The sequence below is a fragment of the Callithrix jacchus genome, chromosome 4 (genome assembly GCF_049354715.1).
Source record: "Callithrix jacchus isolate 240 chromosome 4, calJac240_pri, whole genome shotgun sequence".
NCBI lineage: Eukaryota > Metazoa > Chordata > Mammalia > Primates > Cebidae > Callithrix > Callithrix jacchus.
In genome coordinates this window covers 138,156,824-138,278,719 of record NC_133505.1, presented here as the reverse complement: position 1 = coordinate 138,278,719, position 121,896 = coordinate 138,156,824, and the positions used below count along the sequence as shown (strand labels likewise).

At 37.2% G+C, this 121,896-nt stretch overlaps 2 protein-coding genes and 1 long non-coding RNA gene across 6 annotated transcripts; 2 read left to right on the top strand and 1 right to left on the bottom strand.

Moving 5' to 3' along the window:
• The first annotated feature begins 1,246 nt into the window (after positions 1-1,246).
• MED23 (mediator complex subunit 23) lies at positions 1,247-50,415 on the top strand. 4 transcript variants are annotated; one of them, XM_017971396.4, is made up of 30 exons: positions 1,247-1,479; positions 1,803-1,834; positions 1,993-2,080; positions 3,956-4,080; positions 5,484-5,595; positions 6,999-7,097; positions 14,605-14,706; positions 15,457-15,526; positions 17,107-17,219; positions 19,922-20,017; positions 20,585-20,602; positions 25,686-25,886; positions 27,905-28,048; positions 29,029-29,174; positions 30,065-30,310; positions 31,287-31,429; positions 32,414-32,588; positions 33,236-33,399; positions 35,469-35,593; positions 39,017-39,222; positions 39,311-39,491; positions 40,811-40,981; positions 41,340-41,556; positions 43,163-43,399; positions 44,207-44,372; positions 44,918-44,990; positions 45,855-46,069; positions 46,692-46,812; positions 47,542-47,673; positions 49,319-50,415. In XM_017971396.4, the coding sequence occupies exons 1-30, from the start codon at positions 1,441-1,443 to the stop codon at positions 49,484-49,486; spliced, it is 4,125 nt and encodes a 1,374-aa protein (XP_017826885.2). In that variant the 5' UTR covers positions 1,247-1,440; the 3' UTR covers positions 49,487-50,415. The 4 variants fall into 4 exon arrangements, with proteins under 4 accessions (XP_017826885.2, XP_017826886.2, XP_035152612.1 ...); XM_017971397.4 differs by lacking the exon at positions 20,585-20,602; XM_035296721.3 differs by lacking the exons at positions 3,956-4,080; positions 5,484-5,595.
• Positions 50,416-52,043: 1,628 nt separating this feature from the next.
• ARG1 (arginase 1) lies at positions 52,044-63,116 on the bottom strand. Its single transcript, XM_002746962.5, has 8 exons — positions 63,006-63,116; positions 59,611-59,683; positions 57,094-57,268; positions 54,987-55,146; positions 53,673-53,767; positions 53,220-53,324; positions 52,884-53,020; positions 52,044-52,633 (listed from the first exon to the last, which is right to left on the bottom strand). The coding sequence occupies exons 1-8, from the start codon at positions 63,060-63,062 to the stop codon at positions 52,467-52,469; spliced, it is 969 nt and encodes a 322-aa protein (XP_002747008.1). The 5' UTR covers positions 63,063-63,116; the 3' UTR covers positions 52,044-52,466.
• Positions 61,575-62,381, top strand: LOC118152989 (uncharacterized). The gene is made up of 2 exons (XR_004742086.3): positions 61,575-61,667; positions 62,049-62,381. It is a non-coding gene; the product is annotated as an uncharacterized LOC118152989 (long non-coding RNA).
• Positions 63,117-121,896: the final 58,780 nt, after the last annotated feature.

Below are 121,896 nucleotides of genomic sequence, written 5' to 3'. Positions count from 1 at the left end.
GGCTACAGGTGTGTGCCACCATGCCCACTAATTTTTATATTTTTAGTAGAGACGGGGTTTCACTATGTTGGCCTGGCTGGTCTCAAACTCCTGAGCTCAGGTGATCTGCCTTCCTTGGCCACCTGGCGTGTGTGTGTGTGTGTGTGTGTGTGTGTGTGGTGTGTGTGTGTGTGTGTGTAAAAGGATTATGTTCAAAAACATGTTTTGCATTTACTTGCCATGGAACAGTTCCTTCCTCATTCTGGAGGAATTTCTTAGTCAGTACTTGACTTTTTTGACTTACACTTTTGAATGTTACAGACCAGTTGTTTTGTAGAACATCCCTTAGGTTTTATCTTTCCTCGTGATTAGATTCAGGTTACGCAACTGTGACAGAAAAATGGAAGTTATGTTGTAGTCTTCTCATCACATCCTAACAGGCTGGCGCGTGGTTTCAATGTCTCCTATTACTGATGGTATTCATTTTGCTCACTTGATTAAAATGATAGCTGCTGGGCTTCTTGGTCACAAAGTTACTTTTTGTCCTTTTTAGTTAATAAGTATTCTCTGTGGAGTTACATTGAAGCTATGTGACTATATAATTTCTCATCCAAAGTTTAATTTATTCATCTATTTCTTCACAGCTTTGTGGACTCATGGTTTTCTATTTTATTTAATGGGTTGTAATACATTATTTGTTATTTTGATAATCATATTGTCTCTGATATGGCCAGTGGGAATGCCTTCAAGCTTCTCATCATTCTTTAAGAAATTTTGGTCAAGGCATGGTAGCTTATGCCTGTAATCCTAGCACTTTGGGAGGCTGAGGCAGGCAGATTGCTTGAGTCCAGGAGTTCAAGACCAGCCTGCGCAACAAGGCAAAAACTCATCTCTACAAAAACTACAAAGCGTTGGGCATGGTAGCCCACGCTTGTGGTTCCAGTTACTTGGGAGGCTAGGGTGAGCTCGCAGACATTAGCTTGGTGACCGCTGCCGCTCCAGCGTTTTCCGCAGGCTGCAGCCTCTGGGTTCCAAGCTTTTTATTTCCCAGTCTGTACGCAGGTTAGCCTTGAGCAGGAAGCAACTCCTTCTCCAGCCGGGAGGTGGCGGCCTACGGTTGACGACGCCTCCGTGGAACCTGGGCTTGAGGTTCCGTTTGGGGGCGTTCTCGTCCGGCTTGCGGACCGCCCTTCTCCAGAGCCGGAACCATCTGGCGGCACCTCTGGTTTCAGCGGGGGTTGTAAACAGCGCGCACCGGGCTTTCCTCGTCTTCCGTACAGGTTCCTGCTGTTGGCTGAGCTCCGGAGAGAACGCTCTTGGTAAAGCGCTGCGGGAGGGAAGCGACGCCGGGGAGCTACGGTTTCCTCCGGAGGCCTCCGCCCCTCTGCCTCTTTCTTCCCAGAGCTCGTATCTGACCTGGGCCTTTCCCGGTACCCCGGAAAGGCGGGGGTGATAGTACAGATGGAGACGCAACTGCAGAGCATTTTCGAGGAGGTGGTGGTGAGTTCAGCTGCCGGGCATCCAGGACTATGGCTCAGGGACTAGGAGACGCGGGGGCAGCCGACCAAGGAAACTGGCCTAGGCAACCTCCTCTCACGCCTGTCTTTGTATCCCCTTGTTTTGACACCGACGTTGTATGCGGGGGGGGTTAGTGATTCTCAAACTGCTGTCAAGTTCTTTTTATCCTTTGAAATTGATACGACAGGCCAGACAGGTATTGGTAGTTTCAGAGCTAATTAAGATGACTTGCCCTGGGTTACATTGTAAATACTTCGCTAAGGGAGGCCCCTTTTTAACATTGTTTATATTTTTGTTTTTTACAGAAAACGGAAATTATAGAAGAGGCTTTTCCTGGGTGAGTGTACGCATGGCAGATTTTTGTGTTTTTACATGATTGTATCTGTCAGATTTCACTTAGTTTCGTGTTGGAGGGTTGTAAGAGCCACTAATCTCATTGTGTGTAATTACCTTTTTAAAACGAATGACAGCTAATGTAATTTTTTTTTTTTTTAGCATGTTTATGGATACCCCTGAAGATGAGAAAACAAAACTAATTAGCTGTCTGGGGGCCTTCAGACAGTTTTGGGGTGGTCTTTCTCAGGTGAGCACTTCATGTTTAATACATTCAGCTGATGATTTTTGGGCGCTTCCCCCCCTTTTTTTTTTTAACATTAACATTGATGTTGCTCTTATGATCTTCCTGAGAAGGGAGAAATAAAATTGTCATCATTTTTTTATTCTGGTTTCCATCTATTTTAATTTGTATATTTCAGTGGAAAACTTATGTTAAGAAGTCAAGTTTATATTGCACAGTGTGAGATGTTAAAAAAAAGAAAAAAAAGTAACCCCCCCCATGTTAGCTTATTTAAGACCATTTTCATCCTATTTGGATTTATTTGGTACACTTGAAAACAGATGTGTTAAGCTTTACTTGTAAAAGATACAAATTACAGGTTTTTTTTTTTAACTAAATAAAGGAATTGGCACAGCATTGATGCAAAGATGCTATAATAGAAATACCGAGATTCTATTATAAGGATAGGAAGATACTATAGTAAAAATGAGGAAACAAACTGTAAGAGTAACAAACTGTAAAAGTAACAAAGAACAGCTACCAGAAAATGTATCCGTGAAAAAGACAAAATATGTCATCCTTGAGCACATTACCTTCTCATGGTACGCTGTAAGTAGGGAGATGAGAACTGTTTGCATGTCAACCACTGGTGATAGATTTGCCACTCAGACATGGGCATATAATCTCAATAGTCATTTTTATAGAATGATCATATATATATACTATAGAATGATCATATATATATTTCTCCTAATAATCTAAAGGTAATTTTCTATAAGTCCAAGAATTACTTGTTCCTTCCTTTCCTACTTTTTTAAAAATAGCATCATAATATTTCATTGTATGGCTGTACCTTCCTCCATTTGACCAATCCTCTACTGACTTTTAAGTTTCTTCTTACTTTTTCTAATTTAACCAATGCTGCGATGAATAATATTATGCATGAGAAATAGGACAAAGTTCTAGAAATAGTATTGCTGAATCAAAGGCCGTATCTGTTTGTAGTTTTTATAGAAATAATTATTAAATTTTCCATAAGGGTTATACTAGTTTATACTTCCATCTGTAGTGGTTGAGCCTATCTTTTGCTTATAACCTCACAATAGAGCGTTAAGCTTTTTAATCTTTGCCAGTAAAAAACATGAGAAATTTTATTTCAGAATAGTTTTATTTTGCATTTCTCTCAGTGATGTTGAACATCTTTGCAACATTTTTTTTAAAGAGTCATTAAACACTTTATGAATTATGGTGTGGCCCTCTAATGGAGAAACCAGGAAGAAAATAGGTATTTCTTAATTGTTGTTATATGTGCAACAATAGAAGTATGTATGAGAACAGTGATTGTGCAGAACATTATAGGTTCTTCTTGGAGATATGCTAGAAGACCAGCTTTGAGATGGGCACAACATTTGGGCATCATATTTAAAGTTTTGCAAGTCTAGAAATGTGACATGTTGTTATATTCGTAGTGGGCTCTTGTTTGGGCTCTTAGGGATTAGATTCGCTTAAGGCTGATACGTACTGATCCATAATGAATTTTACCCCCAGTGATAGTAATATTTATATATGCCATAAAGGGCATTGTTTACAATGCCTTGCAACTATCTGTGTTGAGTTTTCTATTGATCATTAATATGTTCATTAGTAGTTAATTACTACTTTTGAAGGTCCCATGTAATAAAAATGGTGGCATTTTACCTATATAATTGCAAAATTTTAAGCTTAATGTGACAAATACTAAATCTGATTTTTTTATTTTGCTTTTTAAAAAATTATTTTTATCCACAGATGTTCATAGTGAAATATTTCATTCATAGTATTGGTATACTTTCAATTGTATCAGCTATTTGTTATAAAAATATAACTTTAGACCCCAAATAAAATCATTCTCTAATTTTCCAGGAGTCTCATGAACAATGTATCCAGTGGATTGTTAAATTTATTCATGGTCAGCATAGTCCTAAAAGAATTTCTTTCCTTTATGACTGCTTAGCAATGGCAGTTGAGACTGGTCTCCTTCCACCCAGGTATGTTTAATGGGTGTGAGCAATCTGAAGCATTTTCTTTTCTATATGTGATTGAAAATTGGTTCAGGTTGTTGTTGTAAAAAGATAAGAGAATGAATAAGAAAGTGAGGTTCATCGAATAATCCTTTATATAATACCTCAGGTTTTAGTTTGTAGGAGTAATTGTCTTTGACTTATATAAATGCTTGTAAACTCAAAACCAGGTGCCTTTTTGCCCAGGGGCTAAGATTAATCACTTTGATTAGTTTGTAACACTTTACTTTTGCTGTACAACCTCAAGACCTAATGGCTTAAAATAGTAATACTCAGGTTTTAAAATTATTATTCGTGGCCCTGGTGGTTGACTGGGCTAATGAGGCACTTTTCCCTCAAAGTCTTTATGATGACAATTGATGTAGCCAGCACTGGGGCGTAGGAAAAGCTTACCCACTTACATACCTGGTGGTTGGTTCCTGGCTGTTATCTGGAATCTCAGCGGAGATTATTAGCCAGAACCTACACAGGCCTTTGCCTTGTAGCTTCGACTTTCTCACTTCATGGTGGAGTCTAACAGCAAGTGTATGAAAGAAGACTAGGCAGAAGTTGTCTCACCTTGTCATGGAAGTCATACTGTATCCTTTTGGCCATGGTCTTAGGCCTTCTCAGATCTACAGTTAGATAACGTAGACCTTCCCCCATCTCTCCTTGGGAGAAATGTCAGTGTCACACTTGAGAAGAAAATGTGGGATCAAAAATCTTGCCACCCTCTTGGAAAAATCCAAGGGGATAGATGGTAAACATGTAACTGAAAACTTTAGATAGACGTCTTTCTAGTAAAAATATAGCATAATGAATATTATTTAGGTCTTTGTTTTTGATCTTTTATATAAGTAAAATATGTTAAATGCTACACATATTTATAAGTGTGCTTAAGTAATAATGCACTTTTGTGAAAAATACTTGCTATGATAAATATAATACTTAGTCCACAGATTTTAACTGTGTTAGTCTGTCTCATGCTGCTAACAAAGACATACCCAAGACTGGGTAATTGGTGAAGGAAAGAGGTTTAATTGACTCATAGTTTAGCATGGCTGGGGAGACCTCAGGACACTTACAGTCATGGCAGAAGGCACCTCATCGCAGGGTGGCCGGAAAGAGAATGAGTGTCCAGCAAAGGAAGAAGCCCCATATAAAACCATTAGATCTTGTGAGAACTAACTCACTGTCATGAGAACTGGATGGTGGAAACTGCCCCCATGATTTAATTATCTCCACCTGGTTTTTCTCATGACACATGGGGATTATGGGAACTACAATTCAAGATGAGATTTGTGTGAGGACACAGCCAAACCATATCAGTGGCTATTAGAGAACTTGGAAAATTCTGTCTGGTAACTGGAATGGCTGTTTCTTTTTTATAGGCTGGTTTGTGAATCCCTGATAAACTCAGACACTCTTGAATGGGAAAGAACACAGCTTTGGGCCTTAACATTTAAGCTGGTTCGGAAAATAATTGGGGGAGTGGATTACAAGGTATATTTTTCTCATTATAAAAAGTGATTGCTTTCAGATGTGATTGATTTTTCGGTATGCCTATCTTACTTTCAGGTGAGTGAAATGATGTGGAAGCATTTACAAAATCTGTCTATTGTGGTATATTTCCTGGAGAGATTTAAAATTACTCAGTGTTCCCATGGCTCCTCTACTCCCCTCTCAATGTTCTTATAAATACAGGTGGCTGACATATTTTTATGAAGACTAGGGAAGTCACAGAGCAGAATCTGTATTCCTTCATGCTGCAAGTATTGTGATGTTAGCATCTCTTCAAATGAAAGAGCACAGAGCAGGGGTGTGTGGAACAGAGAAGGGACAGAAGCATCACTGATGAAGGAAGCAAGACCTGCTTCACCTCTAACTTGACCTCCCTTGGACACAACTAAAACAACTGTTTTTCCTCAACTAAAATCCTTAGCACTTGGGTTCTTGACCAAAACAACATACACTTTCTAATTTTATCTCATAAACGGCTTACGGACTCCATAGCTACAAAAGCATTCTGCATTTTCAGGAGACTTTGTTATTGTCCTTTTTCCAAGAATTACCCAGTACCTGACCCTGTGCTTTTTTTCTGTGTTTTCTCTAATCTGAAATGACTTAACATATAATGACCTGACAGATAATTAATAGTTTTAATCATGATTTATCACACAGTTAACTCTAAGAAGCTTTTGCTGATTATTTTCTCTACTCAGACTTAAGCAATTTTTGCCTTCTTATTTGAATGGTACTTTATAATTATTATTTTATGTATATGTTATGTCTTTTATAAGCTTGGTTACATAGCGCATAATAAATGCATGTTGATTGGAAGTTTTTCTATATATATCAGAGTAATGTAACTGGTATTAGATATGTGGAGATGATTAACAGAATAGCCTTGGATATCCTTGAGAGATTAAGGTATGTGATGGATGAGAAGGGAGAATAGGCCAGTCACAGTAGCTAACACCTGTAATCCTAGCACAAAAGGGAGTGAGCAGAGAGAGTCATCTACCAAAAAGTTCAATATTGTTATTCAAGTTTTCAGAGTTCTTTAAAGTCCTGTTCTAATATATTTCTGTCTGTATGTAGAATAAATTAAGATTTTTGACTCTTATAACAATGGAAACCCTTCTAATGTTATGAGGACCAAAAAAGCTTGACCAACTGTATAATGACTTTCTTTGTTCATTGTATTGTAAGACAATGTTTAGAATTCTGTTTTGGAACATGACTCTTCTCTTGGGTTAATGTTACGGACTTAGATAGTAACTGATTCAGAAAATTTAAGGATGTGACTTTGAAGGAATCTATAACCCTGAAACCTTTGGATGTTTTTAGTGTCTAACACAGTAGACACTACTTAATTTTAACCCATGTCTTTTTTCTTATATCAGGGTGTTCGAGACCTCTTAAAAGTGATTTTGGAGAAAATTTTGACAATTCCTAATACAGTGAGCTCTGCTGTTGTACAGCAGCTTCTGGCAGCAAGAGAGGTAATTTAGACATGTCTGAAATTCATTGATCATAACCTCAAAAAAGTCTACCTTTGTTTAGGTCTGTGCTTTTAATACTTATGATATTTCTTCTACCAAAAAAAAAAATCACTTCTATTTTAAAAGATGCTAATTCCCTTATATTTCAGAAGGACGTTTTAAATTTTAATTCATGGTTTTAAATTAGGAAAACAATGGTATTAGAAATTAAAATAGCTTGAACCATTACTAGACCTCAGCATATGGACCACTTAAAAGATCTTTGTACTTTGTAACTAATGTTGCAAGAATTGTTACATTGGTCTGTTGCTCTCCCATGTAAGTATGCCAATATTTAAAGCATGTTTAAGGTTCTTTACTAACGATGAACAATCCATTCCATTGTTTATTAATCTTTACTTTTGGATATTTTTTACATATGTATTCTTTTATGCTACAGTTGAAACCCAATAAATCCACAAAATAATATCTCTACATTTTATTTTAATTGACAAGTAGCAATTGTCTGTGTATATATATATACATTGTGGAATGGCTAAATCAGGCTATTTAACATATAGGTTACCTCATATACTTATTATTTTTTTAATTTTGTAGTGTATTTTAGGTTTTGGGGTACATGTGCAGAACATGCAAGACAGTTGCATAGGTACACACATGGCAGTGTGTTTTGCTTCCTTTCTCCCCTTCACCCACATTTGGCATTTCTCCCCAGGCTATCCCTTCCCAGCTCCCCCACCCTCCGCTGGCCCTCCCCTTTTCCCCCCAATAGACCCCAGTGTTTAGTACTCCCCTCCCTGTGTCCACGTGTTCTTATTTTTCATCACCCACCTATGAGTGAGAATATGCGGTATTTCATTTTCTGTTCTTGTGTCAGTTTGCTGAGAATGATGTTCTCCAGATTCATCCATGTCCCTACAAACATGAGCTCATCATTTCTGATTGTTGCATAATATTCCATGGTGTATATGTGCCACATTTTCCCAATCCAATCTATCATCAATGGGCATTTGGGTTGGTTCCAGGTCTTTGCTATTGTAAACAGTGCTGCAATGAACATTCGTGTGCATGTATCCTTAATAGTAGAACGATTTATAGTCCTTTGGATATATACCCAGTAATGGGATTGCTGGGTCAAATGGAATTTCTATTTCTAAGGCCTTAAGGAATCGCCACACTGTCTTCCACAATGGTTGAACTAATTTACACTCCCACCAACAGTGTAAAAGTGTTCCTTTTTCTCCACATCCTCTCCAGCATCTGTTGTCTCCAGATTTTTTAATGATCGCCATTCTAACTGGCGTGAGATGGTATCTCAATGTGGTTTTGATTTGTATCTCTCTAATGACCAATGATGATGAGCATTTTTTCATATGATTATTGACCTCATATGTCTTTTTTTGTAAAGTGTCTGTTTATATCCTTTGCCCACTTTTGAATGGGCTTGTTTGTTTTTTTCCTGTAAATCTGTTTGAGTTCTTTGTAAATTCTGGATATCAGCCCTTTGTCAGATGGGTAAACTGCAAAAATTTTTTCCCATTCTGTTGGTTGCCGATTCACTCTAGTGACTGTTTCTTTTGCCGTGCAGAAGCTGTGGAGTTTCATTAGGTCCCATTTGTCTATTTTGGCTTTTGTTGCCAATGCTTTTGGTGTTTTGGTCATGAAGTCCTTGCCTACTCCTATGTCCTGGATGGTTTTGCCTAGATTTTCTTCTAGGGTTTTTATGGTGCCAGGTCTTATGTTTAAGTCTTTAATCCATCTGGAGTTAATTTTAGTGTAAGGTGTCAGGAAGGGGTCCAGTTTCTGCTTTCTGCACATGGCTAGCCAGTTTTCCCAACACCATTTATTAAACAGGGAATCCTTTCCCCATTGCTTGTTTTTGTCAGGTTTATCAAAGATTGTATAGTTGTAGATATGTTGTGTTGCCTCCGATGCCTCTGTTTTGTTCCATTGGTTTATATCTGTTTTGGTACCAGTACCATGCTGTTTTGATTACTGTAGCCTTGTAGTATAGTTTGAAATCTGGTAGTGTGATGCCCCCCACTGTGTTCTTTTTGCTTAGAATTGACTTGGGTATGCGGGCTCTCTTTTGGTTCCATATGAAGTTCATGGTGGTTTTTTCCAGTTCTGTGAAGAAAGTCAATGGTAGCTTGATGGGGATAGCATTGAATCTGTAAATTACTTTGGGCAGTATAGCCATTTTCACGATATTCATTCTTCCTAACCATGACCATGGAACGTTTCCCCATCTGTTTGTGTCCTCTCTTATTTCGTTGAGCAGTGGTTTGTAGTTTTCCTTGAAGAGTTCCCTTATGTTTCTTGTGAGTTGTATTCCAAGGTATTTTATTCTTTTTGTAGCAATTGTGAATGGCAGTTCGTTCTTGATTTGGCTCTCTTTAAGTCTGTTATTGGTGTAGAGGAATGCTTGTGATTTTTGCACATCTATTTTATATCCTGAGACTTTGCTGAAGTTGCTTATCAGTTTCAGGAGTTTTTGGGCTGAGGCGATGGGGTCTTCTAGGTATACTATCATGTCATCTGCAAATAGAGACAATTTGGCTTCCACCTTTCCTATTTGAATGCCCTTTATTTCTTTTTCTTGCCTGATTGCTCTGGCTAGAACTTCCAGTACTATATTGAATAGGAGTGGTGAAAGAGGGCATCCTTGTCTAGTGCTGGATTTCAAAGGGAATGCTTCCAGTTTTTGCCCATTCAGTATGATATTGGCTGTTGGTTTGTCGTAAATAGCTTTTATTACTTTGAGATACGTTCCATCAATACCGAGTTTATTGAGGGTTTTTAGCATAAAGGGCTGTTGAATTTTGTCAAATGCCTTCTCTGCCATGTGTTGAGATAATCATGTGGTTTTTGTTTCTGGTTCTGTTTATGTGGTGAATTACGTTTATAGCCTTGCATCCCCAGGATGAATCCTACTTGATCATGATGGATAAGTTTTTTGATTTGCTGTTCCAGTCGGCTTGCCAATATTTTATTGAAGATTTTTGCATCTATGTTAATCATGGATATTGGCCTGAAGTTTTCTTTTCTTGTTGGGTCTCTGCCGGGTTTTGGTATCAGGATGATGTTGGTCTCATAAAATAATTTGGGAAGGATTCCCTCTTTTTGGATTATTTGGAATAGTTTCAGAAGGAATGGTACCAGCTCCTCTTTGTGTGTCTGGTAGAATTCGGCTGTGAACCCATCTGGACCTGGGCTTTTTTTGTTTAGTAGGCTCTTAATTGCTGCCTCAACTTCAGACCTTGTTATTGGTCTATTCATAGTTTCAGCTTCCTCCTGGTTTAGGCTTGGGAGGACACAGGAGTCCAGGAATTTATTCATTTCTTCCAGGTTTATGTGCATAGAGTTGTTTGTAATATTCTCTGATGATGGTTTGAATTTCTGTGGAATCTGTGGTGATTTCCCCTTTATCATTTTTTATTGCATCTATTTGGTTGTTCTCTCTTTTCTTTTTAATCAATCTGGCTAGTGGTCTGTCTATTTTGTTGATCTTTTCAAAAAACCAGCTCTTGGATTTATTGATTTTTTGAAGGGTTTTTCGTGTCTCAATCTCCTTCAGCTCAGCTCTGATCTTAGTTATTTCTTGTCTTCTGCTGGGTTTTGAGTTTTTTTGATCTTGCTCCTCTAGCTCTTTCAATTTTGACGATAGGGTGTCAATTTTGGATCTCTCCATTCTCCTCATATGGGCACTTATACCTATATACTTTCCTCTAGAGACTGCTTTAAATGTGTCCCAGAGATTCTGGCATGTTGTGTCTTCGTTCTCATTCGTTTTGAAGAACTTCTTTATTTCTGCCTTCATTTCATTGTTTATCCAGTCAACATTCAAGAGCCAGTTGTTCAGTTTCCATGAAGCTCTGCGGTTCTGGGTTGGTTTCTGAATTCTGAGTTCTAACTTGATTGCACTATGGTCTGAGAGACTGTTTGTTATGATTTCAGTTGTTTTGCATTTGCTGAGGAGTGCTTTACTTCCAATTATGTGGTCAATTTTAGAGTAGGTGTGATGTGGTGCTGAGAAGAATGTATATTCTGTGGATTTGGGGTGGAGAGTTCTGTAAATGTCTATCAGGTTTGCTTGTTCCAGGTCTGAGTTCAAGCCCTGGATATCCTTGTTGATTTTCTGTCTGGTTGATCTGTCTAGTATTGACAGTGGAGTGTTAAAGTCTCCCACTATTATTGTGTGGGAGTCTAAGTCTCTTTGTAAGTCATTAAGAACTTGTCTTATGTATCTGGGTGCTCCTGCATTGGGTCCATATATGTTTAGGATTGTTAGCTCTTCTTGTTGTATCGATCCTTTTACCATTATGTAATGGCCTTCTTTGTCTCTTTTGATCTTTGTTGATTTAAAGTCTATTTTATCAGAGATGAGAATTGCAACTCCTGCTTTTTTTTGCTCTCCATTTGCTTGGTAAATCTTCCTCCATCCCTTTATTTTGAGCCTTTGTGTATCCTTGCATGTGAGATGGGTTTCCTGGATACAGCACACTGATGGGTTTTGGTTTTTTATCCAATTTGCCAGTCTGTGTCTTTTGATTGGTGCATTTAGTCCATTTACATTTAGGGTTAATATTGTTATGTGTGAATTTGATACTGCCATTTTGATGCTAGCTGGCTGTTTTGCCCATTAGTTCATGTAGATTCTTTATTATGTTGATGCTCTTTAGCATTTAGTGTGATTTTGGAATGGCTGGTACTGGTTGTTCCTTTCTATGTGTAGTGCCTCTTTCAGGAGCTCTTGTAAAGCAGGCCTGGTGGTGAGAAAATCTCTGAGTACTTGCTTGTTCTCAAAGGATTTTATTTTTCCTTCACTTCTGAAGCTCAGTTTGGCTGGATATGAAATTCTGGGTTGAAAGTTCATTTCTTTAAGGATGTTGAATATTGGTCCCCACTCTCTTCTTGCTTGTAGAGTTTCTGCCGAGAGATCTGCTGTGAGTCTGATGGGCTTCCCTTTGTGGGTGACCCGACCTTTCTCTCTGGCTGCCCTTAGTATTTTCTCCTTTATTTCAACCCTGGTGAATCTGACGATTATGTGCCTTGGGGTTGCTCTTCTTGAGGAATATCTTTGTGGTGTTCTCTGTATTTCCTGCATTTGAGTGTTGGCCTGTCTTGCTAGGTGGGGGAAATTTTCCTGGATAATATCCTGAAGAGTATTTTCCAGCTTGGATTCATTCTCTTCGTCACATTCTGGTACACCTATCAAATGTAGGTTAGGTCTCTTCACATAGTCCCACATTTCTTGGAGACTTTGTTCATTCCTTTTTGCGCTTTTTTCTCTAATCTTGGTTTCTCATTTTATTTCATTGAGTTGATCTTCAACTTCAGATATTCTTTCTTCTGCTTGGTCAATTCGGCTGCTGAAACTTGTGCATGCTTCGCGAAGTTCTCGTATTGTGTTTTTCAGCTCCTTCAATTCATTCATATTCCTCTCTAAGTTATCCATTCTTGTTATCATTTCCTCAAATCTTTTTTCAAATCTTTTTTCAAGGTTCTTAGTTTCTTTGCATTGATTTAAAACATGTTCTTTTAGCTCACAAAAGTTTCTCATTATCCACCTTCTGAAGTCTAATTCCGTCATTTCCTCACAGTTATTCTCCATCCAGCTTTGTTCCCTTGCTGGTGAGGAGTTTTGGTCCTTTGTAGGAGTCGAGGTGTTCTGGTTTCAGGTGTTTTCCTCTGTTTTGCGCTGGTTTCTTCCCATCTTTGTGGATTTGTCCGCTGGTCATCTGCGTAGTTGCTGACTTTTCGATTGGGTCTCTGAGTGGACGCCCAGATTGTTGATGATGAAGTATTTCTGTTACTTGGTTTTCCTTCTACCAGTCTAGCCCCTCCACTGTATGACTGCTGAGGTCCGCTCCAGGCCCTGCTTGTCTGGGGTGCACCTATAGTGGCTGCAGAACAGTGAGAGATGCTACCAGTTTCTTTTTCTGCTATCTTTGTCCCAGAATGATGCCTGCCAGATGTCAGTCTTCTGGATATAGAGGGGTCAGGGAGCTGCTTGAGGAGACAATCTGTACTTTATAGGAGCTCAAGTGCTGATCTATGAGCTCTGTTGTTCATTCAGGGCTGTTAGGCTGCTACATTTAATTCTGCTGCAGCAGAACTCATTAAAAAAAAAACTTTTTCTCAGATGCTCTGTCTCGGGGGTTTGGGGTTTTCTTTGTGAGTGTCCGTTGCACTGTTCTGCCTAGCTAGGAGGCAGTCTAGTCACTATTTGCCTGCTGAGGCTCCGCCCTGCTGGTGTGAGGTCCGCCCTGTTGCTGCAGGCTCTGCCCTGCTGCTGCGGTCTCCACCCTGCTGCCACGGGCTACGCCCTGCGGCGGAGTCTTTCTGTTGTGGCAGGTTGCCTCGGCAACCGCAGGCTGCATCAGCAATGGGAGTGTACCTCAGTAGGGGTGGGTTGCCTCGGTAATGGCAAACGCCCCTCCCCCACCGAGCTGCACCATCCTGGGTTCAGCTGTGCCCACAGTGAAACTCTCCACCTGGAGCGTTTGGAATCGCCGTTTTGTTTGTCCCACTGCCCTGGCCCAAACGCCGTTTCCCTGGAATCTCCTGGCCTGGCTCACTGTCCAAGTCCCGTTCAATCAGATGGATATGCCAATCTGCCCTCTCAAGTCTCAGATATCCGGTTCAACAGGGCACCCGGACCAGTGCACTTTGTGTGGAGCGCTTTGGAGCGCTGCTGCGCTGCAGCGCCGGCCCCCAGCTGCACCAGCCAAAACCGCTGCGCTGGTGTCCCGCGTCTCTTTTATACCTGGGAATTTCCTCGTTCTGTGGGCAACAAAGATCCGTCTGGAAATGCGGCCCTGACTCACCCTCTGCGCGTTCACCGAGAGCTTCAATCCTGGGTTGTTCTCACCGCGCCATCTTGAGTTGGTCTCCCACTTATTATTTTTTTAATGTTAACACTTAAAATCTACTCTGTTAACAATTTTTGAGTATACACTATATTGTTATTAACCATAGTCACCATAATATACAGTATATCTCTTGAACTTGTTCCTCTTTTTGAACTGAAATTGTGTTCTTTGACCAACATCTCTCTCAGAAAGTAACACCTCTACTTTTTAATATCCTTTTTGTTATTTTTGTCATTGTTGTATTTAAAGGCTCATGTGGGTCAGATGCAGCGGCTCATGTCTATAATCCCAGTGCTTTGGGAGGCTGAGGTGGAAGGCTTATTTGAGCACAGAGTTGCAGACCAGCTAGGACAATTTAGGGAGGACCTGTCTTTACAAAAAAATTAAAAAGTTATCTGGGCCTGGTAACATGCATCTGTAGTCCCAGCTGCTCTGTAGGCTGAGGTGGGAACACCACTTGAGCCCCAGAGGTTGAAGATGTAGTGAGCCATGATTGCATCACTGCACTCCAAGCCTGAGAAACAGAACAAGACCCTGTCTCAAATAATAATAATAATAATGATAATAAATAAAAACAAAGGGGGTGTATATAGGACTAGTCAAGAATAATGTTGCCTTTTTATTTTTCTTAGGTAATAGCATATATATTGGAAAGAAATGCCTGCTTATTACCAGCCTATTTTGCAGTTACAGAGATCAGGAAGCTGTATCCTGAAGGCAAACTTCCACACTGGGTAAATTTTATATTTCCTGAATTTTTAATATAAATTTTTGGCTTGGCTTAGTGACTCACACTTGTAATCCCAGCCCTTTGGGAGGCTAAGGTGGAAAGATGATTTGGGGACAAGAGTTCAAGACCAATCTGGGTACAATAACAAGACTGTCTCTACAAAACATTTTTAAAAAGCACACACATTAGCCAGGCATAGTAACATATGCCTGTAGCCCCAGCTACAAAGTAGCTGAGGCAGGAGGATTACTTGAAACCAGGAGTTTGAGGCTGCAGTGAGCTGTGATCACGCCACTGTACTCCAGCTTCGGCAATGGAACGAGACCCCGTATCAAAAAAAAAAGGATATTTTACCAAAAACAGTTATATTAATCTTACTTTTGTGTGCTTATTTTTTAAATGATGACTTTTATTCTTAGACAATACATATATTTTTAATCACGATGTATTTCTTTCATTTCTCTGCATTTCCACTGAGACAATTTATATGCCATGTGATAAAATATGCTCAGCTTCATCAAATAGCTAAGGATATGGTGGTGTGAGTTGGTTTAATTCAGGGACACATGAACTGGTAAGTGATTCTTTAGAAGGAAGCAAAAGGGAGCTAACCTTTAAACAGTTATCATGTGCCAGACATTGTACTAATCTTTACATATACTATCTCATTTTATGTAAATGATCATTGTATTTCAGGGGCAGTCTCAATTTTCTTTTTATTCTTATTTTTTTGATTTTTTCTCTCTCTCTTTAGTTACTCGGAAACCTGGTTTCAGACTTTGTGGATACCTTCAGGCCCACAGCAAGGATAAACTCCATTTGTGGTAGGATTATAGTTTCAAATATGCCAAATAGTACCTGATTTTTAGTAATCTAACTATTGAACAAAGCTGAGGGATGGTCTCTTAATATGTGCTATTTTGATGACTCTGTAAGAGCTTAATATAATACCTTTCACTTGTCTTCACTTTGTGTGCCAAGTACAGGAGGGAAAATAAACTCTGGAGTGGGTGAGGAACACTTTTACACTGTTGGTGGGAGTGTAAATTAGTTTAACTGTTATGGAAGATAGTGTGGCTATTCCTCAAGGATCTACAAATAGAAATACCATTTGACCCAGCAATCCCACTACTGGTTATATACCCAAAGGATTATAAATTGTTCTATTATAAAGACACATACACATGTATGTTCACTGTGGCACTGTTTACAATAGCAAAGACCTGGAACCAATCCAAATGCCCATCAATGATAGACTGAATAAAGAAAATGTAGCACATATATACCATGGAATACTATGCAGCCATAAAAAAGGGTGAGTTCATGTCCTTTTCAGGGACATGGATGAGTCTGGAAACCATCATTCTCAGCAAACTGCCACAAGAACAGAAAACCAAGCACCGCATGTTCTCATTCATACGTGGGTGTTGAACAACGAGAACACATGGACACAGGGAGGGGAATATCACACACTGGGGTCTGTTGGGGATGGGGAACTAGGGTAGGGATAGTGGGGTGTGGGGAGATTGGGGAGCAATAACATTGGGAGAAATGCCTGATTTAGGTGATGGGGGGATGGAGGCAGCAAGCCACTATGGCATGTATGTACCTATGCAACAATCCTTCAAGTTCTGTACATGTACCCCAGAACTTATAGTATAATAATAATAATAATAATAAAGTGAATCTATACCTAAATAATTAAATACAACCAGAGGGGGAAAAAAAGAGAGTGAGTTTCTTGGTGATTCGAAAGACATTTTACTACAGCTAATAAAACGCTAATAACTGAGTGGATATTGATATCATGTAGTGAATTATGGCCACACAGTAGGTTTGAGAAGGATGATGAATTGAATTTGAGACATGTTAGGCTTGCAGTGCTTGTGGGACATCCAACTGACAATATTTGTTAGGCAGTTAGATATATGAGTTGATAGTCATATGTGACATCTAAAGCCTCTAGGAATATAAAGTTTAATAATATTGACACTGGACTAGTGGTCTTAAACTTTTTCTGTAAAGGGCCATCTAGTAAATATTTTAAGCTTCATAGGCAACAGAATCTGTTGCAACTACTCAACTCTGCCATTGGACTGCAAAAGTAGTTGTGTTCCAATAAAATTTTACAAAACAGGTGGCAGGTGGATTATAGTTGATTGACCTCTGCCACAGACATTTAGACAAAATGCAACATTTTCGAGTTTGGAAAGCCCATACAAATTGATATTCAACTATCTGAGCCAAAAATAAAATTCCCAAACTTAGGTTTCATTGAAACATTTTTTAAGCCATTTTAAAACCAAACCACCAACTAGTTCAGCATATATGTTCATTAAATATTTTTGAAGTGAAGTACTGTTGTGTTCACATTTACTTAAAAACATTTTTGTAATACATATAGGTCGCTGTAGTCTTCTGCCAGTTGTAAATAACTCGGGTGCCATTTGTAATTCATGGAAACTGGATCCTGCAACTCTTCGTTTTCCTTTGAAAGGCCTTTTGCCATATGATAAGGTATGTTGCTAAATATAATGGAACTTTTAGTCCATCTGACAATCTTCAACCTACATTATAAGATGAGTGATGCTAAATTGTTGCTTCATAATCTCAAGAAGCAAATATTTAATGAAAGATAGTTTATAGTTTATCATGTTCTTCTATTATCTAAATATACCCTGTGTTTTATACTATTGTGGGTGTTTATGTTCCAGTGGTCCACCTCTAGCAAAGTATTTGGAGATGGGAAATTGAAATTTTAAATGGAAAACTGAAATTTAAAATTGATTCATTGATTAAGGCCCCACATTTTAAAAGTGGTAAAGCTTTTTAATGTGAACTCAGTCTAATTCCAGAATCTACACTCTTAACACCTTTGCTATCAAGTTATTTGTCCTTCCATTTTTGGAAATAGTGTTTTTGTTTACACTTGTAGGAGAGTATTTAGAAACTATCTCCATTCTTTTTAGATTACATTTCTGAGCAGAAAATTACTTCCTTACAGTGATACTTAAGGCTAATGTGACTATATCTAAAGTCACATTTCTACGCTTAACTCTAAGGGGAAGAGGGTATGTTTTTTCTAATCACTGAAATGTTGGTATACCCTTTAAGGGGCACTAGTCCTTCTAAACTGTTGCATTAGTGAGCAGTTTTGCTGACTGAACTGATAATTTTTTGGGGTCTAGTTGCTCTTTTTACAGTTATATCTATGTTGTCAACTCTTGGTATAAGAACATCTTAAAACAGTCACTTTGTTTATTCTGTTTTAAAATGTCTTTAAGAATTTTTAAAACTAGTACATTGAAGTGAATGCTTATGTACTCAGACCCCTTTCCCAGACATTTTACTATTAAAATGAAGAAAGAAACTGAACAAAGACCATTCTGGTAGATGGAGTGAATTGAGAAGGATTACAGGCTGGTAGGAGTGAGTTTAAAAGAAAAAAAAAAAAAAAAGAAATTTAATGCAGGAACTGTTTCTAAGATTTTTACATCATAGTTACAGTAGCAAAGTCTTTTAAAGATTATCTTAAAAATCAGTATATAAAGTGATTTTCTTGTTTCTATCTATCCATTCATTCACCTAAGGGGACATTTTGAAATATCCAGCTAACATTATGCAAACAGTACTTGAGGTTTATAAGAAGAAAAACTTTTCATTGACTTTATCAAAATGCTATGTCTCTAGCAACATAGATAGAAATGAAAACAATGTGTCCTAGAAAGCTGTTAGATGACTCAGAAACCATCGAGCATCGTGGAAGAGTTAGAATAAACTAGAATTAAATTCTTCTAAATTAATATATTTAATAAATATAAATTAATATTTTAAAATATATTTAAGTATGGACAAGCAAAATTAACAAATATAAATAGGCTTATGACTGTTTCATCTATTTCTCAAAAAGTTGATATGCTTTAAACTAAAAAGCTGCTTTTTGAATCTTACTAGGAAAATAGGAAATTGATTGGTCTATAGTCAAGACATTGAATAAACATTCAGCCTGTCATTTGGAAAACTCTGAAAAGATTTTGTTTTTAATGTCGCTTTCTAGTATTATTTTTTGTTTGATTGATTGTTTTTTAAGTCAGGCTCTCACTCTGTCGCCCAGGCTGGAGTATAGTGGCACGATCATGGCTCACTGCAGCCTCAACCTTTCAGGTTCAGGTGATCCTCCCCATCTCAGCCTCCTGAGTAGCTGGGAGTATAGGCACATGCCACCATGCCCAGCTAGTTTTTTGTATTTTTTGTAGAGATGGGGTTTTTCCCTATTGCCCAGGCTGGCCTCAAACTCCTAGGCTCAAGAGATCCTCCCACCTCAGCCTCCCAAAGTGCTAGGCTTACAGGCATGAGCCACTATGCCTGGCCTGGTATTATTTATTATACACTGAATTTGGCTATCAGAAATTATATACTTACATGCCTAGAAAAAGACTTCTAAAAAATTGACTTGTCAAGTTTTTTTTTCTTTCTTTCTTTTTTTTTTTAGACAGAGTCTCATTCTGTTGCTCAGGCTGGAGTGCAGTGGCACAATCTTGGCTCACTGCAACCTCCGCCTCCCGGGTTCAAGTGATTCTCCTGCCTCAGCCTCCTGAGTAACTGGGACAATAGGCACGCACCACCATGCCTGGCTGATTTTTCTATTTTTAGTAGAGACAGGGTTTCACCATATTGGTCAGGCTGGTCTTGAAATCCTGACCTTGTTATCCACCCATCTCAGCCTCCTAAAATGCTGGGATTACAGGTGTGAGCTATCATGCCTGGCCTCAACTTGTTAAGTTTTAACAGAAAGGAAGCAAAGGCATTCGTTATGATGCTTCTTTATGTCTAGGAAACATTATCACCTAAGACAAAATCTGTATAAATTGGCGTTAGTGAGACTCTAAAATTTAAAAAAATTAAACTTCTGTGTTTTCAGGGAAAGTATAGTGGAAAGTGCACTGACAAAGGGGGATTGGAAGATCTGGTTCTAGTGTTATCTTTGTTACTCCCTGTATGATCTTGGAGCAAGCCATTTCATCTCAGTTGTCAAATGAGGCAATGGGTGGGAACAGATTAACTATAAGCACTAAAATTCTATGATTTTTTCCCACTAGATACTGCCTACTCTGTGAAGGTAACAAGTGCCTGTAGAGGATTTTTAAATCTCATTTCTAATAATTTGGATTAATGTTGACATTGATCTTGAAGCAATGATTTTCTCATTTTCTTTAAAGGATCTGTTTGAACCACAGACTGCTTTGTTGAGATATGTATTGGAACAGCCTTATTCCAGGGATATGGTCTGCAATATGCTAGGTTTAAATAAGCAGGTACTGTACTATGCTGGAAACCTAGTAAATTCTGCATAGAATCTGCACTATTCTTTTCTCTTTTCTTTGCTATAGCTAACTGAGCAAAACAGTTAAGAACTATTTAGTGATTTAAAAATATATATATGGTTTATTAAATAATGTATTATTCCTATCATTTATATATTGCTTTAAGAATGTTTAAATTAAAAAAGAAAAATTTTTAAAGTTGGTTTATTTTGCATTGCTTTTTTTTTCTATAAGGCCAGTTTCAAGTATACCTTTTGCCAGAGAAACCTACACATGACTGAACCATAATTTTTTGACTTTTTTGTTTTTTGGGTATCTATTTTTATAACCCTTGGTATCTTCAGCGTGGCCTTCTTGCTGATTTTTTTTTTTTTCTGTGTTTTTGTTCTTTTTTTTGGTGTACATTTGCTTGTTCTTGGTGGTTTACCATGTGGGAGGGTTTGTGCTGACTCTGGGTTCCTTGAGGCTGGCCTCATAGTCACTGTTTTGTCTTTTCTTTTTTTCTTCCTTTATTTTTGTTCTGTCCTGTCTTGTCCTGCCCATCCTCCAATGCTCTAGACCTTGAACATTGCTCAGGTATGTTCACAACCTTACTGTTGTATTGTGACTAACGATACGCTGGCCGCTTTGTAGCCACTGATTCCATTTAGAGAATACGTGTATGGTCGGGGCTTGAAATTGGCAGGACCATGCTGAGACCAAGGCCACTAAAAAATGATTTCTTCTTGGGATATGAGAGTTATTTTTGGTGGATTGTTTTTGTTTTTGTTTTTGGTGTTTGTTTTTTTTAATATTCTTTTTTTTTTTTTTTTTCATTTTTTTTTCTTTTTGGTAACAAAGAGACAACACCTGGCACTCAATGAAGCCTGTCGCTTTTTGATGGTTTGTTTTTCCTTCCCACTCCATTTTACTTTTTCCTACTTTAGGGCTAAAGCTAGCCTGGTGGAATTTTCAGAGATGGAAAGATTTGTGGTGGCCTTTATCTTTCCAGACGACTAAAACAAATAAAGAAAAATAACAACAAAAATACTTAACGTTGCTTTGCCTTAAAACAAAAACAAATTAAAAACAACACAAAAAAAGAGGAAAAAGAAGCACTTTAATAGAGATATGCTGCTTTTAAAAGTTGGAGTGGTAAACTTTATACAGGAAAGGCTTTTTTGGAAACATGGGGATTGACTCAGAAATGTCAGACTCTTAGGTGACCCCACACCTGCTTGACAAACACCCTTCTTTGTCAGTCTTTGCCAGAAGTGCCCTCCTCCTAGAGTGAGCTCCTCTCAACTGAAGCTCACCTGTGGTGGGAGAAAAACACTGTGGCCAAACTTTATAAATCAAACTCTTAACAGTCCCAAGTCTGTTCCAGGACTTTTCACCTTTGATATTTTAAACAAAATAGTGGTTCCAACTATTTTTGTTAAAACTTTTTGAGCCCAACATATTAAAATAGACCAGCTTTTTGATTTTAAAAAGACGTTCTTGTCTAGGTTATATAAAATAGCGTTACTGTTTGCAATACTATAGTGAAGGTTGTGCCAGTGCTTCCATTTATAAAGCCCTATTTTTAAGGACATATAGCTTGGCCATAAAACTTGCTCAGTGTTGAAACTTTGCATGCCAGACCTCACCCTAGTAGCAGTATCTCTTTTATTCTTTTAAGTTTTTTCTTCTGAAAAATTTGCCAAGTTTCCTTGTTTGGACAAGCTTTTGTACATGTGAAACTGAAACTGCTTCACACTAAAGTCTCTGACAGTGACCTCATATAATCTGTCAAGTTAACATCTTAAATACCAAGTCATTAATTCTGATCAACTTTCATTGAATTAGAGGTAAGTATTCGATTAACTTTGAAAGAATGCTTCATGCTATGTTTTGAAACTAATTTTTACAGTGAACTTTAAGTCATACTTGACTCAGTTTTTTTGCAGTTTGGTGGATAAATGTACCCATATCCATCTGAGCTGCAAATACCTGCCCCCAGATATCCTTTGCTATCCTAAGCATTTTTCTTTTGGTTGGGGGGCAGCTCTTCTCAAACTAGTAATTGACAAAACAATTGAGAGTATTTCTGATCTGATCATTTCGATAACAAGTTTCAACCTAAAAAAAGTTTATGACTAAGACATAAATCCATAAAAAATAAAGTTTATAATGGAAATGCTGACAGAACATTATTAGTATTGGTCCCACTGTAGTGTAAACATTGTCAAAAATTCACAGTTCATCAGTAATCATTTTTATAGAAAACTCTTTAGTTAGGGAACGTGTAGATAGAAGATAATATGCTCAGTTGACCTGATATTTTTACCTGCTGGAAAGTAGACTAGAAAACGAGAACACACCGTATAAGAAGCATATAATTAAAGATCACCAAGTCATCTTATCACATCTTTTATCATTACAGAACTACATCCTACACTATACTTTCTTGTCCTTTCTCTAGCAATGCGATAATTTACTTACAGCTTTTGAAACCTTAAGAGCTGTTGATATTGCATTTTCCAGTAGGAATTGGGTTATATTTTATGCTAATATTGGTTACATTCAGAAAGTCATAAATAGCCCAGTTCCATAACTGGCAAGGTGGAGTGTTAGACTTAAACTTACAGTGGAAAAATCTTGTTTTTTATGTGCTTACCCAGGAGTTTGTATTCTTTCTGCCAAATACAAGCATTACAAGACAAATACACTCATCAGGCTCTTAGGTGATGGTGTATGAATCCTGGCTACTATGAGACAGTGAAGTATTTATCATTCTTTTGATCTTATGTTAATCACTAAGTTTCTCTTTGAGATTATTATGATTATTGGTAATTTTCTTGGTTAAAGCAAAGAATATGATCCATGGCATTGAAAGGAATTTTTCTTCCCAACTTCTCCTAAATATATATTATTTTAAAATTGATTTACATCACTGCAATAATAATTTAAAATTAAGCTCACCTAAGTACAGTATGTTAAAATTTCACTGCAAAAGCATTATGAGAACTGTACATGAATAGTGTCAAGTGCCACTCAATATAGGATATGAGATGCTTAGATTGAAAAGCGCTATCATTGACCATTTGAAATAGTGGTGGAAGGAATTGGGCATAGGTCGGGTGTTAATATTAATGTTTCTATTAATGTATTTTGCCTGATTTTTAGCTTTTATCAAAGCCAAAAATTTTAAATGAAGTTTTAGTGTAATTTGGACTATGTAGAAATAAAATTGTTAAAATATTGGGTTTAAATAGTCTTAAAACAGGTATTAACCAAATATGCATATAGTTATGATATACACTAACAAATTTAACTTTATATGTCAGTATTTTGAAGACTTAATTTTACCAAAGCTTTCACAAAACAAGATGTGAACAGTCATAGGGATAGCATCCATTGGTTTATGAAATTATCTTAGCCTAATGATTGACAGTTAACTTTTATTCATAGATTCTGAAACTGCTTTCCAAATGTTTGTTCCACTTTGTGAAACCATCTGCTATGTAGTAGAGAGTCTTAATTTTAATGTACCTATCTTTAAATAATTGAAAACTAAAGCAAACTTTGTTGTTCCGAAGGAGTTAGCAGCAGAGATCATTTCGTATCTCAGATTTTTCCTTCTTTTTTGATATTACCAAAATTTACAAATAAAGCAACATATTTAAGCTGTCTTTAAACTTGAATTGAGAAATATCCTTGGCTTTAACCAAAAACACTTGGGAAATTTGTAGTTAATCCTGATAGCTATTCTGCTACCATCAGGTACCAGATCATTAGGTACTGTAGAGATTCCTGACTGACTTAATTCTTGACAGAAAAGTTCAGGGTAATCTTGAGTCATGCCATAAACTGAAAGACCATCAGCTTTAACTGTCAATTTCCTAGTGGTTCTTGCTTTGTCAAAATCTTAATATTTTTGCTTTCCTTTAAAAATCATTAACTGTATGACAATAACTATATGCCTAATAATATTTGGGTGAAAATCCAGTTTAAAAAAGATAAAACAAATAGCTAATATTAAAAAGGGAAACTCTAAAGTGACTCAGGTGCTAAAAACCAATTTTATTTAGTTTGCTCTTTTTTCTTAAAGCAGACTGATGGAAGACCATTATGGATGGAGAAATAGATGACAAATTTGTCAGTTTCCAAACTAGAGGCAAATTCCCATCACTAGTGAAAAATTCCTACTGGAAATCCTGGCTTTACTTCTTTTCACAATTTTTTTCTGACTCTATATACTTTGAATGATCTCACTCTAAATTTGTGTTGTCTGACACATTTCTTAGGTTGTTGGTGGTTGGCAGAACTAGTGAATTTCAAGCCCTGTACACAGTAGTTTTGCATGCTGATTTAAGAAATAGTCTGTAGTGTTGTCTGTTGCACTTTGCTCTGCTTCATAATGATAATTAAATTTGGAGGAAAAGTACTGTATTCTCAACTGGTGGTGTTAATATTGCTATTTGTAAATCTGTAATGTGGTTGAACTGTGGTCATGGCATTGTGTTTTTGAAAAAAATATGAAACAACCATTGATGCTTATCATTTGGATACTTGTTTGTTTTATTTGCATGCTTTAAGAAAAACTGCAGCTATATTGGAGCTTTACAAGTTTGGAGCTGGCAAAGAGCATGCAAAAGAGGGGATGCTATTCATTATGTCTTGTTTATTTCCAAATTTGTCCCCATTTTGCATTTTTTTCCCTAAATTTGAAAAAATCATATCCCTTTTTCATGGCAAAAGACTGATAATCATATATAAAGTTTAGAGGAAAGATCGATATTAGTAATTACATTCACCAGAAGGGCTTCCAACTGCCTGCTACTAAGTCATATAACGAATTTAAAAAGGAAATATGAAAATGGCTTAAATATGGCTTAACTTATTTCTTTTGGTAAAAGTATATTTTTTAAATCACTTTTAAAAGCACAGATCTTTTTGCCTCTAGAAAGGGAAGTTGCATTCTCATTTTTAGTGTTTAAACTCAATTCTTTTTCTTGTTTTAGATTTTAAAGTGGTCTAATTTAAAATTAAAGCTGCATTATGTTTGGCTTCCAAGAAGGAAGAGCAGAGATCAATTTTATTCCCCCATGAAAGAAGTTTCCGCTTCAGTATCAGGACCAATACCACACACTCAAAAACAGACGTTGAATAATCTGGTAGCTACTTAGACATACCCCTGAATATAAAGTTTGTGTAAACTTGTAGAGGTTACTTTAAAATAAAGAGATTCGTATAACCTCTTTATTTGTTCTATCATAATATTTGATCCCTGTAAATCCAGGGTTTTCATCTTTTGATTTAGATTGTAAAATTAATACTACTATCCCTGTTTCATATGCCCTTTAAAATGTTATCTTTTTTCAAAGGATAAATAACAAAATTTTCTACTATGCATTGCCCTTTGTCTAATTGAAACAAGTGATGTCCATAGCGGAAGTCCAAAGCTAATGGAAAGTCTGTTTTGTGGGAAACCTGAAAAAATAATATTTTTATAACTTATTCTCTATGATAATATAACATAATGCAGGTTTAATAGACTAAATCTAACCTTAACTTCTTAAGTTCAACTTCATTCCATGCTTCTCAGCCTCTTGTTACAATTAATGCCCATTAACTAGTAACTTTTGAAACTAACCGAGAGGCTTTTGGAATACTGTATTTAATCTCTGCCCTACAGCACAAGCAGCGCTGCCCTGTGCTGGAGGACCAGTTGGTGGATCTGGTTGTTTATGCCATGGAGCGATCTGAGACCGAGGAGAAGTTTGACGATGGGGGAACAAGCCAACTCCTGTGGCAGCATCTCTCGAGTCAGCTCATTTTCTTTGTGCTTTTCCAGTTTGCGAGTTTTCCACATATGGTGCTTTCTCTTCATCAGAAGGTATGTACTAAATCTTTTGGTCAGAGTGACTTCACCTTTTGATTAGTGTATTTTAGACTGCTATGGACATTCCCCAGTGATTTAAGAACTGGCAGAAGTTTTGAGCCCCAATTTCTGTCCTGTTCACTGCTTTTACGGTTTCTTAACTTTTTACTTTCTTGTCCTTGTAAAGCCAGGATTCAGTCATTCATTCTGTGTATTCCCAGTGCAGGCACCAGGGGATACAAGATGAAAAGGCACTGTAATATCCTCAAGGAGCACCTCACTAGAGGAGGAAATATATATCTGCGCGCGCCTGCGCGCGCGCGCGCACACACACACACACACACACACACACACACAGACAACATGATTATTTCTTAATAGTTGTCACAATGAAAGCACATTTCCCTGCGATATGAATAAAAGGAAATAGTCCCTAAGCTTGCGGTGAGCCAAGATCACACTACTGCACTCCAGCCTTGGCGACAGAGTGAGACTCCATGTCAGAAAAAAAAAAAAAAGGAATGGTCTGTATTAGAGATATCAGGGATGGCCGTATCAAAGAGGTCTTTAAGCAAACACTTGAAGGATGAATAGAAACTTGCTAAGAGAAAAAGACAGAAAAGTGTTTCCCTAGCAATAAGACTAGCATTTAGAAAGGGATAGAGATATGTGAGAACTGGAAATAAAAATATAAAAGGGAAATCATTGGTGAGATAAGTTAGGCGGGAAAGCAAGGGCAGATATGGAGAACTTTAAATGGCCATGTGCCTGTTCTAAGGAGTTTAGATTTTCTCTTGGAGGCAATGCAGAGGGGAATGGCATTGTTGTATGCAAGTTGAAAAATGCTAATGGCCACATGGAGAAAGAGAGTGATGTAGAGATTAACGGGAACAAAGCCAGAGGCTCACTGTAACCTTAGGGACTATTCCCTTTTATTTGTATTGCAGGGAAATGTGCTTTCGTTATGACAACTATTAAGATATAATTATGGGTTTTTTGTGTGTGTGTCTGTAAAGCCAGAGGCAAGGAAATTAGTAGGGAGATAACTGCAGTGGGCTAGGCTAAAGATGCTGAAGGCCTAAACCAGGACAGAAAGGAGGAACTGGAGATGGGATATCCGGAGGTAGAATAGGACTAGGTGACTGACAGCAAATAATGGGAGTCTAGGCTTGCTCAGTGGTTCCTACTCTGGGAATTAATAGAAGGGAGGACGATGAATCCAAAAAAGGGAGACAAGTAAAAGACTTAAGTCTGTGGGAAAAGTCACCTTTTGTCAACAATTTTAGACATACTGAATGGGAATAAAATAAATGTTGATTTATATAACATCTCCATGGCATGGATTATCATGGAGAAAATTTTTCACAAAAATTGTTAAAAATCCTTTTAACCACCATCTCCTACCCCCCACCACCATTAGTTCCTGTTATAATGTACAGAAAACCAGCTGGGCCAGGTGGCTCACTCCTGTAATCCCAGGACTTTGGGAGGCTGCGGCTGGTGGATCGCTTAAGTTTAGGAGTTCAAGATCAGCCTGGGCAGCATGGCAAGACCCCATCTCTATCCTTATTCTAAAGATATAAATAAATAAACAAAATGTATAGAAAACCAGGAAGCATGTTTTGTGGTAACCAGTCCTTGATAATTTCAAATTAAAAAAAATATATCCTTTTGGTATGATAGTGTATTCCCTACATTTTGATGAGATTTTTAAAATAAGAATTATCCCATTTAAACTCGATTCTCTTGCATACCTGATCAACTTGATTATGTTCTACAACATTGCATTTTTGGTATGCTTAGTTGTTTCGGGGAGCAGGAAATATTTATATATAATATTAAAATAATTTAGCAGGCTTTGCATGGTGTGTCTTGAATTGAGAATAAGTAATTACTAAATGTCAAAGTGAGATGTTGACTTTCTGAGAACAAGAACCAGGGTTTCTCCTTAAAAAACAAACAACAACAAAATCTTCCTCTGTTTATGTCTTTAAGTAACAATGTCTACATGTGTATTTAAAAATCTTTTATAGTTAGCAGGGCGAGGACTGATTAAAGGCCGAGATCATCTTATGTGGGTTCTCCTGCAATTCATTTCTGGAAGTATTCAGAAAAACGCACTAGCTGATTTTCTCCCTGTCATGAAGCTCTTCGACTTGCTATACCCAGAAAAAGAAGTAAGCTTTACTGAATAACTATTCATGACAACACGATGAGTAAATTATGTATAATTATGTTTAAGGATTTCAGTGTGGTTTTGTGAGTATTTCCAAAGTTTATGCTAAATCACAATTGAGTAGGAAGTATAGCAAGCTCTTTCTCTACATTCTAAGTAGGTCTACATTTTTAGAAATCACTAAAGCTGTTTTAGTCTATATACACCATTCAATGGCCAGACAACAGTGTCTATTAATAGCTATTTTTTGTTTTGACAGTTGAGCCTCATTGTGTCTCCTGGGTGTTTTATCATATAAGGTATTTGAGTAAAATGTGAGGTACTTTGATGATTGCCATTTTCTAGAAGTACTTTATTATGAAAATTTTTAAACATACACAAAAAGTAGAGTGGGTAGAACAGTAAACCTACCGTGTTATAACCATCATGAAGAAATACTCATTTTATCTTCCCTCTTTATCTTTTTTGTCAGTGTTGGACAATTTTAAAGCAAATCCCAGACATCGGTGTCATTTTACCCATCAATAATCAGCACATTTAGTAATAATCATTTAGATTGCATATTTCTTAGATTTTTATATGTTCTTAAAAATTATTCCGAGACTTTTAGAAAGTCTTGTGTTTTTAGTTACATTATCATATTTAGTAAGATTTCATGATGATATGTTTAAATTTTTAAAAAGTAAAAATTAAAAAATGATTTTTGTTTGAGAATGCTCTGTGATTGTAGGAAAAGCTTGACAAAGCACCTGTGAATTTGTGTTACTTTCTTAGCAAATAAAAACATACCAAATAAAGCATCTTGTAATAGTTTCAAAATTTTATGGCTGTTAGACCTTCTGATTTGTATTATTGAATTATTGGGGCTAAAGTAAGATATGATATGTTAAAAAGAGATATATCAGAAATTGATTACTAAAATACATATAATCATTTAATTCTTCTCTTTCTTGTATTATTTTTCAAATCGTTATTTTTCAGTATATCCCAGTTCCTGATATTAATAAACCCCAGTCAACCCATGCCTTTGCAATGACTTGCATTTGGATTCATCTCAATAGGAAAGCTCAAAATGACAACTCCAAGCTACAGATTCCAATACCTCATTCCTTAAGACTTCACCATGAGTACGTTATTAGTTGCTTGATATTTAATTTTCTCATTTAATTAATAGTGGATTGCAGACTAATATTGGTGTCAGTGTCTGTGTGAAATTTGGAAATCTCCCCATACCCACTAGAGGTAAGGGCGAATACTTGATGTATATGTCATAGCAAGAGAATCTGGCCAGTACCTGTATCAGGAAACAGCTACAAGATTAGTCTTGCTTGTATGGTTTTTTTTTTTTTTTAAATTTTCATGGCTGATCTTCAGTTGTGTATTTAAAGTTATTGATATAATGAAAGCATATCAATTTTTATAAATGTAAAAATGTTTCAGAATTTCTCAAGTGCTTGGAACTTGAGCATGAGCTGACTGAGATATCACTCATCACTGGGCTGCCAGGATTGATTGAGCTGATCTGGCTGGCATGACCCTTAATATCTCTTCCAAAGTTAATATCTCTTCATAGAAGATGGCAGGGTAGTCAGACTTGATAATTTCATTTGGTTTTCATTTTATGAGATACCCCTTAACCACCTTTTCATAGTGATATCTGTAATGAAGACATATTGTTGTGTTTATAGAGAGAGATAATAAATAGAATCCTGGTTCATGAACTTGTGAGTTATTTCTTCATTCTCTGAAACTTAGCCTAATACGGTGGCTGTATATGTTTGTAGTATATACTTAACAGATAATTATTAATTGTTTATTCAAAATTATTTTTCTTCTGAAATGCTACCCAAATGTCTGTGTATGTTCCCACTCTACCTTTCACACAGAAACTATAATACCTATAGGAACAAAGATAGCATTAATAAATAATTGCATAAAATTGAACTTTTAAAAAGTACAAATTAACATTATGGAAATAATTTTCATTTTTTCTTTTTAATGGAACGTGAATTTTTAGGTTCCTGCAGCAGAGTCTGAGAAATAAAAGTTTACAGATGAATGACTATAAGATTGCCCTATTATGCAATGCATACTCTACAAATTCAGAATGTTTTACATTACCCATGGGAGCTCTGGTGGAAACTATTTATGGAAATGGAATTATGAGGATACCTCTCCCTGGAACAAACTGTATGGCTTCAGGATCTATTACCCCCTTACCTATGAACCTCCTGGATTCACTGACAGTTCATGCCAAAATGAGGTATGTTCTTTTTATTAATTTGGTTCCTCGTCAGGTAATTGCTAAGAGTATAGCATAAACCTTTATTTCATGATTGTGTATATTATTTTATGTTCAGGTACATTTAAGAAAATAATAGCTTTATTTTATTACAAAAGTGAATATTTCGTATTATAGGAACTCTAGGATTAACAAACCCAAAGAAAGCAATTGTTATAATCTCTCCATGAGAGATAAGCATTATAAAAATTTTTTGCACATATTCTTTTCTTTTTCTGTGGATGGTTAAATACGAGGACCAGTGTCACTAGAGCTTCCAACATTTTTGAGAAAGGCTAGAAATCCAGATTATTTTACTACTAGTCTTTCAGCTTTTTAGTATTGGCTCAACTTTTAAAACAAACACTGTATAGGCCAAAGAGAATTTATCTTTGAACCTCCAAGTGGAGCATCAGTTCTAGTAGAGCTATACTCATTTTCAAATGGTAACTATTGTGATAGAATTACACGTGCTTCACTTGCATATATAACAGATTTGAGCAAAGCCCCATTAGTACCTAACATTTGGGTCTTTGCAGTGATTTATTAAAGTAAAATCTGTGACAAAGTTATTTCATTTCCCAAATGTATTTTGATGCATCATTTGAGTGACCAAAATCCTTTAAGCATGCTCTTAGGAGTTTTGTTTGTTTGTTTGTTTTTGTTTTTGTTTTTGTTTTGCTCTTAGGAGTTGAACCCAAAGTTTGTTTATCCATGATCAGGGGGATACATATGCACATTGAAAGCACTGTAGAAACCAGAGTGAGTCTCAGGTTTCTAAGACTAAGGATGTGGTACATCCTTACCAAGGGTCCTGCACAACTTAAACACATTAAATGAATCAACTTCATTTGAATCATTTAAGTTCAAACGTATACTAAGTTCCTTCTAAGTAGAGTAGCCCCTGTGTTTATGTCAAAAATATGGATTTTTATTTTCTCCCCTTTTTTCTTCTCAGCCTTATTCACAGCATTGCAACCAGGGTGATAAAACTTGCTCATGCAAAATCCAGTGTGGCCTTGGCTCCAGCCCTAGTGGAAACTTACAGTCGTTTATTGGTCTATATGGAAATAGAGTCTTTGGGCATCAAAGGATTTATCAGTAAGACAGGACTTTGTGGTGTTTATAACTATTAACACATTCATTAACTCAAAAGGTACTTTTCTAGGTCCTGGGGGCACAGCAGAGAACAAGTCACCACCATGATGGAGCTTATGGAGGGGGACATTAAAGTAAATAAATGAAATATGCAATATGTCAAATGTTATATATCATAGAGAAAAGTAAAGCAAAAAAAGAGGAATAGGAAGTGTGAGGGTCAGGGGGTTTGTGGCATTTTTAAGTAAAGTGGTAAGAAAAGGTTAACGTGCTACTTGCCTGGGATGCAGTGAGCAGAGTAGACATGGTCCCTGTCCATATTCAAATGGATTCTGCCCGAAGCAGTAATGCTGTCCTCCAGTGCATACTGAGGCTGACTGGCAATAAAGAAGGAATTTTCCTGCATTGCAGAAGATACATTATAATGTCTTTTAGTTATTATATAGTTCAAAATAATACATACTTTCTAATATAGACATTTTTTCTGATTCATGGTAATTACAGCTTTTCACCAATGCAGCATAGTTTTGATTTTAACTACAGTAAGTCTTCTTAAATAACTGAATGTTGATGAAAACTTTGTTGGGGGTAGGAGGAAACAAGGGCAGGTGTAATACAATTTTTGTATTAAAAAGTGAACCTCATACTTCAAAAGGTATGGAACATTAACTGTCTCAAAATAATTTAAAAGATAACAGAATTGAGAGTTTTTTTTCATATCTTGTCTCATTTTATTTTTCCAGATATATCAGTTGCCAAATTCCAGGAAAAAAAAAAAAGCAAACTCGATATTATAATTAGGATCTGAATTTTTCCTTACTGTTAAAGTAGAAAATAAGAAAATATGGAGACTATATATGTGTGTTTGTGCCTGTATATTTTCAAAATCAAATCTTGACTTATATTTTGCTCAATGTGACTTTCTTCACATATCTTTTAATGCATAGCTTTTAATAATTGGTACCTTAAATTGTCTTTTTCCTCCAGGTCAGCTTTTGCCAACTGTTTTCAAATCACATGCATGGGGGATCTTACACACACTCCTTGAGATGTTCAGTTACCGGATGCATCATATTCAGCCTCATTACAGAGTTCAGCTCCTGAGTCATCTGCATACTTTGGCTGCAGTTGCACAAACAAACCAGAACCAGCTCCATCTTTGGTGAGCTCATTGAAGACCTTGTTTACTTAAGATTTATTAGAAATTTTGTTGTTTCTTAATCCTTTATCTTGCAATTTTTTTTATTCATCTATCATCAAACTTTCTGCTTCTAAAGTATTTTATTTCCAGTACAGGAGCAGAGTGTAGCTCTATAAATAGAAACTGATTAAGATAGTTGAGTCCTTGCTTCAGATCTTTGGACTGAGAATTAGTACTTCCAGGGTATTTATTATTATGTTGTAACTTAGCCCTTTAGAATTCTGGATTTAGGTATACTTCAGATTATGGTTAAAGTATCATGTCATGTTGATGTTGCTTTAAATTAAAATATTTAGATAGAAAAATATAATTTTTGAAATGTAATATGTCCAGATGAAATTTTTTAGTTCTATGTGTGACAAGCCATCTTTTTCAAATTTGTAAAAATGTCACAATTTCCACTATAAAATTGGATACTTTAGGTTTTTAAAACAAATTATTAAGCAACACTTATTCTCACACAGGAGTTATTTTTTTTTTTTTAATTAGAGAAGGGATTGTCATAGTTTGCATGTTTTTCCATTGTAATTTACCTTAGAATTAAATTCCATAGTTCTGAAATTTTATTACAACTTTTTCACATTTCTTTTTATTCTCCCACTTTTCAGTGTCGAGAGCACTGCCCTCAGGCTTATAACAGCTTTAGGTAGCTCAGAAGTACAACCACAGTTTACTCGCTTCCTTAGTGATCCCAAAACAGTGCTCTCAGCAGAATCTGAAGAACTGAACCGAGCTTTGATATTGACCTTGGCTAGAGCAACTCATGTAACAGGTACAGTTAGTCTGTAACTACAAACAAACAAAAACAGATGAATTAAAGTGTTCTGTAATTCTACTAATTACTATGGGTATAACATACTAAAAAGATACTTTTCATTTTTTCAAAAAAAAGCCAGTTATTTTGATATCTTTAATATTTCGTTTATGGAAGCTCTTTTGCATACCATCATTCTATTAATAACTGGACTGAGCATCAGTTTTCAGCTATCTTCCATAATTTTAAAGTAGTAATTCTTTAAGCTTTTTGGTTTCAGGACTGTTTTACACTCTTAAAAACAAAATTGAAATTCCCAAAGAGTTTCTTGTGTATATGGATTATATCTATGGATATTATTCTATTAGATATTAAAATAAAGAAGTTAAAAAATACTTAATTTGTTTTAAGATAGTAATAATAAACATTACATGTTAACATACGATGTTATGAAAAAAAGTATATTTTCTAAAGTAAAATTTTAGAGAGAAGGTCTGCCATCATTTTACATTTTTACTTCTCTAATATCTGATGTAAAGAAAGACAGCTGAATTCTTACCTGCTTAGACATTTAATCCATTGAAGTTTTTGTCGAAGTAAGTGAGAATGTGGCCTCACACAGATAAGGTTGGAAAAAGAGAAATATTTTAATAGCTTTTTCAGATAATAATTGTGAATGTTTTTGACATCACAGTAAAATTGGGAAAATGATAGTTGTTTAAAGGTTTCCTGCAATGTGGAAACCAAAACCTTATCAGTGAACTTCATGTACTTTGTTATGTTATAATCTGTACATCTGTCTTATACATTTAGTAAATTTTAAAATCCATGCATGTTTTGTAACATCACGAATTATTTATTTTGAAAATATTGGTTCGTTTTGAAAATACTGCTTCACTGAGTTACATAGATCTAGCAAATGTTGACTTTTTTTATATAGTATCAGAAAATTATGCTTGTTGATATCACTGCAAAGTTTATTAGAAAAGTCTAAGTTTTACAATGCTATCATGTCATGGTAGTAGATACAGGTTTTCCAAAATTTACATTTTTACTTAAAAGGTCAAATTTTATCATTGGTAAAAGATACTATCATTTGTTTTCCTTGAAGTGACAAGTTCATTTTGTTATTTTCAATAAAATGCCTAAATACCTAAGTCTAACTATAGTTTTCTGTCAGATGTTCTTTCAAATAAAATTGGAATTCAAAAAAAAGGCAGCTCATTTAACTCAGTGCTCAATCAGTCACACAAGTGTTTTTCCTCCAGACAGTCATCAGACTTTGGAACATGAGGCACATGCTTCCCATGCTTCCCATGTTGTTATGTATGATATTAAAACTAGGTGTTGAGGTTGACATTGGCCCTTTCGAAACACTGAGTGCATGTGGTGGAGAAAAGCCTTTTCATGTAGTTTGGCACCACTGGTTGATTTGTACTGAGGACCAGCAGTTTTACCACCATTGCTTTTGCACCATCAGTGCTCGTATCAGGTAAAGAAGCCGATGATATCTTTTTATTATTATTTGACCTCTGAATCTTTGAAGGGCTATTGGGGAGTCCTCCAGAGGTCTGCAGACCACACTTTGGGAACTGCTGTTTTAAATAGTTACTGATTTGGCAACCTTAAATACATTTATGTAAATTATATTCTTTTACATAAATAAGCCTCTTCAGTTCTGAGATTTATACTTGCATTATGTAATATTTCACTCACCAAAAAAGTCATCTTCTTTCTTTATTTTATTCCCTTGGCCCAATAAAGTACTACCAAATCAGTGACAGAGGAAATGAACAGTAGTGGTGGACCTGTACCACTGTAATCACTGGCACTCTGTAACCTCAGAAAAAGAGATTCCAAATGGATTTTGTCATCTTTTCATAAATTGTCTCATATTTTCTAATACAATCATCTAGATCACTCATAAACTAAGCAAAGTTAGGTTCCAAGCTCAATATAACTAGTTAAGCAATGAATGCACTGCAGTGAAATTCTCTATTTACATAATTATTATTTTCACTATAATCTTTTATGAATTGTGGATGTAATCATTTATATCTGGATTACATCTATTTGTTTGTGTTTAGATTTTTTTACAGGCTCTGATTCAATTCAGGGAACTTGGTGTAAAGACATACTTCAGACCATCATGAGTTTCACTCCTCATAACTGGGCTTCACACACCCTGAGCTGTTTTCCAGGCCCACTGCAGGTAATTTGGTCATGAATTACTTGTGAATACACATGAAATCCTTCTTCCCGTTCACATCGGTGTTCTAGAGTGAGTCTTGGTGACATCTAAATAAAATTAGCTTTTATTTCTTTTAAAAGGTATTTAGCCCTGGGCATGGTGGCACATGCTTCTAGTCCTAACTGCTCGGGAGGCTGAGGCATGGGGGATGACTTGAGCCCAGGAGTTCAACGTTACATGAACTATGGTCATACCACTGCACCACAGCCTGGGTGACAGAGCCAGACCCTGTCTCTAGAAAAAAAAAAAGTCATTGTTTGCAAAATCTCTCAAGTTGTTCATCCTACTCTGGGACTGGACATGTTTCTAAATAACTATTTTGGTTTCCGCTTAGTTAACAGTTTTAAGGGGAGGAAGAGTAGGAGGAGGGAAAAAAATGAAAAAGAGAAAAAAATAGTGGTTTTAGAATCTCATGAAAACATAGTACCTGAAAATTTTTTTCTCTCTCATAGAACTGAAATGGGGAGAAGTATAATGTAATGGAGCTTCGCAGAGTGCATATATATGACACTTAACTGAATTTTTTTTTTAGTCACAGAAAAACTGTAAACCTGGCTTTTCTAATAGGGCAAAAGGCAAACCTCATCTGTCTTCAGGAAAAATGTTGGACATGATGAACATCCACTTTTCATAACTCCTGGTAGGGCTAGAGCATTTGGTCCTCAAACTTATCAAATCACCTGGAGGGCTTGCTAAGATACAGATGGCTGGGCCCCCATCCACAGAGCTTCTGATTCAGTAAATCTGGGATAAGATCTGAGAAGTTTGCATTTCTTATAAGACCCAGATGATGCTGAGACTGCTGGTGTTGGGACCACACTCTGAGGCTAGTGTAATGGATTTTCCTTGGAGACGCTAGCATATGTAGCCAAAGGGTAGAGACTTTCATGCTTTTTTTCTTTTTAAGATTGGCAGAAGTATCAACAGATACTTGAAAAAGCTTTGAATTCAGGCTTGCTTAGAATTTTCGTTTAGGAAATCTAGGAAAAGGAATCTTGGAGATAATCTAGTCAAGCTTATGTATTTTCTAGATATAGAAATTCAGGCCTTAATTGCTGAATTAAGGTCACCTAGAGTTTATTAATGTCAAAATCAAGTCTAGAACTGGTTTATTAACTCCATATCCAGTGCTCTTTCTTTTTCTTTCTTTCTTTTTTTTTAAGTTCTGGAGTATATGCACAGATCTTGCAGGATAGTTACATAGGTATACACATCCATGGTGGTTTGCTGCCTCCATCTCCCCATCACCTACATTAGGTGTTTCTCCCAGTGTTATCCCTCCCCAGTCTCCCCACCCCCCAACAGACCCCAGTTTGTGATGTTCCCCTCCCTGTGTCCATGTGTTCTCATTGTTCAACACCCACCTACGAGTGAAAACATGCAGTGTTTGGTTTTCTGTTTTTGTGTCAGTTTGCTGAGATTGATGGTTTCCAGATTCATCCATGTCTGTGCAAAGGACATGAACTCATCCTTTTTTATGGCTGCATAGTATTCCATGGTATATATGTGCCACATTTTCTTTATCCACTCTATCATTGATGGGCATTTTGGTTGGTTCCAGGTCTTTGCTATTGTAAACAGTGCCACAATGAGCATACATGTGCATGTGTCTTTATGAAAGAATGATTTATAATCCTTTGGGTATATACCCAGTAATGGGATTGCTTGGTCAGATAGAATTTCTATTTCTAGATTCTTGAGGAATTGCCACACTCTCTTCCACAATGGTTGAACTAATATACACTCCCACCAACAGTATAAAAGCATTCCTGTTTCTCCACATCCTCTCCAACATCTGTTGTCTCCAGATTTTTTAATGATCATCATTCCAACTGGCGTGAGATGGTATCTCATTGTGGTTTTTATTTTCATTTCTCTAATGACCAGTGATGATGAGCATTTTTTCATATGTTTGTTGGCTGCATAAATGTCTTCTTTTGAAAAGTGTCTGTTCATATCTTTCAGCCACTTTTTGATGGGGTTGTTTGTTTTTTTCTTGTAAATTTGTTTTAGTTCTTTGTAGATTCTAGATATTAGCCCTTTGACAGATGGGTAGATTGCAAAAGTTTTTTCCCATACTGTTGGTTGCCTGTTCACTTAAGTTTAATTAGATCCCATTTGTCTATTTTGGCTTTTGTTGCCATTGCTGTTAGTGTTTTAGTCATGAAGCCCTTGCCTGTGCTGATGTCCTGAATGGTATTGCCTAGGTTTTCTTTTTTTTTTTTTTTTTTTTTGAGACGGAGTTTCGCTCTTGTTACCCAGGCTGGAGTGCAATGGCGCAGTCTCGGCTCACCGCAACCTCCGCCTCCTGGGTTCAGGCAATTCTCCTGCCTCAGCCTCCTGAGTAGCTGGGATTACAGGCACGCACCACCGTGCCCAGCTAATTTTTTGTAATTTTTAGTAGAGACGGGGTTTCACCATGTTGACCAGGATGGTCTCGATCTGTTGACCTCGTGATCCACCCACCTCGGCCTCCCAAAGTGCTGGGATTACAGGCTTGAGCCACCGCACCCGGCCTCCTAGGTTTTCTTCTAAGGTTTTTATGGTGTTAGGTCTCATGTTTAAGTCTTTAATCCATCTGGAGTTAATTTTAGTGTAAGGTGTCAGAAATGCATCCAGTTTCTGCTTTCTGCACATGGCTAGCCAGTTTTCCCAACACCATTTATTAAACAGGGGATCCTTTCCCTGTTGCTTGTTTTTGTCAGGTTTGTTAAAGATCAGATGGTTATAGATGTGTGGTGTTACTTCTGAGGCCTCTGCTTTGTTCCATTGGTCTATATCTCTGTTTTGGTACCAGTACCATGCTGTTTTGATTACTGTAGCCTTGTAGTGTAGTTTGAAGTCAGGTAGCATGATGCCTCCAGCTTCGTTCTTTTTGCTTAGGATTGTCTTGGCTATGCAGGCTCCTTTTTGGTTCCATATGAAGTTTAAGGTGGTTTTTTTCAGTTCTGTGAAGAAGGTCAATGGTAGCTTGCTGGGGATAGCATTGAATTTATAAATTACTTTGGGCAGTATGGCCATTTTCACTATACTGATTCCTCCTAACTATGAGCATGGAATGTTTTTCCATTTGTTTGTATCCTCTCTTATTTCCTGGAGCAGTGGTTCGTAGTTTTCCTTGAAGAGGTTCTTCACTTCGTTAGTTGTATTCCCAGGTATTTATTCTTTTTGTGGCTATTGTAAATGGGTGTTCGCTCATGATTTGGCTCTCCATTTATCTGTTATTGATGTTAGGAATGCCTGCGATTTTTGCATCCTGAGACTTTGCTGAAGTTGCTTATCATATTAGAGAGATTTTGGACTGAGACAATGGGATCAAGTAGGCTTCATCCCACTGCTTTTTCTACTATAACCAATAAAATAAACTTCTGATCCTCTTTTTAGGCATTCTTCAAACAAAATAATGTGCCTCAGGAAAGCCGTTTTAACCTGAAAAAAAATGTGGAGGAGGAGTATAGGAAGTGGAAGTCAATGAGCAACGAAAACGACATTATTACCCACTTCTCTATGCAGGGCTCCCCTCCTCTCTTTCTTTGTCTTCTCTGGAAAATGCTCTTGGAAACAGATCATATTAATCAGATTGGCTATAGGTAAGCCAAAAACCTAATTTGCATTCCATGTGGCAAACTGTTGTATCTATACAGTAATGGAGTTTATGTTTTACTCTCTGCCTTCCAGAGTATTAGAGAGAATTGGAGCCAGGGCCTTGGTAGCCCATGTGAGGACATTTGCAGATTTCCTGGTATATGAGTTTTCTACATCAGCAGGGGGTCAGCAACTCAATAAGTGCATTGAAATTCTTAATGACATGGTTTGGAAGTATAACATTGTTACACTGGACAGATTAATTCTCTGCCTGGTAAGAATAAATGTTTCTAAGCTTATTCTCTTTTAGATCAAGATGTATGACTAACGTATCTTGTGTCGATCTGTTCTATATTGCTTTGAAGGATTTAATGGATTTATACTATAACCATGAATTGCTGTCACTTCCCTAAAGAGCTAGAAATTTTCCAATTTCCTTTTTTTTGTTTTCGTTTTCATTTTGTGTTTGTTTGTTTTTTTGAGACAGGGTCTGGCTCTGTTGCCCAGTGCAGTGGTGTGGTCATGGCTCACTGCAGCCTCAACCTCCTGGGCACAAGCAATCTCCTCCTGCTATTCAGTCTCCTGAGTAGCTGAGACTACAGGCATATGCCACCATACCCAGCTTTTTTTTTTTTTTTTTAATCTTTTTTTTATAGAGACCAGGTTTCTCCATGTTGTCCAGGCTGGTCTCAAATTCCTAGGCTGAAGCAATCCTCCTCCTCAGCTTCCCAAAGTGCTAGGAGGACAGGTGTGAGCCACTGCTTTCAGCCACAATTTTCTTATTCATTCATTTCATAAGTACATGTTGAATATCAACTGTGTTCTATGCATAAAAGGTACAGAAGTAAATAAAATAGATGTGGTCATAGCCTTATGATACTCTAAAAATATGAGCAATTAGATCCCGAGTTAATTCTCGAAAACTCCCACTAGAGGCAGGAAGTAGCAGTAAATCACCATGTTTCTTTCAGAGTGTTAATAGAACCATTTCTGTATACTTTGGTAGCCACAGCCATAACTGAATATTAATCATGGCCACCATACATTCCCCAGATATTTTTTTTTTTCTCCTGACTTTGATATCTATTTCCAGTAAATTTCTTTAAAAAGACACTGAAGTAGGCTGGAAAATGCTACATTAAAAAAAATTCTGTGGTGATGATATTTGGAGTTGCTTAGTTTAACATTAACCCCTTAACTGTGGAGCATAGATATAAGAGGAATTTTTGGCTTTTAGGGGAAATAATGTAAGTCTATAAATCAATAAGATAACAGTATAAGGTGGAGGTATAGAAAAAATATTTCCAGGAAATAGTGAGACACCTTATCTGCTTAGGTGATAGATGCGAGAGATAGATTAAATTTTTAAAAATAAAGATGGACATTCCAGGCAGAAGGAATAGTAAGCCAAAAATAGGCAAGAAAGGTCAGATATGTTTGGGGAATACTAAACAGTTGGTTTGGGATAGACTAGATGTCTAACGAAATTATGAAAGTGAGATTTTACTTTATTAAACTTTAGGCTTTCAAATGGCCCTCATGGTTTTGCACAGGTTGAGCATTTTCATATAATTTTTCTTTTTTTCTTTAAAGGCCATGCGTAGTCATGAAGGAAATGAAGCCCAGGTTTGTTATTTCATAATTCAGTTGCTATTACTGAAACCAAACGATTTTAGAAATCGAGTAAGTGACTTTGTGAAGGAAAATTCCCCAGAGCACTGGTTACAGAATGACTGGCACACTAAGCACATGAATTATCACAAGGTACTACTTTGAACTGGTATTTTAAATTATCCTTTTAAAGTTGTATTTGAGTATTTGATGAATTGATTTGGCTATTTTCTCTCTGGTTCTAATGTTTTTTCTCTGGTGTATATAGAAGTAAATGAGCTCTCTAAACTTCAAGGTTTAAGAATTTCTGTAATGTTGAAAATAAATTGAAACTGCAGTTTTAGTGGACATATGTACTTACCTTATAAAAATAAGTAAAGTATAATCAAGTTTAATTTAAAACGTTTCCTTGTAAAAAAGTATTTAAATAATATTTTCAAGTTCATTTGGCTCTTTTAAGAGAATTTTTTTTTAAATGCTCTAAACATTTATCATCTTCACAATTCCACAGAAATATCCAGAGAAGTTGTATTTTGAGGGCCTTGCGGAACAGGTTGATCCTCCTGTCCAGATCCAGTCTCCCTATCTGCCCATCTATTTTGGGAATGTGTGTCTTCGATTCCTTCCAGTATTTGATATAGTAATCCACAGATTTTTAGAGTTGCTTCCAGTATCCAAATCACTGGAGACTCTATTGGATCACCTAGGAGGCTTATATAAATTTCATGGTGAGCTTTTTTACATTTTAATTTCATCTAAACCTCCATAATCAAAAGTCAGCTTGGCAGAACCACATGGTAATAGTGGTTCTAAAGGTTTTATTTTAATTATTTAAAAATGAAGTGTTCTGAGGATAAGTATTGTGGATGGTGCCATGAAGTATAAAATATACAACATAAAAATACAAACAAAAGTCTGAGTTCAGAACAGGGTGATGTTACTATAAACTAAACAGATCTTGGCAGCCTTCTTGGATGGGTAGGATTTGAACTGTGATGCATCAGGTTTATAGCAGCAGCAGGAAAAAGAGCATACGAGGCAGAAGGGATCGTTTTGGGGAAAATCATGGAGGAGATAAAATAAGGTATATTTGAAGAAAAATTGCTTTGTTGGGTTTAATTGAAAATTCTTACCAGAGAGTTCTAGATATAAGGCTGGAAAGACAGATTGCACCTAACTGTAGCTCACTTTGAATGCTATGCTGATTTTATAATTGCAGATGCTAATCATCTGGAAGTTATTGAGTATGATCATGGCATGGGAAACATTATTTCAGAAAGGTACATCCAGTTATAGTTGGCAGCAGTCTTAGGAGGAAGCCCTTTCAAGGACATGTCAAAAAGCCCAGTTGTGTGATTAGTATCCAAACAACAATGGTGGCATTGAAAATGAGAAACAGGAAAAAAAGGGGACAAATGATTACAAAAGAAAGAACAGGACTTGATTGGTTGGTTATAGGGAAAATATTGAAAGAAAAATCAAAGACAGCTTTAAAGTTTTAAGCATAGTAACTGGAGAGTGGCAGGGTCAGTGACGGAAATGTGAAGGTTGTGGAGCAGCCACTAAGGGAACAAAGTGGTTGGCAGCCAGTCCTTCTTCATCTTTAAGATACCTTTCCTCAAAGCAATAGCAATAATTGTGTGTTAACATGATAGAATAGGCATAAAGTTCAAGTGAGCATTCTTTTAAAAATGTTTTTCTTTTGGATTAGGTAATATATGCACTTGGTAGGAAGAGTATATAGTGAAAAGTAGTTCCATCCTGTTTCCAGCTAGCCAGTTTCTTTCTCGGTAGGCAGTCAATGTTACCGATCTCTTGCCATCCCTTCTTAGAGATCCTGGGTGTTTTTCTTTTGTTTTGTTTTGTTTTGTTTTGTTTTTAACACAAATAAAATGTAATACACACATTGTTCTGTGCCCTGTTTGTTTCAACTTTATCATATATTAGGGTTGGCCATTTGTATCAATACATGCCATAATTTATTTTATTAGTTCCCTGTTTTTGACTTTTTAGGCTGTTTTTCATTTATGGTAGCGTAAAGAACATCCCTTGTTGTATGTCAAGGGATGAAAATTTATGCAGAATACATTTTCAGAAATGGAGTTGCTTCCACTTAAATAAAAACAAATGCAAATACAAACTGCATATTACTAGAAGCATTCTGAGCCTTCTGCCTCTACTCAGGTTAAAATATCCATAGTATACAATTGTCCAGCTGTGAAATTGTTTCATAATCTTCTGAGCTGTTTTTCAGTTATCTTGAAAGCAGTGGATTAGTTTTTCACAGTTATCAGTAACCAGTTAAACGTGTGGTGATATTTTTTTTCTTGGCAGATCGTCCAGTGACTTACCTGTATAATACTCTGCACTATTATGAAATGCACCTGAGAGACCGCGCATTTCTCAAACGAAAACTCGTCCATGCTATCATCGGCTCTCTCAAGGATAATAGACCACAGGGCTGGTGTCTAAGTGACACTTACCTGAAGTGTGCTATGAATGCACGAGAGGAAAATCCATGGGTTCCAGATGACACCTACTATTGCAGATTGATTGGCAGACTAGTCGATAATATCCTTTCTACTCTGATTTTACAGACTCTCCAGAAATAACAGTATTTTGATTTATGAGAACGTATTTTTCTTTTTAAGGTAATTTTTTATATATTCCAAGGTTTTACTTTTTTTTTTAAGATCACTTCCCTTTTTATCTCTCTAAAGGTTTGAAATCTTAAATTAGCAGCATCATGCCAGATAGGCTGAAATTCTTTTAAAATTTATATTTTAGAACTTGAGGATAAGTGGTTAAAAATTATATTTAAAAATAGACTTTATGGAGATTTGTTTCAAAGAAAAAAATTTATTCTTAAATGAACTCTATTTTGTAGCACATGCATCTGTGTGCTACTGGAGAATGTAGCATCTTGTTACTTTAAAAAAGTATGTTTTTATTAAATAATAAACGATAAAACATTTTTCTTTTTTTAGTGAAAAGGGATATTTTAGTGAAAATATACTTGTATGTTTCTTCATTTTGATTTTATGTTTTCATTTATTAGCATCTATACTTCATACCACCATTTTACTATGTAGAGAAATTCTACGTAAATGAGTGTGACTTGTTTTCCTACATAAAGGAATTTATTTTCTGAAGCAAAAGAAGAGCTCATTATAAAATAATGTTCATATTAATGTCTTATAACTTTTAGAAGAAATAGGCTCATGAAGTCTAGGTATACCTTGATTGCATCTGTGGCTATTATACATCACATTTATAAGAACCCACCTGTAAGACCAACCATTTATACTTGTGGTTAATTAAATGATTGCTCTTAATACATTTCAATCATGTCAGTGTTATTGCTTTAACTGTGTGCACCAATGGCTGGCAAATCTCCTGGTCCCTTTCCAAACTGTGACTGGAGATTCAATGAGTTTCCCAACCCAGCTGCCCACGCTCTCCATGTTACATGTGTGGAGCTCATGGCCTTGGCAGTTTCAGGCAAAGAGGTCGGGAATGCCCTTCTAAATGTTGTCCTGAAAAGGTATGTATTCTGGTTCATGCAGTAAGATTTGTTGTTTATTTGTAAACAGAATGGTGTTTTATTTGGACCTTTAAGACAGACCTGTTGCCACAAGGCTGTTGAACATTGGATGATGACTGTTTTCTGGTTCCAGATCTTGTCTTTGTGATATAGGAGTTATGGAATGAGCCCTGGATAGGATCATTAAGATCTGGGTTTGTTCCTACTTCTACTCATTAATAGCAGTTTGACATTTAGTTTAGGATTAATGTTAACTTGTCACTTAAAACAAGATTCTCTTAATCTTGTTTTCAAGATTTCAAGAATCTCTTAAAAACTAGCACAAAATATTGGATAATGATTGGGGAAGAAGTATTTTTAAAGAGCCTTATTGAGTTTCTATGTATATTACATTTTTATTCAATAAAAAATTCCCCATTGTTTTATTGAAATTGATTAGTTTTCAATCCTCTGAATTATACATATTCTTTAAAACTAAGATCCATTGTCAACCATCTAAAATGTTTTTATAATTTCATACTTGTGTTCTTTTTTGCTGGTTGCAGTCAGCCTTTAGTGCCAAGAGAGAACATTACAGCATGGATGAATGCAATTGGTTTGATCATCACTGCCTTACCAGTGAGTTAATAATTGTGATTTGTACTTACTGATGAAATACAGCCCCTTGTTCCATGTCAGCAAAAAGAAAAAGATGCATATAGGATGCCCTGGTACAAGGACGTCAAACAAATTAATGAAGTATTTTATGTTTTTAAAGTTTTTCATATTATTACTGCTTTAAAAATTTACAGTGACTAGTTTTTGCCTTTCTGTATTAGATCTAAATACCTCTGCATAACTTACATGTCTCTGCATTTTCTGGTACCACCTTACCTATCCAACTTTAGTTTTTACATTATAACCTGATCTACTCTTGGCCACTTAATATGTTGTGTATCTACAGCCTTTGTTCTTGCAGATGGTACTTATTAAGACATGTTTTAGGTACTTCCGAATGTGAGTGAATAAGACATTATTTTTATTCCAGAACCTTCTTCTTTCCATCACCTTCTCTAAAGCCTATTTATTCTTTGCTAGCTTAGAGCCTCCTTTCTTAGTGAATGAAGCCTTACCTGACTTTTCCAGCCCACATGAAGACTCCCTTCTCTGACCTCCACACATATCTAAAAAAAAGTTTATTATTATAAAATAAGCAATAAAACTATTGATTTATTGTTTGGTAAGTTAATTGATTTACTGCATAGTATATATCAGGTACCTAAATGAGCTGGACAGATAAATGTATGGAGCCCCCTAACTCACAGGCACTTCTCCCAGGTTGTTACTGACTTAATTTGCCCAGTTACAAAGTCATCCAACAGATTTCCAGCAGAAGCTGGAAAAGTAGAAAACTTTAAAGACTGAGAAAACACTATTATTTTAGTCTTTGTGATAGAATGCTAGATAAGTGATTTTTTCACTAGCTTTCCTCCAATTTTAAAGGAGCCATACTGGATTGTTCTTCATGATCGAATTGTGAGTGTTATCAGCAGCCCCAGCTTGACATCTGAAACAGAGTGGGTTGGCTATCCATTCCGCCTCTTTGATTTCACTGCCTGTCATCAGTCCTACTCTGAGATGAGCTGTAGCTATACATTAGCTCTCGCACATGCTGTGTGGCACCATTCTAGCATTGGACAACTTTCTCTCATTCCAAAGTAAGTGTAATAATTTCTTAAAGAAATTTGACATATTTCATTTTTTTCAATCTCATTAACAGATGAGGTATATACCTCATTCATTAGAACAATTTGCAAAGTAAGTTCATCAGAAAGCTCCTTTTGCTTCAGAATTGTTTTCTGAAAAATTGACTTGTATATGCTAGTAATAATCTAGTAATGTAGTTTTTCCACTGTAGTTTGAAGAGGCTTAGTCAAATGCATACCTTTTCCAGAATGTATCCCGAAAGTTACCTTTTAAACTGAATAACTGCTATTATCCTATTTCCTGATTATTTTTCTTGACCATAAAAGTGGTATTAATTGATTGAAATTTCTATATCGTGGCATTTATTAGATTATTCTCTTTTTATTTCAGATAAATCAGTAGTTTTACTGTAAAGAATGATTTAAATCCGGTATTTCAATAAATAATCAAATGAAAGTAATAGCCAGTAAGAGATGTGAGATTAATTAGAAATATTATTGTTACAGAATTAAAAGAAACTTTTAAAATTAAAAGTTTTGTTGTAATACTTTATAAATACTATATTAACAAAATTCAAACAATTTAAATAATTTCAAGTTACAGGAGATTTTTATTTTTATCTTCAAATTTTAGGTTTCTCACGGAAGTACTTCTTCCTATAGTGAAGACTGAATTCCAGTTGCTTTATGTTTACCATCTTGTAGGACCATTTTTACAAAGATTTCAGCAAGAGAGAACTCGTTGTATGATAGAGGTAAAATATAGTCTGGGTTTTCTGTGACATGATTAAATTCTGAATTATCTATTTAGGTTTCTTTGCATTATTGGAACCTCAGGTCACAACCATTAGAAGTGAAACTAGTTTAACAAGATCCAAGAGCGATTGTAGAGGACTTAGTATGCCAGTAATTATGTGGGGTGGGATGTATTGAATTGGATATGCAGGGGAAATACCCATCATGAAGGCTGAGAAGAGGTTAAGGATGGAGAAGTACATTTGAGATCTTACAGTGCAGAGGAACTAATGAAAATCATGAGAATGGATGATATCAGTCACTTATAACAAGATGTCAAAAACAAGGAAAGGAGCCAGGAATAGAACCTTAAGGCAAGAGCTACCAAATGGAACAAAGAAAGTATAATCCAAAGGATCCCTAGAAGTAGAGTTTACCCAGACATCGAGATATGGTGTCTAGAAAGGAATTGTTTATCTCTTAATTTCAAGAGAAATTACTAAACTATGAAGAGATATTTTATTTAAGCCTTATTAGGGGCATTTTATAGCACTACAGATTGTTTTATAAATGCAGGTCACATTGTATCTCCCAAGTGCATAGAGGTGTATATATGGCATGTGACAGTTCTACAGCAAACACAGTATCTGCCGGTGCTAGTGCTATAATGGTGCCCATCTGCATCATGCTGAATTATTGAATCACTTCACTTTCGACCACTTAAATAATTTTACATTATTTGTAAACAGATTGGTGTGGCGTTTTATGACATGCTGCTGAATGTCGACCAGTGTAGCACCCATTTAAATTACATGGATCCCATCTGTGACTTCCTGTATCACATGAAGTATATGTTTACTGGTGATAGTGTGAAAGAGCAAGTAAGCTGAATTTCTTTAATTCTTTTTAATGATGCTGGATTTGGAAAATTTGAACATATAGTGATAGACTTTTTTGATTTGGGTGATTATTTTTGTCTTTTTTTTTTTTTTTTAAGGAAAAAGGGTGGGTATGAGACCTTTTTAGGCAACAGGGGCGTATTATTCTAGATGACATACTAAAGTAAATACAAGTTATAATTTCTCATCCTTTTCTCTCTTGATATTTGCAACAGAACATCTAAAAAAAAAAGATGTAGAGGGTTAGTTAATGGTAATCTCATTGGGGAGAAACAGTGGGATATGGCTGCTGAAGTATGAGCAGAGAGGTTGCTGTGTTCTGAGTAAAGGAGGTCCTACTTCTCCTGACACTTACGGTGACAAACTGCGGCTTAACTAGAAGACTAAACTCAGGATTCCAGACTAAACCTGACTAGAGACTAACTCATGAAGAGTATTTAAAGCATATGGGAATGCTGACCCTGAAAAAAAAAGTCTTAGGGAATTATTGATGACCTCAGTCTTTGGAAAGGTTTCCGTTTGGAAAGAGAGGCCATGCTGACATAGCATATGAAGAGGAACTTCCTAATAGAGATGCCTGAAAGTAGAAAAAGACCTTGAATCATAACTGAGTTCCTATGTGTAGGAAACAGAATCTGGGCTATTTTAAAGGGGTGGAGGTAGGACAGACAGGGAAAGTTAAGTCCATCCTCTTCCACTTCCCAATACTTTAATGTTATTTCCTTCTATAATGGAGAGGAAGATAAACTGCTGTGTAGCCATATGAGTCTAGTCTAAGGCTTCTTTCTTTGGAGCTGGAGTTGGGAGGATGTTGACTCCTTATGTCTCAGCAGCAGTGTCAAAGAGAGTTAACCTGTTCTCCCTCATGTAAGAAAGAAATTGTATCTGCTTTTGTTACAACACAGAACATTCAGAAAACCTGTGAAGAAACGTTTTTGTTTTTTTTGTTTGTTTGTTTTTAGTTCTTAGAGTATTCTTTACATTTGAGCCTAAGTTTGACTCAAGGGAGTACAGAAAGGAAAAGGTCAAACAGCCTTTGAGTAAAGCTAAGAAAGCTGTGGAACTACTTGATGTATTTGTCTCTTTAGTGTTTTTCAAAAGAGTAGATCTAATATTATTTATTTTGAATTCCAAGTATAAATCAAACCTAAAATAATTAGCTTTGTAGATGAATGTTGCAGACATGAGTTATTCAAAGAACTTTAAAATATAATTAATGCTTCATGCTTCTGTAAAGATAGCATTTTAAAAAATGATCAACTCGTTGGATGTATAAAATTTCCAGTATAAACTCTGCTAGCTTTTGGTAGCAGGATGACTGGCTAGCTAGATAAATGGATATGCTTTTGTAAGTATATGCATATATTTGACTATACATGTGGTACATGTACAGACATGCATATGTAACATATAATGGGTGTGTGTGAGGGAGAACATGTTGTTTCTCATGCAAGAAAGATATAATTGTATCTGCTTTTCTTAAAACACAGAACATGTTGAGAAACTTCTCATCTACCCCACGCCGCTCCTTAGTTTATTGTCTCAGGATATATGTAAGTCTTGCTTTAAATGTGAGAAGTTGAAATTCTCTGATTAAAGTACTTTTTAATGTGTTTTTATTTCTTAGGTGGAGAAGATTATCTGTAACTTAAAACCAGCTTTGAAACTTCGTCTTCGATTCATCACACACATTAGCAAGATGGAGCCAGTTGCAGTGCCTCCACAAGCCATCAACAGTGGGTCTCCAGCACCTCAGTCTAATCAGGTGCCAGTGTCTCTACCAGTAACTCAGTGAAGCCAGACTCTACTATGGAGAAAGTGGAAATGCATCCATCTTTGAGAGTGGACTCAAACCTATTAAATCTGAATGCTGTCATGCTATAGTGATAATAGTAGAAGCAGTGATGATGTTCAGATTGTTTTATTTTGATTCAGATGATGAATCTGTTGACACCTTATAACACCCATCTCCCTAACTATATTTTTGTCTCTAAGAGATCAAGATTCATGTTGTTCATATTCATAACAACTTATTAGAGCTACGTAGGAACATAGAGGTATCTGTGATCAAGTGACTTTGTCATTGGCACTTTCAGTCTTTTCTAGCTGTTGCTTTTGTTTGTATTTTTTTATTAATAACGTATTTAGTGTTCAGATATATTATTTTAAAGGCACCACACATGTAAAACAGTTATTACAAATCCTTTTATACGTAAATCTCTTTTGGTAGATCTTTAGAATAATAGAGATTTTTATCAAGAAAAAAAATCTGCACTTTGTTGCATTGTAGGAACAAACAAGGCTTCATATTCTTTTTTAAATGACTTGAAATTTTATTATAAATTTCCATTGTTTCTATCAAGGTCAGTTGGCAGTTTTATTACCTTTGCTATGGACTCAAACTTACTGTATAAAATGAGCTGAAAGCCATGTAAAAAAATAACATCTGAAAATTCTTAAACTTAAATAAAACTATGCTTAAATGGTTGATTCTCCAATTTCTTTTTTTAAAAATAAGTTAATTGCTTTTGCAGGTTGACGCTCTCACCTGACAGATGATATAATTCTTCAAATTCTTATAATCTTAAAATTTTTAAATTTTTATAAAGTACACATTTTATTTCTTCAGAATATCTTAGATTTTGAGAGACATTGTTAATTTGGGGGCAATTGGCATTGTGAGAGACTTGAAAACTAATGAGTAAAATCTGCTGAATGAATAAACCGCGTGACTGTTTCATGACTCCATTGGAATGAGTGTCTGCTGTATGCCAGGTGGTGTGTTGGCTAGGTTCAGTTGGAAATGGGGTACTCTATGGGTCATACACTACAGGTGGTGACTGATGTTGGCCTACGAATTAAGAGTTACAGATTCTTTTAAAAAGAGCTAGTGAATTTAACCAACTGTACTTCAAATTCATGTTTCTAAATACATTCCCCCTAGAACTTTATTTTCTTTGTAGCTCATGTTATTGCCATCACTAAATCATTACTGGCCATGCAAGTCTAGCTAAAAATATATGTAATGGTAAAAATAATTTTTGCAGACTCAATTCTTAAAATTACCTAGAAAAAAATGCTAGAAATTATTTCAAGTTATTAATCTTAACATGGTGTCAATATATTCGTGCTGCCTTGAGGAATATATTACTTTTTGATCCTAGAATGAGAATAAAATTGTGACACTAGTGTTGTACAAACAGAATAGAGGAAGTGAAAATCAATATAATCACTTTCTCAAGGATATAAACATTCTAATTTATTAAAAATTTAGTTTTCCCTCTCTAGTTTAAAAACATGGGATAGATTTTTAAATAGGTTTTTAAGCAGAGACTAAGGGAAGACAAACTTTATTTGGGTCTACAATACTGCTGATGGGAAAAATATGCCTTTATATTTATCACATCCTGAAAGTTTTTCTTTTTGAAAATAGTTTAGAGTGGCCCTGTCTGCAATGATGCAATGTTCTGCATTGATGCAGATGACTTTCTGCAATGATGCAAATGTTCTATACCTGTGCTATTCAATACACTAGTTAGTAGCTGCATTTATCTGTGAAGTATTTGAAATATGGATCTGAATTTTTAAATTTTACTAAGTTTTAATTTGACCATATGTGGCTGCTGTATTAGATAATATATCCTAGAGTGAGGTCCTTTATAATTGTTCCCATCTAGAAGTAATTCAATAAAATGTTTATCTTTTAAAGGCCCAGTAGTTAAAGGTAACAGTTTTTAAATTCTGTGTTACATTTGAAAAATCAGATTGTAGGGGCTGTTTTATCATATAGCTGTTAAAAACACAGAAGAAATTCATTCATGAAGCCTACCTTATTTACAGAACCGCCTGGGGTTTTTACAAAAATTACTGGGAAGAGAAAAACTTTGCTTCCCTTGTTTTGATTGCAATTTACCATGGTTTGTTTTTTCCATTTTCCTTACTACATTCCAGAGCCAAGATGAGTTTTTAGGATATAGCTGATGGTACTGTAATTGCAGGGTGAGTGAAGGGTGAAACATTGGAAGCCACAGGTAATTTTAGATGACATCCTCAGCTGAATCAGTCATTCTTAAAAACAAACTAGCAATATGATTTATCTGGCTCCTGAATAGATTTTTGGAAGCATCTTTTTTTTTGTTTCCCAAAGTCTCACTCTTGCCCAGGCTGGAGTGCAGTGGCGTCATCTCATCTTACTGCAACTTCTGTCTCCTGGGCTTAAGTAGTACTCCCACCTTAGCCTGCTGAGTAGCTGGGACTATAGGTGCTCACCACCACGCCCAGCTAGTGTGTGTGTGTGTGTGTGTGTGTGTGTGTGTGTTGCATGTATTCAGAAATACATAGACTGTGCAATCTTGTTATAAAGAGTTTATTATAAAAAAAAATCACATCTTTTGAATGACATGGACACATAGTACCTTTCCAGATGGGGTAGCTTTGTCTCCTGATTCCAGGAGTCCCACTCAGTGTATGGGGGCTTTTGTTAAGTGCGCTTATTTTTAATACCAGCAATTTTTAAATTGTAAATCAATGCATACTTCTCTTTCTAAGGAAAAGCCTTTTGCCAAGTTAGAAAATAATAGCTTTTAAATTTCAAAAAAGTTAAGAATTTCCACATCTTTAGTTTTACACCAAGAGGGAATTTGTGGAGTTTATGCTAATTGGAAAAACATTTTTCTGAAAGAACAAATCTTTAGAAGGATAACTATGCTTAAGTAAGTTATTAGATTTGATAATTATGCCATTAGCTATAAGATTTGTATTGGCTGTTTCTACATTTACTTAGGTGGGTTAAGGTAATCAATAGGCTTGTGATTACCCTCACGAGCAACTCCAAAACAAGCCAAGGTTATTGCTACTGCTGTGTTCACTGTTCGAATTACTTCTTCAGGTGTCTTCCCCAGGGATGGGTTCACTTCCATTATATCTAATCCTGAGAGTAGCCCTGCAACAACAAATTGTAATAATGTAATTTATAAAATAGTTGACATTTTGAAATTAGTACAGACAGACTTGAAAGATTATCTGCTAACAGAAAATGGTAGTAACCAAGAGAAAACACTTTAGCTATTGCATCATGTGGTTGGTGGACATTCTAGAAGTGTCAACTGGGACTTGGTTTTCAGGTCAAGAGGTATAAATATATATTAGCCATGTGTACACTTGCTTCTTTATTCCCTCAGATTGTTACCTACCTGTTTTGTAGATTTCTTCTGTGATGTAGAGACCTTCTCTGTATGACAGACCTCCCACGACTGGGGTGCCAGTAGCTGGTGTGAAAGATGGGTCCAGTCCATCAACATCAAAACTCAGATGAATTGGCCTTTTCTTTCTTTTAAAAAGTGGGAAAGGATTTCAGTTTAAAATTGACAGCTTCACATTCCATAGATAAATATATCTGTTATCTCGCTTTATAAAAAGTAGCAACTCATTATTTCATGTAAAGACTTTATTAATAATTTACATTGGTTAATGTCAGCAGCAACCTTTTATGTTACACAGACATGTGTGCACACACAAAAGAATCATACCTTCCTAATAGGTAGCTAAGCGTTTCTTCCATCACCTTGCCAATTCCCAGTCTGTCCACTTCAGTCATTGAAAAGTATTTAATGCCTAGAGTTTTCAAAATGTAGCTATAAAAGAGAAGATAATTATAATTAATAAGGCTGACTGAGACTGCCTGCCTCCTTTTAAAGGGAAGAACAATGTAGTAAAATATAGAAAATGTTTAGGTTCTATAAACTGTATATAAAGCCCAATATGGTTATATTTGTATTTATTTTTAACAGTAAATCAATTGAGATTTAATTGCCTGGATACATACATATGTATGTACATGTATATGAATTTATGTGTGTTGAGTGTATGTTTGTGTGTCTTGATATTTAAAATAATTTTCTCTCATAGATTTGGTCAGTAAAGCACATCTAGCACACAAAGGGACAAAAATGAAGGCAAATCACATCAAAGAATAGGCTTACTGTTCCCCAGGGTCCACGTCTCTCAAGCCAATATACACAATATCCTTGGCAGATATGCAGGGAGTCACCCAGGAGAATCCTGGCACATCAGGAATCTAAAATTGCAATGTTTTCACTTGGTTATTTATGATTCTCTTGAACAAATCCTACATTCAAAGTTAAAAACACTTATTGGATTATGCATATCTTATGTTTAGAATATAAATATAGAAGAAATCATGTAAAAATAATGCAAAATTAAGAAGGGGATGCATGCTTCCTTTTGAGTGCTTTGACTTTGCCTTGAACCACTTGGCGTTTACCTATTTTGTGCCCCATTCCTGCTCTGTCCTTCTTTCCCAGGGCTCCTCTGTAAAGAAACGAGTGTGCTCCCGTGACTTTGGTAGGTTTCTTCTTTACTGCCCTTTCTCAGTAGTAAGTCCTTAATGCAGAGGATGGCCTAGAGCAGCTAAGGGAAATTTCTGACCTGTCCTTTGGTTATTCTTCACATCATGGTACAATAGTATCTGCTTTGTCCTGGAGCCATATTTAGTTTTTCCCCTGCGCTAGGTAGATATTTTGCAAGTTTATAAACCTATCCCTTGGTCATTAGTTCAAAAGACATTACTTCTGAGCATTTAACATAAGGAGGTTTTAACCTCTTATATCATTATAAAGACTGAATATTATATCAATAAAAACTTTTAATTAATATACTATGGCACATCAACAAAAGTTATGAGCTATAATATTAAATTTTAATCTGTCATTTTATTTTACATCTTTTAGAAGTTTCTAGGGAGCAAGGAGATAGTTCTTTCTCTTATGATTTAGATAGGTGCTTCTCCCAGTAAAGATATTAATTCATAAACCATTGTATTTGAAATTTTTAAATTCCTTTTTTGAAAAGGCTCTGTGATGTGGAAGGACTATTTGGTGAGAATGCAGGGCTGCATGGCATGTAGTGGAAAGAGGAAGGAATTAGGAGGCCTGGGGCTGGCCCTTGCTTTACTATAGGATTGGCATATGTCCTGGCCAAGTTGGTTAACCTCTGAACCTCCGCTGATCTGTTTATAAATGAGTACTTTCTGCCTCAACTAATAAAAATGTAGTTTAAAAATTAGCAGAGAAAATATATATTAAATCAGTTTGCAAAGCAGAGATAGAAAGCCTCACTCCCTTTTTATCAACCAACCCTTTGCGTATTGGTTACACAGAAAATGATTCGAGATTACACCAAGAATAAGATAGCATGGAATTTCTTATTTCCCTTCCGTCTCCTGAATGCCTACTAAAAAGTGTTCTTTTGCACTAGAGTATCAACCAGTCCTTTACCTTTCCTTTTAGTTCCTTCAGGATGAAAGATACAGGTTGTCCATGCAAGTTGCCAGTTGTGGTTGTCAGTGGAGTGTTGATATCAGTGTGAGCATCCACCCAGATGACTCCTAGATCAGGGTGGACCCTGGCATGGCCAGAGATGCTTCCAATTGCCAAACTTCAGGGGAAAAAATTCACATGAACATCAGGTTTGCAGTGTCACTACATACATCATATTCACTCACTTAATGCTCCCACTTGGTTTTCCTTTAAGTCACAGTGTCTGATATTTCTGATAGATTCTAAACTAGAGATGCCAATTAGTTATAACAATAGAGAAAACATAACCTGAACTTAATGCTTACTAACTGGTTATATTTACATCAATTGCATTACCAAAAAATAATTGTGATTTTTTTCCCCAAAATCTACCTTGTCATAAAACCACAGATTAGAGCTTAGCCAAAAAATAAATGAATATAAAAATACTAGCCACACAAGAAATTCCTTCGCATGAGACACTGTTCAATTCTCAGAGTTAAATTTGGATCATTTTCTGTACATTCATGTCGCTTGGTAAATACTTAATTCTCTCAAGTGAATTATGACAAAGTCCTTCAGTTTTTCTTAAAATCCAGCTCTTTTATAATTTGGGGCATCACTCAGAAGTTCTTACATGCTCTTATTCAGAAGTTCTTTAGCTAGCGTGTGGCATGTGTTCACCCATTCTAGTTCCCCACTCAACCAGGAACAGACAAAGTTCATCCCAAATACTTCACGTGCCAGACATTTTGCTGGAATGGAAGAGGTAAATAATATCTGGCACAGAAGTTAAAAGTTAGGATTTATTAGTTTGGTGCAAAAGTATTATGGTTTTGCCATTTAAAAACTGCAGTTACTTTGCACCAAGGTAATACTTATACAATGCCTGTATTCTCCCATTTGCCAATGTTTAAGTATCATTCAGAGAATCATGAACTTTTAGACTCTCAAAGTGGAAGCAATCATGCCTTAATGTCAGATATGGATTACCCAGTGTGACTTTTGTTTTCTCTTCAGGTTTCTTGTCTTTTGCCATGTGCCATTCATAAAATTTCCACTTACAAATTTCTCCACTTAAAAAAGAAAGCGAGCCTCAGTTCCCAATTGCAGTTTTGATACAGAGGCCCTGGTAACATTTTGGCTTTAGAAGACGAAGCTGAGGAGGCCTGAAGTCACTGACTGTTCACCTCAAGAGCCATTGAAGTGTTTCTGCTTTTAGATCTAATCAGGTTTCTCTGGTAAAATTATCCTAGACCTTGAGAGTAAATATTTTAAAAGGCTCATGCACAAAAATGGTCTTTGCCATATTATTTCTAATGGTGAAAATTTTAATGTAACCTGAATACCTGACAATATGTACATATATAGTGGTATAACCCCTTGATGAAAAATCATGCAGCAGTTATAAAGCTGATGCTTGTGATGCTTATGCATATTCCATGAAGTAACAAGGAAGTTTGCACTTTAGAGTGAGAACACAACAGAGTGTCTCTCACACACGCACGCACGCACACACACACGCACACACACACATGCACACACATACACAAAATTGTCGAAGTCATCATATACAAGGAAAACAAGATACCATGAAAGAAATGTGCCGGATTTTCAGTTCTGGTTGAAATGGTTGTTAGAGAATTACAATTACCACATTCTTTTTTTCTTGTGTATGTGTCTGGTTCTTTCAAAAATGTTATAATCATTACTTTTATGATAAAAAACACACACTTTAAAATTGTTGACCTACAGGAGTTGTACATATTATTGGCAATTAAGAACAATAAACTATGAATTGCCTTACTTATTTAGAAATATAAGCTTCTGATGAATATTTAGATCAAACCCATTCATATTTCATATGTTTTCTGCTGTACTTGGTCAAAATACAGATATTTTAAGACTTCAAAGAGAGCTAAGTCTGTTTCTGTAATAAAGCAATAACCTATCAAATTTTTTTAAAGGCAGAGAAGGTTTGCTATAAAATGTAGGTCAATGCTTTTCTGTGTATTTCTCTTCTCTTTTGGCCTTGGTTACACTTCCTTTGTGCCAGACTCCCATAGACGCAATTATTCAACAAGACCTGTGGTCTCCGCCCAGCACCAAGCTGACTCGTCCGTTCTTCTTGACTTCTTCCACCTTGCCAGCCAGCTGCTCGTTCGCTTTTCCCACAGACCTTGGATTCTTCACAATTTGAAAGGGACTGTCATTAGGGATGTCAGCAAAGGGCAGGTCCCCATAATCCTTCACATCACACTCTAAAATTAAAAGTTTTGAATTAGTAAATTAAAAAGTAGAATATAAATCAGTCTGTGTAGGATGATCCCAATTGTATAAAATAGGCATATATTCACAAGTATAGGCAAAGGGAAAATCTGAAAGGTCTATAAACACAGGGAAGGTGGAACCCACATCTGCTTCTGTTTGGCATCATGTTACCAGGACCACGCACTGCTGCGTGCTGTATTCTAGGCTTGAATCTATTCAGTTAGATAGACACTAAAATATAACAGTGATAGTCTTCTGGATTGGGCTTAATAGAGAATATCACTGTCTTTGTCTCTGTCTGTCTCCCCTCTCTGCTTATGTGATTTTTACCTTTCTATAGGAAGCATGCTTCATTTTGATAACAATTAAATATATGAATAGATATATATATTCTCAGAAAATTTAGAAAGCACTGGTGTATTTTCATCTGGGATGCACACACACACACACACACACACACACAAATATCCATCAAACATGCCTCATAGTGGTATCATCAGAATTCACTAAGAATATGTGAATATGTACTTAGCACTGAGCCTAGCACTTTGGAAGCTCAGGAAATAAAGCTTTTTTGTTATTCGTTTTGCTAAGGAAAGATTACAGGTAACTCCAAATTCCTAAGGACTCGATGTGCTTCCTAAAAGGCCTTGAACTAGGCTTGAAAAGTAGAGTTTTGTATAAAACTGTGATATGGGATCAGTTCAGTGTTTGAACCAACTGGCCATCATATATAGTATTTGTTACATGTCGGTGTGAATCTGATTCAGTAATGCCTCCGAGAACTTTCACCTGATATAACACGTGACCAAATTATGCTAGTTGGTTAAGGGACAAGTCCATTTATCCAAGCATTCTGTTCTCTACTGGCTGTCTGTATTTTTTTTTTTTAATATTTATGAGGTATAATTCTTCTTCATTGAAGCCCACTCATCTTTAAGTGTGCAGATCAATGAGTCTGAACAAATCTAGTCTGGCAACCACCACCACAATCAAGATTTAAAATACTTCCATTCTCCCCCAAATTCTATCCTGCCCCTTTAGAGGTAATTCCTGCCCCCAACTCCAGGAACTGTGGATCTGCTTTCTTTTGGTATGCTTTTGTCTTTCCAGAATTTCATATCAATGGAATCACACAGTGTGTAGTCTTTCATGCCTTAGCATGCTGTTTTTGAGATCCACCATGAGACAGAGTCTCACTCTGTCGCCCAGGCTGGAGTGCAATGGTGTATTCTCGGCTCACTGCAACATCTGCCTCCTGGGTTCAAGCAATTCTCTGCCTCAGCCTCCTGAGTAGCTGGGATTACAGGCACCCACTACCATGCCCAGCTAATTTTTTTATTTTTAGTGGAGATGGGGTTTCACCATCGTGGCCAGGCTGGTCTTGAATTCGTGACCTCGTGATCCACCCACCTCGGCCTCCTATAGTGCTGGGATTACAGGCGTGAGCCACGGCGCCCAGCCCATTCCTTTTTATTGTTGAGTACTATCTCATTGCATGGATGTGACACTTTTTGTTTAACTATTTACCAGTTGACGAGCATTTTGCTGTTTCCACCTTTTGGTTATAATAAATATTGCGGCCCTCAAGCATTCAAGTACAAATCTCTTATCCAAGAGAAATGGAAACATACCCACACAAAGGCTTTTACTTGAGTGTTTGTAATTATACTTCTCTCCACCTACAACTGCTGGGTCAAAATGTAAATCTATGTTTCTTTAAGAAACTACCCACCTGTTTTCAAGGTGGCTGTATCGTTTGCATTCCTATCAGAAATATATGAGATTTCTAGTTGCTCCACATCCTACCCAATATTTTATCAGCATCTTGTATGTAAAGATAACAGAGAATTGAGCCCATACTTTATAAATAGACATAATTTTGCATTTGCACGCTTATGTATATGTATGTATATATACACATTGTGCAAACACTAGGTGCTGTTATGATCATTATTACTCTTTTATTTTATTTCATTTCACAAATAGGAATCCTGTTGCTAGTAGCATACTTCCTGCTGCCCCTTGCCTTCCATTTGCTCTTCCGCCGCTCCCCTACCATCCACCCCAACCCCAGTTCTTGCACATGCAAATTCCCTTATACCACAGTTTGGCTGGAAAGACAAAATATCTGACAAAGGATGTACATCCAGCGATGCTTCCTGAGCATTCTCCCAGGCCATGCTGCTTTTGTAGGATGTGCTTCTAAGGTTAAAGCCAGTACCGCAATTCTGCGTAAATATTCCAGACACACTCCACATTCACAGGGGCCTGCTCCTTCCTTCAGGGTGGGGAGGAAATCAGGCTGATCATCTTTTAACTTTAAAATTACCTTGTTCTTTAAGTTTCTCAAGCAGACCAGCCTTTCTCAATGCTGTAGGGCCTTCTTCCACCCCTCCTCGTGGCTGAACAATCAAAAAATAAAGTACTTCAGACATTATCATCACCATCAGATGCTCGCAGTAAGAACCCTTTTCATTATTTAATCAGTTGAACTGTACCTATCATTTTTTGAGCTCCTACAGAGCCAGGAATTTACATTATCTCATTTAATTTTCACAGCAAGGTAGACTGAATGACTCTTATGCCAAATAGAAAGATCTAGAATCACAAAGGTTATATGGGTTTCAGACAGGCACACAGCTAATAAGTGGCAGAGCCTATGTTCATATTAAGGTCTTTGGATTCCAAAACCTGCATCTCCTCTTCCCATCAAACCATGTTATCAACAGAGTGAACACACAGTTTGTGCAAAAGCAGTTTGATAGATGAGATCCAATAAGGAAAAGGCTTTTGTCTTTGAGTCCCTCATAAGCTGATAGGAAATATGGGCATTTAAGCCTAATTACAATACACAGCTGCTTCAATCAAGATATAAAATGTCATAGTAACAAAAACAGGACGCCCTTACGACTATCAGGGACAGAGCATGTCAGTCAAGGCTACAAGAAATAAATATTTACTCTGAGTCTTGCCACATGAGTAGGTACTCAAGAAAACAATAGAGAGTGTTGGAAAAAACTCTGCAAACCAAGGGAGCAATGTGGGCAAAAGCATCGAAAGACTGTGGCATGAAAGAGACCTACGTGCTTGTCCTCACAGCAGCAAGCCAGAGCTCTTGAGGAGAAAGCAGGCAACAGGCAAAATTATCACGTGGGAGATGAAAACTACAAAGACCAACCCAGTAATTTCAAGTCTTGGCCTGCTCAAATAGGAGATGGGAAGTTCTACCCTTGCTGCTTTGATGCTAGGGAAGCTAACACTCTTACTCCAAGGGATAAGTCTTCCTCAGCCCCCTGACCAACTAGAGGTCTAAAGACACAGTTCTTTTCTGTATCTTTTTGATTCTAATTTCCAACAGCACTTTCAGATGCAGAGAATTATTACATGTTGTCAGATGAGACAAGGTGCTAACAGACACTTTGTGCTAAGACACAATGTGCTAGGAGAAGGCAATCTTTAGGGTTGGGGCCGTGGCATCAAAGTAAGCGAATATCTCTTCCTTATTCGAAGGACCAGAAGACTTGCCCTGGTTGCCAGGGTGTCAAATTCCTGTCCCTGGCAGCAAGGGACTCACCCATCCTGACACATCTGCTCCTTTACTCCCTTTTTGCTTGACACACCTCCTTCTCCCCAATCGAGTAGACATAATTTCTCCTTCTTTCAACCCCAGTAGGGTGCTGCTTGGTTCGTGCTTTGCCTTTGGTTTTGTGTCTGTGTTTGCATTTTCCCTGTTGTTAGATTTCAGTCCAGCTCTGTTTACATTTGGGCACTATATTTTGTAGTGTAGAGCTGACATGTAGTAGATGCTCAGTAATCCTCGGTTTGGTCAGACTCCTTGGCTTTTTTCTCCTTCTCCCTTTCAGACTTTAGAATAAATGTCATAGACCCCTTAGAAGACACTGTATTTGCTATAACACAGTTATTCAATTTTCCAGCATTCTTTTTTATTTGTTTTATTCAAATGGCTTCTCATGATTGGTCTTTCCTTTTGCTTGCTGTATCTGTCCACTTTGGAAATTGCTTTGTCAGCTCCACTGACTTTCTAAGCTGGGCCCAATCCCTTACTGGCCACAAGTATAAAGTCCCCTTCGGAGTTGAATTATCTGAAGGGACATCAGTGCAAATCAAGGGCATAGGCATTGGAATCAGATTGTCCTGTCTGGAATCATGCAATCAAGGCTATGTGACTTTCAGCACATTACCAAATCTCTCTGAGCTTTTTTTCAACCCAATTGTAAGGTAAACGTAATACCTACCTCATTGTTTGCTCACTGCCCTGCAAGGAGGTGAGACAGAGAATGAAGCCCTTTCTCAGACTTAACATTTTAGTCATCTACCCTCTAATCCTTTCCTTTTGCCTGCTTATCAAACCTGTACCTCCTTTAGGTGAGGACAAATGCTTTTATGTTTGCCATTTTGTCCTTTTTACTCTATGACTTAGTATAAAAAAATCTCTCTCTCTTAGTCCTTACAATCATGAGACAATGAACTCCATCGTCATGGCCATGTTTTAATGGGAGAAGGGCGGTGGAGAGAGGAGACTTGCTTCCCTTTTGTCAGTTTTTAAGATTATATATTTTTTATAACTTGTTCAAGAATAGGTGAGCACAGCGTGGATTTTAAAAGGAACACTTCGGTGTCAGCAAAATACCCCTGTGTTTGGGAAAGACTTTTGGAGGATTTCCAGGGGAAGAAAAGTAGTATTTACTGACAGTCCAAATGAAGTTTGGGTCTCTAACCTCTGGTCTCTCTCAATTTGTTTTGCAGTAAAAAGTCAGAGTACACAACAAGGGTTCCAGATTAAGAAGAAGCAAAACGCTGTCCAGATTCTGAGAAACCTGGAGAAAAATCAACCTTAGGAGTTTCAATACACACGTTGTCTTGTTTGATTTTGTTCTTTGTTTTTTATCCTCTTTAAGCACAGGTACATGTTGAAGTCTATGCTGTTCTGTCATCTCATTCTCTTTACCAGAATAAGTGTGCCCAGGCAGAAAAAAAAAGTGTATTAAAATGTTGCTGGCATGTGTGGATTCACAGCTGGTGGCTCTAAGGAAGTCTGGGAGTTTCATAAATCCATTAAAATCCTTTTAGACTTGCCAACCTGCAGTAGGATTTTCTTTCTTTTTTTGTTCTTTTTTCCCCTTCCAAGAGAGGTCCATAAAGGATTCTACTTAGCCCACGAATGAGCAGTTTCATAGAATCATTAAAACCCTAACATAACATGAATTATTCACAAAGTTGCATGAAACAATAACATTTAGGTTATACAAATTATAGGAAGTCTGGAGGTTACCATCAATCTATTAAATTTTTCTAGGTATTAGTTACATATCTAAGCAAATATATTTTCTTAAAATCCTCTCTTCCTCTACATACACACAGTGACATCAAAAGCAACAAGAGCAACTAAACCTAAATACATAGCTACAATGCAGAAATAGTCCATTTCAATTCAAAGAAAAACTTTTTCTCCTAAAACCTAGGAGGAAACATTCTGCAGGTTCAAATGAATTTGACTTTGGCTGAGATCAAACCCACAGAGTAAGAGGGTTTGTGACTACAATTATACAATGTGGGAAAATGGTGAGAGGACTCTAAAATATGCATTTCTAGGCCAGATTGTATCAGAAAACTTAAATAACCAGATAATAACCTCTCACAAATTTTGAAGTCCCAAATTTTCAACAAAATTCCAGGTATTCAAAGAAAGATTTTCTTACTTACCTGTCCCTTTGAGAAGGGAGCTCCGATAATCCCTATGGTTTTGGGCTTGGCACTCATGCTCTGACACTTCTCTTTGCTGCGCTTGAACTCTTCAGTTAGTCAACCCTCAATGACAGAGGGCACATCTTTTTTTCCATTTATACTTGGGTTGAATAAACAATATTTATTCTAATGAAGGCAGCTGGCTCCACCCACTAAACGAAAGAATGGTAGAGTCAACAGTCTTGCAAATTCTTCATACATGGAGTAACCATAATTTCTCTGAGTCTAGGTCTCTAATTAAGTCACAATTATTCACGTTCTTACTTCACACCCTTTTCAAAAAACCAGCCAGATGACATTAATGTTTCCTTAGACAATTGACGAGTTTCACAACTACATAAGAAGTACTATTGTTCTGGCTCAGGGAACTCAGGGCAAGGCACTTTCCTCCTCCAGACCACTGAAGACCTCCTTATAGAAGAAGGGCCAGGCTTGGCAAGATCGTGTCACATCCCTTCCAGCCCTAACATCCTAAGATTTCACACGTGGGGGTAAATGGTAAATCCATGAGACACATTTCATAAACTTTTAGGGTACACTATGGTAAAGAGTATATAACTTCCTTTTTTTGATTATTACTTTAAAAAATTACTTGATTCAGAACCCAGGGATGTTACCATTTTTCAAATATGGTATACAAAAAAATAACTGTTGGAATCATATCATAATCAAAGTACAGAAATAAACATAGCTAACATTGAGTTTTTAATCATGTGTTGGATGCTGTTCTGTTTCATATTACCTTATTGAATATTTATACCAATTTTATGTGAAGTTTCATCATTGGTGCCATCATACTGATGAAAAACCTGAAGCTCAGAGAGGTTGCCAACGTAGGCTGTGGAAGAGGAGCCGGGATTCAGTCTTAGGCATTCTGAATCCACTTAACCATTGGGCTTATATTCTAAATTTATAAATCAACCCATAGAGATTTGCCTTCAAATTTCATTGCTGGAATTTTTTCTTAGAAAAATTCACATCCTAAAAGTTCTTCCTATGCCAAACTGAGATTGCCTTCCTTTCATTTGAACAATTTGTCACCACCCTTTAATCCAAGTGAAGCACATTACCTTTTAACTGTCATGTCTTTTTTGAATTTCTATTGTTTAGATTGAATATCTCCAAATACCAATTTCTTGTGTTACATAGTTGCCACTTTCCTTCAGGTCACCAACTTGGTCACTGTCTTCAAAACATCTCGCTTCCCTCTGCCTTTCCTAAATAGGGCATCCAGAAGCAAGTTCACATATCCAAATACAGGCAGAGTCATCTGGTCTATCAGACACAAATTTGATAACACTTGACTTTTCCAAGTCACTGATAAAAATGTTGAACAAGGCAGCACTTTCATAAACACTCTGTGACATTCCACTGGAAACCTTATAGATTGGCATAGCTCCATTAATTAATCATCAGTTGAGATACAACCGATCTGTAATTTCAAGCTCAACCACTCCATCCTATTCACTAGGATACCATAAGGAAATTTACCAGGTTTCTCAATAAAATCTCACTACACTGTACTACCTTTATCTCTGCCAGTCTGACTTCTCTGTCAAAGTTGATGAGCTGACCTTGACAGGTCCAGTTCCTGGTGAACTCATGCTGACTTCTAGTGATTGCTGCTTCCTTTTTATTATTAACACAAGCTATTTTTTCAATCTCCAAAGCTATCATCTCAAGACTTCTAAAGGAAGAAAATAGGGGGCATCTCACCTATATCACTCTATGAAAGAGTGATATGTCTCACCTATATCACTTTTTTCAGCTCAGTTCTTTCATTAATCTTAGGGTACATATATTGAGGTTTTAAAAGCCCTTCTAACACTGCAAACCTCTTAATCAAACATTGAAAGAAAAACCCTACCCTGCATTTTCCTGGGAATGAGACCATATCTTATTTGACCTTGATCCAATGCTAGTAGAATGAGATTTGATACATAATAAGTCCTTGTATTAGTCTCCATGGCTGTACATTAGTACAAGTACTTTGTGAGTACAAAGTGAGTGCTTAAAAACAAAAGCAGAATTCTTTGTCCATAGTTTAGAGGATAGAAGTCTGAAATCCTGGTGTCGGCAGAACCGGAATGCTGCAGAGGAATACTTCCTGCCTCTTCCTAGCTTCTGGAGGTTTTCTGGCAATCTTCGGCATTTCTTAGCTCATAGATGCATCCCTCCAATCCTCCATCTTCACTTGACACTCTCCCTGTGTCTGTGTGTTGTTGCATGGATGTCCTCTTATGGGGATACCAGTCATATTGGGTTAAGGGCCCACCCGACTCTAATGGCATTACATTAACATCTGCAATGACCCTGTTTCCAAATAGAGCCACATTCTGAAATACTGAAAATTCAACATATCTTTGGAGGGACGTAATTGGACCTCTAGCAGCCCTAATTAATATCACTGAAATGATAACGAGAGTATGAGTTAAAGAATTACATGATGAGAAGGGCCAAAAAAATGACACGCTCTTGCCCTCTACTTGTTTTTCTTTCTGTTGCTCCAAACTGCAGCCCGTTTCTGCATTGTCTTTTCAACAGCTGGCTGACAGATAAGAATTCTTTCCAGATGAGGTCCCGGATTCTTAGCACTTTTAGCAAAGACTGGAATATACACAAAATCTGAAGGACTAAATCTTGAGTTGGGTGACTTCAGGGAATCATTTTGTTTGGTACATAGCCTAGACCCCTTAAATCCAATGTAGGAAGGTTGGACCTGGTCCTGGAACACTAAACCCTAGGATTTTATGGAAAAGTTCAAAGTGAATGGTCTCTGGGTAAGTTACCTAGTCATTTCTTTAAGTAGGAACTCTCTTAACCCCTTAAGGCATATTAGTAGCCGAAGCAGAGTGAGTCACCAAAAAAAGAAGGTTCATAAGAAGTGCCTAGCTCATGTTGCTTTACACCTACATTTTAGTAGACACCTTCTCTTTCCTTCCTTTCTTTTCTCTTTCCCTTCCAGACTTGAGGGGGCACTCTTGCGAATGTGGAGGCTGTAGGAAACAAGCTGTAAAGAGCAGGGCTAGTGTCTCTCTATGCGCATAGGGAGCTCACGGCAGCACTGTTCTGGGACCGGGCGGCAGAGAGGAACCCAAAGAGGGAGCTACACCCACTTTAGTGCCCTGAGGTCTCCAGAGATGTCACCCAATGTCCAAACCAGTCCCTGAACTATAGCGTTGAAGTCAAGGGAAAGATATTTAAGTTTTGTTTTGGAGGCTTCAGCTACAGACCTCTAAAGAGGGTCTAAAAATAGTTAAGAAGACAGAAGGTGTAAGTAAAAGGGAATTAAAACCAGTAGTTTCAGGAGTGCATATGGATTGCCTCTCCGTATTCCTAGAAATAGTTCAAAGACTTAACATTCCACAATACTGGGTGAGAATTACAGCCAGGGAACTACTGTATATGTCCATTATTGAGATCTAGATTTACCCCAAGGTCAGTGTGGCCTGGAGCATAGAATTATAGAATATGAAATAACTGTGGCCTCTGAGGTAAAGTGGCATCTCCAAGTTTTGTAGCTACTTGAGTCTAGAACTGAGAATGAAATCCACGTTTCCTGGATCCTCCATGTTTCTTGGATAATGCTGGATTCTTCAAACATTCCTCCCACACGCTGATGTCACCTAAACCTGCAAGACTTCTTCATGCTTGTAAACAAGAGTCAATCTTTAGCTTTTAAGAGTAAAGGAATTTTCAGAATCTTTCTGAAACCATATTTGATGAGTAATGGACTACACACTCGGAAAAATGGAAAAAATAACCTGAAGAAAATCAATCATGTTTTCTACACAAAAGCAGAGAGTCAATCAAAGTTTACATTTTTTTTCAGTGCCTTCTTTCTCTTGATTTGGTTTATTAAGCGATGGATGCCCTCAAAAATCTAAGTTCTCTGGAAAATAAAACTAAAAGTAAAACAAAATTTTACTGTTTGCTGAATCATTTTACTGCATCTATCTATTAACACTTTATATCCTTATAATTATTAAAGAAAACCAAAAGTGTATTAATTTAAGAGATGGTAGTGTTTTTGTAAGATAAAATAGCTTGGCTCATACTCTGGAAACTAACTTATCCAAGCTGCCACTGAAGCATTTCTGGAGGACAGTAGTTTTTGGCTAGATGTTTTTCAGATTTCTCTCTTTTACCTTGACATTCTTGTGATGTATCTTGGTATAGATTTTTATATATCCTTTTTAGATTTCATATATATTTCTTGGATTTTCTAGGCTTCATGGACATAGATTTGCATTATTTATCAATTTTTACAAAAATCCTGGCTTTTTTTTTTTTTTTTTTTTTTGGTTAGCCTTCTGAGCCAGAGTAAGCTCAGAGACTCTGAAATCCTATTTTTATATGAGCTTCCCATTTCAGAAGCTGAAAGTCTACAGGTATATTTTTGAAAATAGATAAAATACAGTGGGAAGTTTAATTTGCGATCTTTCCAGTGACATTTCCCAAAAGGAGAAGTAAACAAGATATACATTCTCCATATAGACTCTCTGAAGATGTGGCTGAAGACATGTCTGCAAGGAGGCCTTGCTCTCTAGTTCTTCAGGGTTAAGAATAAATAAATTGGAGTGATTGCTGAGATCATGAAACATCTTCACTTGGCAGTCTGGCACCTTCGAAGCTATTCAGTTTTGCTATAAATTATCTGATGAAGGACAGAACTCCTCTGGCATACCTAACTGTGCAATTGTATCCTGTGGGTGGTTTTGAACAAATATTCCTAAGGAAGAGGTGAGCTGATGAAGTGAAAGACCCTACACATCTAGATTCTTAATAGTTAATCAGCCAATAAGTATTTACTAAATAATCATTTTACTTAGTGCTTCCTTCTATGTCATTTGCTATTTGAGATCCAGGAAAATAATATACGATCAGTACCCTTAACTCAGGATCAGCTTTCATAAAATTGCCATGTATCTTTAGTCTCGTTTCCCCTGGTATAGTTGCTCAGTTTTTCTTTGTCTTATGTCAACTTCAACTTTTGCAGAGTCTTTCAACTCAAGTTAATTCGAGGTCTTCTTTAATTAAATTCAAGTTTTGCATTTTTTTTCAAGAATACTACAAAAGTAATGTGGTGTAATTCTCAGTATCACATTAGGAGGGATTTAATGTTGGTCTGTCCATTACTGTGTTAACTTTAATCACTTGGTTAAAGTAGTACCTCTCAAGTTTCTCCTGTGTAAACTTGCTATTTTTCCTTTGTAATAAATAAGTATCATGTGGTGGCAATACTTTAGTATTATATAATTATCCTGTTTCTCATCACACTTTGATCCACTAAGCTTAGCATCCATTGATGATTCTTGACTAAAGTAATTGTTGCTGTGATGTCTGCCAGCTGGTAATTGTCTATTTCTATCATTTTATGTTATTTTTAAGAAAATAAATATTGGTTAATAATTTGATAGATTTAGTTTCTCAATGAAATTAAGAAAAATGTAAGCTTTATTAATATTTATCAATTTAATATATACATTTCAATGAGTTTGCACACATGCATACATCCATAATACTATCACCACAAATATGACACTAACTCCAAAAAGGGAAAAAACTGTAAATACTGTAAAGCAAAGTAAAAAAGTAAAGGAAAAAATATTTTGTTTGAAACACAGCAAGCAACGAAGGGCCAATGGCCTTAATGAAAAGAAGCTCTTAAGAATCATTAAGGAGACGTAAATCTAAGACCTCAAAACTATGAAACTATTACAAGAAAACATTGGGGAACATCTCCAGGATGTTGGGCTGGGAGTAATACCCCACAAGCACAGGTACCAAAGCAAAAATAGACAAATGGGATCAGATCAAGTTAAACAGCTTCTGCACAGGAAAGGAAACCATCAACAAAGTGAAGAGACAACCTGCAGAATAGGAGAAAATATTTATAAACTACCTATCTGACAAAGGATTACTAACCAGAGTATATAAGGAGCTGAAACAACTCTAAGAAAAAATCTAATCATCTAATCAAAAAATGGGCAAAAGAGTTGAATAGATATTTCTCAAAAGGAGACATACCAATGACAAACAAGCCTATGAAAAGGTGCTCAACATCGCTGATCATCAGTGACCTGCCAATCAAAACTACAATGAAATATCATCTCACCCCAGTTAAAATGGCTTTCATCCAAAAGACAGGAAATAACAAATGCTGGTGAGGAAGTGCAAACAAGGGAACCCTCATACACTGTTGGTGGGAATGTAAATTAGTACAACCACCCTGGAGAACAGTTTACAGGTTCCTCAGAAAAGTAAAAATAGAGCTATCATATGATCCAGTGATCTCACAGCCAAAGCAAAAGAAATTAGTATATTGAAGAGTTACCTGACCTACCATATTTACTGCAGCACTATTCATAATAACCAAGACTTAGAAGCAACCTAAGTGTCCATCAACAGAGGAATGAATAAAGAAAATGTGTTATATATACACAATGAAGTAATACTGAAGCATAAGAAGAACAAGATCCTATCATTTGCAATAACATGGATGGAAGTGGAGATCATTGTGTTTTCTTTTTTTAAGAGAAGATATCTAGAAGAAAAGAGGAGGAGATAGCGAAAAATATATTGAGCACTAATTATAAGTCAGGTCCAATGCTAAGCAATTAACATAAATTATTTAATTTTAATCTTCATGTAAACCCTAAGAGGTTAGATAGGTCTACAAAATGAGGAAACCAAGGCATAGCAAGGTGAAATCTATGTTTCTTTCTTTTTTTTTTTTTAAGAAAGAAGGAGAGAAAGAAAGAGGAATGAAGGAGAGGAAGACAGAGGAAGAAAAAGAAGGAGAGAGAACAGGAATGTTGTTTTATTCTAAAAATGGGTATTGAAAACCTCTTTTAAGCCAATAATTGTGCTTAATAATTGCCGACCAATATTTCACTTAAACCTGTGAGTAGGTGTGATGTAACAGTGATAAGAATGTATATTTTGTGTATTTAAAGTGGAGAGTTCTATAAATGTTTATTAAGTTTACTTGTTCCGGATCTGAGTTCAAGTCTTGGATATCCTTATTAATTTTCTGTCTCATTTATCTATCTAATATAAATGTTGAAGTCTCCCACTATTATTGTGTGGGAGTCTAGGGAGTCTAAGTCTCTTTATAGGTCTTATGTATCTGGGTGTTCCTGTATTGGGTGGGTAAATATTTAGGATCGTTAGCTCTTCTTGTTGCACTGATCCTTTTACCATTATATCTTTGTTGCTTTAAAATCCATTTTATCAGAGGTGAGAATTGCAATGCCTGCTCTTTATTTATTTATTTTTGCTCTCCATTTTGTTGGTAAATCTTTCTTCATCCCTTTGTTTTGAGTCTTTGTGTTCCTTGTATGTGAAATGGGTCTGGATGCAGCATACCATTGGGTTTTGGCTCTATCTTTTGATTAAGGGATTTAGTCTATTTAAATTTAGGATTATTGCCATTTGATTTTAGCTGGCTGTTTTGTCCATTTGTTGATGTAAATTCTTCATTATGTTGATGCTCTTTACTTTTTGGTATATTTTTGGAAAGGCTAATACTGGTTGTTCCTTTCTATGTGTAATGCTTCTTTCAGAAGCTCTTGTAAAGCAGGCCTGGTGGTAATAAAATCTCTGAGTACTTACTTTTTCATAAAAAAATTTATTTTTCCTTCAGTCATGAAGCTTAGTTTGGCTGGATATGAAATTCTGGGCTGAAAGTTCTTTTCTTTAAGGATGTTAAATATTGGCCCCCACTCTCTTCTTGTTTGTAGGGTTTCTGCTGAGAGATCTGCTGTAAGTCTGATAGGCTTGCCTTTGTGGGTAACCTGACCTTTCTCTCTGGCTGCCCTTAGTATTTTCTCCTTCACTTCAACCCTGGCGAACCTAACGATTATGTGGCTTGGGGTTGCTCTTCTTGAGGAATATCTTTGTGGTGTTCTCTGTATTATCTGGAGTTGAATATTGTCTGCCTTGCTAGGTTGGGAAAGTTTTCCTGAATAATACCCTGAAGAGTGTTTTCCAGCTTGGATTCATTCTCTTCATCGCATTTAAGTACATCTATCAAAGGCAGATTAGGTCTTTTCACATAGTCCCATATTTCTTGAAGACTTTGCTCATTCCTTTTTATCCTTTTTTCTCTATTCTTGTCTTCTTGTTTTATTTCACTAAGTTGGTCTTCAACCTCTGATAGCTTTTCTTCTGCTTGGTCAATTCGGCTGTTAAAACTTGTGCATATCTCGCGAAGTTCTCGTGTTGTTTTTCAACTCTGTTAATTCATTTATGTTCCTCTTTTTATTGTCTATTCTTGTTAGCATTTCATCAAACCTTTTTTCTTAATTTCTTTACATTGGGTTAGAACAAGTTCTTTTAACTCCCAGAAGTTTCTTATCATCCACCTTCTGAAGCCTACTTCTGTTAATGGAACACAGTCCTTCTCCATCAGGTCTTGTTCCGTTGCTGATGAGGAACTGTAATCCCCTGTAGAGGGAGAGGCATTCTGATTTTGGGTATTCTCAGCCTTTTTAGGCTGGTTTCTTCCCTTCGTTTTAAATTTATCCATCTGTCATCTTTGCAATTACCGCCTTTCTAACTAGGTTTCTGGTGGACGTCCAATTTATTGATTCCCAGCACCGGAATCTGAGCAACCCACTGTGCCGGCCAAAACAGCGGCGTTAAGACTGATGGTGCCCTTATCTCCAGTCTGGCTTCCTTCCTGAGTTCATAATAGGCGACTCTGCCTTCCTGGAGCTCCAAATGTCACTCAGAAGGGGAACTAGTCCTGTTTACTCTGCACCAAGAGCCGCAGAGCTGAGGCACCAGCAAAACCACCGTGCCAGCCACAAGAGTCACACTGGCGACCTGTGGGGCTCCTCCGCTGGGAATCTTCTGGTCCATGAGTGACAAAATTTTGTCTGAAAGTGTGGCGTCCTCTGATTCTCTGCGCTTTCACTGGGAGCTGCAATCCCGAGCTGTTAGCAATCAGCCATCTTGGATCTCTGGATCATTGTGTTAAGTGAAATAAGCCTGGCACAGAAGGACAAACATTGCCTGTTCTCACTCATTTGTGGGATCTGAAAATCAAAACAGTTGAACTTGTGAACACAATTGAACTCGGACATAGAGAGTAGAAGGATGGTTACCAGAGGCCAGGAAATGTAGTAGGAGGATTGGGGGAGGTGCAGACAAAAAAAATAGAAAGAATGAATAAGACCTACTATTTGATAGCACAACAGTATGACTATAGTTAACTTTAACCATTGTAAAACAAAGAATAAATATCTGGGGAGCTGAATACCCCACTCTTCATGATGTGATTATTACACATTGCATGCCTGTATCAAAAGATTTCATGTACCTCAAAATAAATATATACACCTACTATGTACCCACAAAAATTAAAAGTAATTTTTTTTCAAAAATAATTAAGGAAAAACAAAGGAGAACAAAACATGGAAAAGTAGCTTACTCACATACGGCAAGTAAATAAATTGTGGAAAAGAAACCAGGATTCCCACAGTCTGAAAAAGGAGTTAGATATAAGGAAAGGCAAAAGGCTAGAACCTGTTCTGTGGTGTTAAATCAGAGGATCAATATGAACTCGTGGTTTTCAATATATTTTCAAGTGACTAGATATAGAAATAAGCTGTGTGTGTGTGTGTGTGTGTGTGTGTAAACATGTATTTCCCAGCTCTCTGCTGAAAGAGCCTAGAGACTGATTTACCAGCAACAATGGATACCTCTGCACATGCTTCTTGGTCTGCATCTACCATTCTCTTTTTTTAAAAAAATTATTTATTATACTTTAAGTTCTAAAGTACATGTGCAGATGGTGCAAGTTTGTTACATAGGTATACAAGTGCCATGGCAGTGGTTTGCTGCATCCATTGCCCAGTCATCTACATTCCATCTACCATTCTCAAATAAAAGAGACCAGGGCTCTTTAGAGAAATGAGTCATTCCAGGGCTGGAAGAGATAAAGCATAAACTGCAAGTACAAAATAAGCCTGAAATCTCTTGTGGTACCAGAAAGTAAGGAAGTGCTTGAGACATGTGAGGACCAGCTGACTCAGTGGCTACACCTGTAATTCCAGCACTTTGGAAGGCCAAAGTGGGTGGATGACTTGAGCCCAGGAGCTCAAGACAAGCCTGGGCAACATGGTGAAACCCCATGTTGTACAAATATATTAAAAATTAGTGGGGTGTGGTGGTGCATGCTGGTAGTTTCAGCTACTCAAGACGCTGAGATGGGAGGATCACTTGACCCCAGGAGGTTGAGTCTGCACCTGGCAGGTTGAGGCTGCACCTCCCAGGGTCAAGTGATCCTCCCATCTCAGCCTCTCAAGTAGCTGGGACTACAGGCATGCACCACCACGGTGACCGAGCAAGACACTGTCTCAAATAAATAAATAATAAATACATAAATAAATAAATAGATCATGTAAAAGACACAGCAGTCAAAAGATTGACTAAATCTGGGCAATCAAAGTCACAAAATACATAACGATAGTAATTGATTATAACAAGTAGAGTAAAATAAGAATTTCTGAGTCCATGGTAATGCAAGTAAAAAGTAAATAAATGGATAAAAAAGAAAAGCTCTTCCTTAAAGTAGTATGTGTTACCTTCAAATAAAATAGTAAATAAAAGAGCTGACATTTTTAAAGTAATAGATACATCAAATTAACACATAAACTGCAAGCAAATGATGCTGCCTAAGCACTACTCATTTTATTTATTATTGTATTTTTTTTGAGACAGGGTCTTTTTCTGTCACCCAGGTAGGAGTGCAGTAGTATGGTGACAACTTACTGAAGGCTCCACTTCCCCAGGCTCAGGTGATCCTCCTGCCTCAGCCTCCCAAGTAGCTAGGACTATAGGCACGTGCCACTATGCCCAGCTAATTTTTGTATTTTTTGTAGAGATGGAGTCTTGCCATGTTGCCCAAGCTGGTTTCAAACTCTTGGGCTCAAGCTATCCACCCGCCTCAGCCTCCCAAAATGCTGGGATTACAGACATGAGCCACCATGCCACTTATTTTAAATGATCTTAGTTAGGTTAAACATTCTCATAAATACTATGTTATTTATGCTTCTAATATATTTAGCCAGCAATCTTCTCTACCAATAATTATTATAAACAAGCTCAGAAAATGACCATGAATGGGAATAAATGTTTTTCTATGTGTATTGATTATATACACGGCTTCATGATCTATATATTTAGTTGTACTTCTTGGAATTTTCAAATGAGCTTTCTTAACATCATATTTTGCTTTTAATTATCAATGGTCTATTATAAATATTGTGATGGGTTTTATATAAAATTGATTATAGTTATCATTTGGCTTCAGCTGAGACTTTTGTCCCCTCAACGTTAACTGAAAGCTTATTGGCACAAGGGGAGTGTAAAAAAGTCTTAAAGTCAGGACATGATGCAACTTCTACCTACCTCATTTGATGTTAACAATTAAAGAATGATTGTGAAATGCATCAATAAGCATTAAGCAATAAGCAATTTATACTGTAAATAACTGGTTTGAATGGTCCTCTGCATTTGCATGATTGCAGAGGCCAATGTTCTGCCAGGGAGAAGAGGGGAAGACTAAGTGATCCCTAAAATGATCTGCACTGTGCATGGTCATTTTGGGAAAACATTTGAAGAGATTATTCTCCATCCCAGTGTAACATCTGAACTAGGGTTCACCATCTCTCCAGTTTTATTACTAAGGCATAGCCAAATAAACCTTTACTGGTAGGGCTGGAGAAACATAATTATGTACAGGTGAGGGGGATGCATATTTTGAAACAATAAATCTATTTTTTCCTTTTTCCTTGTATTTCTCTCTTTCCCTCTTTCTCACCTAACAGAGAACCAGGTTTTGTGCTCCCAGCTTCAGTGGAGGGAGTTGGCAAGGCAGAGAGCTGAATAAGGTTGCAAAACTTGTTGACATTTATTTCCTAAAGTCTTACCGTAGAGAGAGGATTTGAGTCTAAATAAAGTGTTTTGGCTAAAATTGCAAAAGGAAAGGGATTTCTTCAGGAAAAACTTAGAGATACCCCCAGAAACCTGGAAGCCATCAGAACAGAGGGGTTTGGTCCCTGGGAGAGAACTTGGCTTCTGGGCAGCCAGTTCTCCCTTTTGCTCCCTATTCCATCTTGCAGCAACTGGTTGGGCATGACAGGGAGGTGTGCTTCTGCAGATGGATGGAGAGCAATCAGAAAGATTTCTGCCTCAATCACAGCTTGGCAGCAACTGAGGACCACTGGATCCACAGGAATTTTTACTCTGGTGTGTGGACACCTTCATGGCAACCTACATGGACCAGCAACCAGATGGGACATCATTCACACTGAAACCTGGCCCTGGGCGAGACTGTGACACAACTCAGGATAGAGGCCATGGAGGGAAACGGAAAATGATTGAGGGTGGTTCTTGCCAAGTGGGAGAGGGGCTATGAATAGAAATCAAGATGAGTTTTAGGAAATCAAGAAAAATATATTTTTGCAAACTTGATATAGGGAGTTCTAATGCTGATGTTATTTTATTTTTAAATAAAAAATTTAAATAAATTACCTTTGTTATTTAAAAAATAGAATCAGAGCCGTACGAGAAAATCCAAAAATATGGTCACTATTACTATATTGGGGAATTCTGCTGAAATTTAAAGATTTATCGATCAGCCAACCTCTGAAGCTCTCAGATACCAATTTCTCCTGAAGCTAAAGGTGTAACTAAGGGCAAAGGAGAGGGAAACTGTACCAGGTGAAACTCCAAGGGAATATGAAGCGAGCAGGTTTGATCTTTACAAACTGAAAGATGCAAAGCCCATGTAGAAGGGGTATAAGGTTCTCTGTTGGGCCTACTTCAATAACCTTGGGTTGGGCTAAGCATAGTGGCACATGCCTGTAATCCCAGCACTTTGGAAGGCTGAGGTAGAAAGGCTGCTTGAACCCAGGAGTTCAAGACCAGTCTGGACAACATGGCAGGACCCCATCTCTAGAAAATATTTTAAAAATTAGCTGAACATGGTGGTGCATACCTGTAGTCCCAGCTACTTGGGAGGCTGAGGAGGGAGGATCTCTTGAGCCCAGAAGGTTGAGGCTACAATAAGCCATACTTGCACCACTGTCTTCCAGCCTGGGTGACAAACCAAGACCCTGTCTTAAAAAAAAAAAAAAAAAACATAAATTTTATTAAGGATCCTGTCATTTCTCTTATAAATGACCCATGAAATGATATTTGAGTCTAAAACATAAAAATAAAAGTAAAACTCACCATAATCGCTGACTGTCATTTTGGAGTTAATGGGTAAGATTTTTGATTGGATGCGCTGATCTCAACTGGCTTGAGAAATTAGCAGGTGTATTTTTCTTCTGAGTGGATCTGCTTATTTTAGTGTATCTTAGGCCATCTCATATGTATGCATATAGGAATCAAATTTCTTATCTATCCTAGTTTCTGAAGTGAACCATACATATATAGATTCTGAAATTTCAAAGAAGTAGAAGAGTTTTCCAATTCCTCACACACTGTTAAATTAGTACCTTGATCTGTCTTGACATCTAACCATCATACATAGTGTTCCCAGTGTACAGAAAGAAAATTGTTTCCCCCTCCTGTGTGATATTAAAATGACTCAACTTCATTAAATCTTTTAAGATCTGAACCTGGGTAATAAAATTTAATCTCACAAAAAAACTGTAATACAGATCTCAATCCTGGGGAAATTTAAAAAAATACTTCATTGGACATTTTACCAGTTGTTAAGTAGTTAATAAAAGCTGTGTGACAAGATCACAGAGGACCTGATTAGGAGAGGAGAAGAAACACTCTGTGGGCCTGGGCATGGTGGCTCACACCTGTAATCCAAGCACTTTGGGAGGCTGAGGTGAGCAGATCACCTGAGGTCAGGAGTTCCAGACCAGCTTGGCCAACATGGTGAAATGCCGTCTCTACTAAAATTACAAAAATTAGCCAGGTCTGGTAACAGGCATCTGTAATCCCAGCTACTCAGGAGACTGAGGCAGGATCTCTTGAAACCAGGAGGTGGAGGTTGCAGTGACCCAAGATTGCACCACTGCACTCCAGCCTGGGTGACAGAGTGAGACTCTGTCTAAGGAGTCTCAAGAAAAAAAGAGAGAAAGAGAAAAAGAAAGAAAAGAAAGGAAGAAAGAAAGAAAGAAAGAAAGAAAGAAAGAAAGAAAGAAAGAAAGAAAGAAAGAAAGAAAGAGAGAGAGAGAGGGAGGGAGAGAGAAGGAGAGAAAGAAAGGAAAAAGAGAGAGAAAGAAAAAGAGAAAGAAAGAGAGAGAGAAAAAAGAAAGAAAGAGAGAAAGAAGAAACACTCTGGGGTGTCCTACTGACTCAAGAAGCTTTTCCAATCTGCCCACAAAGGTCTCAACAACTCCAGCTCTCAACTTGCAGAATTACTATTGCCAGGAACGTTCACTACATCATTTAATAATATCGTCATTTAATAGAATGTAATTCTAGAGGTTACCTCCTAATCCCATCTGTATTAAGGAGTCATATTTTCATTTCTTTTGACTCTCTGAAAGCATTCTGTGGGTGCTCAAGCAACCACAGTTTAAACTGAATGGGTGTATTAGGCAGAGAAAGCCAGAGATACAGAATCAAAGAAAGATATGCAGATACAGAGAAAGATATTTATTATGAAGAATTGGGTCACTAGACTTATGGAGGCTGTCCCACAATGTGCTGTCTGTCAGCTGGAAGCCTAGGAAAGCCAGTGGGGTTGGGTGTGTTTCCAGTCCAAATTTGAAGGCCTGAGAATCAGAGGAGGCTATGGTTGTAAGTCGCAGTTCAAGTCTGAAGGTCCAAGAACCAGGACGGCCAATGTCCTGCAGCAGGAGAAAACGGATGTCTCAGCTCATGCAGGGAGAACAGTTGCCCTTTCTCTGCCTTTCTGTTCTATTCCTGCCCTCAGTGAATTAGACGATGCCCAGTTGCACAGGTGAGGGCTCTCTCCTTTACTCAGTCTGCTGATTCAAATGCTAAGATCTCCCTGAAACACCCTTACGGTTACATCCAGAAACAGTGTTGTGTCAGCTCTTTGGGCATCTCAGCCCAGTTAAGTTGACACACAAAATTAACTATTGGCCAGGTGCGGTGGCACATGCCTGTAATCCCAGCACTTTGGGAGGCCGAGGCAGGTGAATCACTGGAGGTCAGGGATCCGAGACCAGCCTGACCAACATGGTGAAATCTTGTCTCTCCTAAAAACACAAAAAAATTAGCCAGGTGTGATGGCACGTGTCTATAATCCCAACTATTCGGGAGACTGAGGCAGGAAAATCGCTTGAACCAGTGAGGTGGATGTTGCAGTGAGCCGAGATCACGCAACTGTACTTCAGTCTGGACAACAGAGCAAGATGCCATCTCAAATAAATAAATAAAAAATAAAAAAAATTAACGATCACAACGGGTAAAAAAAACTTTAGGCAGAAATGATGAGAATCATTTTCAGAACTGTTAGTCTGAGCAAAGTTCGGACGGTCATTTAAAGGCGTAAAAATAATTTCTGGCATCTGCCTGGTGTTTCATAGTGTAAAACACACTTTCATGTTATTTATGTCATTTGACTTTTTTTTAGACCTGGTTTCACTCTGTCACTCAGACTGGAGTGGCAGTGGTGCCATCTGTGCTCACTGCAACCTCTACCTCCTGAGTTCAAGCAATTCTCCTGCCTCAGCCCTCTGCAAGTAGCTGGGATCACAGGTGCCCAACACTGTGACCAGCTAATTTTTCATATATTTTTTGTAGAGACATGTTGCCCAGGTTGGTCTCAAACTCCTGGACTCATGCAATCCATTCACCTTGGCCTCCCAAAGTGCTGAGATTATAGGCATGAGTCACTGCACTAGCTGCCATTTGACTTTGAATTATATATTCCCATGTTTCAATGTGGAAACAAGTTCAAAGAGGCTGGTTAACTTGCCCAAAGCTGATTTTAACAGGAAGCTAAGTTTGAGCAGAGTAATTTTTAGTCCAAATATTATTATCTTGCTAGATAATTTTGAAACATTTTGTCCCATTTAGTTACAGCTTTACACCATACAAATATCAAATGTTACAAGCTGATGCTTTAAAAAATACATTTGTAAAGCAATTTGGTCTACAAGTAGTACCAAGATTAATATTTGAACAAAACTTAATTTTCTATGCAGGTCCTTTTGTCAGTCAAGGTAGAATGACTTCTCAGGATATTCTGGCTTATTCCTTGATTTTATTGAAGAATATGGGCTCACGCTTGTAATCCCAGCCCTTTGGGAGTGCAGGTGGACAGATAACCGGAGCCCAGGAGTTTGAGACCAGCCTGGGCAACATGGTGAAACCCTGTCTCTACTGAAAATACAAAAATTAGCGGGCCATGGTGGCATGCCTGTAGTCCCAGCTACTCGAGTGGCTGAGGCAGGAGAATTGCTTGAACTTGGGAGGCCAGATGTTGCAGTGAGCTGAGATCGCGCTGCTGCACTTCAGCCTGGGTGAAAGAGTGAGACCCTCTCTCAAAAATATACATATAAAATAAATAAAATAAAATTTACAAAAAAGAATTATTTCCAGGAATTCTCACCGAATCGTTTAATAACATCATCATTGAATAGAATGTAATTTTAGAGGTTGCCTCCATCTGTTTTAAGAAGCCATGTTTTCATTTCTTTTGGCCCTCAGAAAGCATAAACCCCAGCATTTGCTTCATCTTCAGGTATTTGGCTGGAACCTCCTTTGATCAGTGACACTTCATATCTGCATCTATTAACAGGTGAATAATCAAAGGTGAAGCAATCCATGCATGCATTCTGATTTTTAATGTAGGTTTTATTCCGTTCATTCTAAGAGTGTGACATCCTTGGGCGCTACTTTGGTTCAATGCAGACTGATGTCTCTGGGTTGCTTTTTAGCATCGTGAAATTGACCTGTTTGGAAGAACACAAGAAGCAGCTTTAAAAAAATCTACATCTATATATGCTGTGTGGATATTGAGGTCATCCATACCCAAGTACACTGAGTTATTTCTTTCAGAACTTAGTGCTATGAAATCTTTTCTTGGCCTGAGAAACTCACGTTTTCTTCTTCTGTACAATGAAGACTACGTAACTGACTTTTCTTTTGGACTACAGTTTCCAGGAAACTTTAAGCAAAATTTATTTCCTACCTGTAGCCAATTATATCAGACTGTGTTACTTGAGTGTTTGTTAGATTGGTTTTGTGTGCGTGTACAGTTTAATTTTTCTGGTTCTAATTATTTTAATTGACAAATAATACTTGTACCTATTTACAAGGCATTTAGTGATGTTTAGATACATATAATGTATAGTGATCAGATCAGGGTAATTAGCATATCCGTCATCTCAAACATCCATCATTTCTTTGTGTGGGAATGTTCAATATCCTCCTTCTAGCTATTTGAAACTATATACTATTGTTAATTGTAGTCTTCCTTAAGTGATGTAGAACCCTATAACTTATTCCTCCTATCTAGCTGTACTTTTATATTCTCTAACAAATGGACTATTACATTTTATGTGTAGCCTAAAATCACCCTCAAATTTTTTATAATTTCAAAACATGGGGAAAAAATAAACAAAGAGTAATGTGAAATGGTTTGAAATAGTTTACACTGAAATATCATAGGCAGATTTACTTATATCTATTGAAAAAGAGGCCATAAATTGCTTGTAGGGGTCAGTGGAAAAAAGATCTTAGGGAATAGCCACAAACCCCCGAAAGTACAAAAACAACTATTGTTAAGGATAAGTGGTTCCTTTTTTTTTTTTTTTTAAGATGGAGTTTTGCTCTTGTTACCCAGGCTGGAGTGCAATGGCGTGATCTCGGCTCACCACAACCTCCGCCTCCTGGGTTCGGGCAATTCTCCTGCCTCAGTCTCCTGAGTAGCTGGGATTACAGGCACACACCACCATGCCCAGCTAATTTTTTTTGTATTTTTAGTAGAGACGGGGTTTCACCATGTTGACCAGGATGGTCTCGATCTCTTGACCTCGTGATCCACCTGCCTCAGCCTCCCAAAGTGCTGGGATTACAGGCGTGAGCCACCGAAGTGGTTTCTTAAGTGGGTGAATGCAGTCACTGTTTCTTTCTTGGATTTAGGAGTTTCCATTGCTTACCGTTCCCCCTAAGTCTAGCTTCTGAGCATAGTTCTTCTAAAATTTCAAAATTTTTGCCGACAAGGCAGTTGGAAACAGGGCTATGAGCAGTATTTAATGTACAGCATCTGGGAACTTAGCTGCCAAACTCTGTTACAGGTAAACATCAGGGAAAAGTTTGAGCCTTGGGGAGGAGCTTCTGTTTTCAATGCTTTCAGACAATTGGATGCAAGTTCAAGGTCTGATACTCTCTTTTCTACTGACAGAAAAAAAGTATGTCACACACGTATTAAAACACCTGTAGTTTTACTATCAGTTGGATTCATTTTGCTGTGTTTATAGCATATTAAAACTAATCTTTCTAGAGAAGGCCTAGAAAAAATTATAAATAAAATATTTATACAAGTACTTGCAAACATACTTGCTGTTTGGTGAATTCATTCATTCATTCAAGATGTATTTATTGAGAACACACTTTGTACAAGCATTTTGTACTCTATTTTCAGCACAAAAACAATAAATGCAAACAAACTTCCAAGGACGGTATTAAGAACCTGTGGTTTTCTGTAAACAAACATACTTTTATAAAAGTTTTGTGTCCAAACATAAATATCTCTAATGAAATTGACTGGGGACATTTATCATTTCAACTGGTCAACTCTTAGTTATTTATTGGATGATTTTCACATCTCTTATAATTTTTCTTTTTCTTCCTGCCGATAGATCAAACTAACATTTTCTTCTTATTAAAAAGTGAATAATGGCTGAGTGTGGTGGCAGGTGCCTGTCATCCCAACTACTCTGGAGGCTGAGGTGGGACAATTGCTTGAACCTGGGAAGCGGAGGTTGCAGCGCATCAAGATCCTACCACTGCACTCCAGGCTGGGCCACAGAGTGAGATTCTGTCTCAAAAATAAATACATAAATAAATAATGTTTTAAATAAAAGTGGATGTGTTTCCTTATAAACTATTTAAAATGTTCAAAAGAATAAACAAGAAAATGTACATCATCCACAACCCTACATCCTATATATATAAATACAGCTAATATTCTGCCATATTACTTTATAATATCTTGTGTATTTACATATTTTGTTCATTGGGGACTATTTTATATCTCGCTTTTTCTCTTAGAATTATTTTATGAGTATTTCTATATTATTAAAAATTCTTTTGAAAATGTTTCTAAAAAGATACTAGCATTCTGCCAAATGACTGCATCATAAAATTATCTAAATAATGAATAGATTATTTCACTATTTAAAAACACTGTTAAACTTTAAAAGTTCTTTCAGCATTTGATTTCCCAGAACAGCACAAACAGTATGCAAATGAATGACACTGGCATTTGATAAAATAATTGCTGAATTTGGGCATTCTCTTTTTACTCATACCAAGAATTGTGATTCCTGACAGGATTAATCTTGTATGGATTTAAAATTCTAATTTTCTGAAAAGGTACCTTAATGTAACAAATCAGCATTTATTTACGGATGTAGAAAACATTGTTTCTCACAACAACAACCTCATCACTTTCTTAAACATTTGGTATTTCCTGCAAGTAAAAACCAGAATGAGATACCATCTCACACCAGTTAGAATGGTGATTACTAAAAAGTCAGGAAACAACAGATGCTGGAGAGGATGTGGAGAAATAGGAATACTTTTACACTGTTGGTGGGAGTGTAAATTAGTTCAGCCATTGTGAAGACAGTGCGGCAATTCCTCAAGGACCTAGATCCAGAAATACCATTTGACCCAGAAATCCCATTACTGGGTATATGCCCAAAGGATTATAAATCGTTCTACTATAAAGACACATGTACACGTATGTTTGTTGTAGCACTGTTCACAATAGCAAAGACCTGGAACCAACCAAGATGCCCATCAATGATAGACTGGATAAAGAAAATGTGGCATGTATATACCATGGAATACTATGCAGCCACAAAAAGGGATGAGTTCATGTTTTTTGTAGGGATATGGATGAAGCTGGAAACTATCAATCTCAGCAAACTAACACAAGAACAGAAGACCAAGCACTGCATGTTCTCACTCATAAGTGGGAGTAGAACAATGAGAACACATGGATGCAGGGAGGGGACCATCACACACTGGGGCCTGTTGGGTGGTGGGGACTAGGGGAGGGATGGCATTAGGAGAAATACCTAATGTAGATGACGGGTTGATGGATGCAGCAAATCACCAAAGAAATCTCATCACAACAATAAAAAAATAGTATTTTTCAAATCAGCACAAGTTATAAGCATCCAGAAGACATGGATGTGGTGAGAAAACAAGAAATCTAGGTCAAAATTACCTCATTATTCATCTGCAAAATTGACTATAAGAAAATTTAAAAACAAAAACAAAATTGCTTTATTGTTTTTACTTAAGCTTTCCTTTTCCCCTAAACTTCTAGCTTTATTATTTTCTATTTTTTTCTAAAACATGCACCTCTATAAAACCTAGATGACAGGTTGATAGGTGCACCAACATGATAAAGTTGAAAGTTTATATTATCATTCGTGAATCAAATTCGTGAAACATAAGGAGGTGAAATTGACATATGATATAATGCTAAACTCTATAATTGTGTAAACTACATGTGAATCTGATCTACATGTGAACACAAGTCAATGAACTTGTGTTACCAAAGGATTTCTAACATATTCCTAGGAACTGATAAAGTAGTCCTTCATGTAGGCATGGGGAAAGATTTTGTGATGAAGATGCCAAAAGCAATTGCAACAAAAGCCAAAAATGACAAATGGGATCTAATTAAACTAACATCTTCCTAGGAACTGATAAAGTAGTCCTTCATGTAGGCATGGGGAAAGATTTCATGACGAAAATGCCAAAAGCAATTGCAACAAAAGCCAAAGATGACAAATGGGATCTAATTAAACTAAAGAGCTTCTGCGCAGCAAAAGCAACTTTCATCAGAGTGAACAGAAAATCTACAGAATGGGAGAAAATTTTTGCAATCTATTTATCTGACAAAGGTCTAATATCCAAAATCTACGAGGAACTGAAATAAATTTACAAGAAACAACCCCATCAAAAAGTGGGTAAAGGATATGAACAGATACTTCTCAAAAGAAGACATTTACACGGCCAAGAAACATATGAAAGAAAGCTCAACATTTAACTGATTATTAGAGAATGCAAATCAAAACCACAATGAGATACCATCTCATACCAATGAGAACAGTGATTATTAAAAAGTCAGGAAACAATAGATGTTGGTGAGGCCGTGGAGAAATAAAAACATCTTTACACCATTGGTGGAAATGTAATGTTCAACCATTGTGGAAGACAGGGTGGCAATTCCTCAAGATCTAGAACCAGAAATACCATTTAACCCAGCAATTCCATTATTGGGTATATACCCAAGTGATTATAATTCATTCTATAAAGACACACTCACAAGTATGTTTACTGCAGCATTATTTACAATAGCAAAGACATGGAATCAACCCTAATATCCATCAATGATAGACTGGATAAAGAAAATGTGGTACATATACACCATGGAATACTATACAGCCATAAAAAGGAATGAGATCGTATCCTTTGCTGGGACATATTTGAAGCTGGAAGCCATCATTCTCAGCAAACTAACACAGGAGCAGAAAACCAAACACTGCCTGTTCTCAACCATAAGTGGGAGCTGAGCAATGAAAACACATGAACACAGGGAGGGGAACAATACACACTGGAGCCTGTTGAGGGTCGGGGGTGGGGGTTATGGCATCAGGACACACTTGTATACCTATGTAACAAACTTGCACGCTCTGAACATGTATCCCAGAACTTAAAGTAAATTATCACAATTAAAAGAACTAGAGGAGCAAGATCAAACAAATTCAAAAGCTAGCAGAAGACAAGAAATGACGAAGATCAGAGCAGAACTGAAAAAGAGAGACACAGAAAACCCTTCAAAAAATTAATGAATCCAGGAGTTGGTGTTTTGAAAAGACCGATCAAATAGGTAGACTGCTAGCTAGACTAATAAAAAAGAAAAGAGAGGAGAATCAAATAGATGCAATTAAGAATAATAAAGGGGATATCACCACCAATTCCACAGAAATACAAACTACCATCAGAGATTACTGCAAACACCCCTATGCACATAAACCAGTAAATCTAGAAGAAATGGATAGATTTCTGGACACTTACACCCTCCCAAGACTAAACCAGGAAGAAGTTGAATGCCTGAAAAGACCAATAACAAGGTCTGAAGTTGAGGAAGCCTACCAACCAAAAAAGTCCAGGTCCAGATGGGTTCACAGTCGAATTCTACCAGACATACAAAGAGGAGTTGGTACCATTTCTTCTGAAACTATTTCAAACAATACAAAAAGAGGGAATTCTCCCTAACTAATTTTATGAGACCAACATCATCCTGATACCAAAACCTGGCAGAGACACAACTAAAATAAAAAACTTCAGGCCAATATCCATGATGAACATTGATGCAAAAATCTTCAGTAAAATACGGCGAACTGAATGCAACAGCACATCAAAAAGCTTATCTATCATGATCAAGTAGGTTTCATCCTGGGGATGCAAGGCTAGTTCAATATAAGCAAATCTATAACCATAATCTATCACATAAACAGAACCAAAGACAAACACCACATTATGACCTCCATAGATGCAGAGAAGGCCTTTGACAAAAGTCAACAGCCCTTTATGCTAAAAACTCTCAATAAACTAGGTATTGATGGAACCTATTTCACAATAATAAAAGCTATTTGTGACAAACCCACAACCAATATCATACTGAATGGGCAGAAACTGAAAGCATTCCCTTTGAAAACTGGCACTAGAAAAGAATGTCCTCTTTCACCATTCCTATTCAACATAGTATTGGAAGTTCTAGCCAGAGCAATCAAAACAATCAGGCAAGAAAAGAAATAAAGGGTATTTAATTAGAAAAAAAGGAAGTCAAATTGTTACTATTTGCAGATGACATGATTGTATATTTAGAAGATTCCATCATCTCAGCTCCAAATCTCCTTAAGATGATAAGCAACTTCAGCAAAGTCTCAGGATCCAAAATCAATGTGCAAAAATCACAAGCATTCCTATACACAAATAACAGACAAACAGAGATCCAAATCATGAGTGAATTCCCATTCACAATTGCTACGAAGAGAATAAAATACCTAGGAATAGAACTAACAAGGGATGTGAGGGACCTCTTCAAAGAGAACTACAAACCACTGCTCAAGGAAATAAGAGAGGACACAAACAAATGGAAAAACATTCCATGCTCATGGTTAGGAGGAATCAGTATAGTGAAAGTGGCCATACTGCCCAAAGTAATTTATAGATTCAATGCTATCCCCATCAAACTACCATTGACCTTCTTCACCAAACTGAAAAAAAAACACCTTAAACTTCATATGGAATGAAAAGAGAGCTTGTATAGCCAAAACAATTCTAAGAAAAAAGAACAAAGCTGGAGGCATCATGCTACCTGACTTCAAACTATACTGCAAGGCTACAGTAATCAAAACAGCATGGTACTGGTACCAAAACAGAGATATAGACCAATGGAACAGAACAGAGGCCTTGGAAGTAATGCCACACATCTACAACCATCTGATCTTTGACAAACCTGACAAAAACAAGCAATGGGGAAAGGATTTCCTGTTTAATAAATGGCATTGGGAAAACTGGTTAACCATGTGCAGAAAGCTGAAATTGGATCCCTTCCTTATGCCTTATACAAAAATTAACTCCAGATGGATTAAAGATTTAAACATAAGACCTAACACCATAAAAACCCTAGAAGAAAACCTAGGTAATAGCATTCAGGACATAGGCACAGGCAAGGACTTCATGACTAAAACACCAAAAGCAATTACAACAAAAGCCAAAATTGGCAAATGGGATCTAATTAAACTTAAAAGCTTCTGCACGGCAAAAGAAACAGTCACTAGAGTGAATCAGCAACCAACAGAATGGGAAAAAATTTTTGCAGTCTACCCATCTGACAAAGGGCTAATGTCCAGAATCTACAAAGAACTAAAACAAATTTAAAAGAAAAAAACCAAACAACCCCATCATAAAGTGGGTGAAGAATTTGAACAGACAGTTTTCAAAAGAAGGCATATACGAGGCCAATAAACATATGGAAAAAATGCTCATCATCACTGGTCATTAGAGAAATGCAAATCAAAACCACATTGAAATACCATCTCACGCCAGTTAGAACGGTGATCATTAAAAAAATCTGGAGACAACAGACGCTGGAGAGGATAGAAGAAATAGGAACACTTTTACACTGTTGGTGGGAATGTAAATTAGTTTAACCATTGTGGAAGACAGTGTGGTGATTCCTCAAAGATCTAGATATAGTAGTACCATCTGACCCAGCAATCCCATTACTGGGTATATACCCAAAGGATTATAAATCATTCTATTATAAAGACACATGCACATGTACGTTCATTGCGGCACTGCTTACAATAACAAAGACTTGGAATAACAAAGATGTGGAACCCATCAATGATAGAGTGGATAAAGAAAATGTTGGCACATATACACCACAGAATACTATTCAGCCATTAAAAAGGATGAGTTTATGTCCTTTGCAGGGACATGGATGAAGCTGGAAACCATCATTCTCAGCAAACTGACACAAGAACAGAAAACTACCGCATGTTCTGACTTATAAGCGCGTGTTGAACAATGAGAACACATGGACACAGGGAAGGGAACATCACGTACTGGGGCCTGTTGGGGGTGGGAGGTGGCGGAGGGATAGCAGGGGGTGGGGAGATTGGGGAGGATAACATTAGGAGAAACACCTAATGTAGGTGAGGGAGGGATGGAGGCAGCAAACTACCACAGCACGTGTATACCTATGTAACAATCCTGCACGATCTGCACATGTATCCCCGAACTTACAGTACAAAAAAATGTATTTGATGAATATATATAATATGTATTTGATGATTGTAATAATGTTTACAATATAAATGTAATATATATTCACTTAATAAAGACCACTCCGTTGAATAAGGCAATGACTATTTTATCTGACGTTATTCTAAAAAAAGCAGATACTCCAAAGGGCAATGACTTGCAAAAACTGCTTCTCGTGTGAATTGAAAGCCTAGAAACTCCTCAAAGCCAAGATTTTTCCATTAGTTGTGAAACAGATGTGTCTCACAGAAACTGTTAGCAGAGTGGCTGATTAGTAACAAAAATCGATCTATTTGCTGCTAAGGACAGTAATTGGAAGTCAAAAGCCTCCACCCCAAGAATGAATTTCTTATCTTCTAGTTTCATATACAGCACTCAGAGATTGTATCTTATCTCAAAAAAAAACTGTAGAAGAGAAATGAATGTTCATTAATTAAGTAGAAAGCTGGATTTGAGGCTCCTGCTCTTGAAGAATACATAAACTGGTGGGTGAAGCTGGTATTAGAACACAGCGTCCTAAATGCCACGTGATTGAAGTGCTGCTGCCTCTCATACTGAACACATTGTGCTGCCATGCATGCTGGTTTTGGAATACTAGCACACATATTGATACATAGGTGTGGACGACAGACCTTCCTCTTTTGGGGATTAGATATGTTCATCAGAGACCAGAAAGCACCGCCCCAGCATTTAAAGCAAAGGGTCTCACAATGCTTGCACATAAGAAGTTCCTGGAGAGATTCTTAAAACACCAAGGACTGGGCTCCACACCAGACCAAATAAATCAGAACTTTAAATCAGAACTTCTGGGGGCAAGGCCTGAGTATGGTGTATTTTGGCTTAAGCCCGTGAATCTCTAACAAGCCTGCATCGGAGTCACCAGGAGGGCTTGTTAAAACAGATTGCTACTGCACATCTAACAGAGTTTCTCCATAAGATAGGTGCTCTAAAAATCATCTCAAATAAATATCGCTAGATTTGCATTTAAAAAGAACAAGCTTCTGTCTCAGGGTTGATTAATTGGTGTCCATGGATGGGCTCAATGGTCCTTGAGCGTCTGAAGTTGTCTGTAATATTTCATGGGCACGTGCATTCAGAAGACAGTTCCTCACTCATCAGATTCTTAAGGGAGGGCAGATGACCTAGAAATATTACAAACCACTCTTATGGGAATTAAATGTGTTTTCTTTAGATCTTTTTTCTTCATTAACAGAGTGAAAATTTACATAATTGTCTGTTCCCCCACCCCAATTTTTCTGGGGTATTGACAAGCACAAAATACATTCAATTAAAAAAAAAATAAGTCTGCCACGAAAGACACTGGTCTCTTCATCTAACAGACTTTTGCAAGTAAGTTCCCATTATTTGAGAAATACATCTATGCTTGTTTTATTTTGAACAGAATTTATTGTAGTCTGAAAATAAAGAATAAAACTGTCAGCTTCTCCAGAGCAGGGACCTAGTCCTGTCATCTTTGTGTTCCAGGGCCTGTCCAGGAGAGGCACACAATGACTAGTTGGAAGTTGAATTATATTGAAGCTACACATTACTCAATTATGAAAAAGAATTCAAGGAATGTTAATAAAATATCATCGTTATGGTGTTCTGCAGTTATGATCTTTAAAAGCTTTTTTTTGTTGCTGTTTTTTTGTTTTTGAGACAGGGTCTTGCCCTGTTGTCCAGGCTGGAGTCCAGTGGTACAATTTCAGCTCACTGCAGCCTCAACCTCCGGGGCTGAAGCCATTTTGCCATCTCAGCCTCCCCAAGTAGCTGAGATTACAGTCTTGCACCATCATGCCTGGCTAATATTTTAAATCTTTGTATGTTGCCCGGGCTGGTCTCAAACTCCTGGGATCAAGCGATTCTCCCTCTTAGGCCTCCCAAAATGCTGGGATTACAGGTGTAAGCTACCACACCCAGCCTACATTTTAAAAAATTATTTTCCAGTGAAATACATGTTTTTATTTTTTTTGTGTGTTCCAGTCAATTCCTGCCCTTCAAGACTCAAAGGTTCACCTTTTTCAAGACAAAATATTTTTGTTAAATACAATTCCCTTTGCAGGTGTATAACAATTATTTTTTAAAAAACAGGTTTTAAGAGTAATACTTGGTTTATAAACTAATACCTTCATTAGATTACTGTTAGATACTGTTGAATATATTACTGTTGGGTACATTAATGCTACAGTGTTGTGTAGTATAAAACGGAATGGTAAGTATTATAATTCCAGTTAAGAATGGAGCTATGATGCTCGGTAGAGAAGCCCCCAACCAATGGCCATCACTTTCACTGCAGTTATGTTTTTTTTCTTTTTCTATGCCAGATACTTCCCAAATTCACATACAACTTAACTAGAGAAATTAGCTCCTGAGTGCTCTGTCCTATTTAGGGTCCAGTGAAGGTTGTATTGATTACTGCTGGCCCAATAGCACCTGTTCCCCAGGGCACCAGGGGAAATAGCAGTAAACTGCATCTCTCTTTCTTTCTCTCTCTGTCTCTGTCCCTCTTTCCCTCTAGATGTGTAGAAGGAAATGAACTGTCAGAGTTTTAAATTTTGTGCATAAAATTTTTTCTCATAAATGGACCATTCTACATAGATTTTAGTGACTTATTTTTTAGGTTTACAATGCATCTTGAATATTTTTCTACGTTAATAAAGATCTGCCTTATCCTTTTGAATGACTGCAGAATGTTGCCTTGTATGGATGAATGATCGTTTGTTTTGTTTTTAACCAGGCCACTGTTGATGAACATTTAGAGTGTTTCCACATTTTCCCTGTGATAAACACAGCAGTGAACACGTAAGTACAGCTTTGTGCCTGTGTCTTACAGGGGCATAATGTACCCCTCATTAGAATTTGATAACTTGACCTCCAGCCCCAGCAGTCAAAAATCCTGGATATGATCCATGTCTGTCATCCAGTAGCCATAGCAACTTGGAGAAATCACTCAAGTTTTCTTTTTTTGTGGGTTGGAAATGCCAGTCTCTTCCTTGCCCCTCTCACATAGTTGCTGCAAAGAAGAGGCAATGGTTGTGAATATGCCTTGAAAAATGAAGCCCAGGCTAATGCCAGATGATGCCATGCCATCAGTGTTTTGTATTCTCTTTCTAATGCACTATATGTGTTAGTTTTTGTTCATAATGGCCAGTTCAATTCTCTGCACTCAGTAAATGCTCATTAAATAAAAGACTGTGAAGGAACCCTACCAGTGTTTCTTAGGTTTTGATCTGTGGACCACCTGCCAATGAGTTGGTGCAGTAGTTTAAAAGGCCATAGTCCTGTGAGGGGAGGAGGGAAGAGGGAAGAGGCCCTGATTCTGTCATTTCTCAAACTTCCCAGGTGACTTTGATACAGTTGAAAATTTGAGAAGCACTGAACCAGACTGACATTGTCATTGCTCATCCTCATTTAAAGCTCCCTGGTAGCAAAAGGTAACATTACCTTCTTGTCTTGAGGATAAGCAAGTTTAAGATCGGAAACTCTCCTACACATTTTCCAGACATGAATCCCATCATAATATCCTCAGAGATCTGTTTCAGCATAGTCAGTCTGCTCAAATGAGTGGTACATTTCTTACAAATCCATTTCCCAAGAGGCACTTCGGCTTTCTCACCAAGTTTTAGGGTTGTACGGATGTCTAGATTTGGCTTGAAAAAAAATCACATGCCACGGTTGCTAACAGTCAAGCTGAATGCAGGCTGTGCAAAATGCCCCTGAGGAGATTAGAAACTAGGCCAACCCTTTCTGGGTAAAGAGGCCATGAAATGCACAGAGAACGCAGTTTCTTTTTATGTAGTTCTTACTGTGTTAATCTTCCAGACCATTTTAGAAAGAAGAAAATGCAGGGAAAATAAGAGAGGGAAGATACCTTAAAAGTGGTAGGCATGGCATGCGTGTTCAACAACTTCAACACTAATTTCTCATATAATATGGTATCTGATTATATCAGAGAATGTAAAATAAGAGAATTTCTCCAAAGATCGGGTCATAAGAAGAGTTCACATTGAGAGAGCTTGCTTGGTGTCAAAGCTGTATAGAGTATGAGATATTTTACATATATTATCTCACTAAACCTCATTAATTTGCCAGTCAACGCAAAGTTTTAAATACAATTAAATGTAGAATAAAGTCAAGAAAACATGAAAAAGCACTCCAGATACTTTGAGCCAACCAGTGAAGCCAGAAATCCTGGTTTGTTCTAAATGTTATGAAGTTCAGCCTCTGTAACGTCATTTGCCAGGCAAATTTATTGAATAAGGTTATGGTTTGGTGAGCCACCAGGTGCAACTGCTTAGGGAAGTGCAAGGCAGTCCTCTTGGGAAAGAAAAACAAACAAGTTTGGAACATCTAGTGCTATTTGATATTTTCACCTATGACACCGAGGACAAAGACTCAACCATTCCCCCAGTCAGAACTGAGAAGCATAGATGTCAGTTCACATTTTAAAATTCTCCTGTTTGCATAGTTTAAAATATAACACCTCCGGTAGAAGGTGATTTCCCCGTCTCATCAGAGCTTACAATCTGTTATGGGAAGCAGTGCAAATCCCCACACATTTTAATTTATAAACATGTATATGTTATTAATAAAGAACAGTTTGATTCCTACACACTAATAAGTAGAATCAAAAGATGAAGCCAAAAATAAATGAGACTCATTGAGCCAATCAAAGAATCTGTACTTGGAGTTGTCCTAGCTCCAAGGGAGGATGAGTGGAAGAGGGAGGAGCCATGGAAAGCATCTGAGATCACTTGTGGGCTAAAGAAGAGCAAAAGAGAAGAAACAATTAAGACCCTGGTTAGCAGCCTTGTCCAGGGCACATCAGACTTTACCCAGATCTGCTTCTGGGGGTTCAGCGACGCCTGAATATCCAAGTTTTCTCTTCAGTAAGACAGTGCCATTAAGATGTGCCTGGCCTGATTAAAAGAGGGGAGAAATAGCAGTTAGATGCAACATGTGGTCTCCAACTGGATGGAGTTTTGGACAAGCCAAGTATATATGATTTGGGGGACATTTAGGGAAATTTAGGTGTGGAGTGATTATTAGATAAGATGAATATTTTAAAATAATGTTTTTACAGTGAGAAAATGTTATTTTGGCTAAATATCAAAATGCTCTTATCTTTAAGTGATGCAACTGATATAGTGAAATGTCTTGATGTCTATCAATTACTTTAAAATAATTTGGCATGAAACTAGCAACATATATAGAAGCTCTAAAAATTATATAAAAATAAACCAAATAGAAAACAAAGAATGGGCCAGGTATGGTGGCTCATGCCTGTTGTCCCAGCACTTTGGGAGGGTGAGGCAGTCAGATCACTTGAGGTCAGGAGTTCAAGACCAGTCTGGCCAACATGGTGAAACCCCCTCTAAAAAAAATACAAAAATTAGCCATGGTAGCATGTACCTACAGTCCCAGCAACTTAGGAGGCTGAGTCAGGAGAATCCTTGGAACCCAGAGAGGCAGAGTTTGCAGTGAGCTGACATAGTGCCACTGCACTCCAGCCTGGGTGACAGACTGAGACTCCGTCTCAAAAAATGAAATAAATAAATAAATTCTGCATAAAAATGAACATTTAGAAGGCTGCTGGGCAATTAGAAAGCACCTTTTTTCATGAAATAATTACTTTTTACAATAGATTATTTATTCCATTATATTACAAAGTTATCATATCTCTAGAGGTTTTTAACTGCACAGCCTAAACCTACAGTCTGTGCTGGCCGTAACAACCCACCACGCCACTGACAGCAAATGTGGATGATTCATTTTCTAGGGCTGCCATAATAAAGTACCACAAACTGGGTGACTTAAAACAACAGAAATTTATTCTCTCACAGCTCTGGAGGCTAGAAGTTCAAGACCAAGATGTCAGCAGGGTGAGTTCCTTCTGAGGGCTGTGAGAAAGAGTTGGTTGCATGACTCTCTCCCAGCTTCTGGTGGTTTTCTGGCAGTCCATGGTGCTTCTTGGCTTGTGGAGACATCGCCCAGACCTCTGCCTTTACATAAATTTCTTGTTTTTTTTTTTTTGTAAGGACACTAGTCATATTGGATTACAGCCCATCCTACTGGCTTCATTTTAACTTGATTTCCTTTGTTAAGGCCCTGTCTCCAAATTCTGAGGTGCTAGGGGGTTCGGACTCCAACATACAAGTTTTGTAAGTTACAATTCGGTTCATAGCAGTACAGAAGAGCAAAGTCTGTAATTGTGCTGTCAAACCATGGCCCCAAGAAGCCTAAGGATTCACAAGCCGCACAACCCTCAGTTGCAACGCAGGGGAGGGACAGTAGACCGGACTTCGCCTTTCCTGCCTTGGATCAGAGCAGCCCTACCTCTCCCTGTTTATACGCTGATTCTCACATGAGATTTCCTGAAGAAAGAAAAATGGTCAGAAAACGCGGGCAGTGACAGCAGCATGCCACAGACGAAAAGTGAGGGCCAGCCACCCAGTCACTTCCTAGCCATCACTGGATCGCTGCATTTTCTTCTTGCCCTGAAATTCTAAGAATTGATCCAAATGAATTGTACTGTTTTACAGTATTATTTTTCCTTTGCCTGTAAATTTGAGTTTCTTAAGAAATGTCCTGATTCAAAACAGTGGTTTTTGTTTACTGACAGTCATAGGCATGACATTAGACTTGCAACCTCAGTCCTGTTCATTTCTATATTTTTTTATTATATGCACTTTGGAAATAAAAAGAAAATAACATAATAACACTATCCAATGAGTATGTTCCTTTAGATATTAGAAATCTAAACATGATATATACTCTCAAACTTTGTTATTAAAACCTATTACACAAGAGGGCGCTAGATTAACATATACGAGGATGACCCACAAAGGCCAGGCATGTAAATTAGCTGTAGTATACAGCATATAGTATAACCTAAAGGAAAGTTTAGCCATTGTTTGTTTTGTCTTCAGAGCTGAGAACCGACAATATTTACTAATTATTTTTTTCGCATTCCATGGAATTTAATTTCTTCATATCTGAGAATCCAAAAATTTATCTGAAGAAATTGCCCCAACAGACACACACACACAAATACACACAGAGACAGAGAAAGAGAGATCCACTCCACAAATGCCTGGACAATATGTGCACACATCTCTCACTTGATCTGAAACAGCAATGAGGTCTTCTTAAGTGTTTTTATTACCTATATAATGTGTCATGCTAAGTAATTACAAGTAGTTGTCAAAATAAATTAAGTAAACTCTATTGGTGATGCAGCTTGTCCTTAAAAAGGTTACTCATTGCTATGTTTACTTAGTTTGAACCTATAAGGACATTACATGTTATGAATGCAGTTCATTCTGGCAAGCTTGTTCTTCCTAGCTTTCTAGTTCTCCATCCCAGAGTTGTTTATAGACATCATCAGGACAAATCAACAAAAGTTTCAGGAACAGGAAGAAATATGCATGTCCTCATTTTAAATTTGCCCAGTTTAAACATCCAAAGTGTAAAGATTTGAATTTATGTAGCGGAAAAAAGCCACTAAGCTCTGGTTAAAGTTCGAGGGAAAAGATGCTCACAATTCTAAATCTCATTCTACAGTCAAGTCTTCTGATAGGTATCCAATTAACAACTCTGCAAAGATAGAGTTTTTACTAAGTCTCTCGCCACCCCATCACACTAGACTACATTAAAAACACTGTGGGTTCTGGGGATCGATGGACTTGAGTTTAAACCCCAGACTCTGAGACTTGATTTTCTCATCTCTAAAATGGAACCAACATTCCTGACCTATTTGGTATAACATGATGGCATTTCAAATAAGACAATGTTTGTGCATCATGCAGATCAAGTATTTATAAAGTGTTAGATGCCTTTCCTCTTTCCTCTTTCTTTTTTCCCTTTTCTTATTTCTCTTTCTGCTTTCCTGTTTCCTTCTTTTTTTCCTAATTTGTCTGATTTCAAAAGAGATCAGACTTCCAGGAGTGGCAAGCTTTATATGTTGTGCTCACAACCACGTTTCATATTTGGTTGTTTTTATCTGTGAACCACTCCTTGCCCTCAGCCCCATCCCATTGCCCACACCCACGTTTAGAAATTCACACAGGTATTTCCTTGGAGGGTATACTCTGAGCAGTGCACACAGTGTCTGATGCAGAGTAAGTTCTCTAAGCATTCTTTAATGCATATTTTAAAAGGGGGCATATCTTTTTCCTGTTATTATTCATTTCAGCTCTATGACACACTATAATTCTCTATTAGACAGGATTTTTGTGTCAGGCAACAGAATCATCCACTCCACTAGTGTTAAGACAGAAACTGTTTAGGGGATATGAGTAGCTCATTTTTCAGTTGCTGGGTTATTGCAGAATCAGACTGAGTTTCCAAGAGCTGTTGAATCAGAAAGCCCTTGCCACAGCTGCCAGCACAAATGTCCCAACTTGGCCGTGACCTCCATTAGCAAAAGGGGACACCTCAAGCCCTGTCCTTCTCTGTACATGACTCAGCTATGAATCAGTCTCATGTGAGAGCCTCTAAGGGTAGAACCTGAGTTACATTTGGAATGCTACTTTTAAGAAAGACTGGAGTCAGGCATGGTGGCTCATGCCTGTGATCCTAGCACTTTGGGAGGCCAAGCCAGGCAGATCATGAGGTCAGGAGATCAAGACCATCCTGGCCAACATGGTGAAACCTTATCTCTACTAAAAATACAAAAAAAAACCAACAACCCAAAAATTAGCTGGGTGTGGTGGCACGCACCTGTAGTCCCAGCTATTCGGGAGGCTAAGGCAGGAGAATCACTTGAACCTGGGAGGCAGAGGTTGCTGTGAGTTGAGAATGCGTTACTGTACTCCAGCCTGGTGACAGAGCGAGACTACATCTCAAAAAAAAAGAAAAGGAAGAAGAAGAAAGAAAGACTGGGAAACACAATTGTTTCACATAATAGGAAGGCACAATGAAATGCTGTGGGAGGGATTTTAAATGAGCTATTTCAAAGAATCGCTACATTCTTTATTTTCTATTTGGTTTATTTTTACGTAATTTTTAGAGATTCTATATACATTGCTAAACAGAAGTCACTGTTACTTCTAGTATTACTGGTAAGGAAGATGAAATGTGCAAAATCCAATAATGGGACCCTGTATTTAGGGTCTATTTTGAAACAAGGTATTTTGACTATTCCTGCAAATAACCAAATTTAGTAATATCATATTGTCTATTTCCCTTAAAGTATAGCATTTTAAGCACCAAAGAAGAGATGGGCCTATGGATTATTGTTTTTAATTGTTATTTACCCCAAAGATATTTGCTTAACCTCTGAAAAAAAGGCTTAAACAATGTAGTCTCCAGTAACTTGGACATTAAAATCCACCTGAAATTTTTAAAAATCTTAGGATAATTCAGAATATACAAGCAGTAACATCATCAAATGAATAATTGCTACAATTTTTGCCCTGGGCTGATTCAATAATTCCCCAGCTCCTCCTTAGCCCTTACCTGGCCCATTATGTAGTCTATGACCTTTTACAAAACTTATAGAAGACATTCCCAAATGAGAAAGATTGTTGGCATAACCAAGAGGAAAATTAGAGTAGATATGGGCTCCTTTTGGTGTGTTAAATAATTTCCCATATCTTTGCTTTCCATATCTGACTTCTGCTCTGTAATTTCCATAATAATATCACAGAATGGAGGTAATATTAGGTTTGCAAAGCACAGTGAACTTCAAAATTATTGCAATAGCTCAAATTTCTACTTCTGAACCTTTTTCCTAACCCTTTCATTTTTTTTCTTTTAAACAAAGCAAATGTTACAGTCTTCATAACACCAGAAGGATGGTGCTAGGCTCTTTATATACATTACCATTTAACTCTGATTGGAAAGCTGCAAGTAGTCCAATTGGTTGATAACAGAAAAAACAATTTTGACACCATTAGAGATAATAATTATTGATCTAATCATTTAAATCACTCAGGACTTAAATAGATGTTCAACTGAGCAGAAATACTTGATTTTAAATCCATCCACATCCATATCAAGGTTATAGTGGGATGAACTGAATAATTTACTTATCTCTGTACTTGGTGCCTAACACGAAACACAGGCACAAAATAAATGATTTAAGGACAGTGAGGTAAAGCAACAATTCACAAACATGTGGGCAGAGCTTAGTTAAGGAAATGCATGTGAAATAGAGTATCACTCAGAGGCTAGTAACTGTTGGTATGAAAGGAGAGCAGGCACAAAGTGTGGTTAGCAGAATCTGGATGAGACAGCTGCATATAGAGGGCTGAGTGATAGGAGCTAACCTCATCTGTAGAAGGATGAAGACAACATGCTATAGCCTAGCAAGGAGATGGTTGGAGGAATAAATATTCCAACTTCACCTTCCTCCAATCCTTCAATAGTTTGCTGCCATCTTGCATTGGCTGAACTTAACTGGAGACAAAAGCAAGAGAGCCCAGTGACAGTTAACTCAGTCACAGGTCAGAGAGCCAGCGGGGAGAGTGGACCTCAAGGGGAACAAGAAAGAGTAGGCCTTTATTTTTTGCCTGCCTAGAAATTCTTCATAGATGCTCTCTAATTTAAACATCACAAGAATCCAACAAAGTAAAGATTATTTTCTGTATTTGCATATTAGAAAATGGATGATCAAATGTATTACTGTAATTCACCACATCCATTAATGTAATTCATCACAGTAATAGATAGAAGAAAAAAATCTAAGTACCTGCAGGAAAGAAACACTAGAGAAAATTTAATTTCCTGTGATGATGAAATGTTTTAGCAATCTTCTCATAGAAGGGAACTGTCTCAAATTAGTAATGAATATATATTTTTGTGGCTTTTCTTTTCTTTTTGAGACAGAGCGATCTCAGCTCACTGTAACCTCCGCCTCCTGGATTAAAGAGATTCTCATGCTTCAGCCTCCTGAGTAGCTGGAACTACAGGCATGTGCCACCATGCCCAGATAATTTTTTGTATGTTTAGTAGAGACAGGATTTCACTGTGTTGGCCAAGCTGGTCTCAAACTCCCAGCCTCAAATGACCCACCAGCCTTGGCCTCCCAAAGTGCTGGGAATACAGGTGTGAGCCACCAGGCCCAGCTGAAAATATATATTTTTAAATCTACAGTAAATATCATACCTGTTTGTGAAAACGTAAAAATACAACTTTAAAGTTAAGAACAAATCAAGAATGTCCTCTACTTCAGGACATATATATATATATGCGTGTGTACGTGTATGTGTGTATAGATATATATAATACATAGGATTGCTGTGGTTTGTAAGTGTTTCCAAAAATTTATGTATTGGAAACCTAACCCCCAGTGCAACAGTGTTAGCAGGTGGGCCTAATGGGAATGAATGAAAGCCACCACAGAAAGGGTTTGTGGGAGTGGGTTCTCTCTCTTCCACTCTTCTGCCGTGTGAGGAGACGACAGTCATCTTCTCTTGTTCTTCTGCCTACACCATGTGAGGACACAGTTAAGAATAGCCACACCAGATTCTGAAACCTTGATTTTGGACTTCCCAGTCTCTAGAACTATGAGAAATATATTTCTGTTCTTTGCTTGTGCATTGTCAGTGGGAATGTTAATCAGTATAGCGACTATGGAAAAGAGTATAACAGTTTCTCAAAAAACTAAAAATAGAACTACTGCATGATCCATCAATCCTAGTGCTGGGTATATATCCAATAACAAGAGAAATCAGTGTATCAAAGAGATACCTGCACTCTCATGATTATTGCAGCACTATTCCCAGTAGCAAAGATGTGGAATCCACATAAGTATCTATCAACAGATGAATGGATAAAGAAAACGTGGCATATATACACAATAAAATATTATACAGCCATAAAAAAGAATGAACTCCTGTCATTGGAGGGAACATGGATTGTAGAACATTACGGTAAGTAGAATAAATAAGATACAGGACAAATGTCACATTTTCTCACTCAAATGTGGGAGCTAAAAAAATGATCACATGGAGGTAGAGAGCAGAACGATGGTTAAAAGAGTCTGGGAAGATAGGCGGGAGAGGAGGATAAAGAGAGGTTGGTCAATGGCTACAAACATATAGTTAGAAGAAAAGAGGTCTAGTGATTGATAACTTAATAGGGCGACCATAGTTAACAAAAGTGTAGAGTATGTTTCAAAACAGCTAGAAGAAAAGATTTAGAATGTTCCCAACGTAAAGAAATAATAAATATTTGAGATGATGAATATCTAAATTACCCTGATTTGATAATTATACATTGTATGCATGTATCAAACTATCGCATATGTATCCCATAAATATGTACAATTATGTATCAATAATAAAAAGCAAACAAAATTTATCTCCTTTATAAATTATCTACTATATGGCATTTTGTTATTGCTGTATAAAATAGACTAAAAACAAACAAAAAAAAGTTTTACAAAACACAAAACATTTTACAAAAGACAAAAGCATTATCATAGACATTATGGTTGCCTTAATAGAAAGCCCAAGATAATCTACTGTCCGAGATAATCACTTATGAGACCCAAGCAGAGAATTCAGCAAGACTGATGAATGTAAGAACAATATATAAAACTAACTGCATTTTTATGTGTCAGGAACAGAGAGTTAAAAGATGCAGTTTTAAAGTATAAGGACTTTAGAAATAATCTGAATAAAATACGTGCATGACTTGTGGTGAAAACTATAGACTCCTGAAAAATATTCAAGTAGGCAAATAAATAGGGGTATATGTTCATGTCTAGGTTATCAAAACATAATGGTTCTTTCAGATTAATTTATAAATTTAATGTAATTCCAATAAGAATGCCAACAGAATTTGGCAGAACTGTAAAATTCACATTAAAATCTACCTTAAAGAAACAGAGTCAAGAATACAAAAAAAAAAAAAAACCGGTACTGAATAAGATCCAGACATGCCCTACCAGGTAATAAGATTTACAAAAATTAAGAAAATGTCACAAGAAGGGAAAGATGAGCAAATAAAAGAAAAGAGAAAGCCCAGAGGCAGATTCATATGTATTTAGTTATTGACTATATGACAGAGGTGGCCGTAATCAGTGGGCTAACTACAGTAATTAGTTAGCCATGTGAGAAAACATAAAATTAAAGACCACTTCACACCACCAACACAAATATCATCTCTAGGTGTACCACAGACCTACATTTAAACATAAAACTTTATAAACATTTTAGAAGAAAATATCTTTATGGCTTTGGGGGTAAGAAAGATTCTCTTAAATAAGATGTAAAATGCACGTATCATAAAGGAAAAGATTACACATTTGTCTGCATCAAAATTAATGACATTTGCTTGATGAAAACAACATAAAAATTAAAAGATAAGCTATAAACTGGGGAAATATATTTGCAACGTGTACAACTGACAAATCAATAAGAAAAATGGTGAATTTTTCTTACAAGATGGCAGATTAGAAGCTTTCAGTGTGCCTGATCCACTTGGAAATAGCAAACCAGTATGTAGAGATCAAGACAGTGAGGTTTTAATCTGGAAGGAATGTGAGAATTCACCTAAAAAATGAAGGACATTCCAGATCCTGGAGAAGAGAAGATTTACAAGTAGACTGCATGATGGTGTTTGGCTGGTGAAACTGAGTGAAGGCCAAGTACATGAGAGAGGCAGAGTCTTCCTCTGTGACTCACTCTTCTGCTAGAGACGCAGCCAACCAAGGTCATGGGAGAGCACCTTACTTTTCCCAAGACATGGAGCTAACTTAAGGAGAGGCCAGAAGACAATTAGAGAGAAAGACACCAGCATAAGCTACAGGCATTTTCCCGGACCCAGGACTGATAGGAGGAAGGTGCCATTTTCAATTCGGACTCTTACAAAGTCAGTTATTATTTGACAACCTGGTAGCAGAGGACACCACTTCTTTGATTAGAGATAGGAGCACTTGCTCTGGAGTGGGGGAAGGGTCCCAGCAGCCAGAATTCAGTGGCAAGTGTGGACTGTACCCCAAAAGTAAGTGCTTGAACTGGGCTGTTTCCTGTGGCCAGACTGGAGTGGGAGGGGAGTGCTGAAGCTGTGGTTTCTCCTGGGAGGTCGGATTTGAAGCCAGGAAAAGCTCTATGGCCTGGCCTGATTCACATATGTCATTGCTAGGTGTCCCACGCTCCTCCCTTAGTTGAAGGAATTTATCCCACCATTTTTGAGCAATCAGTGGAGGCTGGACCCCATGTGGACCCCAGCATTGCTTGACTGGATTTGGAGTGTGAACCACACATCCCTTCTCTTGCAAAGAACTTGGTGCTGCAGCACCCCCTCCACTTCACAACTGGTATCTTTCCAGTCACTCCGTGTACCTGCTCACCCAAAATAGGGGCCTGAGCTGCATCTTCCTGCTCCCCTCCTCCAACTCCCTTGCCAATATCCTGTTGTAGCAGCAGTTACTCCATTCTGAAGCCGGCATTCCTTTTCTCTCTGGGAGACATATTTCCAGGCATTGGGCTCACCCTGGACATATCTCTAGGCATTTGGAGCATCCATTTTTCTAGATTAAGAGTCTAGGTTGTCCCTCCTTTCCCAGGCAGAGAACCTGGGGAAGTGAAGATTTCTTCAATCCATGCCCAGGCACATCTACAGGCAGTTGACAGCTGCCTCCCAGACCTCATTTCAAACCTAGCGCTTAGCCATTGGGGGATGTATAGGCAGGCTTGGCTGGCCTGGCCCTGTCCAGCTTGGTACCTCCATCTGGGGAGTGAGCAGGGATCTTAGACCACTGTATCTTCCACAAAATTGCCCATTGCCTGAGGCAACAGAAGGCATCTCAGGGTAAACAAAGATCAAGCTTATATCTCTCTGTGTCAACCACAATTAGCTCTTATTCATAAGTGCCACTCACTGGTCTAAAGGATGAACTGCACAACTCAGTAGAAAAAGCTGTTGACACAGCATACAGCAGTAGGGAATGTGATAAGCTTCCTGAGACCTCTACCATACCAGCCTCTCAATAGGTAGTGAGCCTGCTTGCATACCCAGTACATTGCTACTACAATCAGCATCTGAGAAATCCACCATACAAAGGTTACCTATAACCAAGGAAACTGAATAGAGTCTTTGCCACTGAAAGCACCCAGAACGAAACCCAAAGGATGCTACAAAACACACATTATAGCTCAAGGGAGGAGAAATTCCACTGGAACAAAAGTAAATTCAGAAATAAGGAGAGCTAGCTTATCCAGAAGAGAAGGAACCAAAGAAACAATTCTAAAAGTATGGAAAAACAGAGTGTTACAACATTCTCAAAGGGCAACTGATCCTAATCAAAATGAAATAGTTGAAAGATAAAGTGAAGAATTCAAAATATTGATTTTAAAGAAGCTCAGTGATATCCAAGAGAAAGGTAAAACCAACACAAAGAAATTAGAAAAAAATCTTTTAGGACATGAAATAAGAGAGATATTACTAATAAAAACCAAACAGAATTTCTGGAAATAAAATATTTGTTGAAGGAATTACAAAATGAAGTTTAAAGTTTCAACAATAGACTTGACCAAGCAGCAAATCGATTTTTAGACCTGGAAGGCAGGTCTTTTGAATTAACCTAGCCAGAAAAAAATACAGAAAAATAACTTAATAAAAATGAACAAAGCCTTTGAGATATATGGAACTATGTAAAGTGACGAAGCCTACAAATTATAGATATTCCAGGAGGAAAAGAAGTAAAAGTAAAAGGTATAAAAAGTACAGCTGAGGAAATAATTCAGGAAAACTTCCTTGGACTTACTGGCAATCTAGACATTCAGATACACGAAAGTTTAGAGAACTCCTGGAATATTCATTGCAAGAAGAATCTCACTAAGACATATTGTCATCAGACTATCCAAAGTCAACATGAAGGAAAAAATCCTGAAAGTATCAGATTATCCAAAGTCAACATAAAGGAAATATAAAAAAATGCTCAAAGGAGTTCTAAACATGAAAAATTAAAAACACAAAAAACACAAAAGTATACAATTCACATATTTTGTAAAGCAATTATACAATCAAGACTTTAAAGCAACTAGGTAATAATTAACATTATGACAAGAACAAAACCTTTCACATGTCAAATGAAAGTGGTCTTAAACGTAAATAGAATAAATGCTCCAATTAAAAAATATAGGCCAGGCTGGGCCCAGTGGCTCACACCTGTAATCCCAGCAGTTTGGGAGGCCGAGTCAGGCGGATCATGAGGTCAAGAAATCGAGACCATCCTGGCCAACATAGTGAAACCCTGTCTCTACTAAAAATACAAAAATTAGCTAGGCATGGTGGCGCGAGCCTGTATTTTCAGCTACTCGGGAGACTGAGGTAGGAGAATTGGTTGAACCCAGGAGGCGGAGGTTTCATTGAGCCAAGATCGCACCACTGCACTCCAGCCTGGTGCCTGGCAAAGGAGCAAGACTCTGTCTCAAAAAAAAAATGTTTTATTTTTTTAAATATAGGCCAATGGAACAGATTAAAAGCAGAAACCAATGATATGCTGCATAGAAGAAACCTACCTATCTGGTAAAGACATTTACAAACTCAAAGGAGTGGAAAAGATATTTCACACTAATTGCAACCAAAAGTGAGCAGGGATAGTTATACTTAAATCAGACAAAACAGACCTTAAATCTACAACTGTTTAAAAAAAGATAAAGAAGATTATTATATAATGATAAAGGGACCAATTCAACAAGAAGAGGTGACAGTTCTAAATATATATGCACCCAATACCAACACTAGAGCACTTAGATTCTTAAATATTACTGTACTTGAGAAAGAAAATAGATACCAATACAGTCATAATGGAGAACTTCAATACCCCACTGATAGCACTAGACAGATCGTCAAGGCAGAAAATCAAAAAAGGAATTCTGAACTTAAATCAGATGCTAGACCAAATGGACCTAACAGATATTTACAGGATATTCTACCCTACAGCCCCACAGAACATGCATTCTTCTCATGAAACATTCTCAAAAATTGACTGTATTCTATGCCACATGGCAAGTCTCAATAATTTTTTGAAATAGAAATTATATCAAGTGTGGGAGATTGGTCAGAGTGGTGTGAGAAATTATAGGGAAAGGATGCAAACCTTCTTGAAAGGTTATAAGGTTTTGCATCACTTCAGGGAAGAATGAGCTGAAGGCAGCTGTTCTCCTACCCTGAGGAAAAGGGCAAGGAGCAGGTACAAGGCAGTGTAGGGGAATTTGTATTAAATGGATTTGTTTGCTCATGTTGTCCTAAAAGCAACCTTTGCTCATCCACATGCATGATTGCTCCCTGTAAGGGGGAACAATAATGTTAATTACACGCAGATTGTGTTAGCTCCAGGCTTTTGGCATTATTTCAGTACTGACTAAAAGCAAGCAGTGCCAGTTTATTGGCACTGTTTACTCTGTGGGCAGTCCCTAGTGCTCTTTCACTGCATACCTGTGTCTGTGTATTCCTTTCATCCATCACTCAGTTGGAATCTGCAGGACAGACTTGGCAATCAAGTTCCTTCTTGGACCACAGTGGAATAAAACTAGAAAACCAACATCAAGAGGAACTCTCAAAAACATACAAATACATGGAAATTAAGCAATATGTTCCTGAATAATTGTTGGATCAACAATGAAATTAAGGTGGACACAAAGAAATGGAAAAACATCCCATTCTCATGGATTGGAAGAATCAATATTGTTAAAATAATCATACTGCCCAAAGTAATCTATAGATTCAATGCAATTTCTATCAAACTAGCAGTGTTATTTTTCACAGAATAAGAAAAAAATGATCCTAAAATTCATATAGAACCACAAAAGAACATGAATAGCCAAAACAATATTAAACAAAAAGAACAGGCCAGCTGCGGTGGCTCATGCCTGTAATCATAGCACTCTGAGAGGCTGAGGCAGGCAGATCACAAGGTCAGGAGTTCAAGACCAGCCTTATTAACATGATGAAATGCTGTCTCTTATACAAAAATTAGCCAGCTGTGGTGGTGCACACCTGTAATCCCAGCTACTCAGGAAGTGGAGGCAAGAGAATCACTTGAATCTGGGAGGCAGAGGTTGCAGTGAGCTGAGATTGTGCCACTGCACTCCAGCCTGGATGACAGAGTAAGACTCTGCCTCAAAAAGAAAAAGAAAAAAAAAAAGAACAAGGCTGGAGATATCACATTATCTTACTTTGAATTATATTACAAGGCTATAGTAACCAAAACAGCATGGTAATGGTATAAAAATAGATACATAGATCAATAGAATAGAAATCATAAAATGGAGAACCCAGAAATAAAACCACATAGCTACAACCAACTGATTTTTGACAAAGTTGACAAAAATATACACTGGGAAAGTACACCCTATTCAATAATGCTGCTGAGATTCTTGAAGAGCCATAAGAAGGCAAATGAAATTGAAACCCTATCTCTCACTGTATAGAAAAACTAACTCAAGATGGATTAAAGACTTAAATGTAAGGCCTGAAACTTAAAAACAAAACAAAAATCATAAAAACACTTCTACAAGAAAACCTAGGAAAAACTCTTATGTACATTGTGTAGGCTATGAATTTATGACTAATTCCTCAAAAGGAAATGCAACAAAAACAAGAATAGTTAAATGGGACTTAATTAAACTAAAATACTTCTGCACAACAGAAGAAATAATCAGCAAAGTAAACAACCTACAGAAAAGGCAAAAATATTTGCAAACAATGCGTCTGACAAAGGACTATTATTCGGAATGTACAAGGAACTCAAACAACTTAAGATGTAAAAAACAAGTAACCCTACGGAAAGGTAGGCAAAGGACATGAACAGACATTTTTCAAAAGAAGACATAGAAATGCCAAAAAAACATACAAAAAATGCTCAATATCACTGATCATCAGAGAAATGCAAAATAAAACCACAATGAGACACCATCTTATCTGGATAACCAGTCAGAATGGCTATGATTAAGGAGTCAACAAAGATTATTGACAAAGCTGACAAAAACAAGCAATGAGGAAAAGACTCTCTATTTAAGAAATGGTGCTGAGATAACAGGCTAGCCATACACAGAAGATTGAAGCTGGACCCCTTCCCTAAACCATACCCAAAAATCACTCAAGAAGGATTAAAGACTTAAATTTAAAACCCAAAGCTATAAAAACCCTGAAAGACAACCTAGGAAATATCATCCTGAACATAGAAATGGGCAAAGACTTCATGACAAAGACACCAAAAGCAATTGCAACAAAAGCAATTGGTAAGAAGGGCCTAATCAAACTTAAGAGCTTTTGAACAGCAAAAGAAACTATCAACAGAGTGAACAGGAAATCAAACCTACAGAATGGGTGAAAATACTGGCAAACTATGCATTTAACAAAGGCGTAATACCCAGCATCTATAAGGAAATTAAATAAATTTACAAGAGAAAAACAAACAGCCCCATTAAAAAATGAACAAGAACATGAACAGGCACTTCTCAGAAGAAGACATACATGTGTCAACAAGCATGTGAAGAAAAGCTCAATATCGCTGATCATCAGAGAAATGCAAATCAAAACCACAATGATATACCCTTTCACACCAGCCAGAATGGCTATTATAAAAAGCCAAAAATAACAGATGCTGGTGAGGTAGCAGAGAAAAGGGAAAACTTACACACTGTTGGTGGGAGTGTAAATTAGTTCAGCCATTGTAGAAAGCAGTGTGGTGCTTTCTCTTTTACCTCAAAGAGGTAAAAGCAGAACTACCATTCAACCCAGCAATCCCATTACTAGGTATACACCCAGGGAAATGTAAATAATTCTACCATAAAGACACATGCAGACCAATGTTTATTGCAGCACTATTCACAATAGCAAACACATGAAATCCACCTACATGCCCATCAGTGACAGATCAGATAAAGAAAATTTGGTACATATACACTGTGGAATACTATGCAGCTATATAAAAAAAAATCTTGTCATTCGTGGTAACATGGATTGAGCTGGAGGCTATTACCCTTAACTAACTAATGCAGGAACAGAAAACCAAATACCATATGTTCTCACTTATAAGTGGGAGCTAAATTATAAGAACTTATGAACACAAAGAAGGAAACAACAGGCACATGTGTCTACTTGAGGGAGCAGGGTGGGAGGAGAAGAGGAACAGAAAAGAGAACTATTGGGTACTGGACATAATTCCTGGGTAATGAAATAATATGTACAACAAACCCCTGTGACATATGTTTGCCTATGTAACAAACCTTCACATGTACCCCCAAACCTAAAATAAGTATTTCTAAAAATACAAAGAAGTATGAATTTTAAAAAAAAAGTCAAAAAGCAACAGATGTTGGTGAGGATGCAGAGAAGGGAATCCTTTATACACTGCTGGTGGGAGAATGTAAATTAGTACAGCCGGTATGGAAAACAGTAGAGACATTTGTCAAAGAACTAGAAACAGAACTACTCTTTGATCCAGCAATTCCACTACTGAGTATCTACACAAAGGAAAAGAAACTATTATATAAAAAAGGTGCCTGTACTGTTAGGTTTATTGTAGCGCTATACAAAGTAGCAAAGTTACAGAATCAACCAAGTATCCATCAGTGGATGAACGGATTAAAAATGTGGTATATTTATACCATGGAATACTACTGAGCTATAAAAAGAATGGAATCATATATTTTGCAGTGACATGTATTGAACTGGAAGCCATTATCCTTACTAAAATGACTCAGAAACAGAAAGTCAAAAACCATGTGTTCTCACTTCAAAGTGGGAGCTAAAAATGGGCACCCATGGGCATAAAAAATAGAATAATAGATGTTGGGGATGCTGAATGGTGGAAAGGTGGCAGAGGGGTAAGAGATGAAATACTGTCTGTTTGGTACTGTGTACACTATTTGGATGATGGGTACACTAAAATCCCAGATTTCATCATTACACAATATATCCATGTAACACAACTGCACTTGTACTCCTAAATCTATAAAAATCAAAAATTTAAATTTTAAAAAAATAAGAAAAATGACAAAATAAAAAATAAAAAATGAAGATAAAATTACAATGAAACCAATATTTTTTGCTAACAAAGCATAAAGTCCAAATATGTAAAGAACTATAATAAAACATTAATTTCTATGGTTTTAGCAAGCAAGATACAAAAATCACAGACCATGAATAAAAAGACTGATAGATTTAATTATGTTAGAATTAAGCTTTGCATAACAACAGACATACTAAATAAAGTGAAATGCCAGATTACAGACTGGAAGACACGTAATAACATGTGACTAACAAAGTCCTAAATTTGGAGAAGACATGGCACGAGGAGAGCTCTTACATACTTGCTTAGAGTTTCCAAGTTGGTGTCACTTTCAAGATCAAGTTGGCAATTTGCTAAAATTGACGGTGCTTATACTCTTTAGCAATTTCTAGGTATAGTCTTCAGAGAAACAGAGATGTATATAAGAGGATACGTATAAGAATATTAGCATAGCATTATGACAGTAAAAAACTTGAAAATAATACAGTTCAGCAGTAAGTGGATTATTGAATAAATTGAAATTTTCATACGTTGAATCCCATATAGCAGTGATAATGAATGAACTAGTGCTTCATATATCAGCATGGATAACTTCCAAAGAAAGCGTGTAAAGTAAATTATAGAGGAATACACATATTATAATTTTATAAAGTTTACCTTTTACAATACTCTATATTTTTTAGGTCAGTTACAAATATATGTAGTAAAGGTGTAAAGATATGGTAAAGATAACACATCAGATTCAAGTTGATAGTCACCTCTGGACAATATGGTTTAGAGAGAGTACTGGGATCAGGAAGAGGTTCTAATTATATTAGTAACAAATGATTTCTTAAGCAGAATGATGGATATGTGGGTATTTATTCTATAATGCTCTGTATCTTTGTTCATATCTAAAACACTTTATTATTAAAAATAAATCAAACTGCTGATGAAAAATGTCAAATTATAAAATATTTAAAGAGATTTATTCAAATATGAGTGACCAATAGCCCATGATGAAACTCTCAGAAGATTCTGAGAACATGTGCCCAAGGTGGCTGGGCCACAATTTGGTTTTTTAACACTTTAGGGAGACATAAGGCATCAGTCAAAACATGTAAGATATATGTTGGTTTACTTCAGAAGAGTGGGACCACTGCGGCTTCCAAGTCATAGGCAGGATCAAAGATTTTCTGATTGGGAATTAGTTGAAAGAGTTATTACTAATAGTCAGAAATATCCAGGTTATGATGAGGGGTTGTGGAGACCAAGGTTTCATCATGCAGAGGAAGCCTCCAGATAGCAGGCTTTGGAGAAAATAGATTGTAAATATTTCTTGTTAGAGTCTGTTCTATCAGTAATTCCCAAAGGGAGGAGGGTATAATGAGGCATGTCCAGTTCCCCGCTGACCATCATAGCCTGAACAAGTTTTTCAGACTAATTAATTCTGGAGGAGGAGACTAAGAGGAAGGGGTCATTCAGATGGTTGGGAGCCCTTAGAATTTTATTTTTTGTTTACAAAACAAAAAACTAAAAGGCGGTGTAATGAAGCGGTAATTACATGAGTAATTAAAGAACACAGGCTCTGAAGTTTTGAATCTGGCTTTGAATCCCAGCATTCCCACTCTTGAATCCTGTGACTATGGCTAAGTGACAACTTCTCTGACCTGCATGTGTTAAAGAAGTGTATTCACAGTTCCTATGTCTCGCCACATGTACCTACTCCATGTTACCACTTGGGAAGTATTTAGCAGAGTATTTGGTGTCTGGTAAATGTGCTGTCTGTTGTTAAACTATGCTGATCTTTAGAATTTTTTTTCCTACGAGCCCAGGACCTATCCACATGTTAATGCCATGACTCGACTTCACAGTGCTCATCTAAATGGGTAATTATGTACTTATAGGGGCAGTTGTTTGATTAATATCTATCTTATCACTAGGCTGTAAATTCGATGAATCAGAGGCAGTATTATTTTTGCTCAAAAATTGTATTCCCAGAACTTCCTGACTTCATTGGAGTTGAATATTTTGGTTGAATAATAAAATCATTAAACACTAAATAAATAATAACTGCCAATATTATTATTTTATAATTTGAATAAAGCCAAAGCTGCAATATTAGTAAGTAAGAGTTGGGATTCAAAGCCATCTGAAGGGGTGTTAAAGTCCTTCCCACTGGGCTGATACTGTGTAGTGAGGTCTCCTGAAGAAAACTCCAGGGAGGCACCAGATGAGCTAGGAACTTGAAAAAGAAATGTCTTAGCTGTGGTTCTCAACAAGAGGTGGTTTTGCCCCATGAGGTAAAACAGGAGAGTTCCCTGACCCCACTGGCAAGGGGTGCACTCAAAGCCATCATGAGAGGGAGAGCATGCAGATAGGTGCAGCAACCCAGGCGAGAGCCTTTGGACACCAGCAGTAGCAAACCCTGTGTGTGTGGGTCCTGCAGCAGTGTCTAGGGGTGTGTGCCTGTGACTCTTGAAGCCCCAGTGAGCATGCGACAGTGCTCTTTTAACTCTCCCATCCACAGACAGCTTGTTAACCAGCTCACTGCCCTCTTGGTACCTGGGTTCTTGTCCAGCACCAGGAAGAATCAGGTCACACACAGACTTGAAGGAAGGGGAATGTGGTTGGGTAATGGAGGTGGCTCTCAAGGGTTGGATGGGGAGCTAGAAAGGGGATGGAGTGGGAAGCTGATCTTCTGCAGTTCAGCTGTCCTATGGCCAATCTCCTCTCCAATTGTCTGCAGTCCTCTTCTTGATGTTCAATTGCTCCTTCTCTTCTCTCCTTCTTTGCCACCCTTCTCTTCTGCTTTTCTGTTCATCTGCTTATCTGCTTGCCTGCCCATGGAGCTGTGGTTTGGGGCTTATAAGGTACTCATAGGAGAGTGTGATGGGCCAAAGGCAACATTTGGGCTCAAAACCAGGAATGTCTGTTCCCATTTAGGGCCACAGATTTCGAGGGCTTCATGGCAGTACCTTTGCCAGTGAACCGCCCTCTTTTACCCAGTATTTCCCTGCCTCCTGCTCATAAAAAAGGGGACATTTGGCAATGTTTAGGGACACATTTGATTGTCACAGCCCAGGGAGGGTATATGTTCCTGACATCTAGTGGGCAGAGGCCAGAGATGCTACTAAAAATGAGACACACAATAAAGAATTCTCCAGCCTGAAATAGCAATGGTGCCAAGGTTGAGAAACCCTAGCCTAGGCCATCCAATTATGTGTTCTAGGGTTAGCCCATATTTAATCACCCCAGGGAGACACACATTTTGTAGAGCAATCTGTAGTTTCCCCTGGTAGTCACAAATTAGAATAATTTGCCTGCTCTCTAGCTAAGTCACAGGTTTCTGGCTGCTTATTCGAGTTGCTTTCAAGTGGCCAGGATTTTAGAGGCTTACACATTAACTCTGAAGCACTAAAGAGCTCTATTTTCCTTTTTAAACTCTGGTTTTTCTTTCTTGCCCCATTTACAGGAGTATGAGTGAAACTTAATTTTTCCTATTAACTCAGGTTTTAGTTTCAGGATTGTTTTCTTCTGTTTTGAACGTTATAAATATTTCTCGGTCACAGAGAGATGAAGATAAAATATTTTAATGAAATTTTTACCATATAGAGTCTGTAAGGAAATAACAACTTCCAGAGCTACACTCCTAATCCTTTCCATTGCATTCGTGTACAGTGTGCATTTTCGTTTCATCCCAAACTGAGAGTTGTTTTCTCTTTCTTCCACCCACAGCAGTGCTGGCTGCTAATGGGCTAATTAAGCAAAGCCCATTGCGTCACTGCCACCTGGAGTCACTAGCATGCACTGTGAGACAAGGATGCAAAACAGGGCTCTGGACCTGAAAGGAGAAGGTCTGAATAGAAACATCCACACCGCAATGACCTCAGGGTAGTTTTCTGGTTCTAGAGCCTGGCTGGAGATCAATTGGTAACATAGAGCCACAGGAAGTAGGGTTTACTCATAACAAGAGAGAAGTTAATAACCCAAGATATCTGGCAAGGGACTAGAATGTCTTTGCTTTAAAAAATCATCACTCATAGTACAAATTTTGTTATTACTTTGAGAACAAACAAAAGTAGACCTTTTACTAATGAGTTTGAGTACTGATAAGATCCAGAATTTCCTCCATTTTGCCTCTACCATTTAGGAGTCAGACAGATTATTTAATCCTTTAAATCCCCACGTTTCTTATCCTAAAAATGGGACTAATGGTACAATTACATACCTCTTTAGATTATTATAAGAATTAAAATAGTTGATAAATGTAAATAGATCACCATGCCTAACACATACTGAGTGCCCAATAGTAACTATTGTTACAGGAAAGTGGTACCATTCAGACCCCACAAAAGAGTTCTTGGATCTCAAGTGAGAAAGAATTCAGAGTGAGTCCGTAGAGCAAAGTCAAATCAAGTTTATTAGGAAAGTAAAGGAATGAAAGAATGGCTACTCCATAAACAGAGCAGCCCGAGGGCTGCTGGTTGCCCATTTTTATGGTTATTTCTTGATGAGATGCTAAACAAGGGGTGGATTATTTATACCTTCCCTTTTTAGACTATATTTGGTAACTTCCTGACATTGCCATGGCATTTGTAAACTGTCATAGCACTGGTGTGAGTGTAGAAGTGAGGATGACAGAGGTCACTCTCGTCGCCGTCTTGGTTTTGGTGGGTTTTAGCTGGTTTCTTTATTGAAGCCTATTTTATCAGCAAGGTCTTTATGACCTGTATCTTGTGCTGACCTCCTATCTTATCCTGTGACTTAGAATGCCTTAACCATCTGGGAAAGCAGCCCAGTAGGTCTCAGACTCATTTTACCCAGCCCTATTCAAGATGGAGTTGCTCTGGTTCAAACTCTGCTGACACTATTATTGTCATTATTATTATTACCAATCCCAGCCAGCTTTGCATACCCTCCTTAACCCTAAAAAAATCTGAAAGATGATAACTAATACTGAATATGTAATAAAATTAAATAATGTAAAGTTTTATTTTGAAGAAAACTTTTCAGAAGCGCATTTTATTTCATGAAAGAAAAGATGTTTCTTTACCAATGTATTTTGAAATACGACAAAGACAACACACTGATTGGAATTAACACACTATTTTCTTTCTGGCTTATCACTTGGTGAGTTATAAACTCTTCAATGTTACTTATCATGTACTCTGATATTCTCAGAGTAAAATCTAAAACAAACTGCAAATGTAAAGAGACATTGCTAAACGGTTGAGATTGTGTTAGAGGAAATGAGTGTACAGCTATGTGACCATATTTTCTCTAACCTTAAGTGTATAGATTCATATCTACATATGACTGTATCAGCTATTGTGTTGTCATTGTCCTGAAGGAAAGAAAGCTGATTTTGCTTCTCTTTGTGTTTCTGGCACCTAATTTTAACACCTACCAGATATCAGATGCTCTGCTACTTGTTAAGGGAATAAAATCGTTCTTAAATGCTAAAGAATCATGAGACGTCTCACATGACTGTGTGAACAAATTTAATAAAAAACTCGTATTATGAGTTTTAAAACAAAACTTAATATGTTGTTTATTATCTCTGGTTTTATTATAAAAAATGGTTAAGGCAAAAGTGGATGGAACGAAGCTGAATATTCTATTTATAACATGTGCCTAATGGTCTGAATGGGACTAAGGACAGTGTGTTGTCATGGTGACAGCATGTAGGGTTGTTGGGCACAAAGTCAACGTCAGTATAAAAAGAGATTATTCGGAGAAATGTTCAATTATTCCTATTCAAAGGTCCTAACAATCATCATCTAGGGATTATGATAATGTAGTAAATTGGCCAAGGATTGAAATTTGAGGCTGTGCCCTGTGAAGACTAATGTCACAATTAAAGACGATTGAGTCATTCACTCAATAAGTCTCTAATGAGTTCCCCAATGTGCCAGGCCCTGTTTAGGTTTGGGATTAAATAATTAGCATTCATGACTAAATATGGACTTACTGGCATTGTCAAGGATATAACATTAGAAAGTTACTTGCTTTCTTTGACCCTCCGTTTCCTCACTTGTTCTATCATTATACCTAGAGTAGAGGATATTAGAAAAATAAAACAAGATATGTATTACAGCTACTTCTTGCAGCTTACGTTTTTCCATAATTATAATGCTGCTTATTAAAATGTGCTGGGCCACAGGTAATCCAGGTGTCAAATGAGTTGCATGGACTCTAAAGACAATAGGTGTCCAGGGACAATGGGGGACTGACAGGTCCCTGAACTGATTCTGACAATCATTTTCTTTGACTTTTCTCTTGTTTTTTCTTTTTCTTTTCTTTTTCTCACTCACTCTCTTTCTCACTCTTTTTCTGTCTCACTCTTCTGCCCAGGCTGGAGTGCAGTGGCACAATCTCAGCTCACCCCACCCTCGACCTCCTGAGCTCAGGTGATCCTCCCACCTCAGCCTCCTGAGTAGCTGGGACTACAAGCATGCTCCAACACACCTAACTTTTTTTTATTTTTTTGTACAGAAGAGATTTCACCATGTTGCCCAGGCTGGTCTCAATTTCCTAGACTCAAGTGATCTCCCTTCCTCAGCCTCCCAAAGTTCTGGGACTATAGGCATGAGCACTATGCCTGGCCACTTTGACTTTTTTCTACTCTCAAGTCTTTATTATCTATTTCAGTTGGGAGTATTGTCCTTCACTCCCTGTTCCTTGTCATTATTTGATGTTGTTAAACTACTAAAAAATTATGGAGATTTTTTCCTTTGAAATTGACCTAATTTGATTATGTATGAAATATGCTCTGATGTCAGAAGCCAATTATTTTAGGAAAACTATCACAGCCTTCTATGAGTAATGCAATTACCCCAATACATTTAGCTCTAATATTCATTTATAGCCTTAAAGATGCTAGAGATGATTTATTTTTACTATACATATGATGCATTCATTAGCTACTTTTGGCTGCAAGTAACAGGAAAACAACTGAAATTGTCTTAAGAAACAAGGAAATTTATCAGTTCACACAATAGTAGGATTGATTTCTGTGTTAGTTAATTTTGCAAGTTGATGATTTCAGTGGGGACCCAGGTCTCTCCTAGTTCATCTACAGTGTCAGTTTCATCCCAAGGTTGGTTACACCCCTATTTGTAAGACATAGAAGTAGAGCCATATAAACTTGCTTGTTTATACCCAGTGGGAAACACAGAAAACATAGCTTCCTGTGTTTGTCCATTCTCATGCTGCTATGAAGAAACACCAAGGCTAGGTAATTTGTGAAGGAAAGAAGTTTAATTGACTCACTGTCAGGTTTCCATATGCAAGCCTGGAGCCTGAAAGTCTAAAGTCCTGCTTGCCTCAGCTGATTGTCTCCCACCCCCCACCTGCATTCACGGTTGTCCAGTGGAGCTTCGCAGGACAAGCCCCTCACCCCACCCTGCCATCTTAACTGTTATTATGATAATACTCTTACCCCACCTGCCATTGTAACTAACTTATGCTAATGTATACTCCTTGCCCCTACTCCCACCACTGTAACTGATCTTACTCTGTAACTTTCCACTGTCCACCCCAAACTTATAAAACCAACTCCTATCCCACTGCCCTTTGCTAACACCCTTTTTGGCCTTAGCCCACCTGCACCCAGGTGAATAAACAGCCATGTTGCTCATACAAAGCCTTTTGGGGGTCTCTTCATTCAAAGCATGCGTTTTTCAACACTCACATTTCCACATTGCTGGAGAGGCCTCAGGAAACTTACAATCATGGTGGAAGGCAAAGGAGAAGCAGGCACCTTCTTCACAGGGCAGCAGGGTGGAGTGACAGCAGAGGGAATGCCAGATGCTAATTAAACTATCAGATCTTGAAAGGACTTACTCACTACCACAAGAACAACATGGGGAAACCACCCCCATGATCCAATCACTTCCCACAGTGTCCTTCCTATGACATGTGGAGATTATGGGAACTACAATTCAAGATGAGATTTGGGTAGGGACACAGCCAAACCATGTCACTATCCTTCCCATAGTTTTCTATAAGATTCTAAAAGCTTAATTCTCCAGTGACCTTGCAAACTTCTTCTTGCTTTTCATTTACTGAAACTGTCCTGGGCCTGGCCACCGTTAAATCTTTACTGACAAGGAAATGGGATTATCATGATCAGTTTGGATTAATTAGTTGAGGTGGAATGGATGTTGGTGAATAAATAACAATGTCCCATTGGGGATTTTATTTTAATGTTTAGGTTATTCTTCACTCATTCTATTTTATTTCATTTTACCAATTGAATGAGGTCTTTGGCTTAACCAACCACACCTGTGACACAGTCAAAAAGACTACAACAAGTTCTAATACAGGAACCTCAACATTTCTTCACTACAGACACATCTGAAATAGTGGTGATTCAGCAATACAAGAGGTCATGGAACATTTTTTTTCTTTTCTACCTACACCACTTTGGTGATCTCATGCAATCTCCTAACTTTACATATCAACTCTTTATTGATGACTTCTGAAATTTTACATCTAGCCTATATCTTTTCTGACAGCAGATTTTTATCCAAGAGCTTAATAAGACTTCTACTTAGTACTTAATAGGTATCTCAAACTTCAGACATTCATAAGTGAGCTCTTCTTACCCCCAAACCTCTTCCCATCCAAAATCTTTCCCATCTCATTAAGTGGCAAGTATGTCCTTCCAGGTCAGATTAAGAGACTATGCTTGGATACAAATCAACTTACAAAAATTAGTAACATTTCTCTACAGTAACAGCAACCTTTCTTAAACAGATATTAAGAAAACAATCCTATTTACAATGGCATCAAAATTATTTAGGAGTAAATTTAACCAAGGATCTGCAAAATCTATGTAATGAAAACTACAAAACATTGAAAAAAAATCAAAGATGATGAAAATAAATTTTTAAAATCCCATGTTCACAGATTGGAGCAATTAATATTGTTAAAATGTCCATATAACCCCTCAAAATTACAGATTCAATGTAATCTCTATCAAAATAATATGTCATTCTTTATAGAAATATAACAAAAACTCTTAAAATTCATGTGGAACCACAAAAGACCCCAAGTAGGCAAAGCAATCTTGACTAAAAAGAGCAAAGCTAGAGACAACATAATATAGAATTTCAAAATATATTACAAAGCTGTAGTAAATAAGACAGCATGATTCTGACACACTAACCAATAAAATAATATAGAAAGCTCAGAAACAAACCCACACATTTACAGTCAATTGATTTTGGAGAAAGACACCAAGAATATACACAAAAGGAAAGGATATTCTCTTCAACAAACCGTATTGAAAAAACTGGATATTCACACATAAAATAATAAAATGGACCATTGGCTCACTCCTTATACAAGAATCAACTCAAAATGGATTAAATACATAAACATAAGTTGTGTAACTATAAAACTACTAAAAGAAGATTTAGAGGACATGCTCCATGGCATTGGTCTGGGCAGAGATTTCTTGGATAAAACCGCAAATATTATTGCACAGGCAACAAAAACAAAAATAGACAGATGAGATTGCATTAAATTAAAGAGCTTCTGCACAGCAAAGGAAATAAAATGGAGAAGAGACAAACTACAGGTTTGGAGAAAATGTTTGTAAATCATACATCAAATAAGAGTCTGATATCCAAAATGTATAAGAAACTCTACTCAATAAAAAGAAAACAAATAACTCTGTTTTTTAAATGGATAGAAGACTTTAATGGATTATATTTCTCAAAAGAAGACATACTAACGATCAACACATATATGAAAAAATGTTCAACATCTTGAATCATCAGAAAAATGCAAATTAAAACCTGTTAGAGCAGCTACTATGAAAAAGACGAGAGATAGCAAGTGGTCATGAAGATGTGAAGTAAAGGGAATCCTTTTTACACAACATTGGTGGTTTTGTAACTTAGTACAACCATTTTTGAAAACAGTATGGAGACACCTCAAAAGACGAAAAATATAATTAACACATCATCCAGCAATCCCTCTACTGGGTGTATGCCCAAAGGAATTGAAATCAGTGTGCCAAAGAGATGACTGCACACCCATGTTCATTGCAGTATTATTTACAATAGCCAAGATATGAAAATAACTTAAATGTTCATCAAAGAATGAATGGAATTTAAATACACAGTGAAGCACAGTGAAGCACTATTCAGCCTTAAAAAAACGAACAGGAAATTAGGTCATTTGTAACAATATGGCTGAACCCAGAGGAAATTACTTTAAGTGAAATAAGCCATGCGCAGAAAGACAAATACTATACCATCTCACTTACATGTGGAATCTAAAAAATTCTAACTCCTAGAAGTAGAAAGTAGAATGGTGGTTAGCAGAGGCTGGGGAATGGGGTGGACAGAGAAAGGAGAGACCTGGATCAATGGGTACAAACTTATAGTCAAATCGGAGGAATAAATTCTGATCTTCTATCAAGGTGACTATAGTTATACATAATGTATTGTACATTCCAATTTAGCAAAAAAATCAGATTTTAAAATGTTTTTATCACAAAGAAATGATAAATGTTTGAGATGACAGATATGCTGATTTGATCATTCCATAAAGTATATATGTATCAAAATATCACATTGTACCCCATAAATATATACAACTATTATTTGTCAATTAAAAATTAAATATAACCATTAAACATTTTAAATATTGCATTAAATATTTTTTAAAAGGATCTGCTCATATTTCAAACCAAGTTTGCATGTTTTACCCCCAGATCTCATCGGAGTTCTGCCTTGGCACTATAGGCACCTGTGCAGGTATTAAGGAAAAGATACTTCAACTTGCAAACTGTTATCGATCATTGAGTGTTTAATTCCATAGAAACTCTAGGTAAGTAAGAACTCTTAGAAGGACTGGATTCAGGTCTTGAAAGTGTCTTTACAAAACCAACAACATTTTACAACAATTTTGACAATATTAAGTCTACAGAAGAAAGTATCCAAGCCACTATTTGGAAGAATGTAGGGAACGTAAGGAACACACATACAAAAACATTCTTTCAGTTAGACCAGCAAAAAAAATTTATTGCTCTTGGAGTGGGATGCTGAATACAGCCTATCATATGGTTCATCTCAATTAAATTTTACTATCTCTCCTCTTTCTTCTCACTTTAAATTCTCAACTCTCTGCCAACCAGAACTTGCAATCTGATAGAGAAGATGCAAATACAATTATCTGCAATATAAGTCAGACCCTTTGACAAGGAGTGAAAACAATTAATTATGAAACTCTACTTGAGGGAATATACAAAGGCTTTATAGGGAAGCCTGCCAAGAATGAGTAGGTCATCAATGAGGGAGAGGTGGGAACATGTTGCAGAAACAATACTTTCAAAGCAAAAAGCAATTGAAGTGACAGAGGACGTGAAACTGGATTTTAATGATTTGGGTTTCAGGATGGACCTTAAAGCTGAGAACAATAGGTGACAATACCCTCCCATTGAAACAAAGAGCTACATCATCCTGAGGACCTGATAAAGAGGTGAGCAAAACTGGTTCCACAACCAGAATCTCTGTGTTAACCTCTTATTTTTTAAAGTGGAGATAGCTCATGTTAGATGTTGTTTCACCCAGCATTCAGTAGAGTGACCAAACAACCTTACTACAATATCCAGCAGCATCAGCTAAATTAAAAGACATTTGCATTTTATCCCTCATCTCTCTTGCCTGCCTTGATCCTGAACGTCTGATATAGCAGATTAGGGAGAAAGAAGAGAAGAGTATTACTGGCTGAATTGCATTCCCCACCACCCTTCTCACTCCCCAAATTCATCAAAGTCATAACTCCCAATACCTTAGAATGTGACTATATTTGGAGACAGAGTCTTTTAAAGAGATGGTTAAGTTGAAATGAGATCCATTAGGATGAGCCCTGATCCACTATATGACTGGTATCCTTTTAAGAAGAAGAGATTAGGACACAGATGCTTACAGAGGAAAGATTACGTGAGGACATAAAGAGAAGAGAGCTATCTACAAGCCAAGGAGAGAGGCCTCAGAAGAAACCTATCCTGCCAACACCTTTATCCTGGACTTCCAGCTCCAGAATGGTGGAAAGTAAATTTCCATTGTTTAAGCTACCTAGGCTATGATACCTTGCTACGATGGCCCAAGCTAATCCATAAAAAGAGCAGGATGGGGGTGGCGGGGCAGTCAACATTTGCTACCCTGTCAACACATTACAGAAGCTCAATGAATCCTGTTCTCTGACCTCTGAAACAAAAGATAGTGCAAGAGGGCCTGAAGGAGAATAGTGTAGTGGGAATTAAAAAGACATTGAATTGATTGAAAGGAGAATTGATGATGATTGTTTGGTTGTAAACAAAAACTGACGGGTGGCAAAGAATCAAACATGGTCGAGGCTCAGAGCAGGCAAAACTAGGGCCACTGAAGAAGTGAAGAGTCTCATGGGAAGACACAAGAATAGTGTGGATGAGAATGCTTTTGAAAAATTTCTGTCTAAGAGACCTGTGAAATATCCTGTCTTTGGGGCCAGGGAATTAAAGGTGGTGGTAATAATGAAATTAACAGTGTTGAACCTGGCTGAGAGCACAATATATATAAATGCATCATTATCTGATTTGTATGAAATACCAGGAAAAATTGTATTTTCTCTGCATTAAATTTTGATGAGACATATATTATGATCTCAGAAGAATCAGAAATCAAGGATTTACTTATCTATAATAATTTGAAGCCTGGGACGGAACCCTATATTTCAAATTCAATCTCATTTTTTTTCACTTTGAATTATAAAAATGGTGGCAGATGAGTTTGCTTTCCCAGTGGCATGGAATTATTTTTCTGCCCTGCCCCCGTGTTAGGAATCTGTCTTTGTTCA

Coding starts and splice junctions, on each gene's coding strand:
- MED23 (XM_017971396.4), top strand. CDS start 1,441: ATGGAGACGCAACTGCAGAGCATTTTCGAGGAGGTGGTG. Junction 28,049..29,028: donor TGCTATACCCAGAAAAAGAA/GTAAGCTTTACT, acceptor GTTATTTTTCAG/TATATCCCAGTTCCTGATAT. Junction 41,557..43,162: donor AGGCTTATATAAATTTCATG/GTGAGCTTTTTT, acceptor TTTTCTTGGCAG/ATCGTCCAGTGACTTACCTG.
- ARG1 (XM_002746962.5), bottom strand. CDS start 63,062: ATGAGTGCCAAGCCCAAAACCATAGGGATTATCGGAGCTCCCTTCTCA. Junction 53,325..53,672: donor GACGTGGACCCTGGGGAACA/GTAAGCCTATTC, acceptor TCTCTTTTATAG/CTACATTTTGAAAACTCTAG. Junction 52,634..52,883: donor AGAAGAAATCTACAAAACAG/GTAGGTAACAAT, acceptor TTGTTGTTGCAG/GGCTACTCTCAGGATTAGAT.